This window comes from Macaca nemestrina, chromosome 20, assembly GCF_043159975.1.
Source record: "Macaca nemestrina isolate mMacNem1 chromosome 20, mMacNem.hap1, whole genome shotgun sequence".
Taxonomy (NCBI): domain Eukaryota; kingdom Metazoa; phylum Chordata; class Mammalia; order Primates; family Cercopithecidae; genus Macaca; species Macaca nemestrina.
Window position 1 is genome coordinate 17709048 of NC_092144.1, and position 139580 is coordinate 17848627.

At 56.7% G+C, this 139580-nt stretch overlaps 4 protein-coding genes across 10 annotated transcripts; 1 reads left to right on the forward strand and 3 right to left on the reverse strand.

The window, feature by feature from the left end:
- The first annotated feature begins 6549 nt into the window (after positions 1-6549).
- On the forward strand, positions 6550-21598 carry LOC105486913 (single stranded DNA binding protein 4). 4 transcript variants are annotated; one of them, XM_011750085.2, is made up of 18 exons: positions 6550-6861; positions 14424-14496; positions 14825-14886; positions 14971-15055; positions 17892-17981; positions 18401-18466; positions 18680-18739; positions 18825-18894; positions 19032-19102; positions 19179-19246; positions 19583-19628; positions 19724-19759; positions 19853-19907; positions 20004-20074; positions 20166-20244; positions 20630-20658; positions 20756-20979; positions 21262-21598. In XM_011750085.2, the coding sequence occupies exons 1-17, from the start codon at positions 6803-6805 to the stop codon at positions 20963-20965; spliced, it is 1230 nt and encodes a 409-aa protein (XP_011748387.1). In that variant the 5' UTR covers positions 6550-6802; the 3' UTR covers positions 20966-20979; positions 21262-21598. The 4 variants fall into 4 exon arrangements, with proteins under 4 accessions (XP_011748387.1, XP_011748555.1, XP_011748473.1 ...); XM_011750253.3 differs by having other exon boundaries at positions 20756-20863; XM_011750171.2 differs by lacking the exon at positions 18401-18466 and having other exon boundaries at positions 6553-6861.
- Positions 21599-21841: 243 nt separating this feature from the next.
- Positions 21842-25168, reverse strand: LOC105486825 (inositol-3-phosphate synthase 1). The gene is made up of 11 exons (XM_011749967.3): positions 25085-25168; positions 24852-24980; positions 24591-24752; positions 23966-24098; positions 23677-23870; positions 23345-23494; positions 23047-23262; positions 22772-22936; positions 22578-22691; positions 22281-22498; positions 21842-22161 (listed from the first exon to the last, which is right to left on the reverse strand). The coding sequence occupies exons 2-11, from the start codon at positions 24969-24971 to the stop codon at positions 21954-21956; spliced, it is 1680 nt and encodes a 559-aa protein (XP_011748269.1). The 5' UTR covers positions 24972-24980; positions 25085-25168; the 3' UTR covers positions 21842-21953.
- Positions 25169-30636: 5468 nt separating this feature from the next.
- Positions 30637-115472, reverse strand: LOC105486748 (elongation factor for RNA polymerase II). Its single transcript, XM_011749833.3, has 12 exons — positions 115278-115472; positions 66610-66657; positions 54454-54575; positions 54069-54232; positions 49490-49764; positions 45802-45926; positions 39474-39570; positions 38399-38897; positions 34699-34765; positions 34259-34430; positions 33181-33225; positions 30637-32822 (listed from the first exon to the last, which is right to left on the reverse strand). Exons 1-12 carry the CDS (start codon positions 115410-115412, stop codon positions 32706-32708), a joined length of 1866 nt encoding a protein of 621 aa, XP_011748135.1. The 5' UTR covers positions 115413-115472; the 3' UTR covers positions 30637-32705.
- A 9252-nt stretch (positions 115473-124724) lies between these two features.
- LOC105486522 (FKBP prolyl isomerase 8) lies at positions 124725-136370 on the reverse strand. 4 transcript variants are annotated; one of them, XM_011749494.2, is made up of 9 exons: positions 136221-136370; positions 134417-134733; positions 130648-130817; positions 130468-130556; positions 129633-129850; positions 129018-129190; positions 126231-126308; positions 125630-125761; positions 124725-125221 (listed from the first exon to the last, which is right to left on the reverse strand). In XM_011749494.2, exons 1-9 carry the CDS (start codon positions 136364-136366, stop codon positions 125135-125137), a joined length of 1410 nt encoding a protein of 469 aa, XP_011747796.1. In that variant the 5' UTR covers positions 136367-136370; the 3' UTR covers positions 124725-125134. The 4 variants fall into 4 exon arrangements, with proteins under 4 accessions (XP_011747796.1, XP_011747747.1, XP_011747874.2 ...); XM_011749445.2 differs by having other exon boundaries at positions 129633-129853; XM_011749572.2 differs by lacking the exon at positions 136221-136370 and adding an exon at positions 135625-135706 and having other exon boundaries at positions 129633-129853.
- Positions 136371-139580: the final 3210 nt, after the last annotated feature.

The following is a 139580-nucleotide window of genomic DNA, read 5'->3' on the forward strand; positions in this document are numbered from 1 at the left end:
GCTGGGTGCATAGTGGGGCTTTCAGTAACTGGCTCTGAGTTGAGGATTCAAGGCCAGGTGGGATCAGGCCGGATGAGGGGGTACCTGGGAGGTGACCCCAGGAAGCTCCTGGTAGGGAATGGGATGTGAGACAGGAAGGGAAGGAGCTCTACAGGGGACACCAACTGCCAACAGACATGACACATGTGGATGAGTGGCGCTTAGACCCACCTGAGACAGCTGGGGGACAGTGTAGATGCTCATCTCAGAGGGGTCCCACTCAGGGGCGAGGAGCGTGGGGTGTTTTGTTTTGTTTTGTTTTTTTCTGACAGAGTTTTGGTCTTTTTGATCTTGTTGTGGAAGTGGGGGAGGGAGGACAGACCTGAGGGTGGGAGGTTGTAGGTTCAGCAGAGGCTCCTCGGCCAGGAGTGCAGTGGCACAATCTCAGCTCACTGCAACCTCCGCCTCCCGAGTTCAATGATTCTCCTGTCTCAGCCTCCTGAGTACCTGGGATTACAGGCATGCACCACCACACCTGGCTAATTTTTTGTGATTTTAGTAGAGATGGGGTTTCACCATGTTGGCCAGGATGGTCTCAAACTCCTGACCTCAGGTGATCCACCCGCCTTGGCCTCCCAAAGTGCTGGGATTACAGGCATGACCCACCACACCCGGCCTTGTGGGGTGTTTATCCACCCCCAACCTCAGTTTGATTTCCCAGAAAACAGACCCAGGATGGCACACTGAGAATGTGGGGTACATGGGTATCTGGCCATGGGAGCTGGGGAAGGGCCCTGCAGGGGGCGCCCAGGAGCAGGGGAGGTCGTGGGAAACGAAGCTCAGTCCTGTTGGAGACCTTAGGGAGACTGGCATGCACTTAGAAAGGGCATTCCCAGGGCAGGCGCGGTGGCTCACACCTGTAATCCCAGAACTTTAGGAGGCCAAGGTGGGCGGATCACCTTAAGTCAGGAGTTCAAGACCAGCCTGGCCAGCATGGTGAAACCTTATCTCTACCAAAAAGACAAAAATTAGCCGGGCGTGGTGGCAGGCGCCTGTAATTCCAGCTATTCAGGAAGCTGAGGCAGGAGAATCGCTTGAACCTGGGAGGCGGAACTTGCAGTGAGCAGAGATTGTGCCACTGCATTTCAGCCTGAGGGACAGTGTGAGACTCCCTCTCAAAAAAAAAAAAAAAAAAAAAAGAAAAAAAGAAAGAAAGGGCATTCCCTTGGCCAGAGAAAGCTGCAGGTGATGAGAAGCAGAAGCTGGCGGTGGGGAGTGCAGCCATGTGGTTAGGCCCAGGGTGGCCTGCAGCCAGCGTGCACCTGGAGCTACCAGCAGCTGCTACAGACCCTCCTCCCAGACCTGGGATTTCCAAGAGACACCCTGAGTCTCCCAGACCAGACAGGGTACTGGAGGCACTCTGATGGGTGGGGTATCACCTATAGGTCGCTCACGTGACATCCTTGTTTCCTTTACAAGCCTCAGTTTCCCCATCTGTAACACGGGGAGAAGAAATGATGGCTGGGCGTGGTGGCACATGCGTTTGGTCCCAGCTACTCGGAAGGCTGAGGTGGGAGGATCACTTAAGCCCGGAGGCTGAGGCTGCAGTGAGCTGTGATTGTGCCAGTGCACTCCAGCCTGGGTGACAGAGTGAGACCCCCATCTCTAAAAAGAAAACTTAGAGATGCTGCCTCCTTCTTTGGTCTGGCAGGAGGACGTTACCAGATGATTGAAGCTGGACGCACCAGTTCCCAAGAGTTAGTTTGACTCTGGAGTTCAAGTGCAGGGCAGATGGGTGGGGCTTTGATATGTGGCCAGTGGGAGCCACAGAAGGTGCTAGAAGCACAGCAGTGTACCGGCTTTGGTTAAGTTTTGTGGAGGACGGACATGGGAGTGGGAAGTTGTAGGTTTGGCAGAGGCTCCTTGGTCAGGCCCTCCTGTATCCCTTCTGTCACCCGGAGTCCGTTGCAGCCCTGTGGGATTGGTGGCATGACCTAATGGCTTGGAGGGGTCACTGAAGTTCAGCTGTCTCCCAGTCAAGGCCACACAGTGAGCCACGGCACAGCTGGGTTCAAACCCAGGCCCACAGTCTCTATCTGTGAATTTCTGCCTCCGGGCAACTAGTCTTGGGGTGTAATCCCCATTTCAGAAACCCTAGCTGGCTGTCCAAAGAGGGAGGCTGGCTGAACACCCCGCTGCCCGTGCTGGCCACCCCCCAGCCTTCCTGGATTGAAAGCCCAGCTCCTGGCCGGCGCGGTGGCTCACGACTGTAATCCCAGCTCTTTGGGAGGCCGAGGCGGGTGGATCACGAGATCAGGAGATTGAGACGATCCTAGCTAATACGGTGAAACCCCGTCTCTACTAAAAATACAAAAAATTAGTCGGGCGAGGTGGCGGGCGCCTGTGGTCCCAGCTACTTGGGAGGCTGAGGCAGGAAAATGGCGTGAACCCGGGAGGCGGAGCTTGCAGTGAGCGGAGATCGCGCCACAGCACTCCAGCCTGGGCGACAGGGCGAGACTCCGTCTCAGAAAAAAAAAAAAAAAGAAGGCCCAGCTCCTCCCACCCCCCACCACCCCCGGCCTACCCTCGTGTTCACCAGCTGCTGTGGTTGCTCCCACCCTGGTGTTGTTTGGGTTTTAATTTTTGTGTTGCATTTAGAAAATTACCCATAATTACAGCTTCTGAGAGGAAACGGTCTCCTAGCACAGACCCGGCTCCCAGCTGTGGCCGCCTCCCACGCACGGCTGGGGAGGGGTTGCAGGGGCCGCCAGCCCCGGTCCTGGCCCCTCCCAGGGCCCCCCACTTTAATGAGGAGGAGGGAGGGAGGCCGCTTCCGCCACCTATGGAGAGGAAAAACCACCAGCAGGAAAATCCAACCCGGCCTCCTCTGCGGGAATCGGGAGTGCTCGTGGGCCCCCCACTGCTGTGTCCTCAAGGAGACAGGACCCAGAGGAAGGCGGAGGCGGCCAACTGAGGACGGGATGCGTTATTTCATCTGAATACTGCCAAGTCCAACTAGGGACTGTGCGGAAACAGTCTTGTGGGGGCAGTGCCCAGGGAAGGCTTGGAGGAGGAGGAGGCAGAGGAAGAGGAGGAGGAAGAGGAGTTGGCCTTCTCCACCAGGAGGACCAAGGAGGAACCCTTGGCCAAAGGAGGAGCCTCAGTAGGCCAGGCCAGAAGCCAGAGAAACAGCGTTCCAGGCGGCAGGAACCGCTAGCGCAAAGGCTTGTGGGTGGGACTGTGCAGGGTGGATCCAGGGTGAGGGCAAAGTCGGCCCCTTCTTCCGGCAACCCCCCTGTCCTAAAAGCAGATTCTCCTTAGGGGCTCCTCCAGGCACAGGCCCTGATCCGTATTTAGGGGACATCTGTGGTGGCTGACTCACCACTGTCCACCCCAAGAAGCACAGACCCAGCCAAGGACCTGCCCTGGCCCCCTGTCTACCTGAGCCCCTTACTGGGGCAACCTCCCTGCCCACCCTGTGCCACCCTGATCTCACTGGCAACCCCACGGAGCTTCTTAGATGTTTTTAATTTTTAGTAAGGTCTTCCTCTGTCGCCCAGGCTTAAGTGCAGTGACACGATCACAGCTCACTGCAGCCTTCACCTGCTGGGTTCAAGCCATCCTCCCGTCTCGGCCTCCGAAGTGCTGGGACTACAGGCACACGCTGCCACCATGTGCGACCTCCCATGGCGCTTCTTAAAATCCCATCCTCTTCTCGCCGTTCCACACCCTTCCATGGCTCCCTATTGCTCTTAGAAAAAAATCTCACCCCCTCCCCGCTGGGCGTGGTCTAGCTCTCTGCGTTCCCTGCTATCATCCCCCTCTTCTTCCCACTGCTCCCGCCACGGCTGCCTCCTGGCCCTGCCTCCTGCCTCCAGCGCCTTCGCCATGTGCCCACCTCAGGGCCTAAGCACTTGCTGTGACTACAGTCTGAATATTCCACTTCCAGGTCTTTCAAATCCACCCCTCCTCCCCGTTATTAATTTTTCCTCCCCGCCCTGCCCGGCCTTTGCGTGGGTGAGGGGGCCCTTTCTGCCGGTTCTGCCCCCGCAAGGCGTGCGCCCTGGTTGGGAGTGAGCGCGGCTCAGCCTACCCGACGCCGCGTGGGACCCAGGGCCCGCTACCCTCGCACTTTCCCGCCGGCGCCCAGGCTGTGTTTGGAGATCCTTCCCAGTTGCCATGAGAACCGCGCTCCTCGCTCCCGCCCTCCGCGCCTCCCCCATCGCAACTCTCTGGGCCGCCGGCGCCTCCGCCTCCCTTCCTCCTTCCCTCCCTCCCTCCGCCTCCGCCCTCCCCCGGGAGCCCGGCCGACCCTGCCGTCGCCCGTCCTGTCACCAGGGTCCCCTCCCTCTTACGCACGTGGCACTCCCTGAAATTGCCCCAACTGACTCGCCAGCTTTTGACTGTCCACCTCCCCCATCAGATTCTGGGCTCTAAAAGGCAGCAACGTGTACCGGCTGGGTCTCCGGAGCCCAGCACACAGAAGGCGCTCAATGCATGTTTAATGGGGTGAAGACTCACATTGGCCCAAGGAACCGTGGCTCACGGGGCGAGGGACCCCACCGGGGCACACGGGGCCCTGGTGAGCCACGGAGCTTTGGGAGGTTAAATTCGGGGTGCCAGGAGGGGCATCTGCCGGGCCTGGGAGCCCCGATTGTCACCAAGGCTCTGTGTGACTTTGGGTGAGCCACACCCTCTCTGTGCTTCATTAGGGGTAGGCGCTGGGTGGGCAGTGGTGGGGGCGGTCTTTAGGATGAGAGTGACCTGGACGCCGAAGCCCATGCTTCCCGTGGCCCCCCACGCTCCGGGCCGTCGCCAGCCCGAGGCCCCGCGGAATTGTGCGAGCCCCTCCTTACCGCAGCCGGGGCCCGGAGGCCCGCTGGAGAGGAAGCTGGGGGAGGGGGCGGCCGGCTGGACAGGAAGTGAGAAGGGCTGGCGTCCCCCCTCCCGCGCCGAGGCCCCTCGGGGAGGAGGCGGGGCTGGGGCCGGCCCTGCCCTTCCCTTCCTCTCCGCGGGTCTGGAGCCCCAGCGGCTCCCGACTTCCCGCCGGCCAGAAGGCTTGGGGTGGGGGCGGAAGGGTTCTCACGTACTGGGGGGCCGGCCTCTATCGGGGAGGCATCTGGGGGTCAGCTGGCAGCGAGAGACGTCCACACATTCACACACAAACACACACACGAAACATGAGCGCACAGCCACACACAGGTCCCAGGGAGCTGGCGGCCTACCCACGCGCGGAGGCACACACGTGCACATTCGGCACAGATTTGTGCACACAACCTCACTGGGCAGCTTGGCCCGACTCGGACCCATAACTGCCACCGCGCAGCCAGGGACAGTCGCCGAGACAGCGATCACTTACTGGGTGTTTGCCAGCTCCCCACGCACAAGGATGCACACGTGCACTCACACAGGAGCCGCGTGTTAGCACACACATAGAAAAAAAAAGGAATAGCCGTGGCAAACACAGAAACATCTAGACCTAGAGTCAACTGCACCGCCTTCCCGTACCCTGCCTGTCCACACACGACCCATTGGTACGCGGACACCCGTGCCCTGCGGGGGTCCCTGCCTCAGTATCCGCCCCCACTCTCTCTGAACACCCTTGGTTGGGGGATGAAGGGTCCTAGAAGGGGAAAAGGGCACCCACTGCCTGCACCCTGACTCCCGCAGACAAAGGTGGGATGCGTCCCATTTACAGCTCACAGCACCGAGGCAGAGAAGCCCAAACCCAGCACCTAGTATTGTAACCGGGTGTTATTTGAGTGTGGTGCCGGGTGGCTCCCACAACCTGGGTATTATAGGAACTTTGTTTCTGTGTGTCTGGATTGTGTCTGTGTTGTGTGACTTCCGGCGGGAGGCTGAGTGCCCGCAGGCCCTGTGACTGTGGAGCTAGGTAGGGTGTGGTTCTCAGGAGGCCGCAATAGTGCGCCCCAAGGTGACTGTGAGTTAACGGCGTGGGCTCTGTCCACGGCTGTTGGAAGCTGTGGCATGGCCTTGCATAAGCGTGCTTCTGCGTGAGGCTGGGTGCCTGCGTGCGGTGGCCTGTGTTTAGTTGTTCCAGGACGGCCACTGTGAGCTGGGTGTGTGGCAGTGTATGTGTGTCGCTGGGCGGGCTGTGTGTGCGGTGGTTCCCACCCGTGCTGAGTGTGGGTAGCTCTGCAGGGTGAGACACCCAGTGTCACTGCCTGAGGCTTTATGGGGCTATCCGCAGTCGTTCCAGCAGCGGGGTATACTTTTGTTGTGTAAAGCGCTATGTTAAGTGTCGCTGCAAATGTGTGTGGCTGGGTGTACAATTTGGGTGGCTGGCTCCATGAGGTGAGTGAACGTGTGCTCGCGCGCGTGTGCAGCCGCGATCAGCTGTGCGTCCCTGGGTGGCCGTCCCCGATCCTGACCCGCGAGTGTGTAGCCGCGCCCCCACCCCCTGCAATGGGCACTGCGCGTGCGTGCTTGGCCCGCGGTCCCGGCGGCGGGACCCACCCGCGCGCCCGCCATCGCCCCTTTAAGAGCGGCGCCCGCGGGCGGCGGGGAGGCAGCGGGCGGGGGCGCGCGCGGCGGGAGGAGGGGAGCGCGCGTTTCCCGGAACAGCCCGCGCGGAGGAAAGGGAGGAAAAAAAAGCCACCCTGCGGCCGGGGCCGGAGCTGGAGCCGCCGCTGCCGCCGCCGCTGCAGCCGTCTGGAGCTCCCCCGCGCGGACGATGCCCGCGGTGCCCGCCCGGGGCTCGGGGCGGTGAGGCCCGGGGCGCGGGGTAGCTATGGCGACGGCGAGCGCGGCCCGCGGCGCCGCCTGACAGGTGTGGGCCCCGGCGGCGGCGGCGCGGAGCAGCATGTACGCCAAGGGGGGCAAGGGTTCGGCCGTGCCCTCCGACAGCCAGGCCCGCGAGAAGTGAGTGCGGGGCCGGGGCCGGGGGCGGGGCTCGGCGTCCGCGCTCTTCCGTGGGCTCCGGCGCGGGCGGGCACCGCGCGGGGCACGTGGGCGCGGGCGGCGGGGAGCGCGGAACCTGAGCGCGCTCGAGGGGTCGCGAGATTGGCGGGGCCGCGCGACCCCCGAGGGGCAAGAGATTGGCGGGGGGCGCGCAAGACCCCGAGGGGTCACCGGAGTTGAGGGGTGACGGGCGACCCGAGGGGCGCTAGACGGGAGTGAACGGGTGAGACCCTAGCGGCTCCAGGGGTCGCGAGATTGGCGGGGGTGCGCGAAACCCGAGGGCGCGAGATTTGAGGGGGCGCGCGAGACCCCCGAGCGGGACTCGGGGGTCGCTAGGCCTCCTCGAGACGTGGGTGCCCGAGGCTGCGGACGCACGGGGATCGAGGTCGGCGAAGTTTTCCGGAAAGAGCGAGAGTGTCGGCTCGGGGACCCCGGGCGCCTGGGGAAGACCTGGAGGGCGGCTGGAGGGGCGCGCGGCCACCTGTCTGCCCTGGCCCCAGCAGCTGTGTGGGGCCCCTGGGGAAGCCGCACGGTTCACAGTCCGGGGGCGGGTGGGGACGACGGAGCCCTTCTCTTGATACCACCGAAGAGTGCATACTGAGGGCCCCTCTTTTCTGGGCGTGGCTCCAGGCGGTGGGTACCAGGCGCTCTCAGGCTGGTAGGGGCAGGTTCCACTGTGCGGATGGAGGAAGGGTGGTGGTGGGGCTGAGGTCTCTCGGGGTGGGGAGGCAGCCGAGTGTGCTCTCCGGGTGGAGAGCATTTGAAAGGTGCTTGGAGCTGTGACCGTCCCGCAGGAAGGGCACGGGGCAGTTTGCAGTGTTGGTGAAATTGCCCAGAGGCCGGGCGTGGTGGCCCACACCTGCAATCCCAGCACTTTGGGAGGCTGAGGTGGTCGAGAGATCGAGACCATCCTGGCCAACATGGTAAAACCCTGTCTCTACTAAAAATACAAAAATTAGCTGGGCGTGGGCGCCTGTAGTCCCAGCTACTGGGGAGGCTGAGGCAGAAGAATCGCTTGAACCCGGGACTCAGAGGTTACAGTGAGCCGAGATCACACCACTGCACTCCAGCCTGGCAACAGAGTCTGACTCTGTCTCAAAAAAAAAAAAAAAAAAAAAATTGCCCAGGAGGAGGGGAGTCTTGTCATAGCTGATGGTGGACTTGCAGGATCCTTGAAGTTGAGCCACCTAGAGTGACCCGGGGTGTGGAACTGGCCACCCAAGCAGAGAGGAGGCTGGGTCAGCAGGGAGGGGTCCCATGAGGACCCACCTTGAGGGCCAGGCCAGGAGGGAGGACTTGAATGTCTGGGTGCTGGAGAGGAGCCCCGGACGTTGGCTGAGTGTCCCCGTCCTACCTCTTCTGCCTAGGCTGACTTGGGATACCCCACCCCTCCACAAAGATGCCTGTCCCCTCTGCCCAGCCTCTGGGTCATTTTGGAGAAGAGGCTGTTCTGGCCAGAAGGTGGTAGGCAAATGGCTGCACCATCAGGCCTCCCTTGTGTGTGTGCAGTTAGGAAGATGAGCTCCGTTTCCAAGCACCCTCAAACCCAAAGACTTTTCGAAACTGGCCTCTGGCTCCTGCTTAGGTTGGAAGTAGGAGGTGTCTGCCATGGTCACCCCGGACCCCTGGTCTGTCTCCTGTGTGTCTCCAGCCAGCTGCTGGCTCTGGAGGCGACCACCCACCCAGTGGGAATCAGGATCGTTCACTGGTTCAGCATATCTGCCCTGGGTGTCCCAGGGTGTGGCAGTCGGGAAGGCAGGGTCTGGTCGGGATGGCAGGGTCAGTGGCCCTGAAGAAGCCCCCACCCCAGCAGGGAGGCAGGTATCCAGTTACCAGGAGAAAGCAAAGTGGGTGATATATAGTGAAGGGTGAGGGGATGTCAGGTGGAGGGCACGGCAAGTGCAAAGGCCCTGAGGTGGGACCAGGAAAAGGAGCTGAGGTTGGGCCCAGGTGTAGGAAGAGGCAGCCTGCAAGAGTGCCAGATGGGCCACAGTTGGTTGTGTGTGCAGAAGTGTGCTCTGGCTCCCAGGTGGAGTGGGGCTTGGAGGGGTCAGGAACAGAGGCTGGGAGTCCCTGGGGATGTGGACACAGTTGTCTCAAAGACAGCCGGGGAGGCCAGGCATGGTGGCTCACGCCTATAATCATCCCAGCACTTTGGGAGGCTAAGGTGGGTGGATCACTTGACGTCAGGAGTTCGAGACCAACCTGGCCAACATGATGAAACCCAGTCTCTACTAAAAATACAAAAATTAGCCGGGCGTGGTGGCGGGTGCCTGTAATCTCAGCTACTCTGGAGGCTGAGGTGAAAGGATCACTTGAACCTGGGATGCAGAGGTTGCAGTGAGTTGAGATCATGCCACTGCCCTCCAGCCTGGGTGACAGGGCGAGACTCCATCTCAAAAAGGAAAAAAAAAAAGAAAAAAAAACGGTGAAAGAGAGCTGATGGCAGCCTGGACCTAAGTAAGAAGGAAGAGATTTCATAGGTTTGAGCTGGGAGTGGTAGGGTGAGGGGTTTAGCTGCATTCCTGGCCCCCTTCCCTTACTGTCCTCCCACCCCCCCAACCTGCCCAGCAGAGGTGCTCTGGGGACACTGGTCTGGGGACTCAAGGCTCTCGGAAGTCCCTCAGCTGCCAGTGGGGAGGCTGCGGGGCCCTTCTTTGGCCAGAGCCAGCCCGTGTGCTTCCATTTCATGGAGAGGGTCTCGTGTAAGTGTTGGTTTGGAGGTGAGGTTCCGCTATCAAAGAAAGCCTGGAGAACACCAGATGGCTGCATCCCCCCATTTCACCGAAAGGGACACCAGGGCCCTAGAGAGGAAGCCACCTGATGAGGACTCAGCTTCTCTGGCACAGATGAGCTCTAAGAGGCAGCCCCAGGCCTCAGTTTCCTCATCTGAAATGTGGGCGACCCGTCTTTCAGGATCTTTGCAAGGACTGGGTAGGAGCCCGTAGGTGGAGCACCCACTGGTGCAGCCACTCGGCTCTCAGGAAGTATCCACCACAGGCGAGCCACTTCCTGCTTCTGGGCCTCGGTTTCCTCCTCTGTGAAATGGGGTGAAGGGGTCACACTGCTCCAAACCTTGACTCTGCAGCACTGCACTTTTCTTCCTGCACTGAGCCTCATGCCTCCTTCCTTCTCTCTCTGGCCCCAATCCTGAGCCCCTTCTGGCTGCCCTTGGAGCCTACAGGCCTTCCCGGCTCACACGAGGTCTCGGCCAGCTGGCTCCAGGAAGGGACCGAGCACCTGGTGGGTGCCTGCCCTCGGGGGCTTGCAGCAGATGGTGGTGACTGCGGAGTACGGGGGCAGCAGAGTGGGCCAAGGGAGGCTGGGGTCTGAATAGGCCACCCGCAACAAGAGTGGGGTGTGTATATCCTTCAACACTCAAGCGCTGCCAGGCAGGTTCAGAAGAGGTCCATGAATCACAGCCATGGTTGGTGTCGCCTGGCAGCCCATGGGCTTCTCCCAGGCTTGATTTTGACCCAGCACATGGATGCCGGTGGCTTGTTCATCAGCCTGGCAGGAAAGCCAGAGATGGGATTCACAATTGGACATGGTCATTTTGGCCGCTGGCTGGAAATGGCTATGAGGGGCAGGTGTGGAGGGTAGTAAGGAGAGGCTGCCACTTTGCCAAGAAGCTGCCAAAGGCCCGGCCTTTAGGGTTGGCACAGGGGAGGGAGAATGGCAAGGGTTGGAGGGTCCCTTTGGGGACAGCAGTGAGACCTGGTGACAGATAGCACGGTGACAGAAAGCCGTAAGTGGCAGGTGTCTCCTGTCCCAGCAGCGTCTGTGTTCAGGAGGGCGCTGAGCAGGGAGCACCCATTGTGGCCATTCTCGGTAATTATGGTAACTCGCGTCATTATGGAGGTAGCTGTGGTATATTTCAGGCCACCAGGCGCTAGCTAGCACCCCATCCTGGCTCTGCTTCCCTGTGTAGCCTCATGCTCTCGCCAGGTCCAGGCACCCCATGTCCTCCGGGTCTTGTGTTCTTTCTGCAGGGAGGGCTGCCTGCTGCTCTTCCGGGTGCCTCCCCGTGTTCGTTTCTGGCCACCTGCCCGTGTGGCACAGGGAGCCCTCGTAGGCGGCAGGCCCTGAGAGGTTGTGCCGACCCAGGGCAAGTGGCCCGTAGGGGGCACAGGTGATTTGCATCCAGAGCCCTTCCCTATAACTGAGCTCAGGGCCCCAACCGGTGGCGCCCCCAGACCTGGCCCCCAAAGCCGTCCTCTGGGAGGGGAGGGCTTTGTAGGTCCCAAAGCTCCCTGGCCGAACAGCCAGGCTTCAAAACTTTTCACACAAAACAATAACAACCCACAGTTCTTCCCTGGAGACTGAATCCTGTTTCAAATAAAAGGACTAATGTGGAAGGGAAATCAGCGAAGTCAGAAACTTCCTCTGGCCTCCCATCGCTCCCAGGAGAAATTCCCAAATCCTCAATGTGGACAGAATGGCTGCTGGCCTTCATCAGTGCTTACCCCATGGCTCGCCTGATCCTCCCGGCATCCCAGGAGGGGGTCCCCGGGCCGGTTTGTTCATTCACTGGGGTGACTCGGGGCCCAGGATGCCCAGCTCCATTGTAAGGGCGTCACAGTGAGCGGACTCCGAGTCCCCACCCCGCCTGAAGCCACATTCCATCGGGGGCGAAGACAGAGACTCTCAGAGGGGGAGACGGAGCAGGGTGTGGGCTTCCATGTGACAGGGAAGCCCCTGATAGGTGACACTGGAGTCTCTGGGCGGAAGTGCCCTAGGCAGGGAAACAGTGCGCAGAGGCCCTGGGGTGGCAGAGCAGCCAGTGTGTGGGTTGGGGGGAGGCAGCGCACAGGAGGGTTTGCACAAGGAACGTGGGGGTTGGGGGAGCAGTGCCTGGAGGGGACTCTGTCATAATCCAGGTGGGAGACAGTGGGTGGCCTGGCTCAGGTGTGCAGTGGAGGTGGGGAGAGGGGCCTGAATCAGATTTCCTTCAGTGTTTTTTTAAATGCAGTGATGTTTGGGGACAGCTGGGTGGATCTCATGCAGGTGCACGCCTGTGCACACACCACCAGAGGCTCCTTGGATGGGATGTGTGTGTAAAGGCCAAGCTGAAGGGATGGGGGCTCAGGGTGTCGAGGCTGGGTCAGTGGATCAGTGGATCAAGTGGACAGTGGATCAGTGGATCCCAAGTGTGGGGAAGGTCAGGCCATAGCATCCTCTGGACAGCCCCTACTTGAAGGCATCATCAAAACAGGACGGGCGGCCGCACAGGGAGAGCAGAGGAGAGGACAGAGCTGGTAGCCAGCGGGGGCTGGAGGCAGGAGGACAGCAGAAGAGGGCGGGGTGGGCTCTGGGGGGGGCCACCTCCTGGGTTAGGTGCTCATGGGGACAGTCAGGGAATGGGAGATAAGGCAGGTAGAACCCTTGGCAGCCCCCTCTTCAGGACTCCCCCTGGGCCTCTTGGACAGCCGTGCCCTGGGTATGGGGTACTCAGAATGCAGCCTGTGCAGGATGTCCCGCTGCCCCCGCCCTCCTGGGGCAGCTCACCAGCGTTCCCACAACTCTGTCTTACCCCACTCTGGCATTTCATGCCCCCTGCTATGACCCCCAAGTGGCTGGGGTGGGAACTCTCTTCTGCACCTGGTGGGTGAGTTGGCATTGGGCTCCCCAGGCTGGTCGGTCTGCCCCTTGAACCTGCCCACTCTGGCCTTGTGTGCTCCCCTTCCACTGATGGACGCAGGCCTCTCAGTCACTAGCCACAGGGAAAGGCTCAGAAGCCTCTAGATGGGCCAAGGTGCCACAGAAGTGAGCTAGATAGGCGGGCGTGCAGGCCGTGGGGCCAGGAAAGTGGAGGAAGAGCTGGTGTGGGAGACTGGAGGGGTGTGAGGTCAGGATCTAGCAGGATCTGGGCTGGGGGCACTCTCGAAGAGTGGTGTGATGATGCAGGGCTGACCACTGGGCGCTGTGTGTCCTGCCCCATCCCTGCCCCTGGGGTGGCCTTCACAGCTCACATGGTACAGTGTGAGCCTGGTGTACCCCGCCCTGGGCCGCCTCCCCTCCCTGATGCCGTGCCACTTGCCTTTCCGTAGCCTCAGCGCCTTCCAGCCTGCCACAGAGCTCACCTCTCTTGACAGGTATTGCCTGTCTCTGTCTCTCCCCTCAAGAACGTGGCCTCCAGGATGGGCTGGGGGTGTGCATTGCTCAAAAGGCACTTCATGGATGCTGGAGGAACTAATGAAGAAGTGAATGAATGAAGGAGGGGAGGCAGGATAAGATCTGGGGCAAGGGCAGTGCCCTTGAAGACCAGGTGGGGGCAGGAAGTCCTCACGTTCTCTAGGGGCCGGGGCAGGAACCAGAGGGTTGGAAGTCTGAAAGGGACCTGGGGGACATGATAGGTGGTGGGTGCTGGGATTGGAGCAGCCTGACTGAGAGGGAGCAGAGTGTGAGTCAAAGGAAGGTTATTTTAGGATGGGGCCGGCAGCCAGAGAGGGCGGCGCAGCTGAGCCGGAGGCGGCTGGAAGGGCCCCCAGGCCTGCCTGCTTCTCGCCTCTAGGGCTCAGCCTCAGGCTGGCCCTCTGGTACCCTGTCTTGAATCCAAGAGTCCCCCAACCCCCAGCAGACCCTCGTGGGTCCCTAGCTGGGCAGTACAAGAACTCTGAGAGGGGGTGGCTCATTCCAGGGAGGTCCAGAAGGGCTGGTGCCACAGAACTGGGCGCCCCTTTGGATGAGGGCTTTGTCCTCTGCTGTCTGGTGTGGCAGCTGGACTGGAGTGGGGTGGACAGTCCGGCCTCTCCCTGACCTGCAGAGGGCCGTGCTGGAGCCACCTGGCTGGGCGAGGGTGGCCCAGGTCCAAGCTCTTGGGGTACGCAGTGGTTGAGAGGGTGAGTCCAGGGGTCCCTGGCAGGCCGGGGACTTGTGCAGAGCCCTGTGGGCGTTTGGGTAGGGTGGCACCACTGCAGACGTGGCACTGCGGGCCCTACCTCCCCTGGCCCCCCACCTCCATTCCCCAGACACTGCCCCAGGGTCAGCACTGACTGGGGACAGTCTGCAGGAAGGATTGAGGCCACCACAGTGGATGGGCAGCGACCCTAAGGAAGAGATGGGGTCCAGGGAATGGGGGGGATGTCAGGGGGAGGGCCCCTTCCCTCCTTCCGTCCTGGGCCGGGAAGGTTGGGGATGAGTTTGGGTGTGGGCCCTGAGCACACTACATGGCCCAGGGTGCCCACTGGTCGTACCCACCCCGCACATACTCAGGAATGACACTCCTCTGTGGAGAAGTCCTCCCCAGCACGGAGGCCTCTCTGAAGTCACAGTGTTGGCAGGACAGGGCAAGGAGTTGGTCCTCGAGGGAGTGCGGAACACAGCCGAATTCGGCCTGGAATTGGGGGTCAGGGATGCCTGGGAGGGGCCTGTAGGACGTGGATGGATAACTATGAGCTGTCCCTGCTGAGCAGCTGGTGGGGAGGCCATCTTTCCACCCGCCCTCCTGAGAGGTGGAAGGGCTTTGGGGCGGGCCTTTGCCTTGGAGAGCCTGAGCCCCCTGGACCACCTTGCCCCCACAGGTTGGCGCTGTACGTCTATGAGTACCTGCTGCACATCGGTGCCCAGAAGTCAGCCCAGACCTTCCTGTCTGAGGTAAGCCGCTGCCTCCAGCCTGGCCCTCCCTCCCCACCCACACCCCAGGGGCCTCCTCCATTTCCACTGGGGACCCAGGGGGTGGGCCCGCGTTGCCACTCTGATGGCCCTGGGAACTGAGGATTCGGCAGGGTCCGGGCCGGGCTGGCATCCAGGCATCTGGTCCACATGCCCAGTCGGGACCTGCCACACATCCTGGGGCCCTCTGCCCACCCAGTTACCCTTCCCTCCCCACTCCATCCCTGCCCAGATGTTCTCTGGGCACCCTGCTGCGTGGTGGCACAAGGTCAGGTAGGGCCACCCCCTCACCACCTTCCTTTCCCTGCAGATCCGATGGGAGAAGAACATCACGCTGGGGGAGCCCCCCGGGTTCCTGCACTCCTGGTGGTGGTGCGTGCTGGGCTGCTGTGGGTGGACTGTGGAAGGGGGTTGAGGGGTTCACGTGGAGCAACCGTCTACCCCTGCCGCCCACAGTGTGTTCTGGGATCTGTACTGTGCAGCGCCTGACCGGAGAGAGGCCTGCGAGCACTCCGGCGAGGCCAAGGCCTTCCAGGACTATGTGAGTCCCAGCCCCAGGGACTCGGGGACTCCAGGGTGGGAGGTCTGCTGGGCCTGTGGCTGGATGGCTGGGGAGGTGGGGTGAGGGCTGCACAGCTAGAGGAGGGCTGGGAATGGTGGTAGTTGGGGGTTGACAGGAAGAGCTGCCGCTGCCACTCAGGCTCTTGGCCACTTCTGGGGGTCCCTCCACCCTCCCCTTGGTCCAGGGTCATTCACAGAGTAAGGGAAAGCTCTTTTCACTGCACCACGCTTCTGAGGGTCCCCACAGCCCTCCCACCCTCCTGGGGGTACTGGGTGGGTGCCATTTCCCCGCCCCTCCTGTGAGCCTGCCTAGAGATGGGGGAAGCTCACTGCCTTCCTCCTCCTTTGCCGTGTGTGCGTTGGGGGTCACTGCTGCTCCTCTGAGCGGGGAGCCCCGGTGGGGGTGCCCCATGGGCCAGGCACTAGGACAGTTTCTGACCTTGCCGGGTACTTGGAGCTGCCCACTTCCTCTCTGCTGTCATTTTCCTTCTGGGTTAGAAAAGGTCAGAGGCCTGCCTGGAGTGGAGGCTCTGCCTGGCTAACACCAGGGGATGGCAGCCTCCTGTTGTCATGGGGCAGCAGATGGCAGCCCTTCCCTTCATCCTGTGCGCTGGGCCACCTGGCCCCCTCTGTTGGGTCTGAGGGGGAGGTGCCGGCTCTGCCGGTGGGCGGCTGGGGGGCGCCAGTCCCGCCCACTCCCTGCCCCCTGCGCGCCAGAGGGCAGGTCTCAGCAAGGCAGAGGCGGCCTGAGGGGTGGGGCGCCCATGTCTCTGAAGATGCCTCCAGCACGCTGCATGGGAGCTGGGCACGCGGAAGCCCTCCTGGCGTCACTGCTGTTCACCCCCATGGTGTCCCACTGCTCGTGTGTGGTCCCCTTGTCCTAGTCCCGCTTGGTCTGGGGCCCCGGGGGTGTCTGGAGCTGTGGACTTGGGCGACTCTGTCCCCATCCCAGCCGTCTGGGTCTAGCATCCCCTCTGGGCGCCCCCGCCGGGCCAGGAGGGCGGAGCTGGCGAGTCGGCGAGAACGCGCTTCCCAGGCGCGCAGCGGTTACCATGGAGTGTAGACCGCAGGGCCCAGGGCTGAGGCCGCCCAAGTCCTGGGGTGACCGAATCCCCGTGGGGACTCGTCATGCCGTGCCGTCGCCTCCGTTGCTCTCACTCTCACTGGGGGCACCCTGCCTGCCGAACCCGCACAGAGGTGGCCCCTTCCTCTCGTGCCTTTCTCCCGCCCTCTGAGCGGGGTGCTCTGTCCGCCCCTCCCCGGCTCCAGGCCGACCTTGGCGTCTCCAGGAAACGCCGGAGCGCCCAGCCCATCGCCATGGCAACGCGTGCCGGGCCGGCTGCTCTTCAGGGATGATTGACGTAGGGGGTCCGGCCCGGGCCAACCGCCAGGGAGGGCGCGCCGCCCGGGATTAACTCCTCGGAGCCTAGAGTTGGGAAGCTGCGGGGCGCAGGGGGCCGGGGGGAGGCTGCGGTGGAGCCTCTGCGACCAGGAAACGCTCAGGCACCCGCTGTGGCCCGAGAGAACCCCCTCCCTGTGGGGTGGACAGACACAGGGCTCAGAGGTGCCCCCTGCCCACCCTCCGGGAGTGGACCGGAGGGGCCGCCTGGGAGCGCAGCTGCTCCAGGCCATTGTGTTTGCGGGAGGGGGTGGGGTGGGGGCCCAGAGGGGACCTGGCAGTTTGTAACTGAGAAAGTGGCACAGGAGTGGGGCCCTAGGGCACGAGGGCTTTCGAAGGATTTGTTCTGGGCCTTGGGAGTGCTCTCCGTCATGGTGAGCTTAGGGGGCTCCTTCCTCCACCCCCTCCCCCAGCTTAGGACCCTGGCGGGAGGCTTGAGGCTAACCTCAGAGAAGAGGCCAGCCCGCAGCCCTACACGGGGAGGGAGGATTTCTCCTGGGGCTCTGCTCTAGGCAGGGGACCCCTCTCAGCAGTCCCTGAGGACAGGAAACGCAGTGTGACTGCAGGCAGAGTGCTCAACTTCTCTGAGCCCAAGTGGCATCAGTTAATGCCACAAACACCTGAGTGTCCCGATGTGCTGGCTTGGGCCAACCCCAGAGAGAGCCCCTCCCCTTGTTTTTGGGGGTTGGGGTTTGGCCTGGACCATACAGACAGAGGCTGGGAGAGAAGTTCTCCCCTCCCTGTCCCCAGAGGTGTCCCTTTGCCCTCATAGACCGGGCCGCCCTCCCCACCTCACATCCCCCTTCCCACCTTCCCCCTGCCAGACCCTATAGGCCCCATAGCAGACAGGTCTACAACTTGGTCCCCAACCAGGCCTGGGCTGCCACCAGAATTTCTGGCAGATACAGGAAGCCCCCTCTAGCACCGTGTCTTCTCCCCTTCTCCATCTGAGAGAGGCTGGGGGAAGGGAACCCCACCCCAGAATCCTGCTTTTCCCCCTCCCTTCTGGACGATGGGCAGGGTGGGGTGGGGCAGGGGTCCACAGCTGCTCTAAGGTAGAGCCTTCAGGGAGGCTCTTGAAACTGCCAGTATATTTGTGTGTATGTTTATTTGGGGTGTCCTGGGTAGAGCTGGGGACCTAGCTGAGCTGTCCTGCCAGCCAGGACGATGCAGGGCCTGTTGGGATGGGTCTGGAGTCGGGGGCAGGTCTGTGTGAGATGGGGGCAGCACTGGATCCTGGGTCCTACAGGGTCTTCAGACCCACAGATCCTCAGGCGACAACCCCAGTGTGCTCACTGACCAATGCCAGCTGGCTGTCCCATGGGGCCAGCCACCTGCAGAGAGGAGGGGGCACACCCCAGGTAGGAAGTGTCCAAGTGCCCTGACCTGGCCCTCTCGGTTTCCCGCACCCCTACAGAGCGCTGCAGCTGCCCCCAGCCCTGTGATGGGGAGTATGGCCCCAGGTGACGCAATGGCCGCAGGCCCCATGGCAGCTGGCTTCTTCCAGGTATGGCCCAGGCTGGAGTCCCCTGGCCCGCAACTCTGGGTGAACATGCGTCTGAGGATGAGGGTCCCACGTGGGCAGAGGTCATGAGGCCGGCAGGCTGGAGATGGGTGGGAGGGTCCTCTGTGTCGCAGGTGTGCCCAGGTGGGCCTTTCAGGGGCCAGCGAGGGAGGGCCCGAGTGCAGTGGAGGGTGGGTGTCTGCACGCTTGGCCTGTACGTGCGTGTGCACAGGGTGCTTGGGGATGCAGTGGCCACAGTGGTCCTGGTGACCACTGGTGCCTGAGTCCTGCCCTCAAGCCTTCCCACAGGGTCCCCGTCCCATAGGCTGGCCCACCCCTCTGCCTCCATGGAGCCCCTCCCCTCCTCAGCCAAACCCAGTAGGACCTCATTCCCCCCAACCCACCTGGTTCTGTCCTCCTAGGGCCCCTCGGGCTCCCAGCCATCCCCCCACAACCCCAACGCCCCCATGATGGGGCCTCCCGGTCAGGTAAGGAGCTGTGGTGCCTGCCCCTAACACACACACATCCCCTCCCCCAGTGCCACCCCCTCCTGCCCCCAAGCCATGATGTCCTGGCCGGCTGGCACCGCCAGGCTTTGCTGACTGGTTCTGGAGGAGGGGGCTCCCCAGCATAGCAGGAATGGGGTAGCTTTGGGAGCCAGAGGGTGGGGGGAGGTGCTGATCCCCACCCACCTCTTCCAGCCCTTCATGTCACCGCGCTTCCCAGGGGGCCCCCGGCCCGCCCTGCGGATGCCAAGTCAGGTGAGAAAGGGATGATGGGAGGGGGGCAGGAGCTGGGCCGGGGAGAGAGCACCCCACACTCAGTGCCGCCGCACCCCCTCTGCAGCCCCCCGCAGGCCTCCCCGGCTCCCAGCCCCTCCTCCCTGGTGCCATGGAGCCCTCCGCAAGAGCCCAGGGTGAGTAGGGAAGCTCCAGCCCCTATCCCCCCATCAATCAGAATTCCAGCTCTCAGAGCCCTGACCTTGCTGCCTCCCTGCTGTCCACACTGGGTAATGGTCCAGGTCCGAGTCCCCTTCCTTCTGCCCCACCCCAGGGCATCCAAGCATGGGCGGCCCAATGCAGAGGGTGACGCCTCCTCGGGGCATGGCCAGCGTGGGGCCCCAGGTAAGAGTGGAGCCCTGGTGGGTGGGGCTTTCGGGCTGTCCCCGGTCTGCCCCTCACAGACCCTTTGCCTCCGCAGAGCTATGGAGGTGGCATGCGGCCCCCACCCAACTCCCTTACTGGCCCAGGCCTGCCTGCCATGAACATGTAAGACCCTCGGGGACCCCCGGAGTGTGCAGTTCACAGGCCACCACTAGCTTCATGGCTGGGTCAGCCGGGGCAGGCCCTGAATCCTCAGGACAGTCTTGGATATTGTTTATTTCATGGCCACTGAGGGGAGACAGGCCTGAAGTAGCAGTTAGTCCCCCGGGGCCAGTGATGGGTTGAGATTGGAACCTGGCCGCTCGCGGTGGCCACTTTTCCAGCAACATCTGCTCTGTGGCCTGTCTGGGGACACAGTGGAGCAGGGTGTGGGGGGTGCGTGGTGGGGGCTGTGATCCACATGGACTAGCCCCGGAGTCTGTCACCCACCGTCTCTTCCAGGGGCCCAGGAGTTCGTGGCCCGTGGGCCAGCCCCAGTGGAAACTCGGTGAGCCTAAGGCTGGGTGGGCAGGCCTGGGGTGGGGTGGGAGGGGCACTGGGCGAGCCGCCTGGCTGACTGCTCACAGCTGCCCCTGTCCCCAGATCCCCTACTCCTCCTCATCCCCCGGCAGCTACACGGTACGTCTGAGCAAGGCTGGGCCACCCCTGGGCAAGGGCTGTGGGATGGCAGATGAGGGACCATTTCTCACGGTTCCTGTCTCCTGTGTGCAGGGACCCCCAGGAGGAGGTGGGCCCCCTGGAACACCCATCATGCCTAGCCCTGGAGGTATGGCCTAGGCAGAGGCGGGGTGTGCTAGGGTGGGTGTGGTTGGGGGAAACCCCGTCACACCTGGCACCCTTCCTGTCCCCTGATCTCCCCCAGATTCCACTAACTCCAGCGAAAACATGTACACTATCATGAACCCCATCGGGCCGGGCGCTGGCAGGGCTAATGTGAGTGGGGGCTTGCGGGGGTGCTTCTCGAGGCGGTGACCCCACTGAGGGAATGGGTGGCCCGAGACCCACGCTGTCCTCATGCCTGCAGTTCCCGCTCGGCCCTGGCCCGGAGGGCCCCATGGCCGCCATGAGCGCGATGGAGCCTCACCATGTGAACGGATCCCTGGGTGAGTGGGCGTCCCTGCTCCTGCCCACGCTGCCTTCCTGCCTTCCGGGCCCGTGCGCTCCCTGGCTGCCTCCTCTCGCCAGTCAGCCCGCCTGTCAGGTGGAGGTGTCTAGTGGCGCCCTGAGTCCCCCGGGGACCACTCAGTGACAGGGTCTGCCCCCACCTGGAGCGAGATCCAGCGACCAAACCAGGGGATGCACTGACCGCCCCTTCCCCCAGGCCCAACCCTCCACCTGGCCTCAGTCCCGGGGTTCCTGGCGGGCTGTGCGGGGTGGGGGCGCGGCGGCGGAGGAAGCTCGCGAGGGTCTTCGGCCCCAGGAGGCCGGGGGACCTGGCGTCCTGGCGTCAGCACGTCTGAGCCGGTACCCGTGTCTGTCGGTCCGCAGGCTCGGGCGACATGGACGGGTTGCCGAAGGTAAGGGGGCTGCGCTCCTGCGGAGGCGGGGGACCCGGGAAGGGGTGGGAGCGGGGGGCGGGGCAGGGAGTTCCGCGCTGACCGCGGCCACCCCCAGAGCTCTCCCGGCGCCGTGGCCGGCCTGAGCAACGCCCCGGGCACCCCGCGGGACGACGGCGAGATGGCGGCCGCCGGGACCTTCCTGCACCCGTTCCCGAGCGAAAGCGTAAGCGACTGCGTCGACTCCCCCCCCGCGGCGGCGTCGGGCCGGAGGGGCCTGGCGGGCAGGCCCCGGCGGGGCGGCCGGGGGGCCAGAGCAAGACCGTGACCGCGGCGGGCCAGGTGGGGGGGCGGCCGCGGCATACTTCCCCTCTCCCTAACCTCTCCTCACACCCCACCACCTCCCACTCCTGTTTCACCGTCCCGATGCCATCCGCCCCCACCCCGGGACCCGCGCCCCAGGGCGGCCTCCCCACGCATCGCCCCTCCCCCGTTCCCTCCTATCCCCAACCCGTCTGCCCAGGACCCAGCCCTGCCCTGTCCCCCATTGTCCCTGGGGGCGGGTCTCAGCCTCTTCCGAAGCTAAACGCGGCCCCTGCGCGCTGCCCCCTCCTCTCTCCGCAGTACTCGCCAGGGATGACCATGAGCGTGTGATGGGGCGGCAGCCCCGGGCCTCTGCGGGCCTAGGCTTCTGCCCAGCACCCCTGCTCAGGGCGAGGGGCTGAGGTCACACCTCGGGCACCTGGACTCCTGGCCAATCAAGGCTTGCCCAGCTGGGAGGCCCCACACGAAAGACTTACCATTTTATTAAAAACGCAAGGACCTCAGAGACGTTCTTTTCTGTATGGACCCTTCCTGCCATTTGTATTTTGTCCCAGAGGGCTCTTTGGGGGGCCCCTCTCCCCAGGACGTCAGGGGGTAGGGCCCATCAATAAATGGAAGCTGGTTTTGGTTTTTGGTAGCTTGTCTCAGATTCCCTTTTTGGCCTTCGGCCACCACACCCTCAACCCTGTGGTCTGATGTTCCCCCACGCCCCCATCTAGCCCCACCTTTGAGAACTGGGGGCAGAGTGAGGCTCCAGGTTCTGGGCTCTCCCTGGGAGTTGGGGTGATGACCATGGGCAGAGGGAGTGGGACTGAAGCTGGGTGCTCAGAGTCAAAGTAGAGGGAGGCAGAGTCAGGTCACAGGCCCCAAGAACCCCGGGTGGAAGGAGGGCTAAGAGTGGCAGCGCCTTTATTGTCTTTGTGGGGGCCTAGCAAGGTGGGGTCTTGGGGGGCAGCGGGGAGGAACAGCTGGGAAGCTGTGTGACCAGGGCCTCAGGTGGTGGGCATCTGGGGTTCCTCCACTTGCGGATGCCCGTTGGCATCACCAGTGCAGCCGTTGGTGGCAGCGGGTACCGGTCCTTTCTTGTTCAACACAGGGCAGGCAGCAGCCACGGGTCCGACTCGCTTGAGGACGGGCCCTGGGCGCTCCATCTTATGCTCCAGTAGCATGTGGTTCTGTGGCGGGAGCCCCACGCAGGCCCTGGAGAGGCCGTACAGCTTAGCAGAGCCAGACACCGCCTATAGTCCCCCAAGCCCTGTGCATAGTTTAGCCAGGGGGTATCTGGGCCCTGAATGGGGAACCTGGAGGCTGGGGCGCACCTGAGGATGTTCTCGATGCAGCTGCGCTGGCGGAAAAGCGCATTGACCACCGGGCTGCCCGGTGGCACCAGTGGCGCCTTGAAGAGGAAGCTGAGCAGGGACAGCACGGGGTGGAAGGTCTGTGGCTCGGGGTCAGCGTCAGTGCAGAAACTCACACGCTGGCACAGTTCGGTCAGTAGCGCGAGGTCCAGCATGATGGGTGCGGCCAGCAGCGAGTCCTGCGGGACAGGTGGGTCAGGAGGTGGGGGTGGTGGCCAAGCCCCGCCTCCCACAGCAGCCCCTGAAGCGGCACTGCACCTCGCATGTGTTGTGCAGCACCAGTGTGTTGGTTCCGCCCAGCATCAGCTCCGAGGTATACTCATCCAGCGCGCGCTTGCTGTCGCCCACGTACGGCACATACTTGATGACCACCTGGAGTGCAGCATGAGTTTGCCCGGGTTCCCACCACCCCTCGCCGGGCAACCCAGCGCCCGCGCCCGCGCCCCACGCACGCAGTGGTCAGGCTCCTCGCCGGGCGCATAGAGCACTGGGTTGCTCTGCACCATGTCGTCCACCACGTTGCTTTTGGACACCTCCTTAGAGCGGAACTGCAATGGCGCCGACAGGTTCTCCCCATCGTTGTTGCCCAGGTGGTTGTAACTCACGATGGACATGGTCTGTGGGTTCAAGGGACGCCCCAGCAGCTGCAGGCCCTGTGGCCCCACAAGCCAGGTGCTCGTGGCCCAGGCCCCCTTCCTGCACTCAGCAGCCCCCTAGGCCCACGCACCTTGAGGCCGGAGCCAATGAGGAAGTCCACGAGCACGGACTTGACTTTGGTCTGGCCTGACTTGAAGTCATCTCCACCCACAAAAACCCGGCGCTGCCACGCGAGCTCAAGGGCTCCGGGCACCAGGGTGTTCTGCGGGGACCCATTGAGGAAGGCACAGCCCTCTAGGATGCTGGCCACGGCGAAGAGCGTGGAGGGCGACACCTCCAGACCAAGCTGTGGGCAAGGTGGGCAGTCAGCACAGAGCTGTGTTTGGGACTGGCCCTGCCTGACCCACTCCACCCGGGCGTGCGCCCACCTCAATGGTGCGTAGTAGGTTCTCGGCTGTGTCGTTGAGGCCTGGAATCACCTCACAGAAGCGCTCCGTGTTCGCCGTCCACAGCACGATGATTTTGTCCAGCCCCGCGCTAGACCGGAAGTCTCGGATGTCCCTGCGGATCTGCTCCAACTGTGGGGAGGATGAAGAGGGTGTGGGGAGGATGGAGCGGGTGTATATGCTCTCGGACTCAAGAGGCCTGGGTCACTCAGTTCCCCGAGTGTCAAATGGGGCCTGGACTCGCGGGGTGGGGCAAAAAGGGGGAACCAAGTGGACAGGTGGCAGGGAGCAAGGGATGCAGGATGGGACAGCACCTGCTGCGCGCGCGAGCCCGGGATGAGGTTGTCCGCGCGCGCGCTCTGGTTGGCCGCGATGAACTCGGGGATGTAAACAGAAGGCCGGGGCCGCAGGGCCTCCATGTGCGGCCACAGTTGCTCCTGCAGCCCCCAATCCAGCACCTTCGCGCGCCGCATCGCCTCAGCCAGGTTCAGCGACGAGATGTCCCAGCCTGGGGGGATCCTCACACTCGGCCCTGCCCGGTTCCTGGGCCCCTCCAGACCCAATCTCCCATCCCGCCCCACCCCGGCCCAGGGCTCCGCCCACCATCGAACACGAGGTCGTTGGGCGCCACCATGGGCAGCAGCGCGCTGAAGGGCACGAACACCTCCTGGCCCTCGGCGTCCAGGCCCAGGCTCACGGTGCCTGCCTGAGTCAGCGAGCCGTAGTAGTTGGCCTCCTGGGGGGGCAGCAGACACGGAGAGGTGACGGGGGGGCGTGGCGAAGGGGCCGCGACCCGGCCTGGGCCCCGCCTAGACTCTCAAGCCCCGCCCCACTTTCGGGCGTTTTTCAGTTCCGGGCTCCCAGCCAGGACGGAAGCCGCTGCCCCCAGGCCCCTCCCCGAGACCTCCGGCACCTTAAGCTCCGCCCCTGTAAGACTCCCGAGGAGCCCCCGCTACCTCGCGAAACCCCTCCCCGGGGTCCGCCTGCAGCCAGGCCCCGCCCTCTGCAAGCCCTCCCGCCCCTCAGAGCCTCGCCCCCTGCAGGTCTCTAGCCCACTGCAGGCCTCCAGCCCCCGGAAGGTCTCTCGACCCTGCAGTCCCCCGCCCCGCAGAACCCCGCCCCCTAGGGCCCCCCGGTCCCGCAGAGCCCCGCCCCCTGCAGACTCCCGCCCCCGCCCTCAAGGACTCCCACCAAGCCTCCCAGCCCACCACGCCCCTCCCGCCCCCACCTTGCGGCCGCTGCGCGTGGGCCAGGACAGACGCAGCCGGTTGGCCAGCACCGCGGCAGTGAGTGTGGAGCCGTTGTTCCCGCCCCAGCCGACAAGCATGACCCCAAGCCGGGGCACCTGCCGGGCGGTCCGGAAGGTGAAGCGCGTGGACATGGGGTGCACCTGAAGACAGGCCGCGCAGTGAACCCCGGGTCCCATGCCCTTCTCCCCGCGCCGCCCCGCTCTCCCTAGCATGCCCCCTTCCCCAACCCCCTGGTCCACCTTGAGGACGCCGCCCTCGCGGCTGACGCGCGTCGTCCGGTACTCGTATTGCGCCTCGATGGCCTCGGGGCCGTAGACCACGTCCGGGCTCTCGACGAAGAACTGGGCGGCGGCCTCCATCGTGGCGGGCTGGAGTCCAAGGGTGAGCAGGGGGGTCAGCGGGGACTCTAAGTGGCCGGGCCAAGCCAGCCTGGGTGCCCAGGGAGGCCATCCCCGCCCCGAACCGCACTCACCGGCGCAGAGTCGACTCAGGCAGCGGTGGCTAACAGCGCGGGCTCTCGGGCGCGCGACCTCCGGAGAAAAGCGCTGCGGCCCCGCCCCCGCCCCGCCCCCTTCCCCGCCTCTCCCGCGTTTGGGGGGAGGGGCCCAATGTCTGGAGACCCGGTTCGAGGCCCGACAACGCAGAGCCATCGTGGCCATCGGGTCCTCGTCTGGCGGAAGTGGCCGGGCGTCCACGAGCGCGGCGCGTATAGGTTCACCTCGCTCGCTCCGCAGCCCCCAGGGGCGCATGGCTGCCTATTCCCCCTTTACAAGAGGACAATGAGGCACGAGCCCAGCCATAAGCCATGGAGTGGAGCTGGGCAGGGAATCTGGACCTCTGGTTGGGGGGGGGTAGGAGTTCTGGGTCAGAGACACTGCAGGGGAAACAGGCAGAGGACCAGAACTTCAAAGCCAGAATCTCCTCGGAGCCACGCTGCCACCTACTCCCCCTTCGTGGGCAGCAGCACCTACCAGGCAGTCCCATCCCCTGGCTCCCCATGTCCGCTCCCATCCATCTCAGAGGGGACAAAGTTACTCTGTCCCCACGGGGCTCACAAGGATGGGGCCTGTTTGGCCTGTTTCCCCACCTGCAGCAGGGCTTGGCAGGGGTGGACCGGAGGGGGAGGTTGTTCGCTGGGAAGGGGAGGGGACGCACAGGCGGGCAGGGCCCAGGCAGGGGAGGAATGAGGCCTGCACAGCAGGGCGCCCCACTCATGCTTGCTGATAAGAGAGCGTGGGAACCCAGCGGGCAGGCCGGGGCAGCTCCCCCAGGAACTTTCCAAAACAAGCGCCTGGAGGCCGGAAAGTTTCCACCACTGGAACTGGCCCAAAAGGTGGATAGTTGGGAACATTTGCAAGAGACAGGGCCTGACCTTGGAGGATGAGGGCTTAAGACTCTGGGTCCAGGCCTTACCCTGAAGGGGCCCCAGTCTGAGGGAGTTGGAAGTGGACTGGGACACCCCTGTCCCCAGTGGGTGAGAACTCACAGGCAGGGCCCCTGCAAGACAGGCTCCCCAGATGAGGGGGCTGCTGGCAAGGGTTTTGAGACGTTAAGAGGAGTTCACTGAAAGAAGACTACAGGCTAAGCCACCTGAGCCACCCAGGCAGGGCAGATGAAAAACTGGCTACGTGGGAGGCAGTTTGGGGTCTTGGGCAGACGCTGAGGGCTGGGATAGGGAGTGTGAAAGAGTATTTGGTTGTTCCTGGTTCTTGGTTAGACATTGAGCTCAATCACCAGTGGCCAATGATTTAATCAATCACATATATGCAAATGAGATGGGGCTCAGAAAACAGAACCTCCCCCCGCCGCCCCCGCCACCCTCAAGGCCTTGGCCCTGAGCAGGGCATCGGAAAGCTCAGAATCGAGTCTTTCCGACCTTCTCCTGCCCTCCTACCTCTAGCCCCTTTCTCCTCTGGAAACCATAGAAACCAGAATTCCTCTTCCCCAAGGCAGGTCAGAGAAACTGTTGCCTTTCTCCCCTAAAAAAAAGAAAAAAAAAAGCCACAAAGCCGGCAAAGGTCACTCTGCCTGCTCCCTTGAAGACCGTCATTCCAGGAGGGTCCTGCCCATACCCTGGAGGAAGGAATGCTACCCAGAACCCAGGAAGTCTGGGCAGGCTGGCCCCTCTCCCCCACCCAGTCTGCTCCCTTTAAGATCTACAAAGTGTTTCCTCACACTGATACACATTCTGCATAGAACCTAAGCCAAAACATAGGCAGTCGGCCAGGCACGGTGGCTCATGCCTGTAATCCTAGCACTTTGGGAGGCCAAAGAGGATGGATCACTTGAGCCCAGGAGTTTGAGACCAGCCTGGGCAACACGGGGAAACACCATCTCAATACAAACAACAAAGAAAAGTAGCCTGGCTTGGCGCATGCCTGTAGTCCCAGCTGTGTGGGAGGCTGAGGTGGGAGGATCACCTGAGCTCAGGGGGGTGTGGGTTGCAGTGAGCCGTGATTGTACCACTGCACTCCAGCCTGGTCAACAGAGTAAGACCCTGTCTCAAAAATAAATAAATAAATAAATAAAATAAAATAATAATAATGGGGTTTAGGGGACAATATGGAGGCGCTGGGAGGGTGGCACGCCTGGAAAAGGCATGGAAGCCTCATGGCCCGCCCCATACCTTGCCCTGTGCGCCTCCTCCATTTAACTGTGAGCATTTTCTGGAGTTCTGTGAGCTGTTCTAGCAAATTATCAAACCTGAAGTGGGGGTGGTGGGAACTCCCAATTTATTAGCCTGCTTGCCAGAAGTATGGGTGGCATCTGACATGGGTGCAGCCCTGTGGGACTGACCCCCATAACTTGTGGAGTCCGATACCATTTCTGGGAATGGAACTGTTGGACATCCTGTAGGTATTGGAGGATCAGAGAATCGGGGAATCTTGTGCCTCGAGGAAACAGGCAATTCAGGAACCTGTGTAGTTGAGAGACATGAGGAAGGAAGGTCCCAAAAGCCAGCCCCGGGGAGCCCCTGTGTTCACAGGGCCACCTGTCGGGGGTGCCGGAGGATGGGAGCTGGCATGGGGCAGCTGGAGGGATTTGGCATAGAGGCTGGGCTGCTTCCACTCCCAGCAGTTGACAAGGCTGAGGGAGGGGATTTGGCCCCTCCAGTCAGGCCTGGCTGTGCTGAAGTGGGTGGTGAGATGCACTGCCATCCCCCAGCAAACTGGGCTCCCTGAAGGCAGGGATGAGGCTCTCTCAGTCACTGCTGTGTTGCAGAGCCCAGGTGGAGCTTGGTACAGGAGGGGGCTGCAGGAACAGGGGTGCCAGTGGAAAGAGGACAATTGGGGCCCCTGGCAGGTGGCAGGAGAGGGGTTAGCAGGCCTGAGCCCCTCTCCACCATGATGCCCAGGTCATGAGGGTTGGAAGGCTCTCCTGGATACCCGGGGCACTGGACTGATGGCATCCATGGCTGAGGAAGATCAAGAGACTGACTGTGGCCTCTGTGGGCTGTGGGGGTGATGGCCAGAGTATTGCTGGGCTGTTGGCTCAGGGCTGGTGCTGAAGGGCCAGGGGAGGCAGGACCGTGGGCTGGAGGAGGTTGATGTTGGCCCTGGGATGTGGGGACAGAGATGTTATCCTGGGAGAACAGCATGGCCAGGCTATGCTGGGAGCAGGGTACATGCTGCCCCGCTGGGTTGCATGACTTCCCCTCCCGCGCCCCTCAGACTCCTGGGTGGCCTTAGAACATAGGCCAAGGCCGCGGACCGGCAGGGAGACCAGGCCCCACAGCTGCAGGCCCAGGACCTTTGCCCATGGTCCTATTCTTCCGTGTTCTCTCTTATTAAATGCACCCCCTCTTGCCCTTGGCCGGCAGGATGAGCGTTATGTTCTCCATGGCCCCTGGCTCCAGTTCCACATGCACCGCCGCCGCTCCCACCAGGTCTTATACCCATCCCCACTAGTGGCACAGGGGATGCCCCTGCCCCAGTGTGGAAAGAACAGGTAATAAAATATTACCGTTACCTGCTGCTGTTTTCATCAAAGGAAGACAGTCACATCTGGTTTCCCCCATCCCCAGCCCCTCTCCTGTAGCTTTGATGCCACAGGGGGCCAAGGAATCCCAATGCTGGGTTAAGCCCACCCTACCAGAGGGTACTGCTCTGCTCATACACCCGCTATGGCTGCTCCCCCCCATCACCTACAGGGCCCTCTGATTTGGTCCTTTCTCGGGCAACGGCTCAGGTAGGCTGCAAACTTTGCCTTCTCATCTGGTCCCAGCCAGAGCCCCTGAACAACCCCTCCTCAGTATGGCGGCTCCAGGCCACATCACCTCCCAATGCCAGCCCACCCCCAACCACTGGACAGGGACAGCCACCACAGAAACCAGGCTGTGATACACCCGCACACCACACACACACCCCAACACACACCACACCCCAACACACACCCCCAACACACACCACACCCTCACACACACCTACACACCCCAACACACCACACTGCACACCCCAACATCACACCCACTCTCACACCACACACCCTCAACACACCACACCCACTCACAGCACACACCCACACCACACATCCCCAACACACACCACACATCCCCAACACACACCACACCCCACACCCACATCCCAACACACACCCACCACACCCACACCACATACCACACACCCACACCGCACACCCACACCCAACACACACACCCCACCTTCCACACACATCACACCCACACACACCACACATCCCAACACACACACCAACACTCTCACACCACACCCACACATCCCAATACACACCATACACCACCCCAACACACACCCCAACACACCACACACACATACCCCCACACCCAGATACACACCTATATCAACACGCCACACACCCCAACACACACATCCCCACACCACACACATCCCTAGCACACACCACACACATCCCTAGCACACACCACACACCCACACGCACATACCAACATGCACACACCAACACGCACACCACACACCTACACTCACCACACCCACAGCCCAACACACCACACACCGCCCCAACACACACCACACACCTATACACCTCACACACCTACACACCCCAACACACACCACATACCCAACACACACCACACACCGCACACCCCAACACACACCACACTTCCACACCCTCATACCACACACCGATACATCACACCCATACACCAACACACCACACCCCCACCACACACCACACACCACATACACCACACACTGCCCCAACACACACCACATACACCACACACTCACACCCCAGCACACACCACACACCACCCCAACACACACATCCCCAACACACCAAACACACCACCCACACCACACCCCCACACCACAGCCTCATACCACACCCTCATACCACACACACAGATACACCACACACCATACCCCAACACACCCACACCCCAACACACCACACCCTCACACACCACACACACATCCCCAACACACCACACCCACACCCAACACCACATACACACCACATACCTCCATCACATACCACACTCCACACCACATCCAACACACACCACACACACCAACACCCTAGCACACACCACATACATCACACACCCACACCCTTACACCACACACCCACACCACACCCCAACACCCCCACACCCTCACACCCCACATACACGACACCCACACACCCACACCCTAACACACACGTCCAGATACACCACACCCTAACACCACGCACCCAGATACACTACACCCACACCAACACACCCACACAACACCCACAAACACCCACACCCTAACATCCCCAGATAAACCACACACACCAACACAGAACCCACACCCTAACACACCCACATACCCTCACAGATACCCCACAACCCAACACACCCACACAACACACACATCCAACACACCCTAACCACACACTACACACCCACACATCACACCCAACACACACCGACACAGATATACTACACATCCACACACACCACACACACACACACCATACACCACAAACACAGATACACCAGCACCCACACACCACACACACCACACACCACACACACACCAGCCAGGCAGAATGGGCTGCCGGGTTCAGTTCAGTGAAATTTATTGGAGAATGAAAAAAGTCAGCATTCACCTGTTTAGTGTACAAAAAGGACACTAGATCTTTTAAGAAAATATTAGGAAACTGAAGACGCAGATGCCTTTCAATTGTAACATTTTGGCAAAAGTGGAAAGTTCTTGTAAACACCAACCCCATGGCTCAAAATAGTTTTTCTCCACAGTACAACATTAAAAGAAAAAAAATAGTATCAATAAGTTAGACCATATTTAATCAGCTAGAACTTTGTCCACCAACCCCCAAAACACAAAACTTTTCTTAGCTTCATAATTCCTTAAAAGGAGAACAAATAAACAACAAAAACAACAACAACAAAAAGGCAAATTCAACTGACAGCCCCTTGGACTGGTTCCCAGGGCAGAGGGGTAGGCAGTCCCAGGCTGGGACCTCCTGAAATTATCCCACCTCACTCATGTCTGCAGGGCTGGCTGCGGGCAACACAGCGGGGTCCAGCTGACCCTGGAGGCCCCCTGGAGCCTGCTCGGCCCTTCCCTGGCCGGCGCAGAAGAGAAAAACAACAGCTATTGAAACATGAAGGATCAGTTTCCTCGGAGCTCTGGGAACCCGGGGATCCCAAAGGAGAGAGACTCTTGGGCAGGGGTGTGATGCACTGTGGGCCCTCCATGGTCAGCTTTTTGGAAGCTATCAGGAGGCACCCCTCCACCCCCCAGTTTAGAAAAATAGACACATCTGTATTTTTGCATTTCTGCTCTCCCTGCCTGACTGCTGATGGCAGCAGTGACCCCCATGTGATCCCTGGGCCCTGAGTCACAGCCACCCCCACCACCACCTTCCCAAGTCATGGCTTCATTCAGCCCTAAATGGGAACACACGCCTCAGACCCCACCATGCCCTGGGGGGTCCCCACACACGCACACACACGCACACTTGCGTGGCCCCCCGATGCTTTGGGGGACGCTAGAGTAGGCACAGCAACAAAGCAGCAATTGGGGTGTCTGCACAGCCTGCACCCCCAGAGCAGGCGGACCCATCCTCCTGGCTCCCCAGCTCTGCCCACGGGTCCCTGGGGCCTCCCTGACCCCAAGGCACCCAGCCCTCCATCAGCCCCTCCCTGAGTGCAAACCTTGGCGGTGGCTCTGCTAAAACGACCCCAGGACCCACAAGTGGACAGAGGGACGGAGGGAGGCCAGCAGCATCGAGACTACAAGGTCTCAACAGTGTGGAATGAGCAGCAGCAGCAAATGGGAAACCGAGGACATCGCAAAGTAAAATCTGACGCCGCTGCAGCCGAGTCTCAACTTGGAGCACAGAAACACAGTGGCCCCCGACAGCTGAGGGCCTCAAATAACAGGGCAGGCCTGGGGGCGCCAAAAGCCCTCTGCCCCCTTGGCTCTGAGCAGCTGCCTGGGGACACCAGCTGGAGTTCTCAAAATAGCCACCCAGGCCACCCCATTTGCTTGCTGGAGCAGAGACCCTGCCCGAGGAGGAGAGGCTGGGGACGGGGGTGCCTAAACATAGAGCCAGAGACTAGCAGAGGCCACGTGCCCAGTCCCCGCGCCCTCAGAACGCGGCTGCACCTTTCGACGGCCTCTGTAATACTGCAGGCAGGACCCAGGGCAGCGGCTAGACCCTGGGTGTCCGAGGAGAGGGAGGCACAGGTTTAGAAAAAAGATTTTGCTTCTCTTTTGTACAAAAATAGACTCAAGTCTCATTAGCAGTAGCTAAAAGTGGCTGTCTTTGTATAAAACTAGAAAAGGCAGGCGCGCCGCCCTGAGGGCCTAGGAGTCTTCTGGCGAGAGAGGAGGCTGAACCCGGGGGGCTGCAGCCAGGGAGGAGGCAGTGGGCTTCTGGGGAGCCCGTCATAGGCAGGGACTGCTCAGGAGGCGCAGGGAGGGCCGAGGTGGGCTTGCAGCCACCCGCCAGGGCGAGATGTCTGCAGGGGCTGCCCTGAAAGCCGGCGGTGCTGGCTCAGATGAGCATCTTCCTTGGGTTTATTTTTTTAAATAAATCCTCTCTCCCGGCTTTTTGCTCCCCCCACCCTCCCAGATCCCCGCCATCGGGGCGGGCAGCTAGGGCCAAGCCTGCAGCTGCCGCTGGTCGTACTCGGCGATGAGTCTCTTGATGTGGGCCAGCTTGCTGTGCAGGTACTCGCAGCGGTGCTTCTCCTGGCTGTAGTTGGTATTGGTCTGCGGGACAGCACAGTCATGCTCAGGACAGAGTCTCCCTGGGTGCTGCTCCCCGCTGTGAGCAGGCCAGTGCCCACCCCCCCCCACCAAAAACCTGGGCTTGGTGCCCAGCAAGGAGGGTTGTGGTCCAAGGGCAGAGTGGGAGTTGGTTCCCCGCACCTCCTCAGCTTGTGTGGCTGGGCCGGGATGCCACAGCTGAAGACTTGGCTGGGGGAGGCGGGGCAACTTTGGCCTCAGACCCAAAGGCTCTTCCCCCACACCTTAGAAGTAGCAGGCAGGGAGGTTGCCCCGGGCCCACCCTCCTCCCTCCGGCTCCCACGGCTCACTTGGAGCCCATCCCAACACAAGAGACACTCACCTTTTTGATTTTTCTATATTCCTGCAAAATCTGCCCTCGAGTAGTCTAGAAGAAAAACAAAATTTTGAGATGACAGAATGCATCCCCGCTTGCAGGAAACTCAAATTGAGTGGTCCCAGGTGCTCTGAGAAGGGTGAGGGGTGGGAAGGTGGGGCAGCCTCAAGTACAGGGGCAAGTCACACCCCATGGGTCTGCAGCGTATATAGCTCCAGAGTGGATGGGGCATGAGGGAAAGGCTGCCGGGTCCCTTGGAGGCAAGAGCAGGTGGCGCACCGCTGTCATGGGGGTGTGATACAAGGAAGTATCCATGTCGTGGCGGGGCTGGGATGGGGGCTGGGCAGGGCATGCAGCAAAGAGGGAGGGGAGGGAGAGATGCCCCAAGAAGCCGTGGCTTGCAGCCCCTAGAACCCTATCATGAGTCGTCTTCTTCGGAAGCCAAAGGGGCTTTGGCCGGGAGATACCCCGGCATCTGCTTAATCGGGGCCCAGCCCTGCAGTCAGGTCACCAGTTTCAAAAGGTGGCAGGTGGAGAGGCTGTGTCCAAGGCTGTGGCTGAGGGTGGAGACTCTGTCTACACAGGGCAGCTGAAGGAGCTGTGAGCTCAAGCCAGGGGACCACAAACACAGGGACCTGTCACCTCCCCCTGCTACAGTTGTGGCAGCATGGATGGGCTCCAGGGTGCTGGACAGGGCTCAGTTGCGGAGTCTCCCGAAGGTGTGGCACAGGTACCAAGAGCCCTGCGTCCTGGGCTGTGAGAGGACCCCCGGTGCTCAAACGTGTGGGGATCCATGTACCCTGGATTGCCCCCACCCAAGGAGGTGGGTCACAGCTGTCCCCACTGCAAAGGAGGCTGACAAGCTGGGCTGCCTTCAAGGACTCCCACAACAGGGCCCCAGGGCCAGGCCAGAACCATGGAATTGCCGCATGGAGTGCACCAGGGGGAGAAGTGCTGCCTGGGGAAGGGCCAGACTCTGGGGCCACCAAGCAGGCCAGTAGGCTCGTGGTGGCGATGGTACGCGCCCAAATGGGCCCTGGCTCCTGCCAGAGCCGGGGCACAGCAGACAGCGGGGAGGCTCTACCTCATACTCCTCGGAGCCCTGAGAGAGCTGCCGGAGCTGGGCGTCAAGCTGCGTGAACCGCCGCGTGATGCGCTCAATGCGGGCGTGCAGGTCGCGGTACTCGCTGTACTCGGCGTTGAAGTCATTCTTGTAGCTCTGGCGCTGCTCCGAAGAGGAGATGGCTGCGTACTTCCTGAGATAGGAGAGAGGGGCCACTAAGTGGAGGCTGGAAGGACCCAGCTCCACCCAGGCAGCGGCTATCCTGGCTCTGCCGGCGGCCTGGCCTCTCAGGTGATCCCCTGGCTTATGAGGGGGCCTGGCCCAGAAAAGGCTGCTATGTTTGGAATTCACATACTCAGACTTGCAGTGGCTTTCTGCCTCTGATAACCTGCAGTGCTGGGGGAGGGGGTCTGAACCCAGAAAAGGGAGGACTGGCCTGCAGGGCCCGGACAAACACTCACAGCAAGTAGTCGGGCGTCTCCGACGTGGATGTGGGAACACTGGAAACGCTGCAGCTTCCGTTTACACCTACGAGAACAAACACATACCTCCTGAGTCTGCACCCATGGCACCGGTCTGCAGGAAGCACGCCAGGATGGGGACATGCGTCAAAAGTGCACGCTTTGCTGCTGGAGGGACATGGAGGGATGGCAGAGGGGATGACTGTGTGGCAGGTGCAAGGGCTGAGCACCTGGCACCTGGCAACTGTGGGCTGCTGGACCTGGACATGCCCTCCAGGTGTCGAGCAGAGTTCAACGTGCACCTGCGTGTCCAGGGCAAAGCCCTGCAGGACACAGAGCGCCCAGGCATCACCACAGTCACATTCTTGGCAAACAGCAGACAGGTCAGGGAACTGCAGGGCCAAAGCCTGCACAACCGGTCAGAGCTTCCCCCAGGCCAGGTCTTTGCTGCCTCTACTGACTGCATGTCAAAGGTCACTAAGCTGAAAACAAATGACCCCTGGCCTGACCTGAGTCTCTGGGGCATCCCAGTCTCTGGCCAGGCAGGACAAAGACAAGATGGCCAGCAGGGCCTGCATCTCTTGCTGCTGACAAAGTTCCAGGCCCTTGGTCTGCACCCCACCCAGATCGTCCCGTCCTTTCCACTAGACACTGAATTGCAGGCTCCACAAGGCAGCTCCAGGACAGGGCCAGCCAGAGGAGCCCATGGGCCACCCCAATCGGCCATCCGTGAGCAAAGCGTCCATGATGCTGCTCAGCCCTTCAGGGGCCTGCCCAAAGCTGCACAGCTGATGGCTAGATGGGACCCCAGGCAGCTGTCCTGCTCCTCAGCCATGTGGTGGGGTGCCCTGGCCACATATGACAACACCCCTGAGGGTTTGGCAATCAGGGAGGAAGGGCAGGAGGACTGAAGTGCCCATCACCTAGGACCACAGTCGCCTCATCCCCTCAGATCACAACTACAATTTAGTGCGTTTCCTAGGCCTTCTTGCAGTGACTTTCTTTCCAATACAGAAATGATTTTACCAATTTCAGATGTATCCTCAGTACACTTTTTTTTTTTTTTTTTTTTTTAGAGACAGGGTCTTGCTCTGCCACCCAGGTTGGAGTTGCAATGGTGCGATCATGGCTTACTACAACCTTGAACTCCTGGGCTCAAGTGATCCTCTTGCCTCAGCCTCCCAAATAGGTGGGACTATAGGCATATGCCACCATGCCCAGCTAATTAAAAACATTTTTTGTAGAGATGGGGTCCAACTGTGTTGCCCAGGCTGGTCTCAAACTCCTGACCTCAAGCAGTCCTCCTGAATTGGCCTTCCAAAGCCTGGGATTATAGGTGTGAACCACCACAGCTGGTGAATTTTTTTTTTTTTACTTTTTAGTAGAGATGAAGAGGCTCTCCTATATTGCCCAGGCTGGTCTTGAACTCCTGGACTTAAGTGATCCTCTTGACTTGGCCTCTCAACATGCTGGGATTACAGGCAGAGCCACTGTGCCTGGCCCTCGTGCACATTTTCAGGGGCCCTCTGCACTATCCCCTGGGAGAGCAGGAGTCTGCGATCTCCAGTTTGCTGAGCCCTCTCTCTCAGTGTAACACCTGGGCTGACCACAGCAGCTTCTCTGCTGCCAAATTCCCAGAAGTGGACAAAGCTCACTCCCCACAAAGTTTTTAACAGTCCCAACTCTGGGTCAGGCACTGCCTTCAATATCGCCACCACCCCCACCTGGGTTGTCTTTAAAAGGCTGTGGCCTTCCCAGGGCTGCAACCCATTGGGCATGTATTGAATGAATCTGACCCTGGTCCAGGCCAGAAGGAAGTGACAGGCAAGGCACAGCTGGGAAAGCCAAGCCCATGCTCCCGCCAGAGTGGCCTCTGTGGGTATTCTAGGACAGGTAACTGCCATGTGTCAGGCTGGTCAACATCACCGCATTTGACAGGCCCCAAGATCTTCACCAGCTAGGATGACAAATGGGGAAATCAAGGCTCAGGGTCAGCTCAACCTGGTACCAGTGGGCCCTTCAAAGTCCAGCCCTTGGCAAACCTCAGCGGCCCCCACTCCCGCTCAACTCTGGCTGTGTGGGGCCAGCCAAGCTGGTCCCTGCTTTGGGGCCCCAGGGAACACCCCCACAGCAGTTCCTCTCCCTATCTGTCCCTTCACAGCCCACATCTCTCTACTTGCTTGTCCCGGGCAGGGGCACAGCCACATGTACCACCTTTGGGACCCTGGGTAACATGGACCACCAGCACCAGGCTCAGCTTCTGGTGACTCTACTGTCCTTTTCTTGGTGCTTGGGACATCTACCCCTGGTTTGCACTTTCTCACCTGTGGTAGAGATGACAGCACCTAGGCCAGGGATGAGCTGCCTAGGGGCCGACATGCACCAGGCCAGACAGGAAACCACCTTGAGTCCCCAGGCCTGTCTTGGCACCTAGGCACTGGGTATCCAAGGAAGGGACACAGCCCAGAGTGGTCTGTGGACCCTGGACCTGGGCCATTTGAGACAGATCCTGGCCCAGGTCTGGCTGTGGGGTGTGGGTGTGTCCTGGGAATCAGGAGTCCTGCCCTAAGCATGGCCCTGGTCAGAGAGCCTGCCCAGGGAGTGAGGCCACCTTCTCCCCTTCGGCCTCCACATGCAGTCCCATGGGAGGTGGGAAGCCCAGCACGAGGCAGGGCTGACCCAACCCCAAAAGTCGTCCTTCCTATCCAGTAAGACCCAGCCACAGTTGTGAGGACCTGCTCTCCAGCCACAGCGGGGGACGGGGCATGGCCCTCTGAGCAATGCAAAACTATAATGGAAGAAGGGCTCCCATCCTCATCCCAGGAATGCCCCTGACTCAGCCTCCTCCCCAGAGACACAACCCAAAAACACAACAGGTGACACCACCTGGGCTGCCCTGGGCCAGCCGGCGCTGAGAGTGAGGTGGCTATCTGCAACTGGCCGCCATCACCACATGGGACCACTGCAGCCCCCGCCACACATGGCGGTAGAACAGCCACTGCACGCTGGCCGCTGCTTCTGCTGGTTCCTGTAAACAAACAGCTGCACAGGCTCATGGCCATGGTGCTGGGCGGGTGCTACTGCTGCTCGGTTCAGGTGCCTGGGCTGTGGGCTCGGAGCTGCCCAGGTCTCCTGGCTCCCCAACTCCAGCCTGCCAGGCCCTGTCCCCACAGCAGAAACCTACACTCTACAACAGTCGTACGGGGCCTACGGAGGTCCAGGTGCTATCCCTCTCCCACCAGGATCTGCCTATCCGCACCTGCACTGCTTCTCCCTGAATAGGGCTGGCTTGCCTGGGCCCCTACTGCCTTCCCTGAACCCCAGCAGACCTCAGCATGTCCCTGGTTCCTGGGGCTTCCCTGCATTCAGAGCTGGGGCCTGGGCCCCATTCCTCTCCGCATGTTAGCCCCTTCCGTGGCCTCAGTTCCCCACAAGGCTCTGGGCCTCCGGCCCCCAGTGTTGGCCTGGCACAGTGACTGCAAGTGACACCGGGCACTCCAGATGGGCAGGGAGAGGACCAGATGCAGGAACATAGGGTGCCAGGTGCCGGGCACACAGGGCGAATCTGACAGGGCCTGGGGCAACAGGGCTCCCTCTCCCAGCTTCTACAGCGTGAGCCCCCTTGACACCCCATGAAGGTGAGGCAGGTGTGGGGCCAGTACTTGCAGTCCCAGCAGCGCCCTCCTGCCTGGGCACCTACCTGGGGCGTCTGCTGGGGCTCCGAGGGTGGCATGGGTGGCAGGTGCACAGTCTGGAGGCTGGGCCCGGGGCCTGTCCTCAGACGCTCTCTCCTTGTCTTTGTGCTTCTTGGACTTCTTCTTGGGCTTGCTGCGCGAGGGGCTGCTGTGGGGCCTGCTGGGCTGGGCACAGTCCATCAGCAGGGGCAGGCCGAGGCGCGCAGTAGGGGCTGGGGCAGCCACCTCTCCATGCTCACAGTCCCGGCCGCTGTGGCCCAGGTCATTGCTGACATCGGCCAGGGGGTCATGGACCCTTGGGGGCTCCAGCCGCGGGGGCAGGTGAGTGCTGGAGCTGAGGGTGTCCGTGCTGGCTGGTGGGCCCGGGGTGGGCAGCAGGGCCTCACGGCCATCGGGCATGCCCAGCTTCCCATTGATGGCAGGTTGAGCTCTCTGAGTGAAGTGCGATATCCGGGGTTTCTTGTTGGCTAGGGGGTCGATGAAATCAGGAGGCTGTGGCCGTTTCTGGAGAGGAACAGAGACCATTTTAGAGGGGAGCACAGAGCGGCTGGGCAGCAACAGGCAATCCCCTGGCCCAGCCAGAAAACCCAGTGCCGCCTGCAAGGCCCACACTGGCCACACGGGGGCGCCCGGGCACCAAGTCAGGTCCCAGGTACTGCTCAGGGTGGCCTCAGCTGGGGCCCATCAGCCTGCTGGGATAGATGCAGGGGGAGGGCAGGGCCCAGCGTGTGAGTGGGCCACCCCTGGGGACTGGTCTAAAGCGTTGCTGTGCTCAGCATGCTTCCCCAGCGATAGCTGTGACACAGGAGCAGGAGGTCCAGGGGCAACCCCACATCAGGGAGCTGCCCCCTGTCCCAGGTTCTGCACTGTGACACTGGGGTGCTGCAGCCACAATGGCAGGAATCTGCCCCCAACCCCAACCCGACAGCTTCCCCCTTGGTCCCTGGGCGGAGGGAGACGGCTCAACTCGGAGCAGCTCATGCTCCAAGGAGCTGGTGAGGAAGGTGACAAAGGTTACTGACGCAACACAGGGTGCCCTGCAGGTGCTCGGGACAGCCACCCCAGGCCTGCCCCATTTACCTGTGGGGGTGAAGCCGAGCGCCCACGCTCGCCTGGGGGGCTGGAGGCAGCAGGGTCTCCAAGGAGGCTGCCGGTGCTCTGTGGCTGGCACAGCTTCCTGCGAAGGAGAGGCAGGACTCCAGGCCTGTATCTACATAGGGGCCCGGTGGAGATGCCTCAAGGAAGGGACCCCCCTGCTCCCAAATCCAGAGCAGGGCCAAGGGGTCACAGGAGCCTGGGCCTGAGCCCATCCTGCCCCCAGCTTCACCCAAAGGAGGACTTCCCCACTCTCCCCCTGAGCCCAGAGGAGGGTCACTTTGTGCAGGTGCCTGCTACCAGAGAGACCAGGGACACACACTAGGGTGCTGGACCCTGCTTTTAAAGATAGCTGTTCATCCTGTTCAGAACGCTCACTGCAGAAACTGTCCAAAATGCAGAAGAGAATGGAGGGCCCTGGCCTAGGATGAGACAGCCTTCCTGGAAGCCAGGTCACAGCAGGATCTGGAGGGCGGCAAAGCAGCCACCAGCATGACCAGGTGATGCAGCTGGGGAAGAAGGGAAGAAACACCCCGGTGCATGCTCCTTCTCCCACTCCATGTGATCTGGGCAAGTGGAACCCCCCACCCCCGCCAGCCACCCTGCAGCTTACGGGTATCCTCTCTGACCCAACTGTTCAACTCCCAGGGGTTGTGCATCTCAGGGGAGCCTAGTGCCGCTCCAGGCCCTGCAGGGAGACTGAAGTCCAGGGCCATGGCCATTCTGTCAGCCAGTGACACCTAGAGCCCATCTCCCTAACCAATGGGCTCAGCTGCAGACCACTGCAGGTGTCACTTCCCTGGTGGCCTGAGAGGAGAACCATGTGGATATAAACAGAACTGCCAGTTAAAGACAGAAAACTGAGGACAGGCATTTGCATCCACTGAACAGGCAAGGCAGAGACAAAAGGAGGAGTGAAGACACCGGAAAGCATAGCAGAAGCATGAGTGGTGAATGTTGCAGGATCCAGAGAATCCAGGGCCCAGAGCAAGAGGCACCACGACCTCAGGGGACAACAGGTTGCTGCGGGGCCATCCCCCACAGCTCTACTCCAGGTCCTCATTATTGCTGGTGGGGCTGCAGGGCAGTGAGCCCAGGGCTGTCAGGCAGCAGAGGCTCGGGCCACTCCTCCAGGCAGTTGGGAAGCTACCTGGGCCACAGCTAGATAACAGGATGATGGCCAGATGTGTGGCCTCAGGAGAAGAAGAAACAGGGCCCAGGACTAGGGCACAACGGGATTCAGAGGCCCCAAGCTGTGCAGAGTGTCCCCAAGGGCCATGCTGCAGCTTCCAGGCAACAAATGTCAGACCTCAAAACAGAGGAACAGGAAAATACATTTGAAAAGAGACTCCTGGCCGGGCGCGGTGGCTCAAGCCTGTAATCCCAGCACTTTGGGAGGCCGAGACGGGTGGATCACGAGGTCAGGAGATCGAGACCATCCTGGCTAACACGGTGAAACCCCGTCTCTACTAAAAAAATACAAAAGAACTAGCCGGGCGAGGTGGCCGGCGCCTGTAGTCCCAGCTACTCGGGAGGCTGAGGCAGGAGAATGGCGTGAACCCGGGAGGCAGAGCTTGCAGTGAGCTGAGATCCGGCCACTGCACTCCAGCCTGGGCGACAGAGCGAGACTCGGTCTCAAAAAAAAAAAAAAAAAAAAAAAAAAAAAAAGAGACTCCACAGGGAGATGAAAAAGTTAAAAAATAAATCAACAGGTTGGGCGCCATGGCTCACGCCTGTAATCCCAGCATTAGATCCGCCAAGGCGGGCGGATCACCTGAGTTTGGGACCAGTCTGTCCAACATGGTGAAACCCCGTCTCTCCTAAACATACAAAAAAATTAGCTGGGTGTGGTGGTGGGCACTTGTAACTTCAACTACTCAGGAGGCTGAGGCAGGAGAATCACTTGAACCCGGGAGGCGGAGGTTGCAGTGAGCAGAGATCATGCCATTGCACTCCAGCCTGGGCAATAAGACTGAGACTCCATCTCAAAAACAAAATAAATACATAAAACACAAAAAATAGGCCGGGCGCGGTGGCTCAAGCCTGTAATCCCAGCACTTTGGGAGGCTGAGACAGGCGGATCACGAGGTCAGGAGATCAAGACCATCCTGGCTAACACAGTGAAACCCCGTCTCTACTAAAAAAATACAAAAAAACTAGCCGGGTGACGTGGCGGACGCCTGCAGTCCCAGCTACTCGGGAGGCTGAGGCAGGAGAATGGCGTAAACCTGGGAGGCGGAGCTTGCAGCGATCGGAGATCGTGCCACTGCACTCCAGCCTGGGCGACAGAGCAAGACTCCATCTCAAAAAAAAAAAAAAAACAAAAAAAAAATCCTTAGAGTAGGTTACAAATGACACCCTGGGCTGGGCGCGGTGGCTCACGCCTGTAATCCCAGCACTTTGAGAGGCTGAGATGGGCAGATTACCTGAGGTTGGGAGTTCCAGACCAGCCTGGCTAGCATGGTGAGACCCTGTCTCTACTTAGAAATACAAAATTAGTGGTGGCAGGCGCCTGTAATCCCAGCTACTCGGGAAGCTGAGGCAGGCAAAACACTTGAACCTGGGAGGTGGATGTTGCAGTGAGCAAAGATTGCACCATTGCACTCCAGCCTGGGCAACAGAGACTCAAAAAACAAAATAAAACAAAAAAGACATCCTGGCTGGGCACAGTAGCTCACGCCTGTAAACCCAGTACTTTGGAAGGCTGAGGCCCTTGAGGTCAGGAGTTCGAGACTAGCCTGGACGACATGGTGAAACCCCACCTCTACTAAAAATACAAAAAATTAGCCAGGCATGGTGGCACGCGCTTGTAATCCCAGCTACTCAGGAGGCTGAGGCAGGAGAATTGCTTGAACTGGGGAGGCAGAGGTTGCAGTGAGCCAAGATTGGGCCATTGCACTCCAGGTTGCGATAGAGTGAGACTTCTTCTAAAAAAAAAAAAGGAGGGAGGGGAGGGGAGAGGAGGGGAAAAGGGACATCCTTTCCATGAAATAAGAACATGATGAGTTAGGCCAGGCACGGTGGATCACACCTGTAATCCCAGCACTTTGGGAGGCCAAGGCGGGTGGATCATGAGGTCAGGAGTTCAAGACCAGCCTGGCCAAGATGGTGAAACCCCGTCTCTACTAAAAATACAAAAATTAGCCAGGCATGGCGGCGGGCACCTGTAATCCCAGCTACTCAGGAGGCTGAGGCACCAAGTTGTTTGAACCCAGGAGGCAGAGGTTGCAGTGAGCCGAGATCATGCCATTGTACTCCAGCCTGGGCAACAGAGCAAGACTCTGTCTCAGTTAAAAAACAAAAAAAAAGAACACGATGCTATGAAAACGCAGTAGGGAAGCCTCTCAGAAACTAGAAATAATAGGCCTTGCATGGTGGCTCACGCATGTAATCTCAGTGCTTTGGGAGGCTGAGGCAGGCGGATCACTTGAGGTCAGAAGTTCAAGACCAGCCTGGACAACATGGTGAAACCCCGTCTCTATGCCTAGGCAACAGAGCAACACTCTGTCTCAAGAAAAACAAAGAAACTAGAAATACTAGTAAATTAAGAGACGGGATGAGAAATGTCAAAGAAGTCTCCCAAAAGGAGAATAAAGCCAGGCGCGGTGGCTCACGCCTGTAATCCCAGCACTTTTTGGGAGGCCAAGGCAGGCGGATCACAAGGTCAGGATATCGAGACCATCCTGGCTAACACGGTGAAACCCCATCTCTACTAAAAATACAAAAAATCAGCCGGGCGTGGTGGCGGGCGCCTGTAGTCCCAGCTACTCTGGAGGCTGAGGCAGGAAAATGGCGTGAACCCGGGAGGCGGAGCTTGCAGTGAGCCGAGATCACACCACTGCACTCCAGCCTGGGCTACAGAGCAAGACTCCGTTTCAAAAAAAGGAAAAAAAGGCCGGGCGCGGTGGCTCAAGCCTGTAATCCCAGCACTTTGGGAGGCCGAGACGGGCGGATCATGAGGTCAGGAGATCGAGACCATCCTGGCTAACACAATGAAACCCCGTCTCCACTAAAAATACAAAAAAATTAGCCGGGCGTGGTGGCGGCGCCTGTAGTCCCAGCTACTCGGGAGGCTGAGGCAGGAGAATGGCGGGAACCCGGGAGGCGGAGCTTGCAGTGAGCCGAGATCGCGCCACTGCACTCCAGCCTGGGCGACAGAGCGAGACTCTGCCTCAAAAAAAAAAAAAAGGAAAAAAAAAAGGAGAATAAAAAAGAGCAAGAGATGAAAACCAGGAAGAGGAGGGCAGACTCTAGCAGCCTGCCAAAGGCAGTTTGAGGTGGTGTGCAGTAGGATAGGCCTTTCCACTACCACACACAGGATAGAAGGACGGATGGACGGATAAGGCAAGTTTTCAGCCTGCAGGGGCAGTGGTGCCCACCATCCCAGAGTAGGTGCCTGGCCAGCCCCTGGCTGTGTGGACCAGCACAGGTTTGGGGTGGGAAGCCTCTGACCTTCAACATGGAGGGAAAGCACTTTGGACTCTACAAGTCTAGACGTGATCAACCGCCGGCTCAGCAGGACCATCGTCTGGGCATGAAGATGTGGTCAGCAGTCCTCCCAGAGCCCTGTCCTCAGAGAGGTGCTCCAGGAACTGTGCCCCCTTGGCACGAGGGAGGAGCACAAGCAGGAGTGTAGACTCTGGCATGGGGCTCACATAAGAGGGGAGTGGCTCAGGTTGGAGGTGAGGGCACCAGGCAGTGTGTGGCTTAGGCAGAGGAACCAGGAACTCTTGGGGGGACCTGTAGGACCCCTGACCCACGGACAGTGATGAGAGGAGATCTGGATGCCAGGGACAGCTCAGGGTTGGACGTGATGAACAAAGAGAACATGAGTGAAGAAACCACCCCCAGAGCCACATGTGGTGCCGGCTCAGCTGAGGATGCTCCTGCAGTGACTTGGACCCCCACATCCCATCTGTCTCATGGCCTGCACTGGGCTAACGGCCTGCCCTGGGCTAGGCCGGCTGGTAACAAATACCCCAAGGCCCTGCTTTGATATACATGAGGCTATGGTGTCAAAAACTGCTATAAATGGGGCTTTCTTGGGGGGGGTGCTAAATAGAAAAAAAAAAAAAAAAAAAGAAACAGTTGTGCAGGGGGCACTGCAGGTCACCTTCTATGTGGTTATGGCCCAGGGACATTAACCCTACCCCCTGCACGCTAGTGGAAGCTTGTGAAGGCAGTGCTGATCCCCATGCCGGCCCAGAGTAAAAGCGGAGTGCCAAGGGGCTGGCACGAGCCCAGCAGCTCACTCAGCACATGGAACATGAGCCTCGAATCACGGGAGCTGGAGGCAGCTCTGGAGCCTGCACCCTGGGGAAGCTCCCCAACGCCCTGGAGATGCAGCCCAGGCTTCTCCACCTCACTCCACTAGCTCTGGGCAGTTCTCCTTCCAGTGCCCTAAGGGTCTGAGGAACCCAGGGAGCCAAGGGAGAGGACACAGGGTGTGAGGATGGGGGGGGTCTTCTGCCAAGACTGTGCCCTCTGCCAGCCTGCCGCCAGCCAGGGCAGTGTCCCACAGGCCCCTGACCTGCACACCCAGGGTGGACAGGCAGGCACTACCCTCTCAGGGGAGCAGAGTGGACCCCCAACTTCACTCTGCTTTCCAGAGGCAATTACTGCTTTAAACAGCTGAACTTCCAAAAAACAACTACAAACTCATAAATACCTCCGAGTCCCTGAGAAATCACTTACGGACTAATTAGTAGATTGGCCTGCTTCACAGCCCAAGCTCCACAGAGGTCCCTAACTGGCAGCCGTGGAGAAGGAAATCATTAGCCGCCTGCCTCCGTAACCACTGTTCCCCTGCGCTGTTGCCACTCCTGACCCTGGGTCCCAATTAGCCTGAGGGGATGCATTTAATTAACTCTGCTTAATGACACCTGCCGGGAGTGTTGTTTGGCCTTATTTCTCTCTACTTCAGGTTCTTGAGAGGCTCTTTTCAAAAAGCCAGTGAACTTCTGAGGCCCTGTGGGGATGCCCAGGTTGTGGAGGGAAGCATGAGGGGAAGTTGGGGACAGCTGAGGAGGGTCCCGGCAGACTGAAGCCTTTTGTCTGAAGATTCCGAGGTTGGGGCCAGTGACTCACACCTCCATCCCACTCTGTGGGTGTGGCCTTCCCTCACCATGGGAGGCCCTGGAGCACCACGTGGGCAGTAGGGAGGATGGCCAGAGAGGCCTGTTTGGACCCTTCCATCCTGCTCCCAAGCCCTGCAGCCTTCAGGACCACACAAGACCACCCCAACATCCTCTGGGTAAGCTCTGGCTGCCTTCATGGGGGTAGGGACATGCTGGGGCACGGAAGGCGGCATTACCTGACGAGCACCCGCTTCAGCAGCTGCTGGTCTCCCTCCGAGTAGCCAGGCCAGTCCTTCTGCACGTCCTTGTACATGCAGTCCTGCAGCGTACACGTGCCATCCTTAGCACTCATGTTGGCCACCTGCAAGACAGAGCCAGCCATCACTTTGTGGGAAGCCTGAGAGAGTCGGGGGACTAGAGAAAAAAGATCTTATGGCGAGGTTGGGAGGGTGTGCAGAGACAGTAGGAGACAGACAGACGGAGACAGAGGAGAGGAAAGAGGATGGCCCACTACCGATCTGTGCTGCCTCCCACCCCTAGTTCCCCTGCACACAATCCTCAGGGTGCAGAAGGGACAATGAGGTTCATGAAGCCAGGTCCAGACTCAACTGTCTTACAGGTGCTGGGCCAGGCTGGCTCCAAAACGGGGAGGGCTACCACCTGCAGTCCGGAGACCCTATCACCTGTCCCCTGGCCCCCCTAGCCTATTTCTCTTTTTCTTTTCTTTTTTTTTTTGAGACGGAGTCTCGCTCTGTCGCCCAGGCTGGAGGGCAGTGGCCAGATCTCAGCTCACTGCAAGCTCCGCCTCCTGGGTTCACGCCATTCTCCTGCCCCAGCCTCCCGAGTAGCTGGGACTACAGACGCCCGCCGCCTCGCCCGGCTAGTTTTTTTTGTATTTTTTAGTAGAGACGGGGTTTCACCGTGTTAGCCAGGATGGTCTCGATCTCCTGACCTCGTGATCCGCCCGTCTCGGCCTCCCAAAGTGCTGGGATTACAGGCTTGAGCCACCGCGCCCGGCTTTTGCTTTTTTTGATACAAGATCTTAGCTCACTATAGCCTAGACCTCCTGTGCTCAAGCGATCCTCCCACCTCAGCCTCCCAGGTAGGTGGGGCCACAGGTGTGCACCACTATACTCCAGCTAATTTTTTTGTTGTTGTTGTTAGAGATGGGATCTCGCTATGTTGTCCAGGCTTGTTTTGAACCCCTGGGCTCAAGCGATCCTCTGACCTCAGCCTCCCAATGTGCTGGGATTCCAGCCACCACACCCAGCTCCTATTTCTTCCAGGCTGGAGTGCAGTGGTGTGATCAAGGCTCACTGTAGCTGCAACCTCCTGGGCTCAAGCAATCCTCTTGCCTCAGTCTCCCAAGCAGGTGGGCTACAAGCATGCACTATCATACCCAGCAAATTTTATTTTTTTGTAGAGATAGAGTCTCAGTATTTTGCCTAGGCTAGTCTTGAGCTCCTGGCCTCAAGGATCCTCCCACCTCAGCCTCCCAAAGTGCTGGAAACAGGCGTGAGCCACCATACTAGGCTCCACCCTGTTTCTGATCACAACTCCCAGGGCAGAGTCAGCCACAGCTGGGGATGCTGGGTGAGGGGTACCTCCGGGGCCAGGTGTGAGCCCACCTTCCCTACAACCAGCATGCCTTGCTGTTGCTGGCTGACAAAAGCTGAGTTCGTCTCCCAGACTGCTAACAAAGATGGATTCAGAACATCTGCCTTAGAGGGACGTGAGGAAGCTCCAGGTCACTGCCCTGAGTGGGCACTGTGTGCTGGCCTGCAGGGCGCTCTGGTCTCCATCTTGCTGCAGGCACAGTAGCCACTGTTTTCTGCTGCATCTGACATGGCTCTGCGTCACAGTGTATTCCATGGGGAGCATTTTTGTTTTTGTTTTTGTTTTTTGTTTTTTTAGGAGGGAGGACAGAGTCTCGCTCTGTTACCCAGGCTGGAGTGCAGAGGCGCAATCTCGGCTCACTGCAAGCTCCGCCTCCTGGGTTCACGCCATTCTCCTGCCACAGCCTCCCGAGTAGCTGGGACTACTGGCGCCCGCCAGCACACTCGGCTAATTTTTTGTATTTTTAGTAGAGACGGGGTTTCACCGTGTTAGCCAGGGTGGTCTCGATCTTCTGACCTCGTGATCCTCCCGCCTCGGCCTCCCAAAGTGCTGGGATTACAGGCGTGAGCCACTGCACCCGGCCCATGGGGAGCATTTTTAACAGCTGAGTAATATTCCACCCTCAAACTGCTGCCGGTTTCTCTGTAGCATAAACAAACATTACTGTGTGCAGTTTTTTTCAGGTTGGCAAGAGTTTCCTTCAACGGGATTCCCAGAAGCCAGATTAGTAGGTCAAAGGCTGAATATTTTTTATGGCTGTCAACGGGCTTTGCTAAACATTACTCAGCCGTCAACACCCCTCCCCTTGAAGGATAGGCCTGCGGGTTTCCCTGGGGCCTAGCCAGCCCTAGAGGTGGTCACCTTCCATCTCTACTCTAGATTTTTCCACAGGGAGGGCCAAGCACCTTTGAGGGGTGCAATTTTGTCGCTGCTGTTCCTCAGCGTGTCCGCGGGCCTGTGAGGGGCTGGAAATGACCAGTGTGGGTGAGGCACATCCCCCTCCTCTTCTGCAAGCCAACAGTGTTCTGCTGACCCCCATAGCTGCTTGGGGGGAAGCAGCTGCATAATGAATATAGAAGCAAGAAGAAGACAAGCTGTCCAGGGGAAGTCACAGTGGCACGGGAAGGGACACTCTGCCTGCAGACGCTGGCCGGGCCTGCTCCCAGGAGGTGCTGAACCAAAGTTACCCTGGAGAAGCCAGGCCCCAGCACAGGCACCTCCTGGCCAGGTCAATGAAGGTTCCACACCTGGTAACTCCATCAAGCTCCCTTCAGCAACTCCTGCTGGCACCATGCCAGCCCTGCCTCAGGAGCAGGATGTGGGTGGACGAGGGCTGGGTTGACATCCTCCCAAGGAATGTGCAGCACAGTCCCACCAGGCGCGCACCCGAGCGGGATGCCTACGAGGAGCTCCATAAACATGGAAGAACGTCCTTTACACAGCTGCTATCCCAGCATGCCACAGTGTATGCTTTCTGCTGCAGGCATCACCTGTGTTCCTGAGGTGCTGGATGTGACCCCAAACATCCCACTTCCATCATCCTAAGAGGTGCAAGAGGCTCAGCAGTGCCTCCCCCTCAACCACAGCCGCGATCCGAGGAGACCCATCCTCAGCTCACCTCAGGGCTGTGTCTGCACAGCCTGGCTGATGTTCTGAAGCCAGTGTGAGTCACTCCCCTTCCCAGGGACCCCAGGAAGCCAGGGTGGAGCCTCAGGAACCTCCATGGGTGACGGGGCGGAAGGCACACCTGCTCCAATGCCCGGGGTGTTTCTCAACAGCAGGCTCCACTCGCCAGCACCACGTTCCAGATGGCCTAGCCTCCAACCCCAGGGAGGGGCACTGCAGGTCACAGACGGAAGCCTTATGGTCCGAGATGTGAAGCCCTCGCCTGGAGGTGCAGGTGGAGGGCAGCGGGCAGCTGATTCACACTGAGGCCCGCCAGGCTGTGCCAGGCACATGTAGGTTCCTTCCCCAGGCCTTGAGTCCACAAATCGTCTGCAGCCGAAGCCTGGATCCACTGTGCCAGGCCCCAGGGCCCGCGTGTCAGCAGACAGTGAAGGAGGGCCTGGGCTCCATGCTGAGCCCACCTCTCAACCCTGGACAGTCAGGGCCATGCCCAGAGATGCACCCATGGCCCCCTAAGCTTATTCTAATCCAGGAGGTCCCAGCTCTCAGGCAGGTTCTGAACCCAGAAAGGGCTCTTCCCTGCCAGCCCCAATCCCAGTCTCCATGCTCTGGCCCATTCCACCCGCAAAAGACCATCTGCGGAGACCAATGGTAAAGACATGACATCAGGGCGGCACGCACCTGCTGGAGGAGGCCATCTAGCGCGTCCTTATCCGCCTGTGTCAGGCCGTCCTTCTGCAGCCGCAACAGCAGCTCGGCCTTGCGGTAGGGCCTTAGCGCAAGGAGGTGTAGCACTCGGTCACGGAAGGGCCTCTGGGATACCCCGCTGCCCCCGCTCATGCCACTGGCACCGCTCTTCCTGATGGCACTCGCCAAGTTGATGGGGGTTGCCCGCTTGCGGGAGGGCACTGCGTCTGTCGCACCTGGGGCCGGTTTCCGAAACTGAACCTTCTTACCTGCAACAAGAATCCAAGTGTTAGGGAACAGAGAGGGCACTGCCGTGTCCTAAGCCAGTGCTGCTGAGCGGGTGCCCAAAGGTTTGAGACTATAGAGAGTGCTGGAGGCAGGCACCACACCAACCACAGCAAAGGCCAGCTTGCTCCTTGGAGACCCTGGGTGGCCAAGAGCGCCACCTGCTGCCCATGGCTGGCACCTGCAGGGCACACAGCCTTAGAAGTGGGAGGTGCAGGCAGCAGAACTGTTAGAGCCTTAACTGACTTTATCACAGGCGACCTAAATCCTGGACAGCAAAATCACCTGATAACTCTGGTAGGCAGTGTGTTTGTGCGGGAAGATCGGGGAGAGGTGGGGAGGATTGTTTCTTGAGACAGGATCGCGCTCTGTCACTCAGGCTGGAGTGTAGTAGCACAATCATGGCTCACTGTAGCTCCAAACTCCTGGGCTCAAGCAATCCTCCCACCTCAGCCTCTGGAGTAGCTGGGACCACAGCTACTGGGACCTCCGCACCACCATGCCTGGCTAATTTTTTTTTATTATTTGTAGACGTGGGGTCTCACTATGCTGCCCAGGCTGGTCTCAAACTCATGGGCCCAAAGGACCCTCCCACCTCAGCTTCCCAAAGTGCTGGGATTATAGGCCAGAGCCACCCTGCCCAGCCTGAGGTGGGGACTGTTTATAAACCCTTCTGATGTTAAACTGGGGGTCCCTGAACTGCAAGAGGCAGTCACTCCCAAGTCTGCTCTTCAGAGTCCTATGCTGGCCCCACGCGGGCTGCCATTTGTGTTTTTCTAAAGTCAATAAAGATGTCAGAGCCACATTCGGCAGCTGCTGTGAAGACCCTGGTGCAAGTGGCACCCCAGCCTTAGGCCTGGTCAAGCTCTCCTCTGGCAGGCGTGGCTGTGCCCACAGCCCTGGGGAGAGCAGGCTCCCTTCTATTCCCGATGCAGAGATGTGGGCAGGGTCTAGCATGCTGCTCCCTGCATTGTCCTGAACAATGATGCCCTGGCATCCTTGGGAACACGGTCAGCCGAGCAAGCTCAACAGTGCCTCAAATCCTTCCCCCAAAAGTGCTTCATAACAACATCACTCTGATCTTCTCTCTCAAAATCTGATCTGTCAAATTAACCCAGAAAGCCGTGCTTTCAGAATACCCAGGGCCAGCACTCACACCTCTGGGGTCTGTTCAGTGGAGTCCTGACAGCAGGGCTGCACTCACCCGTATAGGGCCAGGCTGGTCAACAGGGAGGAGGAGCAGCCTATGGGGGGCACTGTGAGACAGAGGGACACGCACATTCACAACATTTTTTTTTTTTTGAGACAGTCTCGCTCTGTTGCCCAGGCTGGAGTGCAGTGGTGCAATCTCAACTCACTGCAACCTCCGCCTTCCAGGTTCAGGAGATTCTCCTGCCTCAGCCTCCCAAGTAGCTGGGACTACAGGCGCATGCCACCATACCCAGCTAATTTTTGTATTTTTAGTAGAGACAGGGGTTCACCATATTGGCCAGGCTGGTCTTGAACTACTGACCTCGTGATCTCTCCGCCTCGGCCTCTCAAAGTGCTGGGATTACAGGTGTGAGCCACCACGTCCGGCCACAGTCACATCTTAACAGACAGTGTCCCCTACCAGAACATAAACTGTTTCAAAAACCCTCACTGGGCCGGGCACGGTGGCTCATGCCTGTAATCCCAACACTTTGGGAGGCCAAGGCGGTGGATCACGAGGTCAGGAGATCGAGACCGTCCTGGATAACACAGTAAAACCCCGTCTCTACTAAAAATACAAAAAAAAAAAAAAGTCAGGCGTGGTGGTGGGCACCTGTACTCCCAGCTACTCTGGAGGCTGAGGCAGGAGTATGGCATGAACCCGGGAGGCGGAGGTTGCAGTGAGCCGAGATTGCGCCACTACACTCCAGCCTGGGCAACAGAGTGAGACTCTGTCTCAAAAAAAAAAAAAAAAAGGAGGGGGGAGGGGCCGGGCGCAGTGGCTCACGCATGTAATCCCAGCACTTTGGGAGGCCGAGGTGGGTGGATCACGAGGTCAGGAGATCCAGACCATCCTGGCCAACATGGTGAAACCCCGTGTCTACTAAAACTACAAAAAATTAGCCTGGCGTGGTGGCGGGTGCCTGTAGTCCCAGCTACTCGGGAGGCTGAGGCAGGAGAATGGTGTGAACCTGGGAGGCGGAGCTTGCAGTGAGCCGAGATAGTGCCACTGTACTCCAGCCTGGGCGACAGAGGGAGACTCCGTCTCAAAAAAAAAAAAAAAAAAAAAAAAAAAAAAAAAAAAGGCTGGGCGCGGGTGGTTCAGGCCTGTAATCCCAGCGCTCTGGGAGGCCGAGGTGGGCGGATCATGAGGTCAGGAGATCGAGACCATCCTGGCTAACACGGTGAAACCCTGTCTCTACTAAAAAATAATAAAAAATCAGCCGGGCATAGTGGCAGGCGCCTATAGTCCCAGTTTCTCAGGAGGCTGAGGCAGGAGAATGGCATGAACCTGGGAGGCGGAGCTTGCAGTGAGCCAAGATCACGCCACTGTACTCCAGCCTGGGTGACAAAGCGAGACTCCGTCTCAAAAAAAAAAAAAGCCCTCACTGTACCCAAAGTGGTGTGCTAAGATACATTTCTGATCAAGTGTTTGGCTGAAGGACCCACAGATTTATTAATATGTGTATGAGGCCATGTGCACTGACTCATGCCATATAATCCCAGCACCGTGGGAGGCCCAGGCGAAAGGATCATTTGAGTCCAAGAGTCAGAGACCAACCTGAGCAACATACCGAGGCTCTGTCTCTACAAAAAATCTAAAAGTTAGCCATGTGTGCTGGCACACACCTGTGGTCCCAGCTACTCTGGAGGCTGAAGTAGGATCACTTGAGCCCAGGAGTTTGAGGCTGCAGTGAGCTATGATTGTGCCACAGCACTCCAGCCTGAGTGACAGAGAAAGGTCCCGTCTTTAAAAAAACAAAAAACAGGACGGGCGTGGTGGCTCAAGCCTGTAATCCCAGCACTTTGGGAGGCCGAGACGGGCGGATCACGAGGTCAGGAGATCGAGACCATCCTGGCTAATATGGTGAAACCCCGTCTCTACTAAAAATACAAAAAACTAGCCGGGCGAGGTGGTGGGCGCCTGTAGTCCCAGCTACTCGGGAGGCTGAGGCAGGAGAATGGCGTAAACCCGGGAGGCGGAGCTTGCAGTGAGCTGAGATCCGGCCACTGCACTCCAGCCTGGGCGACAAAGTGAGACTCCGTCTCAAAAAAAACAAAAACAAAAACAAAAACAAAAAACAAAACACGTGTACAGCTGTCTCTTCAACTGTTCTGCCCACAGCAGCCCTGTGCTTGGGGCTTACAGCCCAGGGCCTCAACATCATGGACAGCCCAGGCTCCCTAGCCATACAACACGTCCACCTGGGCTGTGTTGACCAGGAGGAGCAACCCCTGCACCCACATCTGGGGTTTCATTCAGAGGGAACCCCTCTGCTCAGCAAAGGGAAATCACGTACTTTCTTCAGAAGGAGGAGAGAGAGGAATTGAAATGCCCCCCACTTTTTTTAAAGAGAAAACTCAAAAAGCCATCAAGGCTGTCGTCTGCTCTGAGCCCTCTTGAAGCCCGGCACCCTACTCCCGCCATAATGAGTTCCCATGACTCCTGGCGCTCTGCCTGGACTAAGAGGCGGGGTGCTGCAGCTCTGTAAACAAACAGCACTTTCCTTCCCACTGTCAAGGCCTGTTGGCTTCTCAACTGCTGAAACCGTTTCCAAGTCGATGCTGAGTGGCTACAGTTTTCCCGCAGTGCTGGGTCGCTGGCAACAGGGCCTGTGAGGCTCATTTCCTGCCTGTTGCCGACTGTGGTGGCCTTGGGGAGGAGCTGGCTGGTCAGGTGAGGGTGGGGGCAGCCTCCAGAGACAGACATGGGCCTTGCCCTAGGCTGCATGCCCATCTTCGGGGGGCCTGTTGGCCTCCCTGACAGGTGAAGGTCCCCAAGGCTGCAGCCTGAAAGCAGGGACCACCAACTCACAGCTCCTGGAGTTCTCAGGCCGCTTTGTCCACCTTGGGCTTCACAAGGCAGCAGCTGCTGCAGCCCAACCCCCCACCCCTCACGTGGCCCCCAGGCCCATGTGGCCAGACTTCTCTTCCCAATCCAGACTCTGGTTCAGGCACATCCTGCTCAGGGACTCCTCAGTTGGCTCATCATTTCTGTGCAGGGCACAGCCAGTGCCCAGCCTGGACGGGCCCCAAATGCCTCCCGACACTGGCAGTTGCCTGGCCACCCTGCAGCCCTGCCAAACTCGCTGCTCACCCAGGTAGCGGCCTCCAGCCTTGATGACAATGGCACTGCGGCTCCGCGTCTCCTCCTCTGCCTGGGCCATGCTCTGCCGTGCCTTCTGGTAGGAGTCGTCGGTGGCGCACACCGTGATCTTGTCCTGTATGCTACCCAGGCAGTCCAGGTGGATGTCCCCATGACTGCAAGACAAGGCCAGGAGCTGGGGTCAGCAGCTGGGACAATGCAGGGAGTATCTGTTCAGGACCCAAGCCCCCAGTCCACCACCTGGTCTGGAAAACAGGCTCTGTCAGCACCGTCTCAGGCAACACGGTTTCAATGGGGCACATCTTAACCCTGGTCCAGAGGTGGCAGGGTGACCTTGAGAGTCAGTGGGGTGCTCTGGGTTGGGGCGGCGCCTCACCTGGAGACATACTGCTGGATGCAGTCAAAGCTGCCCTGGGGGTTGTCACGGCCGATGTTGGAGAGGTAGAAGGAGAACGTCCGCGCCTCCGCGGGGCAGTCGGGCTGGGGGATGGAGATGTGCTGCATGGAGGGGGAGGGGGTGTCACTGGGAGGTCCTCAGCAGGACGGGCCCCCAGCCTGCATCTCCTGCACGAGTCCCCACAATGCAACCCTCACAACAGGAATGTGCTGGCTCCTTTCCCTAAAACACACCCCTGCTCTTCTGCCAGTGACGGGACGGGTGGCCCATCCTCAGCAACACACACTGCATAGAGAGGGGACTCAGGCACCTACGCGGGTGGGCATGGGGCCAAGGGCCGTTTTCAGCAGCAACAGCACTGCTGTCTGAGGACAGTGCTCAGCACCTGCCCAGACGCAGGGCCCCCACCCCAATCGTGTGACCCCTGGAAAGTGGCTTGTCTGGACCACGACTCACTTTCCCCACCACCAAATGGACAGACCTTGGCCTGGGACATCCTATGAGGTAAAATGCGACAAGAGGGGCTTGGGCAGTCACCTGCAACTCTGGCGCCCCTCCTTGGCAATCCCCTGTCAGCATCCCCCCACAAAGGACATTGACTCCATGTGAGTCTCCATTTGCTGCAGCTGTGAATGAGGTAGGCTTGTGTCCTGTGGGCTCACAGATCAGAATTACTGGCCCCCAACAAGCCTGTCACGGGTCACAGCAGCCTGACTTTGGCTGTGCCCCTGCAGCCCTGCCTGGAAGGACGGACAGTCAGGGACAGGCAGGCAGATGGATGGACTGTGCTGGTCCCGGCCAGGGTCAGTGCAGGGCAGCATCATATCTGAGGCCACTGCATTCCAGGCTGACCCCAGACCCTCTGTCAACAGAGGTGGCCCTTCCTAAATTAATGCCTGGGCTTTGGCACGAGCTCCTCACAGTTAGACTGACACATGAGGGGCGTTCAAACAGTCAACAAGGAGGGACAACATGGAGGGAGCCCTCGGGTCTTGTCCCCTGGCTGCAGCACCCCCTTGGCACCCAAGCCCCATCTCCTCCTCTGTGACACCATGAGCGCAGGAGAGACTGCAGCTGAATCTCCTGTCCCCTCGCCCCTGCCGAGCTGCCTCATACGCCCATGGGAGGCTTTGCCTGCCTGTGCCTCACCTGTGAGACAGAGGACGGGGCTTCTGCCACCAGGAACGTGGAAGAGCACCACTCCCCCGCCCTGCTGTGTGGCCTTGGCCGGGACTTGTCCCCTGGGGCAGTGTTTGGACACACAAGGGAAGCCATGGCTGCACCCAGCCCAGTGCCAGGCCCTGCTCCCAAGGTAAGAACAGTTCCTGGGTTCGGCCACTCTGGGCAGGAAGAGTCTGGTCTGGGCTTGCAGGCAGTCCCTGCACCAGCCACTCCCTGTGCCCAGCCTGCAGACCCTTCTCCAGAGGCCCATCCTGCCCCTCCCCGAGGCTGAACACTGCCCCAGGAGAAAAGCTGTCCCATCTGCTGGGGTCTGCCCAGCATCCCCTCTCAGCCTCAAACGTGTCCCCCTAGGGCAGGCGCCCTTGTCCCTGTCATGCTGATACAGAAATGCAAGCTGAGGGGTCAGGGCCCAACCAGTGTACTGGTGGAGAGTGAGGCCAAAGCCCATCGTGGGCCCACCATGCCAGGCCACACCTGAACACAAACACCCATCTCTATCAGGGTCAGAGAAGGCAGAAACAGCCTGCACCCAGCATCAGAGAAATCACACACACACAGCCTCTGATGATCCACCCTATGGCAGGGAAACCTTCCCCCACCACACACACACACACACACACACACACACACACACACACAAACACAACTCCTCCACACACAATCTCCCTAAACACAACCCCCACAACCACACAATCCCCCACACACAACCACACACACAAACACAACCCCTCCACACACAATCTCCCTAAACACAACCCCCACAACCACACAATCCCCCACACACAACCACACACATACACAAACACAATCCCTCCACACACAATCTCCCTAAACACAACCCCCACAACCACACAATCCCTCCCACACCACACAAACACAACCCCTCCACACACAATCTCCCTACATACAACCCCCACAACCACACAATCCCCCACACACAACCACACACATACACAAACACAATCCCTCCACACACAATCTCCCTAAACACAACCCCCACAACCACACAATCCCCCACACACAACCACACACACAAACACAACCCCTCCACACACAATCTCCCTACATACAACCCCCACAACCAATCACCCACACACAAACACAACCCCTCCACACACAATCTCCCTAAACACAACTCCCACAACCACACAATCCCCCACACACAACCACACAAACAACCCCTCCACACACAATCTCCCTACATACAACCCCCACAACCACACAATCCCCCACACACAACCACACACATACACAAACACAATCCCTCCACAATCTCCCTAAACAGAACCCCCACAACCACACAATCCCCCCCACACAACCACACACACACAAACACAATCCTCCACACACAATCTCCCTACATACAACCCCCACAACCACACAATCCCCCACACACAACCACACACATACACAAACACAATCCCTCCACACACAATCTCCCTAAACACAAACCCCACAACCAATCCCCCACACACAACCACACACACAAACACAACCCCTCCACAATCTCCCTACATACAACCCCAACAACACAATCCCCCCCACACAACCACACACAAACACAACCCCTCCACAATCTCTTTACACACAACCCCAACCACACAATTCCCCCACACACCACACACACACACAACCCCTCCACACACAATCTCCCTACACACAACCCGCACAACCACACAATCCCCCCCACACACACAAACAACCCCTCCACAAGCTCCTTACACACAATCCCAACCACACAATTCCCCCACACACCGCGCACACACAAACACAACCCCTCCACATACAATCTCCCTACATACAACCCCAACACAATCCCCCCCACACACAAACAACCCCTCCACAAGCTCCCTACACACAACCCCAACCACACAATTCCCCCACACACCACACACACACACAAACACAACTCCTCCACACACAATTTCCCTACATACAACCCCACAACCACATAATCCCCCCCACACACAACCCCTCCACAATCTCTCTACACACAACCACACAACTCCCCCACACACCACACACACACACACAATCCCTCCACACACAATCTCCTTATATACAACCCCCACAACCACACAATCCCCCCACACACAACCACACACAAACACAACCCCTCCACACACAATCTCCCTATATATAACCCCCACAACCACACAATCCCCCCCACACAACCACACACAAACACAACCCCTCCACAATCTCCCTACACACAACCCCCACAACCACACAATCCCCCCACACACAACCACACACACACACAAACACAACCCCTCCACAATCTCCCTACACACAAGCCGCACAACCACACAATCCCCCACACACAACCCCTCCACAAGCTCCCTACACACAACCCCAACCACACAATTCCCCCACACACCACACACACACAAACACAACCCCTCCACACACAATCTCCCTATATACAACCCCCACAACCACATAATCCCCCCCACACACAACCACACACAAACACAACCCCTCCACACACAATCTCCCTAAACACAACCCCCACAACCACACAATCACCCACACACAACCACACACACACAAACACAACCCCTCCACAATCTCCCTACACACAAGCCGCACAACCACACAATCCCCCACACACAACCACACACAACCCCTCCACAAGCTCCCTACACACAACCCCAACCACACAATTCCCCCACACACCACACACACACAAACACAATCCCTCCACACACAATCTCCCTACATACAACCCCCACAACCACATAATCCCCCACACACAACCACACACACACAAACACAACCCCTCCACACACAATCTCTCTAAACACAACCCCCACAACCACACAATCACCCACACACAACCACACACACACACAAACACAACCCCTCCACATACAACCTCCCTACATACAACCCCAACACCACAATCCCCCACACACACAACCACACACAAACACAACCCCTTCACAATCTCTCTACACACAACTTCAACACCACAATCTCCCCCCACACAACCACACACAACCACAACGCCTCCACAATCTCTCTACACACAACCCCAACCACACAATTCCCCCACACAACACACACACACACACAAACACAACCCCTCCACACACAATCTCCCTACATACAACCCCCACAACCACATAATCCCCCACACACACAACCACACACACAAACACAACCCCTCCACACAACCCCAACCACACAATTCCCACACACCACACAACCACAAACACAATCCCTCCACACACAATCTCCCTACATACAACCCCCACAACTACACAATCCCCCACACACAACCACACACAAATACAACCAACCCCTCCACAATCTCCCTACACACAATCCCAACCACACAATTCCCCCACACACCACACAAACACAACCCCTCCAGTCTCCCTACACACCCCCACAACTACACAATTCCCCCACACACAACCACACACACAATCCCCCCAACCACACAATCATACATACAATACCCCACACACAGCGCCACACACACAACCTCCCCCACACACAACCCCTCTGCACACAAACACAATCCCCCAAGCACAACCCCCCCACATACACCCCTCTACACACAAACCCCTCACACAACCACACAAACACAACGCACACACAACCACACACAACCTCCAGCCACATAAACACAACCTGCACACAACCACAACCCACACAACCACGAACCCCCTACACTAAACACAACCCCCCCGCCACACACACAAACACAACCACACACACCCTGAAGCCTCTGCCAGAGCCATGTGGGTGACCCTGGCCATCTAGACCTGTCCTGCTCCGATGCCACTGAGGGGTTTTTTCACCCAACACACACAGGTGCCACCCTGCCCTGCCTGCACCTCCCTTCCCAGATATGACTTTTATTCTCATTCATACAAGTAACTGGAAACACGCTGCTGGGATGAGGGAAGCTCAGGTTTCCGAGAGGCTCTGTGGTGGCCAGGTGCACAGGTGACGCGGTGACCCAGAATGAGCCAGCCAGGGAAGTCGGGGACTACACGTCCAGGAAAACCAAAAGGAGTGGCTGTGGGAACCTAAGCCCGGCCTGGGTGGCTCTCCCGCCCTCCTCTGTCGTCTCTTTAACCCCTACTGCCCCTGTGGTCCTGGCCTGAGGCCCAAGTCGCCAGTGGCTCCTGCCCCACAGTGACTGAGGGCTGGGCACCCTCACGTGCAGTCCTTTCCCAAGAAAACCCCAGCTCCACCCAGGCGGGCAGGATTCATCCTGTCACCCTGGCTTCAGGGGAGATGCCATTCAGCAGAGCTGGCAATGAGACCAGGCCACAGCCAACTGGAGAGGTGAGGAGTCTGACACAGCAAAGCCCACCCCCTTTGCCACCACAGGAGGGTCTGGGCACCGACTGTGGCCGGGGGCAGCTGCACACCCAGTCAGCACTGACAGTGCCCCTCCTGGGCCTGCCCAGAGACCTTGCTTCTCCGTGGGCAGGGGCTTCACAGTGGCCCTTCACCCTGCTTGGCTCTTTTCCACACAGGCGTAGACGTCTGCCGCCCAAACTCCATCCTAGAAGCTGGGGTCAGGTGCAGAACCCAGGGCCAGGTGTGCAGCTGTGGCAGGGTGTAGGGGATGCATGAAGGGGGGTGACACAGGCCTCAAAGCTGATGCTTGGGAGAGTGTTGTGCCGCTGGTGACAAGGGGAAGACATACAGAGGGCACGGTGGTTGACGTCCTTCAGGATGTGGGGGTGAGGAGATGGGGAGAGTGTTCTCACAGCCCTGCCTCCCCTAGCACACGCAGCACCATGGAGCCCTCCAATTAACGGGCTGTTTTGCTGCGGGTTAATGGTCACCAGCCCGGAACAGTGGGGAAGCCAGCGGGATGGGAGCAGCCCAGGAATGCGGGCACTTTCTCTGCACTAGCCAAGAGCTTGCCCGGGTTCTGGGACAAGGTTTGAAACGCAGCCCCTGCTTGGCCTTCTGAACGGGGTCTTGGTTGCTCCTTGGGGGCTGCTCATGGGCCCAGTGACCCGTGTACCAGTGGGCTGCCACGGGGCCCTCAGATGGCCCACGCACAGCAGGTCTGGGTACGTATGAAATCAGCCCTGGTTCCAGGTTATGGGGGTTGGGGAGGAGTTGCCATAAACCTAAGCATTTGTCCATGCTCACAGACACAGAGCCCAGGCCACACACAGGCTCACCCCGGGTGCTTCCGTAGGTCCCTAAGGCCTGCTGCCTTTCCCACTGACCTGACCATGGCCACCAGAGGGCGCTGCTTCCACCACCGCTCAAGTCCCTGCTAGAGTCCATTCATCTCTTCCCTTTGAAATCCATCCCAAACTGGGGCCTGCTGCACCCCGCTACCCGACCCCCTAAAATCTGCACAGCCTCTTTTACAGTACAGGTGGGGAGGTGGAGGGTTCTGAAGAAATATATTAAGTTGGGATAGGGGGTGCAGAGCAAAAATGGTTGAAAAAAACGAGGAAAAATGCTCGCTATTCTGGGCAGTTAAAAATAAAAAGATAAGGATGGGTGGCGCAGGGGTTCACGCCCGGAATCCCAACATTTTGGAAGGCCAAGGTAGGCAGACCACTTGGGCCCAGAAGTTCAAGACCAGCCTGGGCAACACAGTGAGACCCTGTCTCTACAAAAAATAAAAAAATTTAACCAGGCGTGGTGGCTCACGCCTGTAAACCCAGCTACTCAGGAGGCTTGAGCCCGGGAGGTCATGGCTGCAGTAAGCCGTGATTGTACCACAGCACTCCAGCCTGAGTGACAGAGGATCTCTAAAACAAAAACAGAAATAAGAACATGAGGTAGGTGGCCCCACGTGCTATCCATACAACACACACAGGAGCCCAAATAACGGACTGACCAGGTTCTCTCTGGCCTGGGAGGTTTTCAGGCCAGAAATGTTTTCTACATTTTTTTTTTTATTTCCCACAGAACTCTCAGAATAAAATATGTTGTTATTTGCAAAGAGAGTCATGACCCAGTGGCTGAATACAACCTCTAGGAGGGAGGCAGCCCCTTTGGCCTAGTGGGAGCCTCACCTCCTCAGACCCAAGCCAAGGGCACTTTCTAAGTACCTGCTTCCACTCCAGGAGTCAGGCACACCATGGCCAGCTGGAGAAGAGCCATGTGCTGTGCCCAACTAGGATCCCTGACTGCTCAGCCTCAGCACATGGATGGCTCCCAATTTAGGTATTTTTAGATTGTTTCTAAATTGTCTGTGTCACAAACAACACAGCAACATGCACTCCGTGTGGCTAAATCTTTGCACGCATTACACTGATTACTCCTAAGGAATCGATTCCTAGCTGCCAAGACACTGCTGTGTCTCTGCTTGGCAGAGACAAACCCTGCCAAACCTCCTTCTAGAAACTTCCATACAGGTCCTGCCTCAGCGCACACAAGTCTTGACACCTGGAACATCCCTGGACACCAATTGCTCCTTTCCTTTTTCTTTTTTTTTTAGATGGAGTCTCACTCTGTTGCCCAGGCTGGTGTGCAGTGGCACGATCTAAGCTCACGGCAACCTCTGCCTCCTCCCGGGTTCAAGCGATTCTCTTGCCTCAGGCTCCCAAGTAGCTGGGATTACAGGTGCGCGCCACCACGCCTGGCTAAATTTTTTGTATTTTTAGTAGAGATGGGAGTTCACCATGTTGGCCAGGTTGGTCTTGAACTCCTAACCTCAGGTGATTCACCCGCCTCGGCCTCCCAAAGTGCTAGGATTACAGGCTAGAGCCACCGTGCCCGGCCCTAATTTTTGTATTTTTAGTGGAGACAGGGTTTCACCATGTTATCCAGGCCGGTCTTGAACTCCTGTGACCTCAGATGATCTGCCCACCTCGGCCTCCCAAAGTACTGGGATCACAGTTGTGAGCCACCATGCCCAGCTCCCCTAGCCTTTTTGTTTTTGTTTTTGTTTTTTTAATCACCTGGGACTTTGCTGGAGTTCACGGCTGGGGTCAACAAAGTGCAGGTTTCTTTTCCCCTCTGGAGTCTACTGGCCTGTCTAGGGTTAAATCCTAGGAGGAATCCCCAGACAGCTGAGATCCATGTCAGCCCCACTCGGGGTCTGGGAAAGGGCAGAGGCTCTAGACACAAGTGTGGACAAAGGAAATGCCATCGAGCCAAGCACGCTACCCGGGGGCAGGACACACCACAGCAGGCTCGGCTTTCCCGGTGAATCAGCAAATGCCATAAAGCGACTCTGACGATTCTCCCTGCGCAGGGGAAGGGAGAGGAGCACCTGGCCATCATGAGGGCACCTGTTGCACAGGCCGGGAGGTGGCTGGGCGAGATCAGACCTCCACCCCAGAAGCACGTAGGCCGAGCCCCTATGCTGGCCATGGTGCACCCACGTAAGAGGAGAGGCACATGAAAGGCTGAGCTTGTTCTGTGCCGCAGGAAGGACACTGGTTCTCCTGACCTCAAGTTCAACCTGCAGATGCCCTCGAGGTGGACAAGGAAGGTGATGAACAGAGGGAGAAGCATGGCCAAGGTCCCTAAGTCACAAAGTCTCCAGCTCAAGTCCAGTGGGCCCGTGGGGAATGGGTCCCTGAATCCTACACAGGACCCTGAACATCGAATCAGCACATATACCTGATGACAACCTAAGAGTAGTCCCTCCAGCCCCAAGACCCAGACAGTGAACCGCAGGAGCTTGGGTGATGCTGGCTGACTGGATCCACGAAGGAACACACCTCCAGGGGGTGCTCCGACAACAATGAGCCCAGTGCAGGCTCTGGTGGCAGGCTGCTGGCAGCATGGCCCAGGACCGAGAGACCCAAAGCTAACAGCCCACTAAAGTGAAGCTGCTGGCCACACGCGGTGGCTTCCACCTATAATCCCAGCACTTTGGGAGGCCAAGGTGGATGGGTCACCTGAGGTCAGGAGTTCGAGACCAACCTGACCAACGTGGCAAAACCCTGTCTCTAGAAGGAGGTTATCCCTGTAGCCACCCCAGGTCTCTCTCAGTGACATGAGCCCCCACTACACATGTGCTTAGGCTCCAGGTCAAGACACATGGCACGCTGCATGCAAGGACACCACTGTGTGCTTTGGCCATGGCCAGGCTGCAGTGTATCATCTGACAGGCTCGCTGAGATGGGGGTTGGGGATGAGGGGTCCCCCACTGCCCAGGTTGGGGTGGAGGCGCATGGGTGCTCAGTGGCAGCAGAAGGCACAGAGTGACTGCTGTAAGACACCAGAGGGCACTGTGGGGCTGCTCTGGCAGCAAGCCCCGGCCAGCCCGCCCCTGCCCCCAACGTCTGACCCCTGAGAGAATGTCCTGGGGAAGGTAAAAAGGAGGTGGCCAAAGGGTGACCACAGACCCAACTGGGGCTGATGGAGGTGTGGGGTTGTGTCAACTGGCTAGGCTGCAGCCCCTGGGGATTCATTATTCCACGACATCCCACCTAGGGGTGCCCTGGAGGTACTCTGTGGACATAGTTACCATCCACAACCCAGATACTGTAAGCAAGTAAAGGAGATGATCCTCGATGGTCTGGGTGGCCCCACTGAATCAGCTCAAGGCCTTAAGAGGTAAATCGGGGTTTGGCAGGAGGAGGAAGAAACTGCCTGAGGACTGCTCCATCAGCTCCTACTGGGGTTGCCTGAGGACTGCTCCATCAGCTCCTACTGGGTGTCTGCAGTCAGCCCTGAGGGTTACAGACGCCCCAGCCCACAGTCGTCTGAGCCCACTGCTTGCAATGCATCTTTTTATTTTTTTTTTGAGACGGAGTCTCACTCTGTAGCCCGGGCTGGAGTGCAATGCCCGGATCTCAGCTCACTGCAAGCTCCGCCTCCCGGGTTTACGCCATTCTCCTGCCTCAGCCTCCCGAGTAGCTGGGACTACAGGCGCCCACCACCTCGCCCGGCTAGTTTTTTGTGTTTTTAGTAGAGACGGGATTTCACTGTGTTAGCCAGGATGGTCTCGATCTCCTGACCTCATGATCCGCCCGTCTCGGCCTCCCAAAGTGCTGGGATTACAGGCTTGAGCCACCACACCCGGCCGCAATGCATCTTTTTATCAGCACACACAGACACGCGTCTCCTGGAGGCTCCATGTCTCTGCGGAACCCTGGGCTGCACCTGGAAGCCCACGGATCATCATGTCCACATCCCCACACCCAGCTGTGCAGAGCTCTCGGGCTGTAGATAGAAACTGATTTAGGTACAACATGGTAACTCTAAAAGAAAAAAAAAAAGTTGGGTGCAGTGGCTCACACCTGTAATTCTAGCACTTTGGGAAGCCAAGGTGGGAGGATCATTTGAGCCCAGAAATTCAAGGCCAGCCTGGGCAACATGAGACTCCGTCTACAGAAAAATAAAAATAAAATTTGTCTAGCATGATGGTGTACACCAGTAGTCCCAACTACTTGGGAGGTTGAGGTGGGAGGATCCCTTGAGCCCAAGAGCTCAAAGCTAAAGTAAGCTATGATCGTGCCACTACACTCCAGCCTCAGCAACAGAGACTTATCTCTTAAAAAACAAAACAAGGCCGGACATGGTGGCTCACCTATAATCCCAGCACTTTGGGAGGCTGCAGCAGGTGGATCACCTGAGGTCAGGAGTTTGAGACCAGCCTGGCCAACATGGTGAAACCCTGTTTCTACTAAAAGTACAAAAATTAGCCAGGCACGGTGGCAGGCGCCTATAATCTCAGCTACTTGGGAGGCTGAGGCACGAGAATTGCTTGAACTCGGGAGGCCGAGGTTGCAGTGAGCCGAGATTACGCCACTGCACTCCAGTCTGGATGACAGAGCGAGACTGTCTCGGGGGTGGGTAGTGGTGGAACCAGCAATAAAGGCTAGAAGAAAAATCAAACCATTCTAAGGCATATTGGGTGGGCTGGGGGAGATGCAGAGTCCTAAGACGGGGGGTCAAGGAAGGTAGACAACTCACCCTTTCTCTCATTCCCTGATTTTTCCATAAGACGGTCATTTAGAAGGAAACATATTTCAATAAAAATGAGGGTGCTGAGTTTCTATGAACCTTTCTCCCAACCAAAATCCAGACAAATGTCCGTGGTCCTTGTGTCCCCCTAACGCAGCAGTCCCCTACCTTGTTGGCACCAGGGACTAGTTTCGTGGAAGACAATTTTTCTTTTTTCTTTTTTTTTTGAGACGGAGTTTCGCTCTTGTTTCCCAGGCTGTAGGGCAATGGCGCAATCTTGGCTCACTGCAACCTCCGCCTCCCAGGTTCAAGCAATTCTCCTGCCTCAGTCTCTTGAGTAACTAAGATTATAGGCACGAGCCACCACGCCCGGCTAATTTTGTATTTTTAGTAGAGACAGGGTTTCTCTATGTTGGTCAGGCTGGTCTCAAACTCCAGACCTCTCAAGTGATCCGCCCGCCTCGGCCTCCCAAAGTCCTGGAATTACAGGCGTGAGCCACCGTACCCGGCCAGAAGACAATTTTTCTATAGATGGTGGAAGGGGGACGGGGAGCCATAGGGGAGGATGGTTTCGGGCTGAAACTGATCCACCTCAGATCAGGCATTAGATTCTCATAAGGAGCACACAACCTAGATCCCTGGCATGCACAGTTCACAATAGGGTTCGCACTCCTGTAAGAATCTAATAACACGCTCAGATGACAGGAGGCAGAGCTCAGGTGGTCATGTTCGCTCACCCACAGCTCACCTCCTGCTGTGTGAGCAGTTCCTAACTGGTCCAGGGCTGGGGGCTGGGGGCTGGGGCCCCTACCCTATCAGACTGGAAGCCAGGTGCACATCGCTGCACAAAGGGGGCCACTGGGAGAGGAGAGTTGCCCATCACCCAGGCAGCCTGTGACAGGCACCAGACACGTCCTGGTGTGGCCCCAGCCAAGCGGCTATCCTGGGGGTCTAGAACCCAGCCTTGCGTGGAGGCAGACAGGGCCCAAACACTGCCATGAGCTGCTGCTGTACCCAGTGAGCAAGGACAGAACTGAGACTATACCAGTCCCAAGATTCCAAATACGAATGATTAAAACAGAAACTCACCCCTTGGCTTCCTTGAAATCGGATAGACGGCCTCAGTGAAACAGAATCCTACAAAAAAAAAGCGTGAGGGGAACGTCAGTAAAGACACTGGGAAACCCAAAGACTCCCTCCCCAGGTACAGAAGGAGCAGGGTGAAGATGGTGTTCTCAAGAGAGGGGAAAGGAAATGCACACACTCTGAAAATTACAGGCAAAGTCACCGGAGCAGGGTTTTGGAAGGATCAGTAGGAGTTCCTCAGATGGACAGAGGGCTGGGGCCACATGACAGGTAAGAACGGGGCCTCCAGACACAGGCAACAGGCTGGCGGCAGGCCCAGGATGCAGGGGTGGGGAGTGTGCCATCCTTGGAATCCACCACCAGCCTGTGAATTCACCAGGAAAGAAGGGCAAGGCTCAAGGTGCTCACAGCCCTGCCAGGAAAAAGCAAGGTCAGGTCAAGGTTGACCCTGGATCGTGACTCTCCGAAGGTCCCATATAGGCAAAAGCAGCCCCCTCCACTCTCAGCCCCAGTTGATCCCCTGAAACCACCAACCAGGCTAGGTCCTGTCTCACAAACACTGGCTTTTAACAACCAGGTGGGTGAGCACTGTCTGTCAGAGCAGGTGCAGTGGGGCCACCTTGGAGCCTGGGGTGGGAGCCCAAGGCCTGCAGAGCTCCGCTGCATGGCCTTGGGGCAGCCACATGGCTTTAGGGCAGCTGGTCACTGAGCTTGGAGCAGTGGAATTTCCAAGGAAAAAATATACAAAAGAGCTCAAAATAAATACTGACGTTTCAGCTATTCAGAGACCAGCCTTCTGGCAGTGTCTGAGAAAGAACTGGGATCCAGAGGAGAACTGCACCTCTGTATCTCCTTCCCTCTTCCCAACCTGGGGCCCTAAGCATGGATCTCAGTGTCCCAGATGCTACCCCACAGTGTAGTCCTGGCTGGTCACCATGATCCTCGGTCTCCAAATCCACCCACCCCTGCACCACCTGGCCCCACTGTCCCACTCAGGTCCAGCTCACTGAGATGCCCTCCCACCCAGGCCTTGCTCCTGTCCTCATAGTACCCTGTTCTGGGCTCCGTCTCCACTGCTCAGGTCTCACTCCTTCCCACTCTGGTCTGCCCATAGCTCTCCCCAGAGGACAAAGCACTACTTGAGTCTGGAGAGACCTGTTGGAAGACCCGGTGTAAGCCGAGCAGTTCTACACCTGGGACAGTATCAGAGACAACACCTACCCCATGGGTCTGCCCAGTGTCCGCCCCCTGGAGCCACTCAGCGCCATTTCAGGACTCCAGCTTGAGGTGGCACAGGGCCCTGACCTTTGGAAGGGGTGGGCTCTCCAACTGCCCGCATCCAGTGCCCATCAGCTGGGCATGACAGGAGCTGCTAGGAGCAGGGCAAGCCGCCTGGGACGTGAGAGATGGTTGGCCTCTCAGCACCTGCTCCACGGTGACTCTGAGTCATGGGTCTGCTTGGCCAGTTTAGACCATGCAACTGTATACATATGACATGCATAGGGCCCAGAGTGGGAGGCACCGAGCGCCTCACTTTGGTCTACGAGGAGCCCCCTTCTTTGCCAAGGCTCTCCAAGGATTTTGCCAAGACTTCCCAAGGATTCTGCTGTTCAGGGGAGAACAGAGGGATGGTGTCCCTGCACGCTACCACCACCCAGGCTGTGATGCCCCAGAAACTGCCCCATGCTTCTCAAGCACGCAACCCCTCAACAGGCACACAGGCCCACTCCACAGTGAGCACGATTCACGGGGCAAGCAAGCCACCACTGTCCACAGTGCAGCACATCCACGGCCCACTCCCTTGTCCTGCTCCAGGACCAGGAAACACCTGCTACAGTCACAAGGGCCACTGTGCTGCTGTGACAAGGGGGTCTCGTCTAGCGCAGCTCAGGAAGGGCTGGCCCTGTACCCTAAAACACAACCCAACCACCAGCCTGTGCTGCTACTGCAGAGAACAGGGGACCTCGGCCTGGCTGGGACCTTGGGGAAGCAGCTCCTGAGTGACCTTTGCTTAGAATTTGGTTAAACAGGCCAGGCACGGTGGCTCAAGCCTGTAATCCCAGCATTTTGGGAGGCTGAGGTGGGCGGATAACTTGACATCAGGAGTTCGAGACCAGCCTGGCCAACATGGTGAAACCCCGTCTCTACTAAAAATACAAAAATTAGCTGGGCGTGGCAGCGGGTGCCTGTAACCCCAACTACTTGGGAGGCTGAGGCAGGAGAATCACTTCAACCCAGGAAGTGGAGCTTGCAGTGAGCTGAGATTGCACCACTGCACTCCAGCCTGGGCAACAGAGTGAGATCCTGTCTCAACAACAACGAAAAAGAATTTGGTTAAACACAGACATGAAAAAGAGACCTACAGGGACCAATGAAGGTGTGAAAGACACCGGATGCCATTACTCATCAAGGAAAGGCAAACTGTAACCACAGTGACCTAGATTGACAGCCATAAAAATAAAAAATAAAAAATAAAAAATAAAAAAACATAAAAAAAAACCACAGAGATAGCACTGTACCCATCAGAGCAGCTAATCTAAAAGAGGCTGACAAGAACAAGTGTTGGCGAGGACCCAGAACCTCTGCCATCGTGGGCAGGAATGGACAAGGCTCAGCCACTGTGGAAGCCGCCTGGCAGTTTTCTAAAAGGTTAAACAAAGGGTTAAACACACCCAGCAATTCCACTCCCGGGTATACACCCAGAAAAACACACTTCCGTACAAAAACTTACACCTGAACATTTATAGCAGAATTATTTAGAGTATCCAAAAAGCGGCAGTAACCCAAATGTCCGTCAACTGGCGGAGAGAGAATCAAACGACAGAATACGGAGAACCATGCCAAGTGAAAGAAGGCTGCACATCATGCCACAGGCTGTATGACTCCATTTCTATAAATCCCCAGGAAAGGCAAAACCAAAGACACAGAAAGCCAACTAGTGGGTATCCAGGGCTGGAGGTGGGAGTGGGGAGTGGCCACAGCCGGGTAAGGGTAGAAGGTCAAAACTCACTGACTATGCACAAGATGGGGACGTTTTACAGGATGTTCGCTACACCTTCCCAACTGCCCTCGAGCTCACAGGGGTCGTCTTTGTTGACTCGGGGCACAGGAGCAACATTCTCTGACACACACACGGAGAGTTCTGGAACAGGCAGAGGAGAGTCCTGTCCGTTAACCATTTTCAATGCATGAGTGAAAGGGAACTGGCATAAGACACAAGAATCACACAGAGCAAAGGAAGCACCAAGGCAGAATGGCCTGGCCCACCCCACTCAGGGATCCCCCAAACTCACAGCATCAGTCCTCACAGGCCCAGGGAGCACACAACCAAGGCCAGGTGGGAAGGGTGTTCTGGAGCAGGGAGCAGCAGGGGACTGGAGCAGGGACTCAGTGCAGCGGCTGCAGAGAGCAGGTGGGGCCCGTCTCTCACAGTGCAAACCTCTGCAGAGGGGTCAGCCCGGGGCTAACACGAACACCCTGTCTACTATCCATGCAAGGCCTCTGCATGTGCAGCCGTGAGCCAGGGATGAGGGCTGAGAAAACAGTGATGATGTCGAAGCCCATTAGGGTGACAAGGGACGGGAACCAGTTAGGGTGCACAATCCCCCAAGAACTGTGCCAGGGCAGCCCCAGCTGTGCAAGGCTGAGGGTGACAGGCCTTGAACACACTGGCCCTCCCACCCACCCCGTGGCTCCACACTCCCTGTGGGCCACGCCATCCAGTGAGGCATTTAAACATGTTCTGGTAGCTGACTGGCAAGCGGGTCACCTGCAAGACTCCTTTCTTGCCAAGTTGCTTATCCCCCAAAGGTATGGAGAACAAGACTTCAAGCCTCAGAGGAGAAAGGTTGAGGGGCCACAGAGCCAGCCTTTCTCCATGATGCCAGGAGGGCTGACCTCAAGTGCCTGTCCCCACGAAAGCTGGCCGTCATGATGGCCAGGCTCCTAGCCACTCGGGCTCACACTGTATCCCCACCCTCCAGCAGGAGACCAGGCCCTTGTTAACAATAGAGCAATTCACTCCTAACATCACACACCCATGAGGATGACAGTCCACATAGGACGCATCAAGCCATTAACAGACATGGGCGCCAAGGCTAACTCTTGTCTAAATCATGGCCAGCCCTGTGTGGACCACCGGGCAGGGACCCACCTCATAAGAATGCCAGGCGGCATCTACAAGCAGAACCCTACAGACATGTGAAGCAGCGGGAAAACGAGACCCCCAAGCCAGGGGGAAAATGAGTCAGCACAAAGAAGTGGAAGCACAGAGATACCAACTGAACAGACAGGGGCTTCGGGACGGCTACTGTGAACTCGGAATGCTCCACACCTAAAGGAAAACAGCTGAAGAGGAAGACGTAAGGGTATCGTGAGAGAGCCACGAGGGGCTTCTGGAGCTGAAACATGGAGCATCAGAATGAAACGGCCACTAGGTGGAAGTCACAGCAGGCACCACAGAAGAAAAGGGCAGCGAACTTGAAGACAAAGCCACAGGAGCCACCTAGACGAATCCCAGAGAAAGAAGCCTACAGGAAACGAACACCACTTCAGTGACCTGCGGACGACAGCAGGGGATCCCACACACAAGTAACTGGAGTCCTGAGGGTGGGCAGGGGATCTGAGAAAAGAGTGGCCAGAGATCCCCAAATGTAACAAATGCTATAAATCCACAGACCCAAGAAGCCTTGTCAGCCCCCAGCGGGAAAACTACCAGGTTGTGGCGCATCACGAGCAAATCAGCACAGTCACAACAGTCACCCCAAGTGCCGAGGTGCCAACACTGCATGCCAGGAGCCATCCCCAAGACTGGAAGGGCATCTTCAAAGTGCTGAGGGAGAAACACCGCCAGACCACAATTCCATGCCCAGTGAAAAGAGAAAGGGAAATAAAGATTCGCTCAGACAAACGCTGAGAGAATCTTCTGTCAGCAGCTGGTCTGCACTGTGAGGAAGGTTCTAGAAGTTCTTCAGAAGGAGGGAGAGTGACCCTAGATGGATTTGCAGAGGATGACGCGGGCACAGTGAATGTGCATGAATGGAAAAGGCTTTTTTTCTCATGATGTTTCTGCAAAAGATCACTCAAGGCATAAATAACGGCCAGGCGTGGTGGCTCACGCCTGTAATTCCAGCACTTTGGGAGGCCAAGGCGGGCAGATCATGAGGTCAGGAGATCAAGACCATCCTTGCTAACATGGTGAAACCCCATCTCTACAGAAAATACAAAAAATTAGCCGGGCGTGGTGGTGGGTGCCTGTAGTCCCAGCTACTCGGGATGCTGAGGCAGGAGAATGGCGTGAACCTGGGAGGCAGAGCTTGCAGAGCGAGACTCCGTCTCAAAAAGAAAAAAAAAAGGCATAAATAACAGTAGCGAGGCTGGGGTTTTGAAAGTGGGGTGCTAAACAGATGGTGATGCGAACACAAGGACAGGGAGTGGGGGGATGAGAAAAAACACAGAAAGCAGCTGGGCTGCAGTGCCCTGACAAGCCAATCGAGGGCCCCAGGGAGGTGAGTGTCAGCTGCAGACAGGCAGAGCCAGCTAGGTCCCTTCATGGTGGGACCAGCTGTCGCCCTCTGTGCTCACCAGCCTGGCCCAGTGGGGACTCCTGACAGCGTGTGGCCCACCACACCCTCTTCTGGATGCTCCCTCCAGAGCCGACATACATGGTGTCATGGCCGAACCCTTGTCAGGGGGCCCAGCACCCCGTTACCTCATCTGTGCAGCAGGACAGAGGGGCAGGAACAGCCTGTGGCACAGGTGATTTCCCTGTTGCCTTAGAAGCTTTGGGGTTGGCCTCAGGCCACACTAATTAACAGGGTAACTCAGTAGCACATGACATCTGCAGGGTGTTGCCCATCTCACACCCAAGAACACCTGGCAGGGGAGAGCCATGCCTCAGGCCACCGCTTGCCCAGTCTCTGCAGAGTCTCTGTAGACCCTCTGAGGGGTCCTATCATCCCCACTGCAGGGTCAGAGGTGACAACCTTCCTTGGGCCCCACACTGGTAGACAAGTCCTCTCAGGCCCTCGAGTGGCAGAAATCCATCTTTCTTTTTTTTTTTTTTTTTTTTTTGAGACGGAGTCTCGCTCTGTTGCCCAGGCTGGAGTGCAGTGCCCGGATCTCAGCTCACTGCAAGCTCCGCCTCCCGGGTTTACACCATTCTCCTGCCTCAGCCTCCTGAGTAGCTGGGACTACAGGCGCCCGCCTCCTCGCCCGGCTAGTTTTTTTGTATTTTTTAGTAGAGACGGGGTTTCACCGTGTTAGCCAGGATGGTCTCGATCTCCTGACCTCGTGATCCGCCCATCTTGGCCAGAAATCCATCTTTCATTACCCAGCATGAGGTATGGAACTGGGAGCTCCTGTGAGAGAAAGTCACCCCCTCTGCTGTACTTCGGGCCAGGGCCCCAGGTGGGAGTTGGGGAGCCTGGTAGGGTTGCCACAGCTGGCCTGATAAAGTCAGCAGGTCAGCTGGGTCTTCAAGGCTGGGCAGGCAGGCACTGAGCTGTGCTGAGGCTGGCATTCCCCAGACCCAACTGGACTTCATACCCTGACTCGGAGAACAAACCTCAACACAGCAGGGCAGTGATGCCCGCGCCCTGCAGTCGCTTGGCCTGGGTGCTCACTGGGGCTGCTGAACACAGACTGGGAGACTCCTGCAGGCAGCTCTCCCTCAATGAGGACACTCCCGTAAAGACAGCGATGCCTTCGGGAGAAAGGTTGAGGGTGCAGGGCGTGGGAGGCAGCGAGAGCCCTCAATGCTGAGACAGGGGAAAGGGTGAGGAGGAACGTCTCCAGGGCCAGAATCCCCTGATCCTCTCCTCTCCGGCAAAGAACACTTCAAGGGATGAAGCAACAGGAAGTGGCTTACGAAATCCACCTCCAGGTCGAGTGACCAGTTTACAGGAAGTGTGGTGAGTGAATCTTCCCCAGGGCACGAGGCAACTTCTGGAGCCTTCTGGTCCTCACCACTGGGGGCTGAGACAGTCCCCAGCATCTGGCTCGGGGGAGGCCAGGGATGATGCTCAGCGAACACTGTAGGCAACACAGAACCTCCTGCCCCAAATGTCAAGCAGTGCAGGGGCCGAGAAGCCTTGGGCTGACCCTGCCACGGGAAGCGACCATCAGAGCAGAAAGCAGAAAAATCTATGGGAAAAAAGATCTGCTCCCTTCAACAAATACAAATGGCATGAGGGGGAAAGGACGGAGGGTATAAATTGCTAATGGCTGGAAAAGTTACGGGAATAAGAAGATCTCTAGGATTGCTGGCCGGGCACGGTGGCTCACGCCTGTAAACCCAGCATTTTGGGAGGCTGAGGCAGGTGGACTGCTTGAGGTCAGGAGTTCAAGACCAGCCTGGTCAACATGGTGAAACCTTGTCTCTACTAAAAATACAAAAATTAGCCGGGCATGGTGGCATATGCCTATAATCCCAGCTACTTGGGAGCCTGAAGCAGGAGAATTGCTTGAACCCGGGAGGCGGAGGTTGCAGTGAGCCGAGATCACACCACTGCACTCCAGCCTGGGCAACAGAGTGAGACTCTATTTCAAAAAAAAAAAATCTAGGATTGTTTTAAAAACACTCTAGCAGTTGGCCGAGCACAGTGGCTCATGCCTATAATCCCAGCATTTTGGGAGGCCGAGGGGGGCAAATCACGAGGTCAGGAGATCGAGACCATCCTGGCTAACATGGTGAAAACCCGTCTCTACCAAAAAAACAAAAAATTAGCCAGGCGTGGAGGCAGGTGCCTGTAGTGCCAGCTACTAGGGAGGCTGAGGCAGGAGAATGGCGTGAACCTGGGAGGCAGAACTTGCAGTGAGCCCAGACGGCACCACTGCACTCCAGCCTGGGCAACAGAGTGAGACTAGGTGGTAAAAATCAAACAACAAACAAACAAAAAAACAAAAAACGCTCCACAAAGACAAAAACTAGGGAGAAGGCACAGCGAAGAGAAGAGACACACAGATGGATGGACGGGGCCCAATCTGGCCAAGTCCCAGGATACCTGCTACCGGCCTGGGGGACAATGAGGCCCAAGGCAGCGGGTGCCAAGGCTGCCCCAAGGACACACAATCCTTCCCACCACCCTCCAGAAGCACCCACTCAGCAGAAGTGCCCACTCTCCCCAGGCAGCACGTTCTCCCTACTGTCTACTGGGCAAGGCCTGCTACCCCACCCCCGACGCAGGAAATGACAGAAAGGAAGGCATCTGTTTCTTCTTCAGAAGTCCATCTTGCTGACTCTCCCAAGCACCAGCGTCAGCACACATGTCCTGATCTTACAGGCTGGGTCACCCTGCCAAGCCACGGCGTGTGGTCCAGCAAAGGGAAGGTAAAGTCCTGGGAGGAGCCCTGGTCGATGACCTCCCCACAACAGGCCCCCCCTTTCCAGTAAAGCACACATGATTGGGAAACACTATTCAGGAATCCTCCCTGAGACTTCCTGGCAGAACTGGAGCAGGACACTGAGGCCACAGAGAGTTTAGACAGTGACTGAGTGGGGCTGTCTCCATGAACTACAAAACAAAGGAAGACCTGCCCAATGGGCTTGGCTGGCTCAGGGACAGGCTTGGCTGGCTCACGAACAAGCTAGGGAACTTGGACAGACACACTGTGGACCTCACTGGTTCCAGCCGAAGCAGCCAGGCGGCCACGGTCAGGGCAGAACAGCGGGCAGGACCCATGGCAGCTCCTCTGCCAGCCTGGGAGGACAGTGGTGTGTTCAGCAGGCTGGGTGGGACTGCAAGAGCAAGAAAGGGACTCCAACTGGCTACAAGCCAAGTGTAATTCAGTGGCTGGCATAGCAAGTATTTTTTTCTTTCTTTCTTTCTTTTTGGAGACAGGCTCTCACTCTGTCACCCAGGCTGGAGAGCAGTGGTGTGAATACAGCTTACTGAGGCCTCGACCTTCTAGGCTTAGGTGATCCTCCCGCCTCAGCTCCTGAGTAGCTGGGACCACAGGTGCACTCCACCACACCTGGCTAGTTTTTCTATTTTCTGTAGAGACAGGGTTTTGCCATGTTGCCCAGGCTGGACTTGAATGCCTAGGTTCAAGCAACTCAACAGACTCAGCCTCCCAAAGTGCCAGGATTACAGGTGCGAGCCACTGCACTCAGCCCACAGCAGATATTTCTATCTACGTTCACAAAGGTGCACAGAAAGCTTATGGGAAACGTTTTTTCAGAAACCTTGTAGACAAAAATATGCAGATTGCCCAAAACTGTGGCCTCCACACACTCCACGCATCTTGCTTGCTTTTCCCAGGTGAGCGTGTTGAGCAGGCCACCTTCCTTTCTGCCCAGTTTCCCCACGTCCCCACTTGGAGCCTGACCCTTCCCGCCACACCCTCAGCAATCCTGGATCTGTTTTCTGTCCCTATGGTTTTGCCTTTCCAGAAAGTCTTATCGATGGAATCACACAAGATGAGTTTCCTGTGGTCCTTGCAACAATGAGCACAAACTTGCGGCTTAAAACAACCGAAATTGGTTTCTCTCATGGATTGCGGGTCAGAAGTCTGAAATCCAAGTGTCAGCAGGCTCCCTCCTTTTGAGGGCTCTAGGGGAGGACCTTTCCTGGCCTCTTCACCTGCTGCAGGCTCAGGCACTCCCTGGCTTGTGGCTGCATCACCCTAATCTCTGCCCCTGCAGTCATGCGGCCTTCAAGTCCTCTTCTGTGGGCATCAAATCTGTCCCTCTCTTACCAGGACACTTGTGATGACAAACAGTGCCCACCCAGATAATGCAGGGTAACCTCCCCATCTCAAGAGCCTTAACTTAATCTCATCTGCAAAGTCTCTTTTTCCACAGAGGGTTATACTCACAGGTTCCTGGAATCTGCTATGGCCATGATTCAGTCAACCACCTACTCAGCATGACGCTTTTGAGATCTATCTTGTGCACTGCCCCGCTGTATAAATATGCCACCTTCCCATGCATCCATTTGCTGGATGAAGGGCACAGGTTGTTTCCAGTCTGGAGAATTAATGAATCAAGCAGCTATAAATACTCACGGACAGGTTTTTCTGTGGACATGTTTTCATTTCACTTGGTGAACACCCAGGAGCCTGACTGCTGGGTTAGAGAGGTATATATTTAATTTAATATGAAACTGCCTGCCGGGCGCGGTGGCTCAAGCCTGTAATCCCAGCACTTTGGGAGGCCGAGACGGGCGGATCACGAGGTCAGGAGATCGAGACCATCCTGGCTAACACGGTGAAACCCCGTCTCTACTAAAAATACAAAAAAAACTAGCCGGGCGAGGTGGCGGGCGCCTGTAGTCCCAGCTACTCCGGAGGCTGAGGCAGGAGAATGGCGTAAACCCGGGAGGCGGAGCTTGCAGTGAGCTGAGATCCGGCCACTGCACTCCAGCCCGGGCTACAGAGCAAGACTCCGTCTCAAAAAAAAAAAAAAAAAAAAAAAAAAAAAAAAAAAAAAAAAAAAAGAAACTGCCAGGCTGGCTCCCAAAGTGGCTGTTCCATTTTGTACTGCCGCTGGCAATGAATGAAGAGTTCCTGTTGCTCCCGTCCACATTAACATTTAGTGTTGTCGGCTTCTTTAAAATGTCAGTCATTCTGATAGGTGTGTGGTGCAGTGACAGCTCATGGAGGTTCATGTTTGGGTTTCCCTGTTGATTAAGCATGTTGCACACCTTTTTACAGGCTAATGTACCATTCTTCTAGCTTCAGTGGTGAAGCTGTCCAAATCTTTATACCATTTTTAAAAACTGGGTCATTTTCTTACTGAGTTTTCAGGGATTTTTATATATGAGAGCTTTATCAGATAAATTTTACATTTTTCTCCTAGTCCATGGCTTGTCTTTCCTTTTTTTTTTTTTTGAGACGAAGTCTCGCTCTGTCACCTAGGCTGAAGTGCAGTGGTGTGATCTCAGCTCACTGCAACCTCTGCCTCCTGGCTAGAAGCGATTCTCCTGCCTCAGCCTTCCAAGTAGCTGGGACTACAGGTGCCTGCCACCATACTCAGCTAAATTTTTTGTATTTTTAGTAGAGACAGGTTTTCACCATGTTGGCCAGGCTGATCTCAAACTCCTGACCTCAAGTGATTTCAGCCTCCCAAAGTGCTGGGATTACAGGCGTGAGCCACTGCACCTTGCCTGTCTTTCCATTCTCTTAACAGTATCTCTCAAAATACAGAAGTTCTTAATTTTGATGAAGTAGAATTTTTCAATTTTTTTCTTTTATGGGTTGGTCTTGATTTTGTGTCTTAGTTCCTCCCATCTTTTTTGTTGCTGTTGTTTTGAGACAGGGCCTCACTCTGTTGCCCAGGCAGTGGGCAGTGGTACTATCACAGCTCACTGCAGTCACAGTCTCCTGGGCTCAAGCAATCCTCCAGCTTATCCCCAAGTAGCTGGGACTACAGGCATGTGCCACCATGCCCAGCTATATGTATTTTTTAACTCTTTTGTAGAGATGGGGGTCTCCCTATGTTGCCCAGGGTGGTCTCAAAACTCCTGGGCTCAACTGATCCTCTCACCTCAACTTCTCATAGTGCTGGGATTACAAGTGTGAGCTTATAATCCACACTCCCATCTTTTTATAAATAGCTCTATTTTAGGAAAATCCTCCAAACTTCCATTCTTTACCAACTCCCCTCTCCCCTTCCAAACTAGCAGCTCTGGGTAACTCCTGCACACACCCGCGGCAGCCACAGCCCCCCGTGAAGGGTCTCCCAGATTCCTTCATCTGCATGCGCTCTGGGTCACGACCACAGATGCTCCCTGGATATTCCCTGGATGCCACCGCCCACCTGGCAGTTGCAGTGCAGGGTTTTCTTCCAGAAGGCACTCAGCAGGTGAACAGAAAGCGGCCTCTGTAGTCATGGGAAGGCCCTCAGATCCATTCCTGCATCATGGCTGGGGGTGGGGGAGCTGCTTGAACTCCCTGTCCATAGAAATCACAGCCAAATCACATGCGAGGACTCGTGGTACCACAGATGGCCAGCCTCCATCACTAACCCACTCCCATCCTAAACTGCATGGGATCGGGTTCTGGTTATTACAACTGAGGAAAATAAGGTACTAAGAGAGGACAGGGCTGCCCGAGGTCAAAGCAGACTTCATCCCAACCTCAAAACCGAGCCCTGGGGTCCCCATGAGGATTTCACAATTTATCCAAACTCACATGATCCCAGGGTAGCAGGATATGACAAACGTTTACTACACATTTCTTCAAGTTATAGTGCTTCTATGTCCCTGAGCCCCGCTTCATCAGACAGACAGAAGTCTCCCTCCAAGGGAGGGACAAGCACCCTGCCTACCCTGCCCACCCTGCCTGCACCTGCATGGGTCATGCTCCAGGCACAGCCCAGGCCTGCTGCCAAGAGAGTGCATCTCAGAGCCATGCAACCCACGCCTGGCACAAGCCCTCTTGCCAACACCTTAACTTTGCCTTTCCCCCTTATTATTCCACCTTTTGCATCTGCCTTTCTTCAAACAGGAAAAGAGGCTGTCGCATGTGGGCACCTGCTGCACACCCCAGGGGCACCTGGACCACAGGGTCAGGCCCCTCGTCCCCTCTAGTGCGCTCCATAGAGTCTGAAACAGAGCGAACCTGCAAGTGCCAGTGTGACAGGCACAGAATCCCCTTTGGCAGCCAGACGCTGTGGTGGCTCACACCTGTAATCCCAGCATTTTGGGAGGCCGAGGTGGGTGGATCACTTGAAGTCAGGAGTTCGAGACCAGCCTGGCCAACATGGTGAAACCCCTGTCTCTACTAAAAATACAAAGTTTGGCTGGGCGTGGTGGCAGGTGCCTGAAATTCCGGCTACCCGGGAGGATGAGGCGAGAAAATCGCTTGAACATGGGAGGGGGCGGTTGCAGTGAGCCAAGATCACACCAGTGCACTCCAGCCTGGGCAAGAGTGAGACTCAGTCTCAAGAAAAAAAAGATGTATTAAAAATGAGTGCGGTAATGTGCACCTGCAGTCCCAGCTACTCAGGTGCTGAGACAGAAGGATCACCTAAGCCCAGGCGATCGAGGCTGCAGTGAGCCACAGTTCCACCAATGCACTCTGGCAGGGGTGACAGAGAGAGATACTGTCCTTAAAACAAAACAAAACAAAACGGGCAAGGAAGCACAAGAGGCTTCACAACCAATGCTCTTTTGCCTCCACCTGTGCTCCTCAAGAGAAGTGCAAGCATTTGGAGGGGTTTTGTTTTTCTTTTTAATCATTCACTAAAACTCACCAACAACAGGTACTGGACCTAAGAATTTCTTTCTTTTTTTTTTTTTTTTTTTTGAGACAGAGTCTTGCTCTGTCGCCCAGGCTGGGGTGCAGTGGCCGGATCTCAGCTCACTGCAAGCTCCACCTCCCGGGTTTAGGCCATTCTCCTGCCTCAGCCTCCCGAGTAGCTGGGACTACAGGCGCCCGCCACCTCGCCCGGCTAGTTTTTTGTATTTTTTAGTAGAGACAGGGTTTCACCGTGTTAGCCAGGATGGTCTCGATCTCCTGACCTCGTGATCCGCCCGTCTCGGCCTCCCAAAGTGCTGGGATTACAGGCTTGAGCCACCGCGCCCGGCCTGGACCTAGGAATTTCAAACAGAAGGCCCCCAAGAAGCAGCCCTCTCACCAAACCTGCCCTCTGCCCATGGTCTGCAGTGCCAGACAACAACTGCTTTCCCCCAGACAACAGTGACCATGATCTGATCACATCTGACAATGGAAGAAGCTAAGGGACTGACCTAGGTCACTGGGGTCCTCCAGGGCACAGCATGGGCCTCTCCTAGCCCTGGGTTCCTGACACTTCTGAGGTGAATGAGAACGATCTAGGGCCTGATATGGGCCATCCCCTCATCAGAGACCGGGCCAGGCCTCTGTGGGGGTTGGGTCCCTGAGAATGCAGCTCTGTCCTGCCACTGTGCTTCCTGCTCAGGCGGCTAGGAGGTCCCGCACCCCATTCACCTCCATGGGACTATTTGGAGCCCAGCAGACGCGGCCCATGGGCTCTCCTGTCCCCAGGAGGCCCCTCCAGGCCTCCATCTCAACTCCCCTGCAGACAAGGCCATGTGTGTGCCCTCGACCTGTCAGACTCTAGGGCCACCTCACTTTTGCACCTTCCAAGCTCAACTGCTGTTAGAGCGCCTCCTTTCTGCCACGCTCCCAAGGCTGCCCGTCCTCAGCCTCACCACAGAGCAGACCCGCCCCTTCTGATGAGCCTCAGCATACCCAAGCGTTCCAGCTGCCTCCACCGCTCCCCTGAAAACAGCTAACACTCCACTATGGGAGCCCATCTCCTCCCAGGGCCAGGGAGACCAGGGAGACCAGTACTGGCCCCCAATCCAGGGAAGGCTCATCTTAGAGGCGAGATTCAGGCCCAGCCCAGGGTGCCCCATGAGGCCTGGTAGTTGAAGGAGGCAGAGGGTATCCCTTGCCCAAATTCATGCCACATTCACAGTCATTGGGAAAGCTACAGGGATGGGCCGGGCACGGTGGCTCATGCCTGTAATCCCAGCACTTTGAGAGCCAAGGCGGGTGGATCACGAGGTCAGGAGATTGAGACAATCCTGGTTAACATGGTAAAACCCCATCTCTACTAAAAATACAAAAAATTAGCCAGGCGTGGTAGCACACGCCTGTAGTCCCAGCTACTTGGGAGGCTGAGGCAGGAGAATCGCTTGAACCCAGGAGGCAGAGGTTGCAGTGAGCGAAGATCGCGCCACTGCACCCCAGCCTGGGCCACAAAGCGAGACTCCATCTCAAAAAAAAAAAAAAAGGAAGAAAGCTACGGGGATGAAAACAGTAAGGCGCTCTCCTGGATGCACCACGAAGCCCCTCAGCCACTGTTTCTCCCTGAGAGACCGTGGCAGGAAGCAACAAGCCCCACAGCACAAACACCCCAAGGCTACCTCCTCTGCAGAGGGGGCTACCCCTCGGGTGGGAGCCCTGCAACCTGGGAAGGAATCTGGGGAGGGGCTTCTGTGTGAAGCTTAGCTAAGGGCCCCGAGGGCGGTCAGTGTCAGGCATTGGCTCAACAGGTGCAGGAAGAGAGGCTGCTGAGCCCCATTTCTAACAGTCTATGTACAACAGACCCACCCAAGATGTACGCTGTGACCCAGAGTGGGGGTGCGGTCCTGGGAGTGTCCACCGTGGATGAGACCCAGGTCAGAAGGAAATGGTAGCTTGCCAAGCTCCCGAGGCACACACTCAGGACCCAGGAGGATCGTCCTTCCTCCTCTGGTGGTCGGCCACACTCACCAAGGCTACCCCTGAGGCCCTTAGAGACCCAGGCGGTTCTGAGAAGGGACCGTCTCTGTAGCAGAAACCACGCCCTTCCACAGGGCCCCTGTGTCACGTCAGCCGCCTGGGTGATTCACAGCTCAGCACCAGACTCGGCTCTTAGTGCCTTGTCTCACTGTCTGCCCACCGTGCCCTCTGCAAAGCACCCTCTGCAAAGCACCCAAACCCCTGTCCCAGAAGACAGGCACAGATCACAGAAAAATAAAAGAGGCTGCTGAGAGAATCTGGCACCCTTCAAGGCATGACCCGTGGCCCCCAGCCAGGACCCACTGCAAGGGTGCTCTTAGGTCCCCTTCCCAGTTTGAACCTGCAACCTGGGAGCTGCTACATCAGGACCCCAGGGATGTGACCTTGCTAGCCACAAAGGTGGGCATCGGGTCCCGCCTGCCACCTCACCCACATGCGCCTCTGCAGTCCACCAAAGCCTCCCAAGATGCTGGCCTCCACCATCAGCTACAGGCCATGCTGACACCTCTGATGCTTCCACCACTGCACAGTGGGTAAATCCTAATCATTCAGGAACACGAAGAAGGCCCGGTGCGTATAGACCCTGCTGCTCAGACCCCGCTACCCACCGGAAGACCCCCTGAGAAAGGAGTAACTGCTTCTGAGCCAATGCCCATATGGGCTGGCATTCCCCATAAAAACCCATCGAGGGCTCCAGAGGCTTCTCGGAACATCTGGACAAGCCAACCACCCCAGAGAGCAAGGTCACCCCTCAAACGGGCAGGCCCAGTGAGGACAGAGCAAGCATAATAAACGTGTCCTGAGGTGGGCATCAAGGAGGTGCCATGACAGCCAGGCCTCAGTCTTCCTTTGCACTTGAGGAGCAGCCGGGCTTGGGGTACAGCTGCCCTCAGCATGACCATGAGCTACCCTGAGCACTTAGGATGCGCTCAGATCCCAGAATGTGCTGTCTAAGGAAAATCCTCCACCTTGCTGGGTCTGACAGAGAGGCAGCTGCATGAAACCAGCGCACTTTTAACTTTTGAGACAGAACCTGATGTGGCCACCACCAGGCTGCACTGGCCCCTCAGGGAGGCCCTAGGCCAGATAAGCACTGCCTGCGTTTTCCACTAAGGAACATCTCTGGGACGAGGACCGCTGCAGCTGCCTGATGCTCAGGTTCATCAACAACATCGCCAAGTTGTTCCTCTGGAGAGAATGAATCAGTCCCTTCAGATCCTCATCCTCCTGAAAGTTGAACACGTGGCTTCTAACAGGCCCAGGTGCTTACCTTCGGAACAACAGGATCTCCTATTACCCAGAAAAACAAAGTAGAGCCTTCCCAGTACAATCTGTACTTTCAGACTCTGAACACTCAGGAGCTGTGCTCAGAACCCAGCTGGCAGGGCCTGCTCTGCCCATCCAGCCGTGGTCCCAGCCACTAGACTCTAACCTACCCTGACAGGAGCCCTGTGCCTGCCGGCTCTGCCTCACTCTGGCCACAACCAAGCTGGCAAGTGTCCACCGTGGTCCCTGCCCAGTAATAACCTCAGCAGTGTGGTGTGGTGTGGGCATCCTCACCTGGTGGGCCCATCCTGACAAACATGCCTAAAGGCACCTGGCAGGTGAGCAGCGAGACAGGTGGGTCCCAGCCCGCCTCTCCACCTAGGTCTTATCTCACAAAAGGATCGGCTCTGTTACTGGGTTAGGTTGTGGGTAAGCATACACCAAGATCCGCCAACTGACTTCTTCCCAGAAAGATGCCTGTACTTCAGAGCAAACAGCCTGACAAGAAATGTCACCAAACTGGACTCCTCCCCACCAGCAGCACAGAACCCAGGGCACAGCTCCCACAGAGCCTGAAGGAGACCACACAGCAGGAAGTGTGTGGCACTGCCAAGCTGGATAGGAGCTGCAGAGGCAGCCTGTGACCAGCGGGGCACCTGCTGGCCAGGGCTGGCACAGGGCAAGTCCCCAAACCTCAGCGTACCCAGGAGGCGCTGGGGCTCAGGATCCAGGGCTCTAGGGAGGGGGTGCATGCTCCCAGCATCCACAGGGCGGAGGCTAGAACAGAACATGCTCTGCCAGGTGCTCAGCACCCACACACCCTCAAAAGCCGGATCACAGGGACCTTCTATGGACCAGGCTGTGCATCTTGAGGGCCAACTTTAAGCAAAGGAAAGTCTGATCACAGGGACCTTCTATGGACAGGGCAGTGCATCTTGGGGGCCAACTTTAAGCAAAGGAGGAGACCGAGGCTCAGGGAAGCCAGGTGCCTTGCTTAAGGCCCCCAGCTCAGTAAGTGACAGAACTTGAGCTGAAACACAGGACTCTCCCAGAATGACGAGGCAGTGGCACCCTGCTATGTCAGGATGTGTCTTTTCTCCTTCCACACTGACAGATCAACTCTTCACAGGCACAGGTCATGCGTCCTGGACCGGCTGACCAGCGTCCTGAAATGAAGCGGTGCAGGCGCAGGTCCCTGCATGTGCAGACCCACTTTCGTCATCCCGCCTGCAGGGGGTGTGGAGGAGCCCTGCCTGACAGCCCAAAGGAGCCAGAGTCTGAAATCTCAGCTGCTCTTTTTACAGAACGTTTTGTCACCTGCCTTCAAATAAAAGCACCCGATTTTGGCTCAAGGTGACATGGACTGGGTATTTGCCTAGAAGCTGACACACACCAGAAAGCAGGAAGCAGCAGGAGCTCTGCCAAGCGTGCTGTGGATCTAGGTCAGAACACAGTGCAGGTGTGAGCGAGGGGGCGTCCTCCCAAGCACTCTAGCACAATTCCAGAAGTTTCAAGAGAATGCTGAAGTTCAGCCAGGTCAGATAACCACCCCACTGCGGACAGGTTTAGAGAAAGTCATGCAGGCCTAGGCAGACCTCGGGCTGGCCACCCCCGGCTGCTCCCATCCCCCTCATGTTAGCCCCTGGTTCCCCCAACCACCACTCACTCCCGCTGGGACCTCACGAGCCCCAGGTTCTTGGTTGCTGCTCCATTCAAGCCCTGAGCCTCTCAGGGCCAGCTCTGGCACCTTCTCTAGCTTCCTCACAGTGGAATCTTACCCAAGTATCCATTGGATCACGCCCTGTACCGCCCAGCTGCCTGATAAGGCCAGCAGGCTTAGCTCTGCAGCCCCCATGGTACTCACACTCAGTGCTGTGTGACCCCTTTGCCTACTGCGGTCTAGATCCTCCTGGGATCCAGCCAGCTGACACCTCCCCCAAGGCCTCATCAGAGAAGCCTTCCGACTGTGAGGGCTCACTGGGGCCCCAGCCCCTGGCTGTGAGCATCTCACCGATTGGGATGCTGGGATGCGAGGTTGGTCTCTTCCCATCTAAAAGGGAGTTCCAGGAGGAGACAGTCCCTCCTGTTTCTGCTAACCCCTGGGGCTGATGGCCTAGCACTAGGACAACAGAACAAGGGCTTAGATACGCACTTAGCAGAGATTCAGGGCCGGCCCTGACCACGCTGTGGGGCCCCTGCTGGTTCCTCGCGCCTCCAGCCACCAGCATGTGGGGCCAGCCGGGCCAGGTGAGACACAGCCATGCTTACACGCTGGCTGCGTCTGAGAGCAGAGAGCCCTGCTGTGGCCTTCTCTCCTGGACGCAATCTAAAACAATCTCAACTTACAGAAAACCTGGAAGAACAATACAAAGAACAGCCATATTCTGTGACATTTCTCCCATCTGCTCCCCCCAACCCCTATTATCCACAAACTTAGGTGCAGCAATACACTTGCTTCCTGAACCATTTCAGGGCTGGCTGGAGTCATTGCCACACTGTGCCCCTAAACGCAGTGTGTTTCCTGAGAGTAAAAATACTCTTCTGGGCCGACATGGCAGGCACCAGCTTCACATTTATTATCAATATGACACTTCAAGCCACCGTCCGTCTCCCAGGTCATTGCCTGACTTGGTGGTGACCTCACATTATCTTCCCTACAGCGGGAGCCTGTGGGCAGTGGTGCACGGCATTCAGCTGCCCTCATTGGCTGCCTCTAACCTGCAAGTTTCTTGGCCATTCTTCAACATTCAACGTTTTTGGGTAACACCGATCCCTCCTCACTTTCTTCATCAGAGTGTGCTGGATTTCGGGTCTGCCTGGTATCTCCTGAGATCAAATGCGTGTTATGTTCCCAGCCGAGGGCCACACAGTGACCACGGCCCTCGGAAGGCATCCCACCCTCATCAGCCATGAGCTCTGACTGCCCAGGCAGTGCTGCCCTGTGCTGCCACCCTCCTCCCCTCGCATCTCCCAGCAGGTACCCACTGCACACCCGCAGCCCCAGGTGCAGCGCCTGCCATCTGCAGCTTGGCTACGGTGGCCATAAAACCCTGCTTCTGTCTCCGCTGGCCTGGGGAGGAGTCCTCTCTCTCCCTGGTCATTCTCACACATGCTCACCACCAGCAACAGGATGGCTAGCATCACGTGTCAATGTGGCTAGACTACACTGCCCAGCTGTTTGGCCAAACAACAGTCTAGATGTTGCCATGAAGCTATTCTTCAGATCAGATTAACATTTAAATCAGTAGACTGTTTTGTTTTTTCCTTTGAGACAGGGTCTTGCTCTATTGCCCAGGCTGGAGTGCAGTGGTGTGATCACAATTTGCTGCAGCCTCAACCTCCTTGGCTCAAGCGATCCTCCCACCTCAGCCTCCCAAGTAGCTGGGACTACAGGTACTCACCACCACACCTGGCTAATTTTTTTTTTTAATTTTTAGTGGAGATGGAGTCTCACTACGTTGCCCAGGCTGGTCTTGAACTCCAGTGGGCTCTAGCAATCCTTTTGCCTCAGCCCCACAAAGCGCTGGGATTACAGGTGTGAGCCACTGTGCCCGGCCTAAATCAGCAGACTATGAGTAAAGCAGATCACCCTCCAAAGTGTGGGTGGGCCTCGTCCAATCAGTTAAAGGCCCAGAGAGAAGATGACTGAGGCCTCTGGCGGAAGGACTCTAGGCTTGAGCTGCAACATCCACTGCAACCTGGGTGTCCAGCCTGCTGTCCTGCCCTGCAGATTTTGGCCTTGTCCCCCCAACCCCATAAATGCTTAAGCCAATTCATTAAAATAAAGATGGGCCAGGCACAGGGGCTCACGTCTATAATCCCAGCACTTTGGGAAGCCAAAGCAGGAGGATCATTTGAGCCCAGGAGTTGGAGACCAGCCTGGGCAACATAGTGAGACTCTGTCTCTACAAAAAAAAAAAACCAAAAGATTAGCTGGGTATGATGGCACACACCTGTGGTCTCAGCTACGCAGGAGACTGAGGCAGGAGGATTGCTTGAGCCTGGGAGGTCGAGACTGCAGTGCAGCCTGGGTGAAACTGTGAGACCCAGTCTAAAAAAAAATAAAATAAATATGACTTTATATTTACCTACCTAGCTCTCTTCTCTCTAAATATACATACACACACACTCCCTTTAGATTCTGCTCTGAGAGCCCTGACCAACACAGACTCACAGACTGCCTTTTGCAAATGGCCTGGAGCACGACACTGCCCTTAAAATCTTCATGTTCAGATTGTCCCAGGCTGGCTCTTGGTACTGGCTCCTGGCTCTTCCCAAACCTCCTCTAAGCCCCCACTGAGACTGTGACACTGGGAGAAGATCCAGGCTCCACCTGGTCTGTTCTGACCACACCATGGGGTTACCCACCTCTGTGAGGAGGCCCGGTTCGGAGACCTGGAAGCTTCCTCATCCATCATGGTGACGCTGCTTACAGAGGTCTCCTGCACGGGACAGCTCCCCACGGCCCTATGTGCAAGGACAGCCATTCCTGTACGGCTCACCCTAGGGATGTCCTTGAATTTGAGTGGGATGAAGGAACACATCTGTTTTCCATAAACTAAAATGTAGCAATTCCTTCCGTTTGAAACATAAGCAATAAGCTACAGTGGTATCAGCACTATCTGTGCCTCTGACGTGCTGTTAGTGCATACAGTGATGGCTGTCTGGAAATGCCACTTCAGCTCACCACTGATTATGGCAGTGAGACTTGCCACTCAATCTCATTATTAACATGTTAAAAAAGTCAATCTGTTACTATGTCACATATTTCTTTTGAACAACTGATAACTCTCCTGACACACAAGCGTGCCCTCTCCTCCTCTCTGCCAAAGGCATCCCCAGACCCCTCAACTACCAAGGAGGGGAGGTGACAGAAGCTGAAGCTGGCAGAGTGCAGCTCAAGTCAGAGAGCAGGGCTGGAGTCCAGCAGCCAGGCGCAGGCCCAGCTCCATTTGCCCTCTAAGCTGCATGGCCTTAGGTGGATGAGTGAGCCTCTTTGAGCCTCAGTTTTCTCTTCTGGAAAATGGGGCCGTGAAGTCCCATTGGCCAGGCTGTGATGACACAAGGAAAGGCTAGGACAAGTTCATGCCCCCACTCCTCTCATGATTCCTCCCCAAGACCTGTTTCCCATCCTCCAAATAAAAACCATGACCTTGTCACCTGCTGCTCCTAATCCCAGGTGGCTTCTAAAGCCAACAATGACAAGCGGAGGGAAGAGCATGCTGCCTGCATCATCCCCTCTGAGACCAGACCACAAGGGCAACCAAGAAGGAAAGATGGGGTTTATCCCACGGAGACAAGCCACTTCTACAAGTCCAGGGATTTGTCTGAGAGAATACAGGAACAGGGCTGGGGATCCCATGGGGCAATTCAGAAACCCTGGTGAAAAGAAGGGCTGCTGCCACCAGGGTGGCCCACCAGGCCAGTGGGGAAGCTCTGCCCACATCTTCCAGAAAAGACGAGCTCTGTGCTGTGGCCCTGAGGGGCTTGCCTTGGGCCCTGGGCAGCATAACAATGCCTCTGGCCCCTCTGAGGCCAGGGCTGCGCTGCCACTGCTGGCCAGGGCAGGGAGGGCTGGCTCCCCAAATGCAGGGCCTGGTGCTCCAACTTGGGTGGAAAACAGAGACCCTGAACTGGGAGTGAGCTGCCATACTTGGGAGGAGAGAATGACACGACCAAAGTGTACTCTCAACCTCTGACCCACGCTGGCAACCCGACAGGCAGGGCACACAGAGCGACGGCAGCCAGACGGCCCCACACTCCACAGACACCTGGAGGGGAGGTGTTGGTCTAGCTGCCTCCACCTGGACTCCCAAGGCTCAGTCAGCCCCACCTCAGGCCATGCCCCAGAAGTGCCCAGCTCCCTAACGGGGCCTAGGGAAGAAAGTGGCCTGCAGGCCCATCAGCCACCCCATCCCTTTCTCATGGCCTGGGAAAGGCCTGCTAGGTGAGTCACTGACCACTCCTCATAGCTCTTTGCTCTCTTGTCCCCATACACAGATGCTCCCCAGCGGGGACAATCCTGAAGACACTTGAAAGGTGATCTAACCTACGAGGGCACAGTAAAGTGAGTTCACGGCCTCTTGTCCCGAGCAGGTAGACAGAAACAATAATCAGTACCAGAAATCCATCCAAGGACAGGTAGGTTCACACAGACCAAAGGACCCCAAGATATCTCCAGGTCTTTCTCCCTTACTCCAACCTCACCCCTCCTCTCCACTGCCCAGAGTGAACGGCCACAAAAAAAAAGTTTCTATTTGGAGACTGAGGCAGGAGGATCGCTTGAGCCCAGGAGTTCAAGGTTATAGCGAGCTGTGATCAAGTCACTCACTGCACTCCAGCCTGGGCAACAGAGCAAGACTCTGCCTTGAAAAAAATTTTAAAAAGAGGGGAGGGGAGGGGAGGGGAGGGGAGGGGAGGGGAGGGGAGGGGAGGGGAAGGTCACACAGAGAAAAAGGAGAGATTTGGATATAGACGGTGTCAGCCAGGACAGCATCAGCTCCCAGCCTATGTAGGAAGGAAGGGAAGGAAGTTAGTTTCTTTTGGTTTTTTTTTTTTTGAGAGGGAGTCTTGCTCTGTCACCCAGATGAGAGTGCAGTGGCATGATCTCAACTCACTGCAGGCTCCGCCTCCCGGGTTCAAGCAATTCTCCTGCCTCAGCCTCTCAAGTAGCTGGGATTACAGGTGTCCGCCACCACACCTGACTAATTTTTGTACTTTTAGTAGAGACAGGGTTTCACCATGTTGGTCAGGCTGGTCTCGATCTCCTGACCTCAAGTGATCCACCCACCTTGGCGTCCCAAAGTGCTGGGACTACAGGCATATGAGCCACTGCACCAGGCCAGAAGTTAATTTCTGATTTCCACTCTCTGCCCCCACTCCCCCTCCCACCTGTGCTGATGAAAGCCCCCACTCTCCAGCCTTCTGGGCTCTGACCAGGTGAGGCATCTTCCTGTCTTTCCCTTCAGAGCTTGGGAGGCCCCACCCATACCTGAGCTGGAGCCTCACCTTCCTCCACTTCCCTATCCAGGTGGCATCTGGACAGCTCTACCCTGTACCTCTAGGCAAGTGTGATCTCAGAAGCACCATGTGCCCAGGATTTGAGAGTTGAAAAAGATAGCAAGGCAGAGGTCCGGAGCAGAAGGCTGGCACTAACTCAATCAAGGTGTGGGCTATAACGTGTAAGGCCCTGGGAACTCACCGGCTAATGAGACAGATGTGGCCCTGCCCATTCATAGCCCCTGGGCACAAATTTTGGAGTAGACAAAAACTAGAGTGACACAGGGGACCCCTTGCAGGGCTGTTCTAACTGCCAAGGGTTGGGGACCACTGAGCCGAGAGCAGAAGTGCAGCGGGTGAGCTGACCCCAGGAGACTGCAGGCCTTGTGGGGTGGTCTGTGGAGGAGAGGGGAGGGGAGCATCACTGTCTGGCATGACAAGGCTCGGGAGCATGTGGGGGAGGGCCTGGCCCCACCCATGTGCACATCACCAGCACCATGGGCTGCTGGGATGTAGAGGGGAACTGGCAACAGCAGCAAAAAGCCCCAGCGGGAGTTGGTGGGCCCCACCATTCCCTCACTCACTCACATCCCCATCAGAGAGGGCGCAGCACCCGCCTGGCTGCCCTGGGTAGTACAGCTTGCAACTTCCTTGCTTCAGATGTCAGGAGAACACTAGAGGCTTCTTGGAAGCAGCGCCCTGCATAAGGGTACCCAGCTCCCGCTGTAGCTGAAGGAGGGCCCGGAGGCTGCGGAGATAGGGCTGGTGGGCAGAGTGACAGGCAGCAGTGGCTGCCCCACTAAGGAGAAAAGGAGGAGCCACAAGCCCCGGCTGAGTGAGCAGAAGTCAGTCCTCCCGCCTCCCCATAAGTGGCCACTCAGGGCAGTATGCACTGCAGTGGGGGGATGGGGAGGCGGGCACGTCCCACGCGCCTCAGCTTCCCAATACTGACCAAGACCTGGGCTGTGGGGGACATCTGGATGTGGACAGCACCAGCCAGGGTAGGCCCACTGAAGCCTCTTCTCATCTTACCTTGGACTATGAGGCTTAGGGTAGAGGACTGAGGAGCAGGCTCCTGCCACACGGGCCTGAAAGGGCCTGTCCTCCGTGAGCCCCTACCCTACCTGCTCCACACAGTGGGCATTCGGAGGTGATGTGGGAGGTTTATATGGGGACTGCAGAGGGCGTACAGATGCAGGCACAGTGCTACCGACACTCCACTTGGTCCCCACAACCTTCAGGACAGATGGGGTTACTCCCTCCTTATGGATGGGGAAACTGAGACTCAGGAGGGGCCATGGCTGCGCCCCACACAAGCACCTTTTAGTACTACTGGGCCAAACATCAGAACTTGATACCGGAGCTGTGATGGTCATGCCTGAGTGTATGGGTGTGGGTGTGAAGAGAACCACCCGTGAGCCCCGCAAGGTGGCCAGGCCACTGCCTCATCCAGAAAACTCCCCTGCATGCAGGAAGAGCTTGAGGGCTGCTGTGCAGCAACACTGGGTGAGGAAAGAGCTCAAAGTCTCCCCGAGGGATGACTCAGGAGACAGAGACTTGACCAGACTCAGCCTCACACTGCACCCAGAGCGCTTCCTCTACTTCCTGTGGTAACAGAGCCTGTCTTCCTGGGCTCGAGAATAAATAAAACCAGGTCAAGTGCAGGTAACAACTTTTTTTTTTTGACATTATTAGAAACATAGTTTGGCAGGAGCTACAGAGATCATGAGTCGGAGGTGTGGAGTAGGGTTGGGGTTTGGCACAAGCCCAGGAACAGGCCCTTCTCCAGTGTCCCCTGCCAGCAGGTGAGGCCAGATCCAGGCTGCTGCTGTCCACTCAGGTGGTGGGGACTTGGGGAGGGAGGTCCTTGCCAAGGCCAGGCGGGCAGCACAGGAACCTGTGGTTGTGGCCTACGATACTAAGTTTTCCACTGCGGGCAGACATCACTTCAATAATATAAAAAATCCAGAAGGAAAAGTCTAGTCTGAAATGACAATGAGATACCACCACATGCCTGTTAGAATGCCCAAAACCCAGAACAGACAGCACCAAGTGCTGACGAGGACACAGGACAACAGGAACCTCATTCATTGCCAGTGGGCATGCAAAATGGTGCAGCCTCAACAGACTCCTGAAAAACTAAACTAACATACTCTTACCATCCAATGCAACAATTGCACATCTTTTTTTTTTTTTTTTTTTTTTTTTTTTTGAGACGGAGTCTCGCTCTGTCGCCCAGGCTGGAGTGCAGTGGCGCGATCTCGGCTCACTGCAAGCTCCGCCTCCCGGGTTCACGCCATTCTCCTGCCTCAGCCTCCCGAGTAGCTGGGACTACAGGCGCCCACAACCGCGCCCGGCTAATTTTTTGTATTTCTAGTAGAGACGGGGTTTCACCATGGTCTCGATCTCCTGACCTTGTGATCCGCCCGCCTCGGCCTCCCAAAGTGCTGGGATTACAGGCGTGAGCCACCGCGCCCGGCACAATTGCACATCTTAGTATTTGCCCAGAAGCACTGGAAACGTGCATCCACACAAAAACCTGCACATGAAAAATACGAATTACAGCAGCTTTATTTGTCATTGCCTAAACTCAGAAGCAAACAAGATGTCCTTCATTAGATGAATGGATAAATAAACCATGTCACATCCAGACAACAGGATATAAAAAGAAATGAGCTAGGAAACCATGCAAAGACATAAAGGGGCCTTAAAAGCCTATGACTACAGCAGCCAGTCTAGAAAGGCTGCATACTGCATAGTTCCAACTACAGAACACGCTGGAAAAAAATAAAATTATGGGGACAGTGAGAGTATCAGTGAATGTCAGCGGGCAGAGGGGAAGAAGGGATGAGTAGGTAGAGTTGGGAGGATTTTTGGGGCAGTGACATGACTGTGTGGCACTACCATGGTGGACATGTCATTATGTATTTGTCTAAACCCATAGAATGTACAGCACAAAGAGTGTGTCCTGATGGAAACTCAGGGCTCCAGATGATAAAGATGTCAGGCTGGGCACAGTGGCTCACACCTGTAGTCCCAGCACTCTAGGAGGCCTGGGCGGGAGGATCACTTGAGCCCAGAGTTTCAGATCAGCGTGAGCAACACAGCAAGACTGTCTGAAAAAAAAAAAAAAAAAAATTAAAAATTAGCTGGGCATGGTAGCACACACCTGTGGTCCCAGCTACATGGGAGGCTGGGATGGGAGAATCACCTAAGCCTAGGAGGTCAAGGCTACAGTGAGCTATGATTATGCTACTGCACTCCGGCCTAGGCAACAGAGTGAGCTCTTGTCTCAAAAAAAATATATATATATATGTCAGCCAGGCGCGGTGGCTCATGCCTATAATCCCAGCCCTTTGGGAGGCCGAGACAGGCCGATCACCTGAGGTCGGGAATTCAAGACCAGCCTGACCAACATGGAGAAACCCTGTCTCTACTAAAAATACAAAATTAGCCGGATATGGTGGCTCATGCCTGTAATCCCAGCCACTTGGGAGGCTGAGGCAGGAGAATCGCTTGAACCCAGGAGGCGGAGGTTGGGTGAGACGAGAGGGCACCATTGCACTCCAGCCTGGGCAACAATAGCACAACTTGGTCTCAAAAAAAAAAAAAAAAAAATTCATCCATTGGAAACAAATGTGCCACTCTGTGGGGTGGATGGGGCACTGAGAATGGGGGAGGCTGCGGGTGCGGGGAGGCGGGGAGAATTATATAGGAACTCTACCTTCCACTCAACTTTGCTCAGTATTGGCCAGAGCCAACCTGGATCACTAAAACTATTTCTTTCTGGCCTGAAATTAGATTTTGAGAAGGGCTTCATAGTAGCAGGACATGACGGGACCCTAGGGCAGCCGCCTCCGCTAGAAGACAATCCAGAGGTCTATTGAGTTAGGAAGGAAAAACAAAACTGTCTTTCTGATGCCAGGCAGCTGAACTCAACGGTGTGAGACTGCACAGTACCATCCAAACTCCTGGATTTCTACAATTCTGGGAAAATAGAATTGGCAGTGTCACGACCAGGACAGAAGGTCTAGTTTAGCTTCAGGGACCCTGTGAGACCCTCCCCAATGACCAGCAGCTGGGCCGGCCTCTCAGGATATTGCTGCCCCCGGATGGGTAGACAGGCTGGGTTAAGAAGAACACAGACAGCTGGGTGTGGTGGCTCACGCCTGTAATCCCAGCACTTGGGAGGCCGAGGCACGCGGATCGCTTGACCTCAGCAGTTCGAGACCAGCCTGGACGACATGGTGAAACCCTGTCTCTCTTAAAAATACAAAAATTAGCCAGGCGTGGTGGCACACGCCTGTAGTCCCAGTTACTCAGGAGGCTGAGGCAGGAGAATCGTTTGAACCTGGGAGGCGGAGGTTGCAGTGAGTTGAGATCATGCCACTGCACTCCAGCCTGGGCAACAGAGCGAGACTCCTCCAAACAACAACAACAAAACCTGCACAAACATATGCACTAGGGACAAAATTAAAGGCTGGCTCCCTCCTGCATGCCACCCTAGGCCACTCATACTCAAGCCCAGGATGCCAGGAAGGAAGGCTGGCCTTAAAGCTGAGGCAGCTCTTGAGGCAGTGTCATGGCCTCTCCTACCTGCAGAACCCAGCAGCACACTTCACCCATCCCAGCACGGATGGGAGGGCTCAACAGGAATGACACAAGGGCCACCAGCGGCTGCTGGGAATTGAAAGCAAAACTTCTGTCTTGGGGCCCAAGAACTGAGATCAGAAGATTCACTTCCAACTCATGATCTGCCATTTAAAAGCTGTGTGACCTCAGGAAGACACTTAACCTCTCCAGGCTTTGTCACACAGGGCTGATTTTCTAACTTGCAAGGCTGCTGAAACAATGTATTAACAGCACAAACTGGACTCTACCATACCTGTGACCTCCAGTATCTGCCTGTAAGCTTCTAAATGCTGGAAATAAAGCAGCGTTCTTTAAAACAAAACAACACAACACAAATACAAGTCCTGCCATGAGCAAGGGGGCAAGGCCTCGGGGCCCCTGCAGACTTCCCAGGGTTGGGGAAATGGTCCCTCAGCCCACCGTGTGGCTGTGAGTGATGGACCTGACACCTGACCTCATCAGTTTTCTCATCTGTAAAATAGGAATAACCCCATCCTCCCTTTCAGGAGCCATAGTCAGGGTATGAGTAGCCACAGTCACACCACCTCACGGCATCTGCTCCCGAGCCAGAGGAACAGACGGGGCACAGGGGACAAGGGCTGGGAGAAAGGACACTGGGGGGCTCTGGGCCCTCTAGGAGAACCCACCAGGGATGGCTGATGGGACAGGCCCCACAGTGGAGGAAGAGCAGGGCCGAGGGAGCCATCTGACCACAGAACATGCTCAGTGACCTTTCTCAAAACTGCATCAATGGCCGGGCGCGGTGGCTCAAGCCTGTAATCCCAGCACTTTGGGAGGCCGAGACGGGCGGATCACGAGGTCAGAAGATCGAGACCATCCTGGCTAACCCAGTGAAACCCCGTCTCTACTAAAAAATACAAAAAAACTAGCCGGGCGAGGTGGCGGGCGCCTGTAGTCCCAGCTGCTCGGGAGGCTGAGGCAGGAGAATGGCGTGAACTCGGGAGGCGGAGCTTGCAGTGAGCTGAGATCCGGCCACTGCACTACTCCAGCCTGGGCGACAGAGCAAGACTCCATCTCAAAAAAAAAAAAAAAAAAAAAAAACTGCATCAATGACCCCAAATAATATTCAGCAAAGTGAGAGCAAACCCATTAAGTGCTTAAGCAAAGCATGAGGCCAGGCATGGTGGCTCACACCTATAATCCCAACACCTTGGGAAGCCAAGGCAGGCAGATCACTTGAGGCCAGGAGTTAGAGACCGGCCTGGCAAAATCCCATCTCTACTAAAAATATAAAAATTACCTGGGCATGGTGGCGGGTGCCTGTAACCCCAGCTACTCGGGAGGCTGAGGCAAGAGAATTGCTTGAACCCGGGAGAGTTGCAGTGAACTGAGATCGTGCCATTGCACTCCAGCCTGGGCGACAGAGCAAGACTCCGTCTCAAAAAAAAAAAAAAAAAAAAAAAAAGTGAGACCACCAGCCACGTTCCTGTTCCCGCCTTCCTCACTCCTGAGACAGGTGTGACCATGAGGCTTCCTGAGCATATCCTGAGCATAAATGAACCCCACTAGGCTGCACCAAGCGCTCTTCAAGAGGTCCACTTCTCCCGCCACTTTCACAGCTGCTCCATCAACAGGCTGCTTGCGACATTTGAAATCTTGCACACAGAATCCAGTTTTCTCCAGGCAGGACCTGGCGCAGCTTCATTCCCAGAGAGTCCATTCTCACAAAAGGAGAGACGGGAACTGAGAACTTCCTTCAAGGAAGCAGCTGTGTGTTGGCGCCGATGGAGGGGTCAACTGGTCCCCTGGGGAGGTCGGCACAACTCTGGTGCCCTGCGACCTCTTAGGGAGCCCTCCCTGTGCCATGCCTGGGGCAGCATGGCAGATGGTGGTCTCGGGCTGAAACACACCATGTGTGTAAAACAGCTTTGGGAACTGTCAGGGGCCTTACAAAGCTTACTATTTTTCAACTGAAAAACACTGCTTTAACTTTTTAATACATCACTGAGGTACACTGAAGCATACCCAAGACTCTCAAAAACAGCCTAAGATGGTTTGGGTGCTTCAAAACATACCAGCCAATGTGCACACAGATCACACTCAGGAAAGTGAACACATGGCAACTGCTCGCCAAATTCAACTCCACAGAGTTGACTCTGACTCCACAGAGCAGAACCTGCAGGGAAGGCAGGCCAACCTCCAACCACTGAACTTGGGCCAAAACTCACAGCGGGAGAGGCAATGCTGTCCCATCCCAAGCATGTGGGCGCACACCTGGGAGAAGAACGAGCAGGCCAGGACACTGTTCTCGCCATCTGCATCAGCAGGCAGCAAGCGGCACACCTCCAGGGGCCATGCAGACAACCTGTGCCACAGCAAACCCCACTCCGCGCCAAACCACTCAATGGGAAACAGTGGTGAGCACAGCATGGACCACAGAGAGTAACACAAGTGGGCAAAACACACGAGAAGCCACCAGGCAGACCCAGATGACAGCGAGATACCATGTGTGCCCAGCACCAAATTAAGAGGAATCAAAAATTAAGAGGAATCAAATTAAGAGGAATCAAAAATCCAGCTGAGCAAGAGGATGTGGGAAAGGGCCTGGGATGGGTCCATTGTCGGCGAAGAGGGGCCCACGCCTCTGACAATGAGGCGGACCCTCCAACCTGCCACACACCCTTCCAGGCCAGCCGGGGCCTTGGAGTGAGGAGCCACTGGGAGGAGGGAGCAAGACACTCGTTCATGGCACAGCCAGCTCAGAGCCGGACAGATGAGACGGAGGCCAAGCCAGGGGCCGGCTACTCAGGGGAGCACACGAGGACAGCCAGAATTCATTAGGACAGGATCTGCCCAACCCCAGGCACTTCCTACTGGTCCATCGGACACACCTGGCTGGGGCCCAAGCGGTGGTAGCATAACATAAAAGCAAAAGAAAGTTGAAACCACCGATCCAGGCAAATTCGGACTCTCCCACAGATGGTCCATCCTTGGGGAGCATCTCCCCCACATCCTCGGCCTCCAGCTACATGTCTGAGGGTGGACAGGAAGGAGGTGAGGCAGCATGGGCACCAGTGATCAGGGCAGCCCTTTCCAAAGAAAGGCCCTGAGCAGAGTCAAGAGGAAGGGGAGGAAACACTGGAGCCTGGCGGGCAGGTCCTGGAGCCTCATGAGGGTGGTTTGGGCTCAGGAGACACACGATCAGGAACCAGGAGTCACCCCCACAGAGTCCCCAGAGGTTGCTAGAGTGCATCCCACAGAGGCATGAGCAGCACCTGGCATGGGGACAAGGAGCTTACAGCAAGTGGGAGATGCTCTGATGCTCCACACTCAGCTGCCCGGTGCCCCACAGCTCCACGGGGCCGGAACACCCAGGAGGCTCCCAACACCACAGCCGGATAGCCCATTGAGGATGCACACCCCCAGTCCAGCACCCAGAGGTGAATGAAGGATTCCAGGACAGCAAGAGAGAGACATGACCACCCTAGGGTGGGCTGTGGGAACAGCTGTGGATACAGAAAGGCCCCCTGGAGCCATCCTCCGCGGAGAGCACCACCTACATCTTCTGAGTTGTGGGCAGGCCAGGAGTAGACCAGGAAGGGAGGGAGCTGTCCCAGGTGAGGGCCAGGCCTGTGCTGACTGTGCCAGAACCCAGCAATGAGCTCACCTTAGTCAATTCTGCCAACAGGCACCCCCACCGCCAGGGAAATCCTGCAACCAGCTGCATTAGGAGCAGACATTTACAACTAAAAGGTCAAATGTCCCCAACCACAAAAGTCCCAGTAATCCGCACACAGGGCTTCCCAAAATCCCATCTCTGAGGGAAGACAACTGAAGAAACCAAGGAGGAAGAGACAGTGTTTAAACAAGAGAGAGGGCCCAACGACAACGGACACCAGACACCTGCCACTTGTCATGCTGCAGATGCCAGGAGGAGGAGTGGGAACACGGGGTGGCAGCATGGGTTAGTGTTCTGCAAAGAAACCCAATGACCTTCCTGTTTTTGCTTCTGAGACAACTTAGGGAAGAAGTTTTGGGCCATCAATGCAGAATCCAAAAGCCCCTGTCTGGGGAAACCATGGGGCCACCTGGCTGGGTGTGCCAATGCCCAGCAGAGCTTCGGTTACTAACAGGGCAGGCCAACGCTCCAGGCAGGCAGCTCGGCACTTCCAGTGGCTGCACACCCACCACACACAGGCACAGGGCTGGGTGGCACTGCCCTGTAGAGCTCCCTGGTCACTGCCAGAGTGGCTCCCTATTACCTGCTTATTTTATAAAGAGGCACTTTATAGCTGGTTTAATGTGGTGAAACAGGAACCTGACTTAAAAAGAAAAGGGAACCCGCACTGTGCCAGGCTGGCACCTAGTGCAGGGACATCCCTGTGAGAATATATGGTCTGGAGAGTATCCCGTGGTGCCGCCCGCCCAGCAGTCAGGGCCATGGGTGTCTTTATGGCATCTGGGAGGGAGCACCCCCACCCTGGGGTGATAAGTGGGATAAAAAGGAGGTGACAGAGTTTTTCTGTCTTATTTTTGGAAAAAGCATCTGGCAAAGCTGGAGAACAGCAAGGGAGTGAAGCAGACCCATGCGAGTGAGGGAGCCCCAGCAAGGCAGGGGCACGTCTGGCTAGGCTCTGAGGAGCTGAGCTGCCCATACCGGGAATCTCAGGCAGGACGTGGGCTCTTGGAGGTGACAGAACAGACAGAACAGGCTGTTGCAGGACACACGTCCCTCCTCACCCGGCCCCACCACATGTTCATCTAGTAACAGTTCACCAAGTGAGCTGATGTGGTCCCAGACACCCAGAGCTCAGGGGACACGCAGAGTCACGGCTGCTGAGAACTCAGGGGCTGTGAGGAGATGTCTGAGCAGTGGTGGGAAGGGACGGGAACCTGTCACTCTGGCTGCCTGGCACCAGCAGGAGTGGAGAGTGGGCTTTTCCAAAGCACCCACCCAGGGCTCAATAACACCACCCTTCCTTGGGTCCTGCTGAGTTTCTCTTCTCAGGGAGCCTTCCCAGCTGCAGGCTGGATGAGGGTCCATGGGAATGTCACTCTTCACTCCTGTTCAGAATGCACCTGGCTAACTGGAGTCACACCTGGGGGCCTGGCTGCTGCCCCGCCAAGGTTAAGGACACACACTCTGGCCAGACGCTAGGTCTGATCCCACCCGTATCCATGTGGACACCCTGCTCACCCACATCCCCCCGCCTGATCCGAGGGGCTCACTGAAGCACCGACTCCTCGGCATCCAGGGAGGCCTCACCTGGTGGCTACAGCATGCAGAGGATCTGCTGGCCGTCACGGTGGGTGCAGGGGTCACCTGTGCTGGCACCCCTGCCAAGCATGCATCACTTCATTTTGGCCTCCTCGGCCACTTGTGCCAACAGGCCAGGGACAGCACAGAAAGGCTGGAGGGGTGAGGCTGAGGAGGTGGTGAGGTGGGCAAAGGGCATCTGTCAGCCATCTACCCAAGGGTGTGCTCACACACAGAGGCCACTCCTGCTCTGTTTTTTCAACGTAATCTGTGACTTTCAGGATTACCCACATCTCAAGGCACATCCTGATTGAAATCCATGACGCGTGACTTGCTTTGCTAAATTTCCCCTATATTTTCTACAGAGCTCAGCATTCTTCAACTCCCATCTGAAATTGCCATGTACGTCTGATCCCTGTCACGTTCATCTCTGCCTGGGAGGAAGGGGAAGTAGCTACGGGCTCCGGAACCTGCAGTCTGGGTCCGGTCATCAGAGCAGTGATGCTCTCTGTCATTGGTCAGCAGAGGTCAGGCCCACCTATAAGGCCTCAGGAGAGCCTGGCACCGCCCACAGGGTGGATCAATGGATTAATAAGTCACAGCAGAAAAGTTGAGGCTCAACTTTAAATAAACAGAACTCTCCCAGCTGCATCCCTGCCAAGACTCGAGAGTGACACTGGCACATGAGCTGTGTCTCCCCCCACCAACACACCCCATGGGCTATCATGAGAAACACTGCGTATACTAGAACCTGTTTACTCTGGGACACTCTCCATGGAGCCCTGCCACCACCTGTCCAGTGGACAGTGCCTGAGGGACACACAGCCCCCGCAGCCCTGAGCACCCGAGGAGGCAGCTGGCCTGGGGATGTGTGATGCCTGCATACAGGAGCTCTCAGTCCACAGCTCCAGTAGAGGCAAAAACTCTTGCCTTGTGGAGACAACCCAGGCTTTAACTATTCTGGGCTGCCAGGGCTGTGGGAGCAGCAGGTCAAGGCTCAGGATATCTCACCCTCCTGCCATCATGGCCAAACCCCAGGGGACTGAGAACAATGGGCAACTTCTGTGTGCCAGAAGGCTGTGACATACCAGGACATCGGGGTAACACAAGCCACTGTCCTGCAGCTCCCACTCCTCTCCCATCCTCTCCTACCCTCCCTTCTCCTCCATGGTGTGCTTTCTTCCGCATCTGCCATACCTCGCCCAACGGCAAATGTAATCCCAACTAGTTAGGCTCTTGTTAGGACTGAAGATAGCTTTTGCTATTCTTCCCTACTCAATTCTTCATCCTAAGGATGCTGTGGCCAGTCACACCCTCCCACGGGTGAGGGCACCCAGCGGTAAGCCCCAGTTACTGCCATTAGTCATCCCACTTCCCAGGTAGGCAGGAAGGCACGTGTGCAGAGCACTGGGTAGGGCCATAGCACCTGTGCCATGCACACACACATGCTCTTCACCTCATCCAGAGCTTCCTATGTTTTGGTGCTTCAACAGCCCTCAGGAACGCGGGCTCCTCACTATCAACTAGCCTGGGAGAGAGCTGGGGTTTCTGTAATGGGAAAGGGCTGAGCTGGGAAAGGAAACAGTGTGTGCCTGGCACCCTGCAAGCCACCCAGGGCACCAGGCACACACAGGGGAGGGGAGAAGAGGATGGGAGAGGAAAGGGGGCCATAGGACAGTGGCTTGTGTTCCTCTGATGTGCCAGGACACAGCTCCCTGAACCCCGAAACACCCCACGGACAGGAAAGCAAACTAAGGAGAGGTGAATGTGTATGGCAGGAGGGGCTGCAGGCACTGACCTGACCTCCCACCCACAGGATGACCCCGCACTGCAGAGGGAGAAACTGAGGCCCAGAGGGTGGCACCACTGTACAGTCAGGTACTCCCGCCCTGTGTCCTGCTCTGTACTTCACACACCACCCAGCACACGTGGTCAACACCAGTGAGGCAAAAGTGGCAGCCTGGGCCCCCCATGCTGGCCCTCAGCCATCCCTGGGACAACAGTTTAGACACCAGGAGCTCTGCCCCTAGGCCCACTGACCCAGCCTCCCTCCAAGAGCTGGGTGCCCATGTGTGCCCAGGATGCTGCCCCTGGGACTCAGGCCACACCGCACGCAGCAGCTGGGTCAGCAGCCTGGCTTGGAACCAGCCCCCCACAGTCAACGTGGAGACAGCCCTGCTGGCACCACCTCAGGCCTGGACCCTGTCTCCCACACCCTCCAGCGACCTGCCTGGGCCACCCTCCAGGAGCGCCTGCTCCTAAGTCGCCACCCACAGTGGAGGGACACCTGTGCTGCTTCAGAGCAGACCGTGGCAAGTTACCCTCTCCCCCAGGGAGAAAGGGATCCAAAGCCCCTGTGCCTCTGGGGTGCAGCATCAGCCCAGACTTCTGCTCGGCTGGGTGCCGTGGCTCACACCTGTAAGCCCAGCACATTGGGAGGCCAAGACAGGAAGATCATTTGAGGCCAGGGGTTTGAGACCAGCCTGAGCAACACAGAGAGACTCTGTCTCCATATAAATAAAAAATTAGCCAGGTGTGGTGCCACACACCTGTAGTCCCAGCTATTTGGGAGGCTAAGGTAGAAGGATCACTTGAGCCCAGGGGCCAAGGCTGCAGTAAGCTATGATCACACCACTGCACCCCAGCCTGGGTGACAGAGCAAGACCCCATCTGAAAAAACAAAAGCGGGCTGGGCGCGGTGGCTCACGCCTGTAATCCCAGCACTTTGGGAGGCCGAGGCGGGCGGATCACAAGGTCAGGAGATCGAGACCACGGTGAAACCCCGTCTCTACTAAAAATACAAAAAATTAGCCGGGCGCGGTTGTGGGCGCCTGTAGTCCCAGCTACTCGGGAGGCTGAGGCAGGAGAATGGCGTGAACCCGGGAGGCGGAGCTTGCAGTGAGCCGAGATCGCGCCACTGCACTCCAGCCTGGGCGACAGAGCGAGACTCCGTCTCAAAAAAAAAAAAAAAAAAAGAAAAAAGAAAAAACAAAAGCGGACTTCTATTCAACAGCATGTAAACCTCACCTTGCACACCTAGGAGTTTGTTACCCTCCTCAGCTCAGAGATTAGAGGGAACCCTCCCCACAGAGATGGTATGATCAGAGCGCCAGGGACCCTGTCTCATTGATCCTCCGCTCTAGGCCAGTCATCACCTCAGAATCCTTCTCAACGCGGCTCCACTTCCTATCTACAAGGAGCTGGCCTACAAGATGGAAGCGATTCCTACATCATGGGGTCATGTGGCTCCAGGCACATTGCCCTCGACCAGCAGGACCCTGTGCACAGGTAAGAGAGCCAGGGCAGCCTGGAGATGAGCTGGACACAGGCTGCCAGCACTGGCTGTCCTCTCCCACTTGCCAGATCCAGTGTGAGCTGAGCACATTTCACTGGAACAAGCAGGCGTCTGTGAGCATCCAACTCCAAAAATAGTGCCACCAGGAGAGGAAGGAACATGCTCTTCTAGCTGCACCCGGTCCCTGCCCTCAGACACCTCCCTGCACGGTCTGTGCCTGGCCTGTGGCAGTTCAAGGGTCACACCCAACTCTGAAAAGGGAGAGATAACATCCCCAGATAAGAAGAGTGAAAACAGGCCAAGTCCGCTGCCAGAGCCTGGCCACAGACCCACAGCCCCTTGGCAGAGAACTGCCCAAGAAGTCCTCCTCTGAGTCTTTCAGGCCACTGATATCTAACAAAGAATCTAATCTGCACACGGCACTTGCCCCAAGCTAAGAAAGTTCTGCAAGGGTCTCCTACGTCTCCCCAGCCCAGGGTAAGCTTGCTTCTGTGGAGGGAGATGCCTGCCTGCCCAAGTCCAACACCACTGCACACCGAGCCAGTCTGAAGCCACCATGATCTGGCTGTTCCTGGTTTATGGTGTACCTCCCTGCTGCGAAGCAGTGGGCCATGTGAGGGCAGGGGCTTCATCCCTCCAGCTTCCTACACGAGAAACACTCCCGGAGGCAGCTGAACCCCCACTGGGTACAATCCCTCTGTGTAGGAGATTGCACTGTGTAGGTTGTGCCCCACTGCACAGCCACGCAGCTGAAGCTCAGGGACTGCATTCAGAGCTCAACTAGAATCAGACACAGGTTCTGCAGGCCCCACTACCCATCTGGAGGCAGACGCCTGACCCCCAGCTCCATCCCCAGAGATGAGGATGCAACAGGCTGGTGCTGCCTCCATGCGGCAGCTGCTTCCAACTCCACGAGGGACACACAGCCAGCCCTTCCCATCCAGGCTGCGCATGACTGTGTTTTGTTTTCAATTCCAAAGGTCACATACAGGTCACAAATAAAGAGACCAGTTCCCACTGGAAGCTATGTCAGGACTGACGCAGTTGCTGAGAAAAACTCCTGGAAAACCCAGGGACTCCCATGCAGGCTGAGAAACATTTTGAGTTTGCATGAGATCAAAATAGGAGTCACAGCTGAGTGTGGTGGCTCACACCTATAGCACTTAGGGAGGCCAAGGCGTGAGGATCACTTGAGGCCAGGAATTAGAGACTGCAGTGAGCTATGATCACACCACTACACTCCAGCCTGGGCAGCACAGCAAGACCCTCTCTCTAAAAAATTAAAATTAAAATAAAGTAAAATAAAATAAAATAAAAATAATAAAATACAATACAGGAGTCAGCAGCCAAGACGGTAGCCTGTCCCAGAGTGGATGCCCTCAAGTTCAAGGTTTGACATCATATGCACTAACTGTGTGACCTCAAGTTAGCCATTATCTTCTAGATGTCCTATTAGTGAAATAAAGGGGCCAGAACAAAAGGATCCTCCAAAGTCTCAATGGGCTTTGGCCAACAGCAAGGCTTCACAGGGCTGCTTGGCACTGCACAGGGGCCTGGGAGCCCAAGGCCTGAGCCTGGCCCCAGGACAGTGGTTCCAGTACACATCAAGTCTTCCTACCACACACCCAGCTGGACAGCCTACACACCCAGCTGGACAGCCTAGACAAGCGGCCAGCAAGCTTCTTTTGTGAAGGGCCAAAGAGTCGGTATTTCAGGCTTTGTGAGCTAGACAGTTGCAGCCTTGGCTGCCGTCACAGGGCAAGAGCAGCTATAAATTACAGGTAAGCAAGTGGGCAGCTGTGTCCCAATTAACACTTTCTTTACAAAAACAAGTGGCAGGCCAGAGCTGGCCCTTTGGCCACAGTTTACCAACATGCTATAGTCTCCAGGGTTGCTGCTGAAAAAGATCACACCACAGCCCACTTTGTCCGTGTCCTAACAAGGCAGCAAACCTTGTTGTGGGGATAGGCAACTATGGCAGTGACCCTAGGCAGACCTTATAGGCTTCAGTTTCCTTGAGGACACAAAAAGAGACCCTGTGAGACACCTCTACCACTAATTCCATGGGGAAATGGAGCAAACATGAGGTGGACACAGCCCAAATTCCCCTCAAGATCTCGGGAATATTTCAGAGAAGCTGTGAGCAGGAGCATCCACCAGGGCCCTTCCCCACAGCAGCCAGGTTGGAGGTCCTGTGAACCAGGCACCCTGATGCAATTAAGCAGGCATCCTCATCATCACAGTGCCTCACTGAGACCCTAAGGTCACTCCTTCCAGGTGGGGGGGCTACAAGATCCATAGCAGGAAGCTGAATGTCCCCCCAAAAATCACTGTTTTAGGAAAGGAAAAGGGAACTTACCAATCCAGCTTATCCTCCTCAGGCCTGTGGGAGGAGAAGAGGCCACCCCAAGCCCTTTGGGTTCCTGGTGGGGAGTCACCCTTCTGAAGGAAGGACAATGTGATGGGGTGGCTACCCCAACTCGTCCCCTTGGCCCACAGGCGCCCTCCAATCAGCCTACTCTGGATAGAGGGGCCCGATCTCAGGTCTCCAGGGTAAGCACAGATGGAGACACAGGTCAATGCTTTCCCCTCTCCCCTCTCCCCGTCTCTGATGGCTCACACCTGTAATCTCAGCACTTTGGGAGGCCAAGGCGGATGGATCACTTGAGGCCAGGAGTTTGAGGTCAGCCTGGCCAGCATGGTGAAACTCTGTCTCTACTAAAAATACAAAAAACTGGCCGGGCGCGGTGGCTCAAGCCTGTAATCCCAGCACTTTGGGAGGCCGAGACGGGCGGATCACAAGGTCAGGAGATCGAGACCATCCTGGCTAACACGGTGAAACCCCGTCTCTACTAAAAAATACAAAAACTAGCCGGGCGAGGTGGCGGACGCCTGTAGTCCCAGCTACTCGGGAGGCTGAGGCAGGAGAATGGCGTGAACCCGGGAGGCGGAGCTTGCAGTGAGCTGAGATCCAGCCACTGCACTCCAGTCTGGGCGACACAGGGAGACTCTGTCTCAACAAAAAAAAAAAAAAAGAAAGAAAAAAAGAAAGAAAAAAAAAAAACTTCACAGGTTGCTTTTAAAATAGGAGTTCAGGCCAGGCCCGGTGGTTCACGCCTGTAATCCCAGCACTTTGGGAGGCCAAGGTAGGCGGATCACAAGGTCAGGAAATCGAGACCATCCTGGCTAACACGGTGAAACCCCGTTTCTACTAAAAACACAAAAATTTAGCCGGGCATGGTGGTGTGTGCCTGTAGTCCCAGCTACGCAAGAGGCTGAGGCAGGAGAATGGCGTGAACCCGGGAGGCGAAGGTTGCAGTGAGCCGAGATCGCACCACTGCACTCCAGCCTGGGTGACAGAGCAAGACTCCGTCTCAAAAACAAAACAAAACAAAAAAACAGTTCAGTGATTCCACAAACTTGACCAGAACTCGAAGCCCCATCCCTTCAGAGGGTTGCAGGAGTCACAAACACATCTGCTGGCCTGGCTGCCTCAGCCAGGAGCTGTGTCTCCACTTGGCCAGGAGGGTCCAGCCCTGGAAGATATAATTAGCATCAGACTCCGGGGCCCACTGCCAGGTCAGAAGGAGGTGGGAGGTCTCCAGGACGCTTTTATCTGGGGGAATAGTCTCCCTGCGGATGGTTTTTTTGGATACCAGCTTTTTTCATTAAAAAGCAAAGTGACGGCCGGGCACGGTGGCTCGCGCTTGTAATCCCAGCACTTTGGGAGGCCAAGATCAGCAGATCGCCTGAGGCCAGATCGCCTGAGGCCTGAGACGAGCCTGACCACATGGAGAAACACTGTCTCTATTAAAAATATAAAACGAAGCCGGGCGCGGTGGCTCACGCCTGTAATCCCAGCACTTTGGGAGGCTGAGGTGGGCGGATCACGAGGTCAGGAGATCGAGACCATAGTGAAACCCTGTCTCTACTAAAAAAAAATACAAAAAATTAGCCGGGCGCGGTGGCGGGCGCCTGTAGTCCCAGCTACTCGGGAGGCTGAGGCAGGAGAATGGCGTGAACCCGGGAGGCGGAGCTTGCAGTGAGCTGAGATCCGGCCACTGCACTCCAGCCTGGGCGACAGAGCGAGACTCCGTCTCAAAAAAAAAAAAAAAAAATACAAAACGATTAGCCAGGCGTGTTGGTGCATGGCATGCCTGTAATCCCAGCTACTCGGGAGGCTGAGGCGGGAGAATCGCTTAAACCTGGGAGGCGGAGTTTGCAGTGAGCCAAGATCGCGCCATTGCACTCCAGCCTGGGCAACAAGAGTGAAACTCTGTCTCAAAAAATAAAATAAAATAAAATTTTAAAAAGAAATAAAAAGCGAAGAGACAAAATAACCACGTCATGGCCATCTCTGTCATTCACTGCATCTGCAGGTCACAGGCCATTTGGATGCATTGTTCTGCGTGTCCCTTTGGACTCCGTGGCTGACTACATAGGTGAGACTGAAGACAACCCTGTTCATGAGATTCAGAGACCAAGGAGAAAGTGTGACAACTTAATTCATCAAGGCAGAAAGCACAACGGGAAGCAAGGCCCTAAAACAAAGGACACAGAAGAGGCCAACCCCAAAAGGTTCAGTATCAATCACAAGTCTGTGCCCTGCCAGGTGCCTTAAACAAGGCTGATGCCCCCTAAGAAGCAGACCTCTGAAAACTAGGGTCTCTTCCCTGGGCAGCTGCTTCGAGCCCAGGGCTACGTGGAACACAGAAGCAATCTTGTCAGGCTGGCGGGTTCCTCCCTCAAGGTCTCCCGGGCGGGATGTCACAATCCGGGTGTGATGTCAAAACTGCTTCAAAGGTGACGAACTCTGGCCTTGGCCGTGAGTCAACAGAGGGGTGGGTTTCCGAGTGAGCGCTGCCTGCTGTTTACACACAATCACAGCCACGGCAACCAGCTGGAAGCACAGTCAAGGGTCACAGTGCCGAGGGCAGAGCTCGGTCCCTCACACACACTCTTGCCTGCCTCCTGCAGAAACCACCAGCTTGGGCCCACAGACTCAAGCTGGCTTGTCCTCTTCTAGCACCTTCTGGAAGAACCCACCTAGAACCACCAAATGCTCACCTTGAAATACAGCGGCAAACCATACCCCGGTGCACCAGTGGGCCACTCCTGATGCCCCCTGGCAGCCCACCTGCTCCACCTCAGTCCATCCAGTGGCCATAGCCCTTAGAGGTGGAAGAGCCCAGGCCATGACACCCGGATTCTGGGTTCTCAGCTACTTCTCAGCTGGGAGATCCCGCCTGGTGATTCAGCCTCTTCCCAAATCTCCACCCATATCCTCACCTGAGAAACAGGAATTGCTCCCACCACAGGGAAGACGGGTGATGAAATACAGTACCGTGGGTGGCACAGCCAGCACTGGTGGGGTGGGGCACCCTCCACAGGTGTAGGTGTCCATCACCTTTCCACTTTCTTGGGGGAAGGGGTACAGCACAGCCAGCAACTGGAGGAATCTCCTCAGTCACTCATGTCACCAAGCTTCGAGCCTCTTGGGGACGCGGAATGTTGTATTTAAGCGGGGCTCAGGACCCCAGCGTGACTCCCCTTCAGAGCTGCGTCCCCTTCAGCTCAAGCCCCCTGCAACCTCACATGAGAGCTTGGCGTGGGCACTCAAGAGACGGTATGGGCCAGTGAGGACAGCCGAGTGCCCTCAGACAGGTGATGCCACCCCTCAGAGCCACATCTGTCCCTGTCATGAAAGGGGACCATAAAACTTGCTCTCCCGGCAAGTAGTCAAGATGATGTGCACCCATGGGAAGGGATGGGGGTCTAGCCCAGGGCCAAGAGGGGCAGCACTAGCACTAGGTCTCTAAAAAAGGCCTTCTCTGAAAAGCAGGCAGGGCTGGCAAGAAACTGCCCTGCTCAGAACCAAGGGGGGTGCCCACCGGGAAGGGAAGACAAGTTGGGCCTCTGGGGCCCTGCTGTGGGAATGGATCACAGGCTAAAGTAAGGCTCCTCCTGCCACCAGTGCCGAGGATGACATCCATGCAGCCCACCCACTTAGCAGCAGACAGTAGCCCCCAGCACAGCTCCAGGGCCACCCAGAAGCGCCCAGTACTGGTGACAGGCCTGAGGCCCAGCACCTCTCTACCTCCACTCCCTTCATACCCTTCCCTGGGAGAGCATGCCAGCCATGCCTGGGACCCTTCCCCCAGCAGACTGCAGCTCCGTGTCACCTGCTGGAAGCACCCACTGACTGCCCCACCTGTACCCCTCACCATCACTAACGTTGACCAACAGCGAGTTCCTCTTGCTAATTTCTGTGCCATCCTTCCTGTTCATGAATTCTCTGTCTCCTGCCACTAGAATGTCAGCTCATGACATGAAGGGCCCATCTCAATCACTAGTGGGTATCCGGACCCCGAGCCATGTGCACTGACCAGAGGCTCAATCCTATTGGGTTAGATTAGTGATCCAGAGTCTCCCACCGGCGCTGTATGAACCTCCAGGCAGGGACCAGCCCCCCAGGAGCCAGCTCTGGGTATGTTCACTAAGGGCTCAGAGGACAAGAGGGGTCAGGTTATTCTCCTCCCAAAAGGAAGAGAATCTGGAACTCAGAAAGGGTCAGGCACCAGGATCCTCACAGCCCTGAGAGAAGGATCTGGAACTTGAGGGAGCAGGTCAAATACTGCTGACCCCAGTTCTGAAAAGGATTCGGAGATGGGAGGGTCAGGCACTCACCCATGGCCTCAGGAAGCAGGTAGAGCTGAGATTCAAATAGAGAGAGGCTCTAATCCCTAGGCCTTATGAAGCCCTTCCTGGGCCCTCAATTTTTTTTGAACAGGGTGCTCCTCTCCACCAAGGAGCTTGTGATCCAGAAGAGGTTATTCAGCAACAGAGCCCATGCAAACCCCTAATGATGAACTACAACCCAAGTGCCCCTGGGAGGGTTACTTCCTCAGAGTGACCAGAGGTTACTTCCCCACGCAGGTGAGTGACACTGTATTGGAAGGAAGGGGTGTGTCCATGCTTCCACTCTCCCCTCTCCCAGAAATCACTCATCAGAGCAAACCGGGAGATCCACAAGAACAGCCACCTCACAACCATGAACGTTTCGTTTTGTTTTCTTTTTTCTTTTTATTTTTTTGAGACAGAGTCTCGCTCTGTCGCCCAGGCTGGAGTGCAGTGGTGCGATCTCGGCTCACTGCAAGCTCGGCCTCCCAGGTTCCTGTCATTCTGCCTTAGCCTCCCCAGTAACTGGGACTACAGGCACCCACCACCACACCTGGCTAATTTTTTATATTTTTTTAGTACAGACAGGGCTTCACTGTGTTAGCCAGGACGGTCTCAATCTCCTGACCTCGTGATCCGCCTGCCTCGGCCTCCCAAAGTGCTGGGATTACAGGCGTGAGCCACCGTGCCTGGCCGTCATTTTGTTTTCTGACACAGAGTCTCCCTCTGTCACCCAGGCTGGAGTGCAGTGGTGCGATCTCGGTTCACTGCAACCTCCATCTCCCAGATTCTCCTGCCTCAGCCTCCCAAGCAGTTGGGATTACAGGCACGCATCACCATGCCTGGCTAATTTTTTTGTATTTTTAGTAGAGACAGGTTTTCACCACATTGGCCAGGCTGGTCTCAAACTCCTGACCTCAAGGGATCCTCCCGCCTCAGCCTCCCAAAGTGCTGGGATTAAAAGAGAAAGAAAAAAACTGGGCCAGGCACAATGGTTCATGCCTGTAGTCCCAGCACTCTGGGCAGCTGAGGTGGGAAGATCACTTAAGCCTGGGAGTTGGAGGCTGCAGTGAGCTATGATCACACCACTGTATTCCAGCCTAGGTGACAAGAGTAAGACCCTGTCTCAAAAAAAAAAAGAAGAAGAAAAGAAAAGAAAGAGAAAAACTAGACCAGACACGATGGCTCACTCCTGTAATGCCAGCACTTTGGGAGGCCAAGGCAGGAGGATCACCTGAGGTGAGGAGTTTAAGACCAGACTGACCAACAAGATAAAACCCTGTCTCGACTAAAAATACAAAATTTGCAGACCACGGTGGCGCATGCCTGTGAGCTCAGCTACTTGGGAGGTTGAGGTTGCAGTGAGCCGAGATAACGCCATTACACTCCAGCCTGGCAACAAGAGTGAAACTCTGTCTCAAAAAACAACAACAACAACAAAACTAGGCCAGGCACGATGGCTCACTCTTGTAATTCCAGCACTTTGGGAGGCTGAGGCAGGCAGGGAAATCACTTAAGCCCCAGAGTTTGAAACAAGCCTTGGCAACATAGTGAGACCCTGTCTCTACAAAAAAATTTAAAACTTAGCTGGGGCAGTGGTACACACCTGTGGCCCCCAGCTACTCAGAAGACTGAGGCTGGCTTGAGCCTGGAAGTTCGAGGCTGCAGTGAGCTATGATCACGTCACTGCACTCCAGCCTGGGCAACAGAGCAAAACCCCGCCTCTAAAAAAAAAAAAAGAAAAAAAAAAAAAAAGGGCCCAGCGTAGCGACTCGGGCCTATAATCCCAGCACTTTGGGAGGCTGAGGCAGGTGGATCACTTGAGGGGTCAGGAGTTTGAGACCATCCAGACCAACATGGTAAAACCCCACCTCTACTAAAAATACAAAAATTAGCCAGGCATGGTGGTGTGTGCCTGTAGTCCCAGCTACTTGGGAGGCTGAGGCAGAAGAATCACTTGAACCCGGGAGGTGGAGGTTGCAGTGAGCTGAGATTACACCACTGCAATCCAGCTTGGGCAACAGGGCAAGATCCTGTCTCAAAAAAAAAAAAAAAGGAAAGAAAAACTGCATGAAGTCCAAGGTAGAATGAGAAGGCCAGCAGCTACGGGTATTGCTGCGCCTTTACCTTCCACCATGCTGCTCCAGCTGGCTACCAAGTCAACACCAAAGCCCTCTGGGGAGAGAAAACAGGAGGGCTTCTACCTGGGCTGTTCCCAGAGCTAGGATTACCTGCTCCTAGGAGCCAAAGAGAAAGTTCCACAACAAGTTCCCTTCTAGCCCCTGCCACACCTGAATTTGTAAAAGCCTCTTCGTAATTAAAAACAAAAATTGGCCGGGCATAGTGACTCACGCCTGTAATCCCAGCACTTTGGGAGGCCGAGGAGGGCATATTACAAGGTCAGGAGATCAAGACCATCCTGGCTAACACGGTGAAACCCACCTCTACGAAAAATACAAAAAATTAGTCGGGGCTGGTGGTATGTGCCTGTAGTCCCAGCTGCTGGGGAGGCTGAGGCAGGAGAATGGTGTGAACCCGGGAGGCGGAGCTTGCAGTGAGCTGAGATCTTGCCACTACACTCCAGCCTGGGCGACAGAGCAAGACTCCGTCTCAAAAAAAAAAAAAAAAAAAAAAAACAGCTAAAAATAAAAGCCCTCTCCAGAAGTTGCAATTGGCAAACTATGTAACCACAGCATGGGGAATAGAAAACTCTTGGCCGGGCGCGGTGGCTCACGCCTGTAATCCCAGCACTTTGGGAGGCCGAGGCGGGTGGATCACAAGGTCAGGAGATCGAGACCACGGTGAAACCCCGTCTCTACTAAAAATACAAAAAATTAGCCGGGCGCGGTGGCGGGCGCCTGTAGTCCCAGCTACTCAGGAGGCAGGAGAATGGCGTAAACCCAGGAGGCGGAGCTTGCAGTGAGCCGAGATCGCGCCACTGCACTCCAGCCTGGGCGACAGAGCGAGACTCCGTCTCAAAAAACAAAACAACAAAAAAAAAGGCCGGGCGCGGTGGCTCAACCCTGTAATCCCAGCACTTTGGGAGGCCGAGGCGGGCGGATCACGAGGTCAGAAGATCGAGACCATCCTGGCTAACACGGTGAAACCCGTCTCTACTAAAAAATACAAAAAAAAAAACTAGCCGGGCGAGGTGGCGGGCGCCTGTAGTCCCAGCTACTCGGGAGGCTGAGGCAGGAGAATGGCGTAAACCCAGGAGGCGGAGCTTGCAGTGAGCTGAGATCTGGCCATTGCACTCCAGCCTGGGCGACAGAGCAAGACTCCATCTCAAAAAAAAAAAAAAAGACAGAAAGTGGCCAAGCCACTTAAATTACCAGACAGCTTTTTGAGAAAAACCCGAGTTTGAATCACCCCAAAATATAATCCAGCCAGCCAAGTTGCTCTGGATGGCTTGGAGAAGTTCTTCTAGGGAGCCCCTCCTGGCTGGTCAACACACTGCCCTACACAGCTGGGCTCCGAGAGTAACAGTCCACAGTAACCTTCACCCTAACATGAGGAAGATCCAGCTTAGAGAGGGGATGTAACCAATACCCTAAAGTAAAAATAGCTGTGTGACAGCATGAGGTGGACACACAGGCAGATCTTCTGTACTGAAGCAAGCAAGAGCAGCATCAGAGAGAAGGCGGAGCTCCTGGTTCCCAAAGCGCAGAAGACAGTGGTGACCAGGTACCAAGTCCATCGTAGTTACATGACTCATGATCTCTCCCCCAGCTGTTTCTAGGAAAGCCTGCCTTCCTGCAGGACAAGTCAGAATCGCTCAGGGAAAAAGACCCAGGGCCAGAATTCTACCAGGAAGAGAGGCTCTGGCTGGTCACGGGCCAGTAGCTGCTGTCGCTGCCACCATCTCCTCCTCACCTGCAGGGGCGCCTTAGCCTCATCTTGGGGAGTCTTTTTGACAAGGTGCAAACTTGCTCTTCCGAAAAAAATGAAATCTTCATTCTATGAAGGGGAAAACTGAGACACCAGGACAGGGAGGAAATTACCCAAAGACATGGGAAAGAAGCACGGAAGGGGTGGGCACCGGGAGAGCAGTGGAAACCAAACAGGGGAAGAAATTCTCGGCTTAGCTAATGGAGCTGAACAAGTTCGGGGCAGGAAGAAAGCCACATTCCTTCCTAGTTAGTCTCCCTCCTCACCCGCCCGCGGCACCCCCCCACCACCACCATCACCAGTATACACAAACACACACATGCAGGGAACAGGGCTCTCTGAGTCTCAGACTAGACCCACCCCCACTCCCTTTAGGGCTATGAAGCCCCCAATTTCCAGATAAGGAGTTACAAGGTTCCTAAACCACTTCCCCTCGGGACGTGACCACTGGTCATCTGCAACTTCTGACCCAGCACAGACGCGGGGCGGGGGGGGGCCCATGACACAAACAGAAATGAAAAAGGCAGGTTTCTGACCACGGCCCCAGATGCGCCCCAAAGTCAGGCCCAAGAGAACATACACGGCAGCCTCCCCTCCCCACCACCAGCCAGGTGGCAGAACCGAAACGCCTCAAACTTCCCCCAGATGGGCCCAAATCTGCCTCTGAGAAGTTCCAGAGTCAGCGGCCAGATGTGGTAGCCAGAGTTTCCTCCCGGGTGGCAGGGATACCCCTACATGTGCCCTGAGGAAAACATCACAGCCGCCCCCAACACTTCCACTCTCCAAGGGTGTACGGAGAGACAGGGTGTAAGGGGAAGGGGAGCAGAAAGCTGGGACAAGCTGTCAGTTTCTGCCCAAACTCCCTGTCCCAAGAACCAACGTGGCCCAACCTGAGGGGCTTCATCGGAACGCGTCAAAGCCGGCCCCCAGCTGCAAACAGCCTCCCACCCAGACAGAACAGGCCCCCACAAGTGCCCCGCTGACCACCCCCTGCCAGGCACACAAACGATCGTTGCTTCCCATGAGGACAGACACAGTCACCCCCACCAACGGCCCTACCCGGGCCCCAGATGGAAAAGCCCCCACCTTCCCCCTATCACGGTGCCGAGACCGTGCGGCCCACCGCCTCCTCGCCCCGCCGCCAGGTGCGCAAACTGGATCCTGCTCAGGTGCGGGGCAGGCCAGAAAGGCCCCGTACGCCGCCAGGTGCCTACACCGACGCCCTCCCGGCCCGGCGCGCGAGTCTGGGCTCCTCAGCAGCCCCGGGCCGCCCGCCTGTATTGCCTCCTAGTGCTGAGAAGGAACGCGGTTCTCAGCGCTCCAGGCCGGACGGGCGCCCACTCCGCGCCCTGCCGGGCCAGGGACCCGCGAGCAGCACCACAGACCCAGCGTCTCCGAGCCCGGACTCCTCAGTGAGGGGCGCGCGAGGCCGGCCCGCGCCCCGACGTTCCCCACTGGCGCGCCGGGCGCCATGCCACTCACCTGTCTGGCGCGGTAGCTCTCGAAGGCCCTCAGGGCACTGTCGGTGAGCTTCACGTGGAACACCGACACCTTGCTGCCGTCGCTAACCCGCCCGCACGACAGCCCGTAGCTCCTAGCCTCCTTCAGCGCCGCCATCTTGCGACCATCTCTCCCCCGCGCCCCCTTCCCGGCTCCAGCGCCGACGCGCCGGCCACGCCCCGCCCCGCCGCCCGCTGACGTGCTGCATTATTCATGAGACGCGGCTGGCCACGCCCCCCAGAGTCCCACGAAGCCAACAGTCGCCGGCGTACCGCCAGGCAGCGTACTGCATTATTCAGGAGACGCGCCTGGCCACGCCCCCTGCGGGCCCCACAAGGCCCACAGTCAACGCCCCAAGTTGTTGCAAATTCATAAGGCACTGATAGCCCCGCCTCTTCAGGCCCTAGAGGCGGCCACTTCCGTGAACGAACTCCGCCTCAACACGCGCACCCCTCCAGGCCCCACCTCCATAGTATTATACATAACCCTGACTCAGCCAGGCGCGTCAAAGCCCCGCCCCGACAGCCGCTGACGTGATGCATTATTTATGAGATCTCTACAGTCTTCCGTCTTTGGCTTCTGTGGAAAGCCGCAGAGAGGGCGTGGAGGGGCGGATCCGGCGCGAAACACGTGGGTGGGTAGGCCCGGCCGCGGGCTGGGGAGGGTGGGCGTGGCTATGTAAACGAGGCGCGCGCGTTGGAAGCTGAGTTGGACCTATAGGGCATCCCTTAGGGTGGGATGATGGGACTTCCACCCAGGGAAGGTGCTGGACCGGTAGGTGGAGGAGGAGCTGGTAAACTTTTTCTTATGAGATTAATACTTTTAATAGGATAAAATCCTACATCCCCACAGGCCTTGAGCGATGGTGCAGTCCAGCTTCATTTTCCTATTTTTTTTTTTTGAGGGGTCTTGCTGTGTTGTCCAGGCTGGAGTGCAATGGCGCCATCATGGCTCACTGCACCCTCGACCTCCTGAATTCAAACTGATCCTCCTTGTCTGGGCCTCCTGAAGTGCTAGGATTACAAGCGTGAGCCACCAAGCCCAGCCTTCCATTTTCTTTTCTTTTTTTTTTTTTGAGATGGAGTCCCACTCTGTCGCCCAGGCTGGGTGGCACAATCTCAGGCTCGCTGCAGCCTCCGCCTCCTGGGTCCAAGAGATTCTCCTGCCTCAGCCTCCCAAGTAGCTGGGGTTACAGGCGCGTGCCACCACACCCGGCTAATTTTTTGTATTTTTAATAGAGACGGGGTTTCACCGTGTTAGCCAGGATGGTCTCAATCTCCTGACCTCATGATCCGTCCGCCTCGGCCTCCCAAAGTGCTGGTTTTACAGGCGTAAGCCACTGCGCTTGGCCTTTTTTTCTTTTTTTTTCTTTGAGGCAAGGTCTCACTCTGTCACTTAGGCGGGAGTGCAGTGGCATGATCTTGGCTCACTGCAGCCTCGAACTCCTGGGCTCAACCCATCCTCCCACCTCAGACTCCCAGGTAGCTGAAATTACAGGCCTGCTCCACCATACTAGGCCAATTTTTTGTATTTTTTGAAGAGATGGGATTTTTCCATGTTGCCCAGGCTGGTCTCAAACTCCTGGGTTCAAAAGAACCTCCTGCCTCAGCCTCTCAAAGTGCTAGGAAGTGCTAGGATTGTAGGCCATGAGCCACTGCGCCTGGCCATCTGCAGACATTTTTGTTTGTTTGTTTAGAGACAGAGTTTTACTCTTGTTGCCCAGGCTGGAGTGCAGTGGCATGATCTTGGCTCACTGCAACCTCTGCCTCCCAGTCAAGCAATTCTCCTGCCTCAGCCTCCTGAGTAGCTGGGATTACAGGCATGCACCACCACGCCCAGCTAATTTTGTATTTTTAGTAGAGACAGGTTTTCACCATGTTGGTCAGGCTGGTCTCGAACCCCCGACCTCAAGTGATCCACCTGCCTCGGCCTCCCAAAGTACTGGGATTACAGGCGTGAGCCACCGCTCCCGGCCATGGATGACCTAGTTCTTAAAAATTTCTGCGGACAAGGCCGGATGTGGTGGCTCACACATGTAATCCCAGCACTTTGGGAGGCCGTGGCGGGTGGATCACAAGGTCAGGAGATCGAGACCATCCTGGCTACCACAGTGAAACCCCATGTCTACTAAAAATACAAAAAAATTAGCCGGGCATTGTGACAGGTGCCTGTAGTCCCAGTTACTCTCGGGAGGCTGAGGCAGGAGAATGGCATGAACCTGGGAGGCGGAGTTTGCAGTGAGCTGAGATCGCGCCACTGCACTCCAGTCTGGGCGACACAGCGAGACTCTGTCTCAAGAAAAAAGAAAAAGAACTAGGTCACCCACAATATTGCAAGTGAGTTGATTACCCTAGAGTGCCCCCTGGACACGTAGTCCACCTGGTGAGCTCTCTGATGGAAGCAGTGACCCCACCCTGCCCCTTGCCCCATGTGTGGTCTTGGACATGTCTTGCCCTCTCTGTTCCTCAGTTTGCTCATCCAGGAAACAGGGAGTGTAACAGCATCTACCTGATTGTCCTCTGACGATGACATGAGACAAGGACACATGTAGCTCGCCCTGTTCAAATGCTCCAGAAATGTGAGGTCGTGTACACATGCAAAATTCCTTCTGCAATGCTCACTTCCAATTCACAGCCCATAGCAGGTCGGGTAAGGCCCACCTGAGTCACTGCTCAAGGCCAGGTACATGGGAGGTGTTAGTAAATGTGTTGGTATGAAAGAAAAAGCCATCCCCGTCGTTCTCCAAAGGTATCACATGTGGTCCAGCTGGCATACCTTGCACAGCTATGCCATCCACGAGGGATACCCTTCGCCACCCATGAAAAACCATTCCATGCCTTCAACACAACTGCAATATCACACCTACTGGATGCTCCAGTTCGCCACCCACATCCAGCTCAAACCTTTGAGGATGAAGTGGCCAAGTGAATGACCACATTCAATTTCACAATCCTAGTCCAGCCATTCGGGGCCTCTCTCCTCCCCATCCCCGGACCATGTCATAATTTGCATGTTCTGGGAAGCTCTGGGGCTATTTCTGTTTTCTTCTTTTTTTTTTTTTTTGAGACTGAGTCTTGCTCTGTCGCCCAGGCTGGAGTGCGGTGGCCGGATCTCGGCTCACTGCAAGCTCCGCCTCCCGGATTTACGCCATTCTCCTGCCTCAGCCTCCCGAGTAGCTGGGACTACAGGTGCCTGCCACCTCGCACGGCTAGTTTTTTTGTATTTTTTCTTTTTCTTTTTTTTCTTTTTTTTTTTTTTTGAGATGGAGTCTCGCTCTGTCGCCCAGGCTGGAGTGCAGTGGTGCAATCTCGGCTCACTGCAAGCTCTGCCTCCCGGGTTCACGCCATTCTCCTGCCTCAGCCTCCCGTGTAGCTGGGACTACAGGCGCCCGCCACCTCGCCCGGCTAGTTTTTTTGTATTTTTTAGTAGAGACGGGGTTTCACCGTGTTAGCCAGGATGGTCTCAATCTGACCTCATGATCCGCCCGTCTCGGCCTCCCAAAGTGCTGGGATTACAGGCTTGAGCCATGCGCCCGTCCTGCAGGGCTATTTCAACTCCAGACATTGGTTGACACTGGCAGTTTGCTTGGCCAGGAAGGACATTTCCTTCCTTTAATAAAGCTTTTTAAAAAGTTTATCAAACAAGCGACCAGGCGTAGTGGCTCACACCTATAATCCCAGCACTAAGGGAGGCCGAGGTGGGCGGATCACTTGAAGTTGGGAGTTCAAGACCAGCCTGGTCAGCATGGTGAAACCCCGTCTCTAATAAAAACATAGAAATTAGCCGGGCGTGGTGGCACGCACCTACAGTCCCAGCTACTCGGGAGGCTGAGGCAGGAGAATTACTTGAACCCGTGAGACAGAGGTCTCAGTGAGCCAAGATCACCCCACTGCACTCCAACCTAGGTGACAGAGTGAGGCTCCATCTCAAAAAAAAAAAGTGGGCCGGGTGCGGTGGCTCAAGCCTGTAATCCCAGCACTTTGGGAGGCCGAGACGGGCGGATCACGAGGTCAGGAGATCGAGACCATCCTGGCGAACACGGTGAAACCCCGTCTCTACTAAAAAATACAAAAAAAGCTAGCCGGGCGAGGTGGCGGGCGCCTGTAGTCCCAGCTACTCGGGAGGCTGAGGCAGGAGAATGGCGTAAACCCGGGAGGCGGAGCTTGCAGTGAGCTGAGATCCGGCCACTGCACTCCAGCCTGGGCGACAGAGCCAGACTCCATCTCAAAAAAAAAAAAAAAAAAAGTGCATCAAGAAAGTGAGTGAAATATTAACTATCAGTCTCACATTTAGCCAGGTCTAGGCTGCAATTCAACACTAAAATATTGGCTGAGAACAGTGGCAAATGCCTGTAGCCCCTGCTACTTGGGAGGCTGAGGTGGGAAGATCACCTGAGTGCAGGGGGGCGGGTCAGTGCTGCAGAGAGCTGCACCACTGCACTCCAGCCTGGGTGACACAGCGAGACCGTGTCTCTAAGAAAAAAACAAGACTTAGGAGCTCCTGGATTGAAGAAATTCTGTATCTTAAGATTTGTGTGCTGGGCTGGGCACAGTGGCTCATGCCTGTAATCCCAGCACTTTGGGAGGCCGAAGCGGGTGGATCATGAGGTCAGGAGATCGAGACCATCCTGGCTAACACGGTGAAACCCTGTCTCTACTAAAAAATACAAAAAATTAGCCAGGCATGGTGGCAGGCACCTGTAGTCCCAGCTACTTGGGAGGCTGAGGCAGAAGAATGGCGTGAACCCGGGAGGCAGAGGTTGCAGTGAGCTGAGATCGCATCACTGCACTCCAGCATGGGTGACAGAGCGAGACTCTGTCTCAAAAAAAAAAAAAAGATTTGTGTGCTGGCTAGGCGTGGTGGCTCACGCCTGTAATCACAGCACTTCGGAATGCCGAGGCAGGTGGATTACGAGGCCAGGAGTTCGAGAGCAGCCTGTCCAACAAGATGAAACCTCACCTCTACCAAAAATACCAAAAAAATTGGCTGGACATAGTGGCACTCGCCTGTAATCCCAGCTACTTTGGAAGCTGAGGCAGGAGAATCACTGAACCCGGAAGGCAGAGGTTGCAATAAGCCAAGATCAGGCCACTGCACTCCAGCCTGGGCAACAGAGTAATACTCTGTTTCGGGGTAAAAAAAAAAAAAAAAAAACGGATTTGTGCTCTACATGAACAGGAAACAAGTTGACTTTGCATTATGAAAAGTCAAGTGGTTGTATGTATACACACACACACACACACACACATATTGGTAATGAGTTTCACTCTTGTTGCCTAGGCTGGAGTGCAATGGTGCAATTTTAGGTCACTGCAACCTCTGTCTCCTGGGTTCAAGCCAATTCTTCTGCTTCAGCCTCCTGAGCAGCTGGGATTACAGGCGCATGCCACCACACCTGGCTGATTTTTGCATTTTTAGTAGAGACCGGGTCTCACCATGTTGGCCAGGCTGGTCTTGAACTCCTGACCTCAGGTGATCCACCCTCCTTGGCCTCCCAAAGTGCTGGGATTACATGCTTGTTATAGGGATTCTGAGGCACAAGAATCCCTTGCACCCGGGAGGTGGAGGTTGCAGTGAGCTGAGATGGTGCCACTGCATTCCAGCCTGGGTAACAGAGAGAGAGAGAAAAAAAAAGAAAGTTAATCACCAATGTGGTAAAACCCTGTCTCTACTAAAAATACAAAATTATCTGGGCATGGTGGCACGCGCCTGTAATCCCAGCTACTCAGGAGGATGAGGCAGGCGAATCCCTTAAATCCTGGAGGCGGAGGTTGCAGTGAGCCGAGATGCACCACGGCACTCCTGCCTGGATGACAGAGCAAGACTCCATCTCAAAAAAAAAAAAAAAGGCCAGGAGCGGTCCTGTAATCCCAACACTTTGGGAGGCCGAGGCGGTGATCACGAGGTCAGGAGTTCAAGATCAGCCTGGCCAACATGGTGAAACCCCGTCTCTACTAAAAATACAAAAATTAGCTCGGCATGTTGGCGAGTGCCTGTAATCGCAGCTACTCAGGAGGCTGAGGCAGGAGAATCACTTGAATCAGGATCCGGGAGGCAGAGGTAGCAGTGAACAAGATCGTGCCACTGCACTCCAGCCTGGGCTACAGAGCGAGACTCTGTCTCAAAAAAAAGAAAAAAAAAAAAATTAACCAAGCTTCGTGGCATGCCCCTGTAATCCCAACTACTTGAGAGACTGAGGTGGGAGAATTGCTTGAACCCAAGAGGCGGAGGCTGCAGTGAGCCAAGATTGGGCCACTGCACTTCCAGCCTGGGTGACAGAGCAAGACCCCATCTCAAAAATAAATAAATAGGCTGAGCGCGGTGGCTCACACCTGTAATCCCAGCACTTTGGGAGGCCGAGGCAGGCGGATCACGAGGTCAGGAGATCAAGACCATCCTGGCTAACACAGTGAAACCCCGTCTCTACTAAAAATACAAAAATTAGCCGGGCGTGGTAGCAGGCACCTGTAGTCCCAGCTACTCAGGAGGCTGAGGCAGGAGAATGGTGTGAACCTGGGAGGCAGAGTTTGCAGTGAGCCGAGATCCCACCACTGCACTCCAGCCTGGGCGACAGAGTAAGACTCCGTCTCAAAATAAATAAATAAATAAATAATAAAAAATTAGCCAGGTGTGGTGGTGTGCACCTGTAATCCCAGCTGCTTGGGAAGCTGAGACAGGAGAATCACTTGAACCTGGGAGTCAGAGGTCAGAGATTGCAGTGAGCCAAGATCATGCCACTGCACTCCAGTCTGGGTGACAGAGCTGGCGTGCAAAAAAAAAAAAAAAAAAAAAAAAAATTAGCTGGGTGTGGTGGCACATGCCTATAATCCCAGCTAATTGGGAGGCTGAGGCAGGAGAATTGCCTGAACCTAGGGCTAGCCACTGGAAAGAGGGCACAGACTCAAGCCACACCCAGCCTCAAGTTATCCAGGTGACCCAGAGAACAAGGGCCTGGAAGTGGCGGGTGAGTGAGTGAGGTGGGGGTGTAGATTGGAGTCCCAGGCCTTTGGGAGGGCCTCCAACCTCCCTTCTGCACCAGTTTCTGCCGGGTGGCTGTGGCAGGGAGCTTCCCCTCCTGGGCTATAAGGTGATAGATGCAGGTGAGATGAATGTAGTGGTCTATTTTCAGGGATGTCCTCATTCTTGGGGGCAAGATGGAACAGTAAGAAGAAGGTGCAGGTGCTGGGGTGACAGAGGCCCCAGTGCTGGCTCCGCCCATCCTAGCTGTACTGGTGAGCGGCATCATGGGAGAAGCTCCCAGAGTCCGGAGTTGGGAGAGCCAGATGGGATCAGGGAACCTGCCAGCATCAACCCTGGCCCTTTCTCATGGCCCCTGAAGCCCTGCAGGGTGGGGCTCTGCGGGCTACCTGGCCTCATCCATCTGGAATGCACCAGGCTAGATCTGGCCCCAGGGCCTTTGCACAGGGCGTGCTGTTGCCCAGACCTGGGGCTGTCAGTTCCCTGCATGGGCAGACCCTTGCCATCACTGAAATATCGGTGCACACATCCTCTGGGAGAGGTCTTCCTGGGCCTCCAGCTGTGCTTCCTCACAGGCCGCATCCAGACATTCACATCCTCTCCCCTGGACCCCATCTGTCTCTTGTTTTGAGATGGAGTCTCGCTGTGTTGCCCAGGCTGCAGTGCAGTCCCATGATCTTGGTTCACTGCAACCTCTGCCTCCCGAGTAGCTGGGATTACAGACATGCGCCACTACACTCAGCTAATTTTTGTATTTTAAGTAGAGATGGGGTTTCACTATGTTGGGCAGGTTGGTCCGGAACTCCTGAGCTCAAGTGATCCACCCACCTGGGTCTCCCAAAGTGCTGGGATTACAGGTGGGAACCACAGTGCCTGGCGCACTCTTTTTAAAAAAAAAAAAAAAAAAAAATCAGGCCGGGCGCAGTGGCTCAAGCCTGTAATCCCAGCACTTTGGGAGGCCGAGACGGGTGGATCACGAGGTCAGGAGATCGAGACCATCCTAGCTAACACGGTGAAACCCCGTCTCTACTAAAAAAAATACAAAAAACTAGCCAGGCGAGGTGGCGGGTGCCTGTAGTCCCAGCTACGTGGGAGGCTGAGGCAGGAGAATGGCGTAAACCTGGGAGGCGGAGCTTGCAGTGAGCTGAGATCTGGCCACTGCACTCCAGCCTGGGCGACAGAGCGAGACTCCATCTCAAAAAAAAAAAAAAAAAAAAAAAAATCATAGATGGATTCTCACTATGTTGACCAAGCTGGGCTCAAGCGACCCTCCCACCTTGGCTTCCAAAGAGCTGAAATTACAGGCCATGACACTACACCCGCCTCTTTAAAAAAAAACAAACAGGCCGGGCACGGTGGCTCAAGCCTGTAATCCCAGCACTTTGGGAGGCCGAGGCGGGCGGATCACGAGGTCAGGAGATCGAGACCATCCTGGCTAACACGGTGAAACCCCGTCTCTACTAAAAATACAAAAAACTAGCCGGGCGCGGTGGCGGGCGCCTGTAGTCCCAGCTACTCGGGAGGCTGAGGCAGGAGAATGGCCTAAACCCGGGAGGCGGAGCTTGCAGTGAGCTGAGATCCGGCCACTGCACTCCAGCCTGGGTGACAGAGCAAGACTCCGTCTCAAAAAAAAAAAAAAAAAAACAAACAAACAAAAAAAGAGCTGGGTGCGGTGACTCACACCTGTAATCCCAGCACTTTGGGAGGCCTAGGCGGGCGGATCACAAGGTCAAGAGATCAAGACCATCCTGACCAACATGGTGAAACCCTGTCTCTACTAAAAATACAAAAATTAGCTGCGCATAGCGGCGCACGCCTGTAGTCCCAGCTACTCGGGAAGCTGAGACAGGAGAATTGCTTGAACCCAAGAGGTGGAGGTTGCAGTAAGCAGAGATCGTGCCACTGTACTTCAGCCTGGTGACAGAGTAAGACTCTGTCTTAAAAATAAATAAATAAAAAATAAAAAGAGAGACTTCACTCTTGTGAGGTCTTCCAGCCTAGGCTGGAGTGCAGTGGCGCAATGATAGTTCACTAAAGCCTCAAATTCCTGTGCTCGTCATCCTCCTACCATCTGTCTGTTGAATTCCGCACATCCACTAGGTAAAGCAATGATGCCACAGAACCCATGCGGCAGCCTCAAGTTAGGACCCGTTGGGGTCCTGGATTTCAGGTAAAGACAGTGAATCCTGGGGTAATGGGTGGAGCTGGGCAGGAACACCCCCAGAGTCCACCTGAGTCAGACCTCTCAACCCACTTGTTCCCTGCTACATCACCCCACTTCTCTATGCCTCAGTTTCTCCTCTGTAGAGCGAGTGTGTTGTGCCCAGAGAGGAGACCCCCAGCTCCAGCTGGCTCACCCACATCCACCATGCTGTGTGACTCCAGATGCATCAAAGGCTTTCTCTGGCCCAGCCCCAGGTGGCGGTAGAAGAAAGCTCAGGAGTCTGTGGAAACCGCAGGATGGGAGGCTTTATTTCACTGTGGCGGGGAGGGAGCCTGGACAGGGGGCGGCAGGCGGGGCAGGGGGGCTGGCACTCAGGCGGGGACTAGGCAGGGGAAGGGCTGCCCCCAGGCCTGTTGAGGAGAAACTGAGGCCGGCCCTGGCGGAGACCTAGCCCAGCAGACTAAGGAGGGTGGGGGAAAACTGGGTCTGAAGGAATGAGGGCCCCCTCCCTCTGGGCTTTCCTCCTAGAGGGCCTTAGTCCCTCCTGCTGGCTGGGCTGCACGACCCCCAATCCCTGCTCCCCTAACCCGGAGGAGGGGGCTAGACCAGGGAGGGCAGTGGACAGGGAGCCTGGGGGAGTTGGGAAGCGCAGGGCAGGGTCCATGGTGTGCAGAGGGAGTGGCGGCCACCTGGGCGGTCAGTTCCTGGCAGCGATGACCACAGAGAGTGCCACACCCCCCAAGGCAACAGCAGTTGCCCCAAACAGCCACTTCCATGGGATGGACTGTAGATAAAAAGGAGGGGAGAGAAGGGTGGAGCGAGGTCAAGACTGGCCTCTGGGGCCTCAGCTGCCAGCATAGCCCAAACAGACCTCCCAACAAATCACTGCCTGACCATGTATTTCCCACTTTCTGGCAAACTCCTACTCACATAGCAAAACCCAAATCAAATGGTCCCTCCTCCAGGACACTGCCCCTCATGCCCTGGAAGAGGCTCCATTCCCCACCCGCAGCCCTCCAGCTTGAATTCCACCTTCAACTCCACTCATGATCACACAGGGCTGGGCCTTCTCCATGTCTCCTGCATCACCCAGGATGGCCCAGTCTCCAAGAACATTCATGTATGCAAAATAAAATCCCTCTGGTAGGGATGCCCTGCATGCAGCCCCTGCCCATTCTGTGCCCCAGCTTACCCAGGCACCCTTGCCAGGGCACTTGGCAGGCAGCCGGCTGGGGTTGCCCAGCATTTTCCGGTACAAGGCGGTCTCTGTGCTCCGCTGTGCTGCATGCTTCTTCACCAGCTTCGAGAGTTCTGCGTGGATCGTCTGCGAAAGGCAGGGAAGCTGAGAACACGCGGCGGCCAACCTGGCTTCACTGGCACTCTGCCCTTCTGGGACCCTAGGCTGTTTGGGTGCTGGGACCATTGGGACATGGGGGTCCCATTTGCCCCTTTCTGGGCTTAGCAAAGTCAGGGCTGCTGACCCCATCCCTCCTAGGGAGCCAGTCAATGGAGCAGAGCACAAAGTAGCCAGGAGACAGAAGGTTCTGGAAGGAAGGCCAAGGATGTTGGCATGGAGCAGGCTGGCAGTGCCCTCAGCCACTGGAGGGGTGAGAGCCCAGACTATGTGGCCGTCATGAGGGTCTTCACAAGCTGACCAGGATCCTTCAGATACCTACCCCGTGCCACTGCCCAGGTGGGAGCACAACAGAGAACCACAGCAAGAAAGACCTGAGGCAGACCACAGGAGGGACTTCCCAGCCGAGCAAGTCCCAGGGTGTCCCTGTCCTGCTCACCTTGTTGGAAGGTTCCAGCTTCAGGGCCGCCCTCAGGATGGGGATGGCCTCACTGTACTCCCCCTGCTGGGCCAGCACCTGTAAGGGGAAGGGGGTGGCGTCACTCTGGACCCATACCTCGGCCTCACTATCCTTCAAGAAACCCAGCCCAGGAGGTTGCAGTGAGCCAAGATGGTGTCATGCACTCCAGCCTGAGCAACAGAGCAAAACTCCATCTCAAAAAAATAAATAAATAAATAAAAACAGCCCGGCCAACATGGTGAAACCCCATCTCTACTAAAAAAATACAAAAATTAGCCAGGCACGGTGGCATGAACCTGTAGTCCCAGCTACTCAGGAGGATGAGGTGGGAGGATTGCTTGAACTTGGAGGCAGAAGTTGCAGTGAGCCGAGATCATGCCACTGCACCCCAGTCTGGGTGACAGAGTGTGACTCTGTCTAAAAACAAAAAAAAATAAAAAAATAAAAAATAAATTAAAAAAAAAACAGGCCAGGCGCGGTGGCTCACGCCCGTAATCCCAGTACTTTGGGAGGCTGAAGTGGGCAGATCACGAGGTCAGGAGATCCAGACCATCCTGGCTAACATGGTGAAATCCCGTCTCTACTAAAAAATACAAAAAAATTAGCCAGGGCCGGGCGTGGTGGCTCACGCCTGTAATCCCAGCACTTTGGGAGGCCGAGGCAGGCGGATCACAAGGTCAGGAGATCGAGACCACGGTGAAACCCCGTCTCTACTAAAAATACAAAAAATTAGCCGGGCGCGGTGGCGGGCGCCTGTAGTCCCAGCTACTCGGGAGGCTGAGGCAGGAGAATGGCGTAAACCCAGGAGGCGGAGCCTGCAGTGAGCCGAGATCGCGCCACTGCACTCCAGCCTGGGCGACAGAGCGAGACTCCGTCTCAAAAAACAAAAAAAAACAAAAAAACAAAAAAAAAAAATTAGCCAGGCATGGTGGCAGGCGCCTGTAGTCCCAGCTACTCAGGAGGCTGAGGCAGGAGAATGGTGTGAACCCAGAAGGCAGAGGTTGCAGTGAGCTGAGATCACACCACTGCACTCCAGCCTGGGTGACAGAGCGAGACTCCGTCTCAAAAACAAACAAAACAAAAAAAACGGCCAGGTTCCTGGCTACTCATACAAGTCCCAAATGGAGCTCTGGTAATATCCTTGGGTTCCAGCCACCCCCAAACTGCTCCCCTAGCCCTCAAACTCCATCAGTGCACACTAAGCTTGGCATTGGCCCCCGCAACATGCTCCTTCTTCCCCCGTGGATCTGTCTCAGCTGGAGATCTAGGCACCCACCTCACCACCTCCTCCCTCACCACCTCCACTGGCAAGAGGCTGAATGGATGTTTCCATAGGTTGTTTTTTTTTTTTATTTCTTTTAGAGACAGGTTCTTGATCAATCGCCCAGGCTGGAGTGCAATGGCATGATCATAGCTCACTGCAGCCTCAAACTCCTAGGCTCAAACAATCCTCCAGTCTCAGCCTCCCGAGGAGCTGGGACTACAGGTGTGTACTACCATGTCCAACTAATTATTTATTTATGTATTTATTTATTAAATTATTATTATTTTTTGAGATGGAGTCTTGCTCTGTCTCCCAAGCCGGAATGGAGTAGCGCGATCTCGGCTCAATGCAACCTCCGCCTCCTGGGCTCAAGTAATTCTCCTGCCTCAGCTTCCCAAGTAACTGCAATTACAGGCGCCTGCCACCCCCAGCTAATTTTTGTATTTTTAGTAGAGACAGGGTTTTACCATGTTGGCCAGGCTGGTCTCGAACTCCTGACCTCAGGTGATCTACCTGCCTCAGCCTCCCAAAGTGCTGGTATTACAGGCGTGAGCCACCACGCCCGGCCTACTTATTTATTTTTTCTATTTTAGAGACAGGGTCTCACCATGTTCCCCAGGATGGTTTCGAACTCCTGGGCTCAACCAATCCACCTGCCTCCATCTCCCAAGGTACTGGGATTATAGACGTGACTCACCACGCCCAGGGCTGTGACTAGGATTCCACCTTTACTCCGAGAAAAAACAGGATCCATGGAGGGTTCTATGTGAGGAGCTCTCAACACTGGGCCAAACCAGGCGCAGTGGCTTACGCCTGTAATCTCAGCACATGGGGAGGCTGAGGCGGGCAGATCACTTGAGGTCAGGAGTTCGAGACCAGCCTGGCCAATATGGCAAAACCACGTCTCTACTAAAAATACAAAAAAATAAGCTGGATGTGCTCGCTTGAACCTGGGAGGCAGAGGTTGCAGTGAGCTGAGATCGTGCCACTGCACTCCAGCCTGGGTGACAGAGCGAGACATGCGCATGGTCATGTCCGCCCTTATTTTTTTTGGAGACAGTCTTGCTTGCAAAACCACGTCTCTACTAAAAATACAAAAATTAACTGGGCATGGTGGCTTCCGCCTGTAGTTCCAGCTACTTGGGAGGCTGAGGCAGGAGAATCACTTGAACCCAGGAGGAGGAGGCTGCAGTGGTGAGCTGAGATCACGCCACTGCACTCCAGCCTGGGTGACAGAGTGAGACACTGTCTCAAAAAAACAAACAAACAAAAAACACTGGGCCAAAGGTTGGGGACCCAAGACTTGAGGATCGAATCTGGCCTCAGCCAATAAATTGCTGTCACCAGGCCACACTCCTGCACCCGTCTGGGTCTCAGTTTCTCCACTTGCACCCCACAGAGCTCAGCTGGCTGATACCTATGCCTTTCTCAAATGCAGGGTTGGGGACCACCCCCTATACCCTGGGCTGAGTGACCTGGCCTGGCACGCGGGTGTGGCCCACCTTGCCCTTGCGGAAGAGAGCCTTGATGTTATCTGGCTGGTGCTCCAGCACAAGGCTGCAGGAGCGCAGGGCCGCACGGTAGTGGTCGAGCTTCAGCTGCGAGGCCGCCAGGTTGTTCAGACACTTCACCTTCAACTGCAGGAGCTGTGCCTCCTCCTCGAACGTCATGTCCACTATTGGGAGACAATGCCCCCCACAGCGGCCGTCACCACACCAACAGACACCCCGACACCCACCCCTCTGCGGAGGCTGCCTCGCTGGCATCAGTTTCCCCAATTTTAACCCAGGACGAAGGGCTGCGCTTTCCTGGGGCTCTCCTGAGGAAGCTACAACATGGAGCCTTAAGCAAGCAAGGGCCTAGCCCATGGTGTATGTGAACTGGCCCTGTCTACTGTCACCCCGTCACCATATCCACTTGCATTCTACAACACTCTACTGGTCTGGGATACACCACGAGTCTGCAACAGGCCCTAGGTTAGGGGCAGTTGGGGATCTACTCATATTCTGGGCTATTCTAGAATGTTCTGAGTCTGAGGCTCTCTGGGGCTGGAAGTTTCTGGCATGGAGTGGACACCTTTGCAGGGGAGGTGGTGGGGATCTGATCCAAGCGGTCACCTTTGGCGCTGGAGGTGATGGCCTTGATGGCGAGGTCGTAGGAGTTGGCGGCCAGGACGAAGTCCGCCCGCTGGTAGTGGGCGTTGCCGCACTCCCGCTTTCGGTTGGCCAGGGCCACGCGCTCCTGCCCCGTGAGCATCTCCAGGTCAGGCCCGTCCACGGCCGTCTTCAGGGTCACCTCCAGGCACAGGGCCGCATGCGGGGGGATGTATGGGCTCCTGCTAGTGGGGTGGGGGCAGGCAGGGGCAACACTCAGACCTGGTGACCCCTAAACCCGCTGGGCTGGCATAGAAGGAGCGAGCTTGGCTCAAGCCCCGGATCTGTCTACCCTCCGCCCTCTGTCATTCCCTCCTCAGTAAAGTGCAGGGGAAGTGACTTGCCGCCTTGGAGCTGTGGGACTTGACGAACAAGTTCCTCTCCCTAAGCCTCGGTTTTCCTCTTTTTTTTAGAGACATGTTCTCACTCTGTTGCCCAGGCTGGAGTGCCATGGTGCAATCTTGGTTCACTGCAGCCTCGAAAACCTGGGCTCAAGTGATCCTCCTGCCTGAGCCTCCTCAGCAGCTGGGACTACAGATGTGCACCACACCCAGCTATATATATTTTTGTATAGAGATAGGGTCTATATTACTTAGATTGGTCTGGAACTCCAGGCCTCAAGCAATCCTCCTACCTCAACCTCCCAAAGTGCTGGGATTTCAGGTGTGAGCCACCTCACCCAGCCTCAGTTTCGTCGTCTATAAAACAGGCAGGTAGATATGATGAGCCAAGGGGTACACCCACTCCACCCATCCCCCTCCTGAGATCTGCAGAGACCCTAAGGATGGCCGATTCTCACCTGCCTTGGGGGCCGTAGCAGTACTTGGAGTCAGCAGTGACCATGGCCGTCTCCCCAACGTCCATGAGTGGGACACTGAGATCCAAGGCCTGGGGTGCGTGGGGATAGCCGGCAGTCAGGCAGACTCAGACCCAGTGAGGCGCGCCCCTCGCCCCTGCCCTGTCCCACCCCGGTCCGCACCTGGATGACGTCACAGTCACCCAGAGTGAACACCAGCTCCGGCTCCTCCTGCACCCGTGTGCCGTTCTCCAGCGACGTCTGTAGATGTACGGTGACCACCTGGCCCTTGACTGGGCGGCTCGAACCTGGTGGCCCTGGGACCAGCGTCTTCTTCCTCAACAGCCCGTTCCCTGCCAGGGTCCAGGGACATGCAGCCTGTCACCTGGCGGCTTAAACAGGCAGCCGCTCCCCTGAGCCCCCACTCCTACCCTCAGCTATGCCCACTAGCTGTCCAGAGGGTGCTGGCCCAACACTGGGGCACAAGCCAAATTTCCAGTGGCCACGTGGCCACCACAGTGGGGGATCCCACATGCAGGACACTGGGCAGGACAGGACAGACTTCAGGGTGACAGTACTGGTGCTAGGGACCAGCTCAGTGAATAATGGTTGGTCTAGTTTTTTTTTTTTTTTTTTTTTTTTGAGACAGAGTCTAGCTCTGTCGCCCAGGCTGAAGTGCAGTGGCCGGATTTCAGCTCACTGCAAGCTCCGCCTCCCGGGTTTACGCCATTCTCCTGCCTCAGCCTCCCGAGTAGCTGGGACTACAAGCACCCGCCACCACGCCCGGCTAATTTTTTTTTTTTTTTTTTTTTGAGACGGAGTCTTGCTCTGTCGCCCAGGCTGGAGTGCAGTGGCGTGATCTCGGCTCACTGCAAGCTCCGCCTCCCGGGTTCACACCATTCTCCTGCCTCAGCCTCCCGAGTAGCTGGGACTACAGGCGCCCACAACCGCGCCCGGCTAATTTTTTGTATTTTTAGTAGAGACGGGGTTTCACCGTGGTCTCGATCTCCTGACCTTGTGATCCGCCCGCCTCGGCCTCCCAAAGTGCTGGGATTACAGGCTTGAGCCACCGCGCCCGGCCCCGGCTAATTTTTTGTATTTTTATTTTTATTTTTATTTTTTATTATTATTTTTTTTGAGACGGAGTCTGGCTCTGTCACCCAGGCTGGAGTGCAGTGGCGCGATCTCGGCTCACTGCAAGCTCCGCCTCCCGGGTTTACGCCATTCTCCTGCCTCAGCCTCCCGAGTAGCTGGGACTACAGGCGCCCGCCACCTCGCCCGGCTAGTTTTTTGTATTTTTTAGTAGAGACGGGGTTTCACCGTGTTAGCCAGGATGGTCTCGATCTCCTGACCTCGTGATCCGCCCGTCTCGGCCTCCCAAAGTGCTGGGATTACAGGCTTGAGCCACCGCGCCCGGCCAATTTTTTGTATTTTTAGTAGAGATGGGGTTTCATCATGTTAGCCAGGATGGTCTCGATCTCCTGACCTCGTGATCCACCCGCCTCGGCCTCCCAAAGTGCTGGGATTACAGGCGTGAGCCACTGCGCCCGGCTGGTTTTGTTTTTTTTTTAAGAAAACTAAGGCTGGCCGGGTTGCCAGCTATTTGAGAGGCCAGTGTGGGAGAATCACAAGCTTAGGCCAGCATCTGTTCAAAATGGCAAGAACCCAGTCTCGGCCGGGCTGGTGGCTCACGCCTGTAATTCCAGCACTTTGGGAGGCCGAGGCGGGTGGATCACGAGGTCAGGAGATCGAGACCATCCTGACTAACACAGTGAAACCTCACCTCTACTAAAAATACAAAAAATTTGCCGGGTGTAGTGGCAGGTGCCTGTAGTCCCAGCTACTCACTCGGGAGGCTGAGGCAGGAGAATGGCGTGAACCCAGGAGGCGGAGCTTGCAGTAAGCCCAGATCGCGCCACTGCACTCCAGCCTGGGCAACAGGGTGAGACTCCGTCTCAAAAAAAAAAAAAAGAACCCAGTCTCCCCACCGTCAGGCTGAAATCCTAGCCCTGAGATGTTTGGGCCTCAGTTTACCCAGCCATGAAATGAGGTACTCATGGGGCTCTTGGTTAGGAGAGCCTTTATGATACTGTGTCTCCACCACAGCACCAAGTGGGATGAATTTAGAAGTTAAGCAAAGGCCAGGCATGGTGGCTCATGCCTGTAATCCTAGCACTTTGGGAGGCCAAAGCGGGTAGATCACCTGAGGTCAGGAGTTCGAGATCAACCTGACCAACATGGCGAAACCCTGTCTCTACTAAAAATACAAAAATTAGCTGGGTGTGGTAGTGGCTGCCTGTAATCCCAGCTACTGGGGAGGCTGAGACATGAGAATAGCTTGAACCCAGGAGGTGGAGGTAGCAGTGAGCCGAGATCACACCATCACACCACTGCACTCCAGCCTGGGCGACAGAGCGAGACTGTGTCTCAAAAAAAAAAAAAAAAAGAAAAAAAGAAGTTAAGCAAAGGCCAGGTGCAATGACTCACATGTACCCAGCCATGAAATGAGGTGCTCATGGGGCTCTCGGTTAGCAGAGGCCCTGTGACACCGTGTCTCCACCATAGCACCAAGTGGGATGAATTTAGAACTTAAGCAAAGGCCAGGCATGGTGGCTCATACCTGTAATCCCAGAACTTTGGGAGGCTGAGGTGAGAGGACTGTTTCAACCCAGGAGTTTGAGACCAGCCTGGGCAACATGGTGAGACCCCATCTCTACAAAAAGTAAAAAATGACCAGGCATGGTGGCTCACATTTGTAATCCCAGCACTTTGGAAGGCTGAGGCAGGAGGATCACATGAGGTCAGGAGTTTGAGACTAGCCTGGCCAACATGGTGAGACCCTGTCTCCACTAAAAATACAAAAATGAGAGGCCAGGCGTGGTGGCTCACACCTGTAATCCCAGTACTTTGGGAGGCCGAGGCAGGTGGATCACCTGAGGTCAGGAATTCGAGCCCAGCCTGGCCAATGTGGTGAAACCCTGTCTCTCCTAAAAATACAAAAATCAGCCGGGCATGGTGGCGGACACTTGTAATCCCAGCTACTCAGGAGGCTGAGGCAGAAGAATTGCTTGAATCTGGGAGGTGGAGGTTGCAGTGAACTGAGATCGCACCACTGCATTCCAGCCTAGGCGACAGAGTGAGACGCTGTCTCAAAAAAAAAAAAAGTGGTAAGATTTTTATCAGTACTGGTGGTGACATTTAGTAATATTTCTGTTCCATCAGTATCAATATGATCACACACTATTACTATAGTATTGTTAGTACAATTGATAGTGGTAATGATATCTTATTATTTGCATGGGACCAGCATTATTTGGTATATTAGGTATCAGTACTATACTAGCAGCAAAACGTCTTCCACAGAATACTAACATTTCTCTTGTTTTCAGTTGCTGTGATAGAGTACATTGGGGGGAACATGTGTGGGCTCACCTAGTTTTCTTCTTTAGGATTTCTCTGAGCATTTACAATACTATGACTACTGTGAACCAACCAGAAGGTTGAACAAAATAACATTCCTCCGATCTACTTGACCCCAGGACACACTTTTGGTTCTGGAAGTGGGGTATCGCTGTGTTGCCCAGGCTGGCGTACACTCAGGACACATTTTTCAGAGCCCAAGCATGTGTCAGACAAACGCCAAAAAAAGATGCAGTGATGGGGTTAGGAGCTGCCAGTGCCCGGCGTGCTGGCTGTGTGACTCTGGGCAGGGGACTCAGCCTCTCTGAGCCACTGTCACCAGATCTGGGAAACAGGGACACAGCACATTGTACATGTGTGTGAGTCAATGAATGGGGTACATCAACGTGAAGCATCTCCAGTAGTTGCCTCTGGCTGGTGATCATGGTGGTGACCATGTGACTTCCAACCCTCACAGCACAGATGGGGAAATGAGGCTCAGGGGACAAGAGGGCCAGGGCCAAGGTCACCCCGATCCACCCTTGCTCCTTACCCAGAATGTCCAGCCACTCTTCCGGGGCCGGGGCTGGGGCGGGCTCGGGTTCCATGGCAGCGAGGAACTCTCGGGCCAGGGCCCCAGGCTGCTCAGCCTCCTCCACGGGGGGTTGTCCCATGTCCTCCAGTGGTGGCAGCTCACTCAGGTCATCCTCCTCCTCCTCTTCCTCCTCCTCTTCCTCCTCACCCTCTGCATCCTCAACCCCATCCAGTACCTCGAAGTCCTCGAGCGGTGGGACCCCGGCGGGCAGCGGGGCAGAGGGCTCAGAGGGTTCAGCACACGATGCCATGCTGCTGGGGGGACGGGAATTGGCCCTGGAAGTGGGGGGCAGAGATGTGGGTCAGAATCCTACACAGCCCCTCAAAGACTCCACTGTACCTATCCCCCATACTGCTGATCACTTTCTGTGTAACTCAAGGGCTCCAGGCCTCAGTTTCCTCATCTATACAGTGGGTATAATAACAACCCCACCTTGTTGGGAGAAATTAACCCACGCATCAAGCCCCTGGCATCAGGCTCAAATAGTGTTAGCCATTCTTAGAGCTAATTATTATTCGATGTTTACAAACACTCAAGGAAGTAGGGAAGATTCCCCCCAACATTTTACAGAACAGGAAACAGGCCAGAGGGACAAAGCCATTTGCCCAAGGTCACAAAGAAAGCCAAAGGCCAAAGGAGGATTTGAACCTGGGGCTTCAGGCCCTGTGACTTTGCCTGATTCTATGCTAAGCGAGGGGTGCTGGGATTTTTGTGGAGAGGACAGCCTCTGAGGCCTTAGGGAAGCCATTTTTAGAGCCTCTAGGGCCACTGGGGGAATTGAATCTTTTACCAGGGCCTCCCACCTCCAGCCTCTTCTCCAAAGGGGAGACCCTTCCCAAAAGCACCAACCGTAATCACCCAGAAACCCCAAGCGTTTTTTCCTTTCACACCCTGAATCTAACACTATCCCCCACAACCCCAACATCAGGGACCCTGGCCCAAACCCTTCTCTAGGAGACCATCCTCCTCTCATCAGGCCTCGGTCCCACCCCCTCAAAGAAGCCTCCTTTTCAGGAGTGGCCGAGGTCCCAACACAGTCCACAGCCTCTTCCTTGCCCCAGGCCTCCTGAACCAACAACCAATCCCTCCGTCCCCCAGGCCCCAAGCTCAGAAGAGTGTGGCACAGCCATCAAACCAGCCGGCCGCATCCCCTCCCCAGCCCTCACCTGCCTGCTACTCCCGGGCTTGGGGCCCCACTTTCTGAGACCCTCCCAGCCCCCACCCCCATAATTCCCCGCGCCCGCACAATTCGGCCTCCCCTCCCACCCCCCGCCCCAACCACCACCGCCCCCAGCACGGGCCGGCTCCCCCCACAGCGGCTCCGTCTCGCCGTAAACACTCCAGTGTCCCCAGACGCCCCCCCTTTCCGATCCCATAACACCCCACGCCCTTCTGACGCCCCACAGCCCCGGCCGGGCCCTCAGTCAAGCCGCGACCCAGGCCCCCAACGCCCCACGCCTGTCTGACGCCACCAGTCTGGGGCACCCGACCCCCGCACGCCTCGGGCGCCCCTGGCCCTGCACGCCTCCATCGGGACCCCCCCACTGGATCCCCTTCGCCCCCAGTGACCCCCATCCCCGACCACCCCCGCCCGGCCGCGCCCCCTCTGGCACCCCCGACCCCCGTGCCCCCCGGCTCGCCGCCCCCGCGGCCCCTCGCCCCGCCCATCGGCCGCAGCCCCCGGCGCGCTAGCCCTCGGACCAGTCTAGGCCAGGGCAGCGGCCTGGCCAGCACGGCGCCCCCAGCACCCCAGGATACTTGCCTCTGGCTCCGGGACCCCCGCTTGGGGTCCTGCGCCCCCCTCCCCGCCCCCAGCCGCGGCCGCCGCGCCTCGGGAACCAGGTTCGGCCGCTTGGCCCCGCCCCTGCCGTGCCCATTGGCCGCCGCTGCCGCGACTGCCGCATCCATTGGCTGCTGCAGACGTCCGTCCCGGGCGTTGGCACCTCCCCCTTCCTGCTTGGCTCCGCGGGGCTTTCTTAAAGGGACAGAAGCCTCCCGGCTACTGGGGCGGAGGCGGGGGACCTTGGCCTGGACCCCGACGCGGGTCAGTATCGCGCAGCCTGTGCGACTCCTGCCTCTCCTCTGAGCTTCATCCTGATCATCTGCGAAATGGGGATAAACACCCCCATCTATGCACTCTCACCTTGGGGGCTTTTTGGGGGGACAGTCCGCTCTAAATGCTATTTCCTTAAAGACTTCAGGCTTGACGGGCAGGGCAGCTCTGGGGTTGCTGAATGACCCATCCTGAAGCCCTAGTTACAGAAGTGAACCTGAGGGCCTGAGGGGGAGTGACGTGCCCAAAGGCATACAGAAACCTGCCTCCCATCCCCCACCCAGTTTAATGTCCAGAAGGTTGCCTGGTGCATACCGGAGGCGCTCAATTACTGCTGGGCAGGCGACTGAGCCAGCAGGGCCACTGGGAGGAGTTCCTCCTCCATGCACTGTCTGCTGGAGGCTGATAAGGTCCCCATGACCCAGGGAGAAGGTGGCATCCTTGATTAGCTAAGCTTTTATGGATCTTGTTTTGAAACCGGGACACTTCTCCCTCCTTCACTCAGTTTTATTTCCTTCCTAGCAGTTACTCCCTTCCAGAATTATCTTGTCATTTAATTTGCTTGTGGTTGGAGGGACCATCCCCCACTCTGCTCCATCCTGGCAGGGATTTTTGCCTGATTTGTACCCAGCACCTCCTTGAACCATGCCTGGCATCTACAGAAGCTCAATAAATGGGTGGGTGGGTGGATGGATGGATGGATGGATTAGTCAGACATCAGCTTTCGGAGGTAGCTATGATGGAGGTGGTAACTGGCTTTTTGGAGATAACTAACTTCTAAGGTTGGAGTTCCCTGGTTGCCTCCTACAGGAAGCCCTCCCAGACCTCCCCAAGGCAAGACCAGGTGCCCCATTTGGCTGTCTTGGCACAATGAAGTTGATGAACATCCACTTCATAACTAGTTCACTTGGTTTTTTTTGACTGTTTGTTTTTGTTTTTTGAGAAGAAGTTTCACTCTTGTTGCCCAGGCTGGAGTGCAATGGCGCGATCTCAGCTCACTGCAACCTCCGCCTCCCAGGTTCAAGCGATTCTCCTGCCTCAGCCTCCCGAGTAGCTCGGAGTAGAGGCATGCGCCACCACGTCTGGCTAAGTTTGTATTTTTTTTTTTTTTTTTTTTTTTTTGAGACGGAGTCTCGCTCTGTCGCCCAGGCTGGGGTGCAGTGGCCAGATCTCAGCTCACTGCAAGCTCCGCCTCCCGGGTTCCCGCCATTCTCCTGCCTCAGCCTCCTGAGTAGCTGGGACTACAGGCGCCCGCCACCTCGCCCGGCTAGTTTTTTGTACTTTTTAGTAGAGACGGGGTTTCACCGTGTTAGCCAGGATGGTCTTGATCTCCTGACCTCGTGATCCGCCCGTCTCGGCCTCCCAAAGTGCTGGGATTACAGGCTTGAGCCACCGCGCCCGGCCCCTAAGTTTGTATTTTTAGTGGACACGGGGTTTCTTCATGTTGGTCAGGCAGGTCTCAAACTCCCAACCTCACGTGGATTACAGACGTGAGCCACCATGCCTGTCCTTTTTTTTTTTCTTTTTTTTTTTTTTTTTTTTTGAGACAGGGTCTTGCTCTGTCACCAGGCTGGAGGGCAGTGGTGTGATCTCAGCTCACTGCAACATCCACCTCCTGGGTTCAAACGATTCTCCTGCCCAACTAATTTTTATATTTTTAGTAGACACAGGGTTTCACCACGTTGGCCAGGATGGTCTGGAACTCCTGACCTCATGATCTGCCTGCCTCGGCTTCCCAAACTAGTTTACTTATATCTCTGCCTTTTTTTTTTTTTTGAGATAGGGTCTTACTTTGAAACCCAGGCTGGAGTGCAGTGGCACAATCTCAGATTCTCAGATCACTGCAACCACCTCTACCTCCTGGGCTGAAGCAGTCCTCCCACCTCAGCCTCCTGAATAGCTGGGACCACAGGTGCAGCATTATGTCCAGCTATTTTTTTTTTTTTTTTTTTTCTGAGACAGAGTCTCGCTCTGTTGCCCAGGCTGGAGTGCAGTGGTGCAATCTCGGCTTACTGCAAGCTCCGCCTCCCAGGTTCACGGCATTCTCCTGCCTCAGCCTCACGAGTAGCTGGGGCTACAGGCGCCCGCCACCACACCTGGCTAATTTTTTATATTTTTAGTGAAGATGGGGCTTCACCGTGTTAGCCAGGATGGTCTTGATCTCCTGACCTCGTGATCTACCCGCCTCGGCCTCCCAAAGTGCTGGGATTACAGGCATGAGCCACCACGCCCAGCCCAATATTTATATTTTTTGTAGAGATGAGGTTTCTCCCATGTTGCCCAGGCTGGTCTTGAACTCCTGGACTCAAACAATACTTCCACTTTGGCCTCCCAAACTGTTGGGATTATAGGAGTGAGCCACTGCCTTGATTTACCTCTGCCTTGCCCTCTACACTGGAAGAGCCCCAAAGTCTGGGAAGCCTTTGTTGTTTCTCATTGTTATAGCTCGGAGACTTGCACAGTGCCTGTGGCACAAAAGGTAGTGGTGGGGTCTCATGAAAACCACTGAGGAAGGAAGGGAGGTTGGACAGCCAGAAAAGGTGGTAGCACAGCAGAGCTATGTAAGAAATCACCTTGGGGAGGTGTGGTGGCTTATGCCAGTAATCCCAGCACTTTGGCAGGCCAAGGTAGGTGGATCACTTGAAGTCAGGAAATCTAGACCAGCCTGGCCAACATGGTGAAACCCCGACTCTACTAAAAATACAAAAATTAGCTGAGTATGGTGGTGCACGCCTATAATCTCAGATACTGGGGTGGCTGAGGCATGAGGATTGCTTGAACCCCAGCAGTGGAAGTTGCAGTGAGCAAGACCCTGTCTAAAGAAGAGGAGAAAGGCCAGGTGCGGTGGCTCACACCTGTAATCCCAGCACTTTGGGAGGCTGAGGCGGGCGGATCAGGAGGTCAGGAGATCGAGACCATCCTGGCTAACACAGTGAAACCCCGTCTCCACTAAAAATACAAAAAATTATCCGGGCATGGTGGCGGGCGCCTGTAGTGCCAGCTACTTGGGAGGTTGAGGCAGGAGAATGGCGGGAACCCAGGAGGCGGAAGTTGCTGTGAGCCAAGATT

What these genes read in the sequence shown, in the direction of transcription:
- LOC105486825 (XM_011749967.3), bottom strand. Translation starts at nt 24,971, where the DNA reads ATGGAGGCCGCCGCCCAGTTCTTCGTCGAGAGCCCGGACGTGGTCTAC. An exon ending in GCGAGGGCGGCGTCCTCAAG is followed by an intron (nt 24,753 to 24,851) that starts GTGGACCAGGGG and finishes GCCTGTCTTCAG; the next exon opens with GTGCACCCCATGTCCACGCG. An exon ending in CAACGACCTCGTGTTCGATG is followed by an intron (nt 23,871 to 23,965) that starts GTGGGCGGAGCC and finishes GGATCCCCCCAG; the next exon opens with GCTGGGACATCTCGTCGCTG.
- LOC105486522 (XM_011749445.2), bottom strand. Translation starts at nt 136,366, where the DNA reads ATGGATGCGGCAGTCGCGGCAGCGGCGGCCAATGGGCACGGCAGGGGC. An exon ending in AGAGTGGCTGGACATTCTGG is followed by an intron (nt 130,818 to 134,416) that starts GTAAGGAGCAAG and finishes GGACCCTGGCAG; the next exon opens with GGAACGGGCTGTTGAGGAAG. An exon ending in GCCCTGGCAAGGGTGCCTGG is followed by an intron (nt 125,222 to 125,629) that starts GTAAGCTGGGGC and finishes TTTTATCTACAG; the next exon opens with TCCATCCCATGGAAGTGGCT.
- LOC105486913 (XM_011750085.2), top strand. Translation starts at nt 6,803, where the DNA reads ATGTACGCCAAGGGGGGCAAGGGTTCGGCCGTGCCCTCCGACAGCCAG. An exon ending in CCCAGACCTTCCTGTCTGAG is followed by an intron (nt 14,497 to 14,824) that starts GTAAGCCGCTGC and finishes CTTTCCCTGCAG; the next exon opens with ATCCGATGGGAGAAGAACAT. An exon ending in CCATGTGAACGGATCCCTGG is followed by an intron (nt 20,245 to 20,629) that starts GTGAGTGGGCGT and finishes GTCGGTCCGCAG; the next exon opens with GCTCGGGCGACATGGACGGG.
- LOC105486748 (XM_011749833.3), bottom strand. Translation starts at nt 115,412, where the DNA reads ATGGCGGCGCTGAAGGAGGCTAGGAGCTACGGGCTGTCGTGCGGGCGG. An exon ending in ATCCAGCAGTATGTCTCCAG is followed by an intron (nt 54,233 to 54,453) that starts GTGAGGCGCCGC and finishes CTTGTCTTGCAG; the next exon opens with TCATGGGGACATCCACCTGG. An exon ending in AGGGCTCCGAGGAGTATGAG is followed by an intron (nt 33,226 to 34,258) that starts GTAGAGCCTCCC and finishes TTTTTCTTCTAG; the next exon opens with ACTACTCGAGGGCAGATTTT.